General features: G+C 43.0%; 1 protein-coding gene and 1 long non-coding RNA gene across 2 annotated transcripts; one reads left to right on the forward strand and one right to left on the reverse strand.

The window, feature by feature from the left end:
* Nucleotides 1-26709: 26709 nt before the first annotated feature.
* Nucleotides 26710-115661, forward strand: DUSP16 (dual specificity phosphatase 16). The gene is made up of 7 exons (XM_074936272.1): nt 26710-26821; nt 75120-75713; nt 76945-77083; nt 95553-95716; nt 104593-104752; nt 106751-106874; nt 111368-115661. Exons 2-7 carry the CDS (start codon nt 75483-75485, stop codon nt 112545-112547), a joined length of 1998 nt encoding a protein of 665 aa, XP_074792373.1. The 5' UTR covers nt 26710-26821; nt 75120-75482; the 3' UTR covers nt 112548-115661.
* Nucleotides 27018-42492, reverse strand: LOC141975704 (uncharacterized). The gene is made up of 3 exons (XR_012635996.1): nt 42440-42492; nt 41466-41618; nt 27018-27163 (listed from the first exon to the last, which is right to left on the reverse strand). It is a non-coding gene; the product is annotated as an uncharacterized LOC141975704 (long non-coding RNA).
* Nucleotides 115662-127154: the final 11493 nt, after the last annotated feature.

The raw sequence follows: 127154 nt of genomic DNA on the forward strand, positions 1-127154 counted from the left end.
AGCTATCAAATCCCCCCTCATTCTTCTCTTCCGTAGATTAAACATACCCAGTTCCCTCAGCCTCTCCTCATAACTCATGTGTTCCAGTCCCCTAATCATTTTTGTTGCCCTCCGCTGGACTCTTTCCAATTTTTCTACATCCTTCTTGTAGTGTGGGGCCCAAAACTGACACAGTACTCCAGATGAGGCCTCACCAGTGTCGAATAGAGGGGAACGATCACGTCCCGTGATCTGCTGGCAATGCCCCTACTTATACATCCCAAAATGCCATTGGCCTTCTTGTCAACAAGGGCACACTGTTGACTCATATCCAGCTTCTCGTCCACTGTAACCCCTAGGTCCTTTTCTGCAGAACTGCTGCCGAGCCATTCGGTCCCTAGTCTGTAGTGGTGCATTGGATTCTTCCGTCCTAAGTGCAGGACTCTGCACTTGTCCTTGTTGAACCTCATGAGATTTCTTTTGGCCCAATCCTCCAATTTGTCTAGGTCCCTCTGTATCCTATCCCTACCCTCCAGCGTATCTACCTCTCCTCTCAGTTTAGCGTCATCTGCAAATTTGCTGAGGGTGCAATCCACACCATCCTCCAGATCATTTATGAAGATATTGAACAAAACCGGCCCCAGGACCGACCCTTGGGGCACTCCACTTGATACTGGCTGCCAACTAGACATGGAGCCATTGATCACTACCCGTTGAGCCCGACAATCTAGCTAGTGGATAGCTTTCTATCCACCTTATAGTCCATTCATCCAACCCACACTTCTTTAACTTGCTGGCAAGAATACTGTGGGAGACAGTGTCAAAAGCTTTGCTAAAGTCAAGGAACAACACGTCCACTGCTTTCCCTTCATCCACAGAACCAGTTATCTCGTCATAGAAGGCAATTAGATTAGTCAGGCATGACTTGCCCTTGGTGAATCCATGCTGACTGTTCCTGATCACTTTCCTCTCCTCTAAGTGCTTCAGAATTGATTCCTTGAGGACCTGCTCCATGATTTTTCCAGGGACAGAGGTGAGGCTGACTGGCCTGTAGTTCCCAGGATCCTCCTTCTTCCCTTTTTTAAAGATGGGCACTACATTAGCCTTTTTCCAGTCGTCTGAGACTTCCTCCGATCGCCATGAGTTTTCAAAGATAATGGCCAATGGCTCTGCAATCACATCTGCCAACTCCTTTAGCACTCTCGGATGCAAAGCATCCGGCCCCATGGACTTGTGCAAGTCCAGCTTTTCTAAATAGTCCCTAACCACCTCTTTCTCCACAGAGGGCTGGTCACCTCCTCCCCATGCTGTGCTGCCCAGTGCAGTAGTCTGGGAGCTGACCTTGTTCGTGAAGACAGAGGCAAAAAAAGCATTGAGTACATTAGCTTTTTCCACATCCTCTGTCACTAGGTTGCCTCCCTCATTCAGTAAGGGGCCCACATTTTCCTTGACTTTCTTCTTGTTGCTGACATACCTGAAGAAACCCTTCTTGTTACTCTTAACATCTCTTGCTAGCTGCAACTCCAGGTGTGATTTGGCCTTCCTGATTTCACTCCTGCATGCCCGAGCAATATTTTTATACTCATCCCTGGTCATTTGTCCAATCTTCCACTTCTTGTAAGCTTCTTTTTTGTATTTAAGATCAGCAAGGATTTCACTGTTAAGCCAAGCTGGTCGCCTGCCATATTTACTATTCTTTCTACACATCGGGATGTCCCTGTAACCTCAATAAGGATTCTTTAATATACAGTCAGCTCTCCTGGACTCCTTTCTCCCTCATGTTATTCTCCCAGGGGCTCTTGCCCATCAGTTCCCTGAGGGAGTCAAAGTCTGCTTTTCTGAAGTCCAGGGTCCGTATTCTGCTGCTTTCCTTTCTTCCTTGTGTCAGGATCCTGAACTCGACCATCTCATGGTCACTGCCTCCCAGGTTCCCATCCACTTTAGCTCCTCACTTGGCAGGGTGTGTTGTGCTGAGGTAGGTCAGTAACATGCAACTGTCCAACCAACCCAAGAAAACCAGAGATCATTTTGACAAAGAGTGAAATCGACTCAGAGTGCAAATCAAGAAATGACCCTGTGTTGGGTTTTGGCAAAATCAAAAGAGAGAGGCTGGAGGAAACTAATGCTCCAACACTGGAAGCAGAGAAACAACAAACAACAACATGGAGAAAGAAATGATTGAGCATAGACTCACTGGACAACAGAGAGCTTTATTCCAAAGAAGAGAATTTATGCAAATGGAGATTGAAAGTTTAAAAAGGGAGATTAGTGGTGTTAAAACACATATGAAGATATTGGTAGAAGCAGTGATATAGGATAAGCAAAGCAGCCACAAATGGAGGAAATATCAAGGACAAATTTGAGTGAAACGGCACCTGAAGAAAGTACAGGAAGTACAAATGATTTGTTGATTGAAATCATGCAGAGTGTAAGAAACACTGAGCACCAACCAGAGCTACCATGCATGAAATTTGTAGATGAGCAAAGACTGGATAATACAGTGCAAGCATTGAATGAAGCGTTTAAGGAAGCTTAATGAATATTAGCCAGATGAATTACATAATTTATGCTACAGCATCAGTTACACAGGGGTGCTGTAACTACATGTGTTCAGGGGGTGGCATCACCTCCTGGCTTGAAGTGGTTTCTATCATATACAGGGTTTATAGGTTTGTTCAGTGGCTTTTGGCACCCCCCTACAAAAATTGTTCCAACACCCCTGCAGTTACAGCTCATCAGCTTAACATCAAGACAGCTGAAGAAGTGACGCATCAGAAAATTCCCTGTATTCAAAGAATCTCCATGGAACAAAGGTTAAACCAGAAGGTTAGGTTTTTATATCGCGATATTAGCCTATTGGATGAATTTGAGAAAAATCATTTGTAGAGAGAACAGAAGCAAACAACCCTGGAGATAAAATATCCACTGAATGAATGGGATGTGAGAGTTGAAAAGCAAAAATGTAAACAGAAACTGATCAGACAGACTCAGAGGACTGAAAGATATTCAGCAGAAAGCTGTCAGTATCAAGAGAACAAACTCTTTGTGAGAGATCCGAAGAGATTCTTTGATCAGATCAACAGTAAAGGCAGAATAAGAAAAATTAGAGAGCCAATAAATAATGTGGAAGAGTTCCAGTGCTACTGGAAGGAAATCTGGTCTGAGGATGTACAACGTAAACAGACAGTGGACTGGACTAACAATATGAGAGAAAAATGTAAAAACCAGACAGTAAGGGAATATATAGGAATATCAAAGAAAGAAATAGATGATGTACCTAGAAGGATGAAAAATTGTGTAACTTCTTGGGGTTTAGAGAGCACAGCCCCTTTAAAACCTCATCCTGAGGCAGAGGAAGTGCTGGTTGTTCCTGGAAAAGGGAAGTCAAGAGACAGAGACAGTGACGGGGCACGTGTGTGTCTATAGCTTCAGACAAGATGTCCTACAGCAAGCAGGCCCTTACGTAGTGAAGCCCCTGAGAACCAGCCAGAAGCCTGGGAGGGACAGAGCGACCCCCAGGGGACACCCTAGTACGGGAGCCAGGAGGAGCACTGTGCCAGGAAAGAATCACCTGAGAAATCACAAACCGGAGCTGGACCCAATGTCACCACCACACAGAACTGTGGGGCTGTGAGTACTGGGGCTTGTGACTCTGCATTGGGAATAAGGAGAGAGGCTGTAGCTAGCTCAGTGGGAGGTTGTCCCTCTGTGTAGGTTTGCAGAATGCAGCAAAAGAGGGCACCGGAGGGGTTTGCTGGGGAAAGTTTACTAGTACCAAAGATGACCAGGAGCACCCAAGACTCACTGCCGGATTGGAACTCTGCCTCCTGAACTCTGAGTCTAGATGCAGCGCTCAGTGTCTATCCTTTCATATTGTGGAACCACTGGGCCTGTGGGTCCTTGTGTTGGATGTAACCCTGTTCTACCACTCCCCCATCTCTTCCCCCCTGTTGTTTTTCTCCATTCATCTGTCTGTAAATACATATGTCTCTTTCCTATATTATCTGTAGTATTCTGGGGGGGTATGTGTGTTTATTCTGGGGGGAGTTGGAACAGGGTTGGAACAGGGTTGGTTGAGGGGATTTTCCCTGCTACATTCCTGAGTGTACCTTTTCTTGTCCGGAGATGCCCCATAGAGCAGACTCCATCTTGCCCACAAGGGCACAACTGGAAAGCACACAAACCAAATAGGGTGTGGGGATTCTGGCTGAAATGCCTAACTTCCTACAATTGTTTATGTGAATAACTTAATAAATGTTTGAAGAACAGATGTCCAAGATGGATGGTGACAGGGACAGTGGTCCTCATACAAAAAAAGAAAGAAGGCCAGAATGATCCTATGAATTATAGACAGATCACATGGTTACCAACTATGTGGAAACTTCTCACAGCAATTCTGGGAAAGAAGAACTAGATAGTGCTAGCTCACAATGGAATAGTGCCTCCTGAGCAAAAATGTTTCACAGTAAACATGAAACAGGAAAAAAATCACCTCAAGTTGAACAGGAGGATCACAGAAGATGCAAAACAAAAGAAATATTCAGAGATGGTGTGGACAGACTACCAAAAAGCATATGACAGCTTCCCACACTTGTGGATCATTGAGACACTGCAAATGCACAAGGTTCATCCAAAGACAGTTTCCTTAATGCAGCAATCTATGACTAACTGGAACATTGGACTCTCGTTGTTGAGGTCCAGATTAGAAGAGGAATGTTTCAAGGGGATTTCATAACACCAATGCTGTTCATGGTAGCGATGCTGCTGCTGACATGGATGTTCCTTGAGATAAACTGTGGTTGTCATAACAGCAAAGAGCAGCAAGCAGGTAGCCATTTGTTATATATAGATGATCTGAAAGTACATGGATGGCCACAAAAGGAAATACAGAGATTTATAATATGATAACATTGAAAAGTTTGGTGAAGATACAAAGCTATGGGTGGGCTTGGATGACTATATGTCGGCATCTGTAAAAAGGAGCCAGCTGCTACAGTCCGATGGCATACAAGTTAACGAAGGTACTATCCAAAATGTCTCTTAGCATGGCCCTGGAAATACTTTGGAATCAGGAAACTGCCAGTATTTCAACATAAGGAATTCAAAGAAGAAGTGAGGAAAAAATATTACAGATGAATAAGAAGTACTCTAAGGACAAAACTTAACTCAAAGAATTTCACCCAAGTCATTAATACGTGGACAATACCAGTAGTACATTACATGGCTGAAGTGATCAAGTAGAATCAAGAGAGGAAGAAAAATTTGACATCCAAACAAGAAAACTCCTGGAGATACATAGAGTAATGAATAGCAATTAACAGGCGGACAGGTTGTACATCTGATGATGTCATGGGGGAAACGGTCTGCTATCTATGAAGGAAGCAATTCACAATGAAGAATATAACATCAAAATATATGAGGATATAGCCAGAGTAAAAGATCATCTGATTGCGATAACAAGTGATGGCTGAGCATCAGGGCCGGATTAAGACCTTTAGAGGCCCTAAGCACTGAAAAGATTATGGTGCCCCCCCCATATGTAATTCAAAATAAAAACAATACTATACCGTAAAATAACATTTTATTTTTCAAAATGACACAAAACTTACATGTGTGCTGAAATTAAAATAGCTTCTTTCTAGATTTTCTGATTGCAAAATTCTGGATAAGTTCATCGAAGCTGACTTGATGAAGCATGTCTGCTTCCATACACAATAGGGAAAGTGAATCAAGTCTGTCCTGACACATTGTTGTTCTCTGAGGGTTTTTTATTCTTTTCAGCTGAGAAAAAGAGCCTTCTGCGGAGCAGTTAGTAATCATCAATGTTAGAAAAATACATAGTGCGATCTCTACATTTGGAAATACACATTGTATTCCATCTTTCAATATTGTGTCATGAAGATCAATGTGACTGAATTTCATTTTTCCTGTTTCATTAAACTTTGCGTGCATATAACAGTTGAACTGCCATACTTCTCTACAGAGATTCATGTTCAAGTCAGCAGGGTATGAGTCAACTAGCTTTTGGGAACCTTGTGAATATTGTTCGTCAGATAAGTCCATATCGTTTAGAAAAGAAAATCTACTTGATGCTTCTTTGTACACTTCACCTCCCTCTTCATATGAGCTTCAAGTTATCAATTATAGCGTTGTAAGTAGATACGCAAAATTTGTCCTTAGGATTCAGTGATGTTTCTGTTGCACTGCTATAATTTGTTTGTTTTTTCCTGATTCACTTGCGGGACTGGGCTTCTTTGTAGTTAGTATCAGGCAAGATATCTTTTGATATGTCTTCAAATCTTCCGAAATCATTCCTCAAAGTGTGTAAGTGGTCTGCTAATGATTGACAGAGGCCTGCACGTGTTTTCAAATCCAATTCTTTTTCTTGGAGAGCTTAACTTGTGTGGTAAAAGTGTTATAAAATTGCATTAGAATCATAGAATCATAGAATATCAGGGTTGGAAGGGACCTCAGGAGGTCATCTAGTCCAACCCCCTGCTCAAAGCAGGACCAATCCCCAATCAAATCATCCCAGCCAGAGCTTTGTCAAGCCTGACCTTAAAAACTTCCAAGGAAGGAGATTCTACCACCTCCCTAGGTAACGCATTCCAGTGTTTCACCACCCTCCTAGTGAAAAAGTTTTTCCTAATATCCAACCTAAACCTCCCCCACTGCAACTTGAGACCATTACTCCTTGTCCTGTCCTCTTCTACCACTGAGAATAGTCTAGAACCATCCTCTCTGGAACCACCTTTCAGGTAGTTGAAAACAGCTATCAAATCCCCCCTCATTCTTCTCTTCCGTAGACTAAACATTCCCAGTTCCCTCAGCCTCTCCTCATAAGTCATGTGTTCCAGACCCCTAATCATTTTTGTTGCCCTTTGCTGGACTCTCTCCAATTTATCCACATCCTTCTTGTAGTGTGGGGCCCAAAACTGGACACAGTACTCCAGATGAGGCCTCACCAATGTCGAATAGAGGGGAACGATCACGTCCCTCGATCTGCTTTCTATGCCCCTACTTATACATCCCAAAATGCCATTGGCCTTCTTGGCAACAAGGGCACACTGCTGACTCATATCCAGCTTCTCGTCCACTGTCACCCCTAGGTCCTTTTCCGCAGAACTGCTGCCTAACCATTCGGTCCCTAGTCTGTAGCGGTGCATTGGGTTCTTCCGTCCTAAGTGCAGGACCCTGCACTTATCCTTATTGAACCTCATCAGGTTTCTTTTGGCTCAATCCTCCAATTTGTCTAGGTCCCTCTGTATCCTATCCCTACCCTCCAGCGTATCTACCACTCCTCCCAGTTTAGTATCATCCGCAAATTTGCTGAGAGTGCAATCCACACCATCCTCCAGATCATTTATGAAGATATTGAACAAAACCGGCCCCAGGACCGACCCCTGGGGCACTCCACTTGACACCAGCTGCCAACTAGACATGGAGCCATTGATCACTACCCGTTGAGCCCGACAATCTAGCCAACTTTCTACCCACCTTATAGTGCATTCATCCAGCCCATACTTCTTTAACTTGCTGACAAGAATACTGTGGGAGACCGTGTCAAAAGCTTTGCTAAAGTCAAGAAACAATACATCCACTGCTTTCCCTTCATCCACAGAATCAGTAATCTCATCATAGAAGGCGATTAGATTAGTCAGGCATGACCTACCCTTGGTGAATCCATGCTGACTGTTCCTGATCACTTTCCTCTCGTGTAAGTGCTTCAGGATTGATTCCTTGAAGACCTGCTCCATGATTTTTCCGGGGACTGAGGTGAGGCTGACTGGCCTGTAGTTCCCAGGATCCTCCTTCTTCCCTTTTTTAAAGATTGGCACTACATTAGCCTTTTTCCAGTCATCTGGGACTTCCCCGGTTCGCCACGAGTTTTCAAAGATAATGGCCAATGGCTCTGCAATAACATCTGCCAATTCCTTTGGCACTCTCGGATGCAACTCGTCCGGCCCCATGGACTTGTGCACGTCCAGCTTTTCTAAATAGTCCCTAACCACCTCTTTCTCCACTGAGGGCTGGCCATCTACTCCCCATGTTGTGATGCCCAGCGCAGCAGTCTGGGAGCTGACCTTGTTCGTGAAGACAGAGGCAAAAAAAGCATTGAGTACATTAGCTTTTTCCACATCCTCTGTCACTAGGTTGCCTCCCTCATTCAGTAAGGGGCCCACACTTTCCTTGGCTTTCTTCTTGTTGCCAACATACCTGAAGAAACCCTTCTTGTTACTCTTGACATCTCTTGCTAGCTGCAGCTCCAGGTGCGATTTGGCCCTCCTGATTTCATTCCTACATGCCCGAGCAATATTTTTATACTCATCCCTGGTCATATGACCAACCTTCCACTTCTTGTAAGCTTCTTTTTTATGTTTAAGATCCGCTAGGATTTCACCGTTAAGCCAAGCTGGTCGCCTGCCATATTTACTATTCTTTCGACTCATCGGGATGGTTTGTCCCTGTAACCTCAACAGGGATTCCTTGAAATACAGCCAGCTCTCCTGGACTCCTTTCCCCTTCATGTTAGTCCCCCAGGGGATCCTACCCATCCGTTCCCTGAGGGAGTCAAAGTTTGCTTTCCTGAAGTCCAGGGTCCGTATCCTGGTGCAAACCTTTCTTCCCTGCGTCAGGATCCTGAACTCGACCAACTCATGGTCACTGCCCCCCAGATTCTCATCCACTTTTGCTTCCCCCACTAATTCTTCCCGGTTTGTGAGCAGCAGGTCAAGAAAAGCTCCCCCCCTAGTTGGCTCCTCTAGCACTTGCACCAGGAAATTGTCCCCTACGCTTTCTAAAAAGCTTCCTGGATTGTCTATGCACCGCTGTATTGCTCTCCCAGCAGATATCAGGAAAATTAAAGTCACCCATGAGAACCAGGGCGTGCGATCTAGTAGCTTCTGCAAGTTGCTGGAAGAAAGCCTCATCCACCTCATCCCCCTGGTCCGGTGGTCTATAGCAGACTCCCACCACTACATCACTCTTGTTGCTCACACTTCTAAACCTAATCCATAGACACTCAGGTTTTTCTGCAGCATCGTACCGGAGCTCTGAGCATTCATACTGCTCCCTTACATACAGTGCTACTCCCCCACCTTTTCTGCCCTGCCTGTCCTTCCTGAACAGTTTATAACCATCCATGACAGTACTCCAGTCATGTGAGTTATCCCATTCCACACAGTCAAAAGAAAACAAACTCTAATTCTTGCATCTTGTTTGCAATGTTTTCTGCTTCTCGTATAGTTTCTCTCTTTTGTGATTGGTCTTCAGCTATACTTTCTAATGCATCCACAATCTTTGAGCAGGACTCCAGAATTGCACTTGTTGCCACTGCATGTGCCTCCCAGCGAGTATTAGAAAGAGATTTCAACACACGATCATTGCCCAAATATGTTTTAAGAACTGCCCATCGGTGTGTTGAGGCAGAGAAAAATGTATAAAGTGACTGGACTGTTGAGAAAAAACTTACTGCCACGGACAACAATCAACAGCATTGCGGCCAACAAGACTGAGAGAGTGTGCAGCACATGGTATGAATATGGCATATTTATCTGTTCTAAAAGCTTCTTCTGCATTCCTTGATAATGCCCTGACATGCTGGCAGTGTTGTCATAAGACTGACCTCTGCACTTTGAGAAATCTATTTTGCAAACTTGGCACAGATAATGCAGTACTTGATTTGCCATTTCTTCACCAGTGTGGCTTTTCAAATTGAGGAATGTTATAAATCGTTCAACTGGTTTTCCACCTGTGGGAGACACATATCTTAGTACAATACTCAATTGATCAATATGTGAAAGATCAGGTGTAGAGTCAACAGATAAACTGAAGTACCCAGCAGTACTTATTTCATCCACAATAGCTGAATGAACTTTGTCACTCATTAGACCAATGAGTTCATCACATATTGTCTTGGATGAGTATTATGGGTTACCTTTGCTAGCATTCCCACATTTTGAGATATGGCCTGCTAAAAATGGGTCAAACTGAGCCACAAGCTACAACAATCCCAAGAAATTTCCATTCTGCAATGATCCAAACGTGTCATTTGATCCCCGGAAATGCAGACCACGTTCAGCTAATGTTTGAATAACAGCTATAACATGCTGCAAAACATGTTGCCAGTATTCACGCTCCCTTTTGATTTGTTCTTCCCATTTTTGTGTCAATCCAAAGCCCTGTCTTCAATTTAAATATGTCAACATTGAATCTCTGTAAGTAGTGCTATTTTCATGTTGTTCAATTAAAACAGTATTCCGCCAGTCACTAAATCCATCTGCAGCAAACCAGGATGTTGAAGGTTTATATGCAAAAAGTTTGCAAACAAAACAGTACACAGACCCTGTTGATGGTGAATACAGTAGCCATTCTCGAGTGTATTTCTCACCATTCGCTTTCATGCCAAAAAATATTTTTTGTGGACAATATCTTGTTTGTTTGCCATTGGTAAAAGTCCAACGTGATTTCTCAAATGGCCCAGTGTGGTGTTGACAGTCATTTGGTCTGCGATCTATCCAGTAAGCTACATCATCAGTACTGAAATCAACCCACATACCAGGATCTTTTCTCCTATTATTTACAGCATGAGCAGATTCAGTCTGTGACACATCCACACCTTCTAGAACAATGTCTGTTTTACCACCAGGAGTAGGATGATCAGTTACAGTCTCTGACACATCCACATGTTCTGGAATGGTGTTTGTTTCACCAATAGAAGAAGGGTCAGTCTCTGAAACACCTACAGGTTCTGGAACGATGTCTGTGCTACTGAGAGAAGATGTTGCTTCTTATGGATTCACTTTGAAAAATGATGTCAGCTTTGGAAGATTTTGGAAAATTTCACTAGTTTTTTGTTTCTTTTCTTCCACCAGTTTACGTTTCTGTGCTCCACTCAGTTGGTTTTGTTTCATCCTGCCCCTTATCTCAGTTATCTGAACTTAAAAAAAAAAAAAATTACACAACATACACTATTTTTATGTATATATATAATATAAATATAAGAAAGAAAAAAATGAACCAAGTATGTATAACTCAGAAGAATATATCAATAATAAAACGTACATTTATTGCAATACATGACAGGATCTGATTGCCTCACATTATTTCAATCTACGTTAGTAGAACGCCCCCCTGGTTTAGGTGGGGATAAGTAATAAAAAAAGAACAGAAAAATGGGGGAAGAGTGTGTAGTGGAGTGTAAGGAAGTCTAACAAAGTTCTGATTTTTCCCATGATGGCTACTTTGATGCTTTTTTTGAAATATCAAATATCAATTTTTTTCCAAAAAAAAAATCTCATTTTTTTTGGTGCCCCCTGCTTTGCTGGTGCCCTAAGCACGTGCTTAGTCTGCCTATTGGGTAATCCAGCCCTGCTGAGTATGCATCCCAAAGAAGCATAAAAGAAAGGAGAAAGCGAATCTCTGAAGAAAAACTCAAAAGATTTACACAGAAATCAATACACAGACAGTGGTGGCGAGAGATCAAACCCACTGGTGATCGAAGATTAACAAACTCATGGCTGGCAGATGGATATCTCAAAAGAGAGAGAGAGAGACTCATTATCAGTTCACAAAAGCAGTCCTTAAGGCTTAATTATGTTCAAAACAAAATTGACCAACAGAACTGCTCCCCGAAATGCAGAACATGTTCTGAAGGAGAAGAGATCGTGAAGCATGCATTGAGCACCCGCAGGAGCGTGGCTAGGAGAGAATATATGAACTAACAATGAGGTAGCCAAGCGTCTGCTTTGGAGCATCTAGGGCAAGTATGGATTTAAATGCACCATGCGGTATTATGACCACTGAATTGAAAGTGCTCTAGAGAATGAAGAGGCTAAGATTTTATAGCATCTGGCAATTGTCACATACCAGATAGTGCAGGCAAACAGGCCAGGCATAATTGTTGTAGAAATGAAGACAAACAAGACCACGTTAATTGATATTGCCATACCAACAGACAGAAAAACCGAAAAGAAACAAGAAAAGAAGATGGCAAAGGATAAAGAACTCTGCCATGCAGTGCAACAATTACAGAAAACTCGAACAAAGACAATCCCAGTGATTGCTGGAGCACTTGGAGCAATCCCCAAGGGGATGAATGAGTGGCTCAATAACATGGTAGGACCACAAGCCATCATGATCATTGACCTCCAGAAGATAGTAGCAGAAGATAGTAGCACTAGACCTACCACAGAACCACTAACCCAGGAACCTATCCTTGCAACAAAGCCCGTTGCCAACTGTGTCCACATATCTATTCAGGGGACACCATCATAGGTCCTAATCACATCAGCCACACTATCAGAGGCTCGTTCACTTGCACATCTACCAATGTGATATATGCCATCATGTGCCAGCAATGCCCCTCTGCCATGTACATTGGTCAAACTGGACAGTCTCTACGTAAAAGAATAAATGGACACAAATCAGATGTCAAGAATTATAACGTTCATAAACCAGTCGGAGAACACTTCAATCTCTCTGGTCACTCGATCTCTGACCTAAAAGTCGCAATATTACAACAAAAAGACTTCAAAAACAGACTCCAACGAGAGACTGCTGAATTGGAATTAATTTGCAAACTGGATACAATTAACTTAGGCTTGAATGGAGACTGGGAGTGGATGAGTCATTACACAAAGTAAAACTATTTCCCCATGTTTATCCCCCCACCCCCCCCCGCCCCACTGTTCCTCGGACGTTCTTGTTAACTGCTGGAAATGGCCCACCTTGATTATCACTACAAAAGGTTTTCTTTCCCCCCCCCCCCCCCCGCTCTCCTGCTGGTAATAGTTCATCTTAAGTGATCACTCTACTTACAGTGTGTATGATAACACCCATTTTTTCATGTTCTGTGTGTATATAAATCTCTTCACTGTATTTTCCACTGAATGCATCCAATGAAGTGAGCTATAGCTCATGAAAGCTTATGCTCAAATAAATTGGTTAAGCTCTAAGATGCCACAAGTACTCCTTTTCTTTTTCCAGAAGATAGTAGCACTATTAGGCACTGTGAGAATTTTCAGGAAAGTCAAAGGAGAACAAGTGCACGTGAGCACCTAAAATGCAGAAATTCTGCAGCGGGTTTAACTGACTACCCAAATCTACAGAGTCCGTTTGTGGGCAGGATTTATTGATGACTCGTGGGGAGAAATTTTAGACAGTAGCCTTACACTTTGTATGCTTAAAGATCTTGTACGTTGTAAAGGCTTTTTGTTGTTTGTTTGGGGTTTTTTTTTGTTTTTTGTTTTGGTTGGTAGGTTGTTTTTTTTAATCCCCATGATGTAAACTGAGGGATCCTAATAATAAATTACTTTGGTCTCATTTGTGGTGATTTTTCTGGGCTGAGACTAGCTGGCCTTCTTGTCCACTCAGATAATTTGACAACATAAACAGAGCTGTTGCAAGTTGTAGATTGTTAAGCAGAGAAATTACTTGTAAATTAAAATCTCTACATTCTGCAGCAGGAATTAGCTGGTTCACACTCAGTAACTAGCTACCAGAAGCAAAAAAGCAAGGGTCAGACTCTCCAATGCTTTGCAATTTTACTTATGCAAGTGTAAAGCTGGTGTAAACCACAATCATTCTGAGTAAAAGACAGTGGTGAATGAGGCCCAGCATCTTTGGAGCTGTTAGAGAAAGACATGTTACTAATGTGGATTTTGTTAAGAATTGAAATTACTCAAAGATAATGAGATAAAGCAAAGAACAAACCAAATCATTGATGGAAAGGTTGGTAGAAGGGTGGTCTGAAGCTCAATGAGGTAGTTAAGGGAACAAAAAATTATCTCATTGCTGAAACTACAAACAAAGCAGAGCAGTACAATATGCCACATTCAGGAATGTCCTGGCCATGTTGATATGTGTATCTGGCACTCAAACAACAGAGAATTATTGCGGCTGATATGGTAATTGCAGAGGTATAGAAAAAAGTGGGTGGGTCATGTGAAATTCATGACATACTTGAGGTGAACTCACAGCAGAAGTATTAGTCACTTTTTAAATTGTGTACACGGATCTCTCTGTGTGACTTGTTTTGTAGAAAGCATATTGTTCATTCTCAAGAGGTTTAAAAATCTGCTCCATCTCAGTGCTGTTTTTTGTTCTAGAGATATTTTGCAACATGCTTTCACTCCTTTGGCCTACGCTGACAAATATGCCTACATATGCATACCTATTAGTGCCAGAGAAAGTCTGTGGTCTGTAACTGGCCCTTTCAGTACTAGTGCTTGTGGCTGTATTGTAACCATGTTTAAAACTATTTTTGAACACAGTTTTCCCAAACATGGTTTATGTAACATGGGCTGTGTTTACACTCAGAATATTTACAAAGCCTGAGTCTAATATTGCAATCCTATCGAAGGACATGTCCAAGATTTCTACATAGTTTGGAAACAGAGTTAAGGCTCCCTCCATACTACAGGATGGAGCTGTGTTGTAATCAGGTCATGCCATATTAGGCATGCCTTCACTAGGAAATCTTACCATGGTTCTGTACTATTTGTGAGGAGTGGAGTAATGTGAGACTATGCTTAATGTAACTTGTCTTTGTCTACACTGATTAGTCCATCTTAATGGGCATCATGTCAGTGTGAACTAGACTCCTTGCAATCATGTTTAAGCTTGATAGGATTTCCTTGCGAAGTCAAACCCACTGTAACTGTGTCGCCTGACATGACTGTAATTGTAGATGAGTCCTCATCCATGGGATTAAGCCCTGCTGACATGAGTAGTCCATTGACACCAATGGGACTACTGATGCGAACAAGGATTACTTATATGGTCAATGATGCAGGATCAACACAGTATTACAACCATCTCCGGAAAATGTATTGATTTCACTGCAAGGAGCATCTGACATTTAAAATCACCAGTCAATTCTAGCTTCCAAATTGTCAGATGAAAAAGGTAAGATACAAGGAAAATGAAGTACTAATGTGAATAAGTATCTGTTAACTTTATTTTCTTCTCTCTTTCTTTTTTAAATTGATTTTAGCCTCCAGACTGTCTGAAGCTTGAAAGCATAACTAATTTGCTAGAGGTGTATTTTCAGTTTTGGGGAGTTAAAGGTATAAATGCAAAATAAATTTAAAAAAAAACTGTAAGCAACAGTGAAATAAACCATTTGATTTTTTTTCTTCTTTTCTTATCTAAAAGGACCATATTTAAACCAGAGAGTCAACTGTGGAATCACTTTTGACTTTTCAAAGTTAAAATACCCCTAACTGAAATTTCAGCCAAAGATTTGGTCAAAAGCAGGACAGTAGCCTTTGCCAAAAATTAATGTAAATTAGAATAAAGCTGCCTGGTTTTTGATTGGTGCTGTCTTACCATCTACTTCAGGAGAACTTAAGAAAGGCACATTTTATTGGTGGGAAGGGGCACAGAAAAGTCATCAGATGATCTTACTATGAGCTCCTAAAGGTGTCCAAGTTTAAGAACAAAAATATGCAGAGCCCATTACACCCACACTGCCCACCATGTGCCAGGTAACTCATGGTCGAATTGCACGCTGTGTATCTGCCTGCAGAAGAGGCTCTCTATAGCATTTCCTCTGGATCCCATGGCGGGTCCAGCACCAGGAACTGCATATGGAGAAGCTTTAGTAACTCCTGAATGGATCCCCCTCTGTATGGTGTATTCCCATACCTCCTCTCCTTACCCCCCTCCCGCCCCCGCCACACACACACCCCATATGAAGGTACCAGAATTACTGCCCACAAGGAAATAGGGAGCTGGAAGAAAGCTAAAAGGTTCCATGAGACAGTGCAGAGGCACAGGGCCTATGCATTGATGGTTCCTTTACCCAGAGAATCCCCTGAGACCCACACTCTGATGGCAGAAATTGGGGGATGCTCCATGGATGGAACTCACTGAATTTTCTCCATGGATCTTTTCACCAGTATGGGGAAAGCTGGGCTTGAGGAAGGAGCACACCACACACGTAGAGTGTCACTCAGTTGTCACTTCAAATACTTCAAATGGCCAACTTAAGAGGATTGCCACCAGTCAGATGGGTATTTTGCAGTAAGAAATACAAGTAGTTGTTTTCTCTTTTTCAGTTCTTTACTCAAATGAGCTATTTATTAACTGACCACTTCATTGCTACAATGTCCAGTGTATAAACATTAACCAAGGAAGTGATGAATCTACCCAGTTGCACAGTTGACTGCTGACTTTTCAGCTTGAAATGTTTATCGTTCATACAGTATCTGCCAGGTGAAGATATACAGTATCTTCATCGAACCGAAATAAGAGCCAACCACGTAGAGTTGCAAACTTTCCCATTTTCAGTTGAACCATTCCCTTTTTTTCTCTATAAACGTCCTAGAAAATCCTGCCTATTTTAGACAGGGAAGGTCCCATTGCTAAATCTCTAGCAGTCCTGCTATGGAAAATTCTCCCCTGACCCTCTCAGAAATGTCATTCAGAGTCTCTCAGATAGCTTTCAGCATTCTTAAGGGGGACACATTTCACCCTTTTTTCCCCCTGTAATATTTAAAGCGGACAGGTGGCAACCCAACTGGTGGCAAATTCCGAAGTATTTATATCTTTTAACTCACAAATGAAATGAAGATGTAATTGGAAATGTCATGCATTGAGTGCATGAGTAATGTGCCCACAAATCAATCATCCAAAATAAACTGGGTTATTATGTGCACTTGTTTGTAGTGCACAGTAGCTATTTGCAGACAGACAAGCTGAAAGCACTCGCCTGATTCTCCGTTGCCCTGCCCCTTGTGTAGAGATTTAGAGCCAGATTCTCTGGTCTGCCTAGTTCACTTTGTGCCGCTTATGCTTTGCTCAGGCACAGTGGAAAATCTAGCCCTTACACCAGACTGGGCATAAAACACTTCCAAGTCAGAATTCTGTATTCTATTATATCAGCATTTTACACCCACTTTGGACTCAATACAAGTGTAAACGACTATGCTAGCTACAAGGCCGTGGAGAATCAGTTCCAATGGGCCAGCTGATGTAAACTGGCATAGCATGTGGCCCAACCTGTTTAAAGAGAGTCAGGATTTTAAAAATGAAATTAAAAAAAAACCAACAATCAAAAAACAAAAAAACCATGCTTGTGTTGCTAATTTAATGTTAAATTATTAAAATAAAAAGAATTCACCAGGTAAGGCTGGTAGTTTACTATTTTGCACCTCCATCAGCTTGGATAATGAAACGGGAGTTGTCAGTTGATTTTATTTCTAGTCTCTTTCACTTCCTGCACTAGGAAAGTGCCATTGCCTTGATGTTCAAAACATATCAGGAATATTTTTTTTTAAATGTTTTCATTGGCAATTTAAAAATATATATGCAAGCATTCCTATTTATATGATGTTTTGTAAAATCCTCTTTTGTTTTCTTTTGAAACCCAAATTTGAAGTCAATAGGCTCTGTTCCCACAAACATGTATGTGCTTCACTTTAAGTACATGAGTAGTTCCACTGCAGCCACTAGAAATAAATACTTAAAGTTAAACCCATATGTAAGTGTTTGCAGGATTGGGGCCTAAAATTGCTGGATAATGCCTCTTTAAAACATTTAGAACAGGCTAAGTGTCTTACAAAAATCATCTTCATTTTACATAAATATTTTGTTGCTTCATGTTTAAATGTATTTAGCTTATAAAGCACACCAATAGACTGAACTCTCATTGTAAAACACTAAAGAAAGGGGCCATTTTCTAATTTTCACTAAGGCCCTTTTACACCATGCCAGCAGTGTAAAGGGGCTTTAAAGTGAATGTAAATATATAAGAATTTTATAACCATTTTAAAGCCCCTTTATATTGCCAGAGTGGTATAAAGGGGCCTCAGTCTAAATGAAAATTAGGCCCAGAAACTCTTTAGATATGCTAATGATGTCTATATATTAGACTAAGCCCACTTTACACCACTCAAAGAGAGCCCTTAAAGGGGATATAAATATAATTTACTACCATTATCAGGCCCAATTATAAAACACAAGAAGCTATATTGGGCGAACAAAACCCAGGAACTACACTACATGGTAGAGATGCCACAAAGGAAAAAATATGGAAAAAAATCTAATGTGTCTTTAAAAATCAGTTTACTCTAATCTGGAACTACTAATACTAAAATGGTTTATTCATCATTGTATGATTATTGCATAACTCACTTCACTACAGAGTTAAGGTTGTCTAGCTGGGCCTTTATTACCTTAACTAGTTTGAATTTCATTTATGTATAGATTTAACTCTGCATTTTCTGAGTTTATAATGCTTGGTTTGGGGATAACAACACCATCCCTGCAATATTTTTTTACTGTTAAGTTACTGGTACATACCCTCAACCTTAACTCCACCTTAACATTGTTTTTTGTCTGGAGATTCTGTATATATCTCCTGTAACCGTGCTGTAACATTTGGAAGGTAAATATTATTCCCATTTTCAGGTGGGGAAACTGAGGCATAGAGTGAGTAAAGGACTTGTCAAAGGTCACTGAGTGAGTCAGTGTCAAACGCAGGAATAGACACAGGAATCCAGATTCCCAGTCCCCTGCTGAAACCATTAGATAAAACTTTATTTAGGATGCCAAACTCAGTTATAACAATGAATGGTTTTTTGAACTTGAAAATATGACATCGTTTGACATAGCTCCTTCTATAAAAATAAGAAGTGATTCAACATGCACTTACTTGAAACTAATAATTAGATGAGACCATCCCAAACATTTCCATTAGAGAATTATTTTTCCATTTATACTTTGGGAGCCAAATTACATTTAATTTACATTTACATTTATATTATTTTACCAAATAAATTACATTTACTTTACTATTCCAACTGATTTGTACACGAACAGGATTTATCCTTAAAAGGGTATTCTTTGGTGCATCTGCTGACTGAGTCTAATTTTTTTTAATGTCAACGGTTCCCAGGAAACACCTTAAAAAGTCCTTATCCTCCAGCTGGAATTTCCCATCTTGGAAATTCCCCATCCCCAGTTGATTTCATGTTACTTTAATTAGGATTTTTGATAATCACAGGGATATTAGTCAACATATTTTTATCTGGAACTCATCCTCATATGGTCAGTGGACTGAAATGAATTTTCAATGACTAGAGAGTCAATGGGACAAATTCAGATCTGAGGTAAGCATGTGCAACCCCAGTAAAGTAACTGGAAGTCTATGGAAGATCCAGAAATAGAAGAAGATAGAGCTCCTAACTTCCAGTCCTGTACTTTAACCTTAGGGACATTTGGGACATTCTCTTCTCTTCTCTTTACACCCAAAACTCAAGTCAACCCTTTATAAGGGTGGTTTTTTTTGTTTGTTTGTTTTTAAATAAAGATCTACTTTTGTACCCCACTGTTTTTCACTTTTTAACACCTCTGCACTTTTTGGTTCTAGCCAGAGATGAAAATACAAGTATCACTATACAACCAGGAAGACTTCTCTTGATATATATATATATATAGCCTAACTGGAAGCAGGGAGTACTGAAAATCTCTTGATAAAGTCCATTCTTGTGAGATTTCCAACCCAGCTTTCTAGCCACTAGATAAGAGTATCTGTTTCTAATACAGAGGAGTAAAATAGTTCCTGCACATCTGAATGGCAATCAAGAAGAGAGAGTAAAAATAAATGATCAGTCCTTCACCCCACCTCCACCTTAGATTTTTGAACTCTTGAATGTTTCTAAAATAGGCATGAGTTAGCCTTGCGCCCTGAGAAAAAAAAATCCAGGCTCCAAAATCTTCACAAGCTTTTTTTCCATGTAACCTGATATTTTCACCTGTCTTTCCTGACATGCTCTACTGTCTGTTATTAGCAATTGGTCTGGCACCAAATTGAAAATGTTCTTGCTGTTGCATTCACACAATGAGGTGCTCTTCAGAGAGAACAGTGACCTTTTCTTACTGTGTTTTTGCTGCTGAGGTCATAATACTGATTTTTGGGTGTTCTCTCCTTTATTGTTTATACAAATGAAAGCATACAAATGAAAGCAAGTTACTGTTCAGAGGAATTCATGCCTTTCTTTCCCACATTAACCATGAACAGTAACTCGCTTTTTTTTTTAATGGATCTGAGGTTATGTCTACACTACAAGCACCGCAGTTGCACAGCTGCAGCACTCTTGTTACGGGGCTATAGTGCTGTAGTGTAGACACTTCCTACAGCAACAGAAGGAAGCTTTCCGTCACTGTAGTAAATCCACCTCCTCAAGAAGTTGTAGCTAGGTTAATGGAAGAATTCTTGTATTGATCTAGTGGTGTCTCCACCAGGGCTTAGGTCAGCTTAACTATGTCTCTCAGGAGTGTTAATATATTTATCAGGTGACAGTAGATTTATTTCCATAAAGTACTTGTATATGCCGATTCTTAAGAACAATTCTTTATTATGCTGTTCTTTGTAAATAATGTTTGCTATACTCTCCACCTTCAAATGCCTTCTCCAGATGCAGTTGTGCAGTTATACCTACAAGAAACCATGATGTTTGATGGTGATTTGACTGTTCATCAGTCAGAACAGATGATTTTATTTTATGTATTTATTTAAAAATCTAAGATAATAGGGAACCATTAGGAATCCCCATAGTTAACGTATAGAATCACGTGATTTTATTTTCTTTAGCCTCATCCTCCCTCCCACCTGCAGTTGTTTGTCACACCTACATGTTGTTTCTTGTCCCAGATTGGCCCTGATCCTTCAAGCACCTGTTTAAATGATTAATTTTATTAACATTAGTAATCCTATCGACTTCAATGGGACTACTCATGCAAATAAAGTATGCATATGCCTAATGGTTTGCAGGGTGAATGAATTTAGACTTTAAGTTCTTCAGGGCACAGACTGTCTCTTGCTGTGCTATAGATGCTGTCGCATATAAGTTGTTATAGTGTTTTAGATTAATGTTATTTTAAATGCCCCCAAAACACCGTTAACATAGGGTTAGGGTTGCCCAGTGGTGCCTCGTGCCCTTCCAGAGTGTGGGGAGTGGCTAGACTTAAACCTCTGAAAACCAGGAAACACAAAGTTAAGCTACACACCACCTTAATTCCTCTCCTTGGAGCTGGCAATAACCCCTGGGAACGGGTCAGTAAGGAGAGTGTCACGATAAGTAGATAGGAGGAAATTCTAAGAGAATGTGCCATTGTTTGTGTGGTGCTCCATGGGTTTGAATTCCAGCATTTATCTACATGCATTCCAACTCCCTTCACTGTGTTAGGTGTAGCTGTAAGGAAGGGTGGAGGGATTAGTTGAAGCAGCTTGATAGAGCTGTTACTGTGACATTGCAAGCGGTGTATGTGCATTTCGAAGGATTGAATATTCCTCGTTTCACCACTGAGTTTTGTAGAGCTGCCGAGGTGATCTTCTTGCCATGGAGATTGGTGGCAGTCCAATGGCACACAGGACAGTGGTCTCCAGGCTTCAGTGATGGGTAAGTGAAGGCAGTGTCTCAGCAAGAATCCTTTAGGCAAGGGTGAGGGCATGGTAACATTTATCAAGTCTGGGGTGGTATGTGAGGAGTAGGCTCAGCATCTGAGTATAGGCCAGGTATAGATAGCTCCTGTTTGCTGTGCCTGACCTAGACCAAAGTTTTGCCTTTGCAAAGAGAAGGTGTTAGACTGTGCTCTATAGGGCTCATGTGATCTCTTCCCAAAGCGTTATGTAACATCTGTGAGAGTAGAGTACTAGCATGTGTGTTACAGGTGTATTGGGGCATTGCTCAAAGAGGGCAGACTTAAGGTTGTGTTGTGGGGGTGGTGTGTAACTTAACTTTGTATTTCCTGGTTTTCAGAGGTTTAAGTTTAATCACTCTTCACATTCTGGAAGGGCACCAGGCATCACTGAGCAACGGGGCATTTAATTTCCTTGTTTTCTAAAAAATGCTCTCCCGAGCTGTCCTCCCCACTGACAGGCAGGTGCCAACGTGGCATACACAGACTGAGGAGCAGAGGAGAGGCTGCAGGAATTCTGTAGGGAGTAGCATGGAGTCAGTGGGCACAGTTTTTGAAGTGGGTGGGGGCAGACATCACAGGGGCATGAGAAGAAGGATGACCCAGTAGGTAGGACCTGGGGCTTGGAAAACCTGGGTTAAATTCCCTGATCTGCAACAGACTTCCTGTGTGACGTATGGGGATGATGGCACTTCTCCACCTTACAGGGGTGTTGTGAGGATAAATACATTACAGAGTCAGGTGTTCAGCTCCTATGGCACTTGGGGCCAGCCACCATATGAAAAAGGAGCAGCTGTCATTGGTTGATGGTTGGATACGTTAGACCTGGGGGGACAGATCTGAAACCCCTCCAACATCTCAGCACAGCTCTGACCACTTCCTCTCCACCCCACTCTTCCCTGCGCTCTTCCAACACTCCCTCCCCCGCACTGCTCCAACCCTTATTTGCCCCCAACAGCTCAGAAACCCCTGTCACTGCTCCAACTCCTCCAACAGTTCCTCCAACACGTCCATTGCTCTGAACCCCTCACGCACAAACTGCTGCTGCACGCCCCACTCCCACATCCTGAGTGCTTTAAGCCTGGCTACACACTCCAGCTCCTAACCCTCCCACCTCCCCAACTCCTTTCTCCTCACCACTCCACACCCCTGGTAAGATTGGAGGGGCCATAGGGTGGTGGTGTCACTAATCCCCTTCACTACCCCTGCTACCACCCCCATGCTATCGCTCCCACTTCCTCTCATCCGCATCCCTTCCCCCTGGCCTGAGTTCCCCCAACTCCTCTCCCTCACAACTCTTTCCAATTTATTCCTCTCCCTCTAATCCCTTCCTTTCTCTTCAATCCCAAATCCCTCTCCCCTTATTCCCTGCTACTCCCCCACTCCCAATGTCCCCCCCTCCTCTCCCAACCCTCACACTCTCAGCACTGGTCCCTCAGACACCCAGTGCTGCTCTGGCACTTCCATGTTCCCTAGCTTGGCCCCCAAAAAGGTATAAGAATTTAAAAATGTTATGAGCATCTCATGTTAAGGGGACTGCGTATCAGGAACCCCCTGACTCAGTTACATTGTTTATTGTACATTGTGGTATTTATTATCTTTCAGAAAATAGTTAGAGCCTCTTCTAAATTTGCAGTGCAAAGTGAAAAACCCAAACCCTTAACAGAAGCAAACAGTAGCAACATTCAGGCTGCCTGGAAAGCATCTTGCTGTAGTCTTCCTGCACACGCACATTCAATGTCTTTGATTCATGAGTTTTAGCATGTACTGTTCTCAAGAGCTAAATTCTATGGTCAATAACATTTTCAATATTGCTTCCCCAAAGGGGCAGTGGCAAGTGCTAGTGAGATAAATGTCAAGTAACTGAAATCAGTTGGGGGACAATCAGACATATTTGGAGCCCAGATGTGTGCAAAAAAAGCATTATAACTTAGAAGAACCAATAGTTTTTGTAAAATGCTGTTCTTTCAGGGGCTTTATCTCAGGAACACCTTGCTCAAATGACCCCCCAAGTCTGGACCACTAACACTACTAAGCATCCCTAAGAGACACTGAAAGTTTCAAGACAATCCAAGTAAGCATGCAGATTTTAGAGTACTTAGAAGTATCTACCTCTAAACAGAACCTGCTGCTCAACCTGGACCATACAAAGCTGGTGCTTCAGTATAATAGAAGATAAATTAGGCACTACTGTTGATTTTTTTTAAGAACATAAGAATGGCCATATTGGGTCAGACCAATCGTCCATCTAGCCCAATGTCTTGTCTTCCAACAGAGGCCAGTGCCAGATGCTTCAGAGAGAATGAAGAGAACAGGGCAATTACCTGGTGGTACATCCCTTGTCATCCAGTCCCAGCTTCTGGCAGTCAGAGGTTCAGGAACAACCAGAGAATGGGGTAGAGTCCCTGACTATCTTGTCCATTGATCAACCTACTCTCCATGAATTTATCTAATTGAATCAATGTTGCAAGAGACCATTCAAAGGTGAAATGAGCAGTTAACATCTCTACCGTCATAGGACAAGGGAGGGTTAGTAGGTTACAAATTGTTGTAATAAGCTGTAAATCCAGTGTCTTTATTAAGACCATGATTTTTGGTGTCTCGGAGAGTTATGAATTTAAGTTCCCAGGCTTATCTTTTGAATCTGTTGCACAGGTTTCATTTGAGGACGAGGACTGAGAGGTCAGATATGGAATGATTGTTTTGTTAAAAGTGTCCACCCATGAGTGATATGGTGGTTTTGTCTTTTATTATTTTTCTGTACGAATTCACTCGAGAGCATAGTGATTGTCCGGTTTCACCCACATAGTTGTTACTGGGGCATTTAGTGCACTGGATGAGGTACACTACACATGGTGATAGGCATGTGTAGGACCCTTGGATCTTGAAAGGTGTCTTGTGGGGGTTTTGATCATCAGAGCAGGTGATATCTGCAGGTTTTCCATCTGTTGATATAGCAGAGGCGTGATGTGTAATTACTTTGTGTGATATAAAAAGTATATCTAGATGTTCCAGCTTAACTTTCAATTTCTTTTCCTCAAGGTTTTATTGTTGTTGTTTTAAATAAGGAATTTTTCTTTAAAGAAAAGTATTTCTAAGATCTTGGCCCTGATCTTGCAACGATGTCAAAAGGGCTCCCTGCAGACACAAGGATGCTCTACTGGGAAGTCAGCTGAGGGACCAGGAGCCTTGTGGCTATTTTTTTGTTTTACTTATAATTTGATGTAAAACCATTTTAAATTGATAAGTACACATTTTGAAAAGTCACCTGAAGCGATTATTGCCAGGGAGAACAATTATGATGAGTTATCATTTATCTAGCACAGTGTGCAGTGTACCGTGAGGTTATTTTGAATTTGTTTTGGGACCTGTGTCACAATAAAACAATTAGTTTAAAAAATGTGAAGAATGAACAGAAAAGGGAGGGGTAATTAATTCCCCCTTTTAGGGCTTGATCCTTGTTCATGCTGAGTTGTACTTGTACTCCATGAGTAGTCCCATTGAACCAATGTCTACACCACCTTGTCTACACTAGGGGCTTGTCTACTAATTCAAATTAAAATGCTGCAGCAGCACAAGTGTGCTGCTGTAGTGCTTCAGTGAAGACGCTACCTACACTGATGGGAAGGATTCTCTTGTTGGCATAGGTAATCCACCTGCCCACGAGATGGTAGCTAGGTCAGTGGGAGAATTCTCCTGTCAATCTAGCGCTGTCTACACCAGGGGCTAGGTCAGTTGAACTGTGTAGCTCAGGGGTGTGGATTTTTTACACCTCTGAGTGACGTAGTTATACCATCCTAATATCCTAGTGTAGAGCAGGACTAGGGTTCCTGAGCATGGCCCAGTGGTTAGGGCACTGGTTTAGGATTTGGGAACGTTTGGGCTCAATTCATTGCTCCACCACTGACTTCATGTGTGACCTTGGGCAAATGACTTAGGGCTGATCTACACGAAGAACGGACATCGGGATAGCTGCATCTCTCTGGGGTGTGAAAAATTCACACCCCCGGTGAGATGTAGCTATACCAACCGTACCCCCAGTGTAAACAGCACTAGGGTCAACAGAGGAATTGTTCCATTGCCTTAGCTACTGCCTCTCGGAGAGATGGATTACCCATGCCAACAGGAGAACCCCTTCCGTCAGCGTAGGTAGTGTCTACAGTGTTACACTACCACAGCTGCAGCAGCGTTTTAAGTGTAGACATACCCTTACTATTTCCATTCCTCGTCTCTATGATGGGCTTAATAGCAGTCCCCGCCTTACAGGGGTGTTGTGAGCATATAATACAAGGGCTCCTGCTTGTGTTAAGGGTACCGTTGAATTGGGGCTGGGGCTGGTGATAAACTTCCCTAGTGTAGACATGGCCCAGCTGACACTTAGCAGGGTTGGTTTCAAGGGGCCTGTGAGGGAGAGGGCGGGAAAGGGAGACAGAGAAGGATGGAGAAGGGGCTAGATAAAGCCCAGGAGAGAGAGAGAGAAGAGGAAGGAGACAGGGGAGGCAGGGAGAGCAGGAGGCGGGCAGGAGAAGCAAAGGGAGAGAAGAAAGGAGAAGGCAGGGGCTGGGGAAGAGGGTAGGAGTGAGAAGGGAAGGATGGAGAGATAGCCAGGAAAGGAGGCGGGAAAGAGGGAGGGAGAGGAGCAGCCGCAACTCATTTGAATAGCTGCCTCATTGTATCGCGGCTCTCCAGGCTCCTCCCAGGGGCTGCCTCAGAAACCAAGTATTCAAACAGGAGTCCAAGGGGAAGAAATGTGAATCCCGCCCCCTTTCAAGCCGAGAGAAAAAAGCCAGACAGCACTGCCGTGACACCAGCATTAGGTTCACTTCAAGCATGTCCTGGGGGGGGGGGGGGAGACACAGCAGAGTTGGGGGGGGGAAGGGAGAGGGAGAGAGAGAGGAGTCGGGGCTGCTTTGCCAGAGGTGGCTGCTGCTGTCTCCTTATCCTGCTCCTCTGCCCCCCCCCCCACCGGCTGAGTTCATTCACTGGGATTGGTTTCAAATGACGCCATCTCTTTATTTTTACACCAATGACCTCATCCCAGCAGCTTGAAGTTTACTGACCAGCAAAACTCTCTCCCCCACCCCCCCCCCCACTCCTTGTGTCTGTTTGTTCTAGCCATTTATTAGTAATTGTGTGGTTCCTTTTGGAAACCTCAGCCTTTTAAACTTTCTTTTCCCTTCGCAGCTTTTTTTCTTCTTCTTCCCCCCCTTCGTTTTCTCAAGCCATCTGGAGGAGGGGGGGGGGGGGGGAGAAAAGATCCAAACGTTTCCTCTCTCTCCTCCTTCCCCCCCCCCGTCCCCCCCTTTAAATAGATCAGAATAAAGTTTTAAAGAAGAAGAACAGCCTGGAGCTTCCCAGCGGCTGGAAGGAGAGAAAGTTGGGTCTGGCAGCAGCTCCAGCAGCGAAGAAGCTGGTGGTAACTTTTTTTTTCCTTCTCCAGGAAACAAACCGGGGGGGGGGGGGGAGTAAGTGTTGAAAAGAAAGTAGAGGAAGGAGGGGGCTGGCAAAAGGGTTTGGGGGAGTTTTCTCCCCAGGTTCCTAGGGGCAGCCCCGCACAAACAAAGGTCACCCCCTCTTTAGCTCCAGTGCGATAGGGACACCACTCTAGGGTGGGCTGGAGATGCGATCTGTGATCTCTTTGCAAGCGATCTTTAAGATCTCCGAGGTGGGTTGCTCCTCTTCCCCAGTGTTTTGCTTTGTAGTTTTCTTGACTTGTGTTCTTTTGGTGGTGGTCTGTGTGTGTTTCAGCGTGTAGGCCCTAGGAGAAGAGGGAGATAGCAGTTCAGTGAATTGGGGTGAGGGAAGGTGGTGGAAGCTCCTAATAGTGATGGGGCTATGGTATTATTCCATGCTCTCTCCTCATCTTCCCCACAATCCTTTTATTCCCCCCCCCCCATTCTTTTTTTATTGGAAGGTTTGTTTATCTGGCCCTGGCAGTCCCCTTCCCCACCTCATATGGGAAGAAAGGGGGGACAGATGAGCTGCCGGTGAGAGACACTTTTTAGGCTTTAAAAAAGTACCAGATCCTAACTGTTGTGGGGTTTTGATTCTCTTAAACACTGCAAGCTGTTTTGTGGTTGTGTGTGGTTTGGTTTGGTTTGTTTTTAAATTCACCTTTGGAAAAAGTACATAGCCACCTGTCTTAAATCCCAGATTTTAAAGGAGAGGGACAGAGAGAGAAAGCAGGGCTTCCTTTTGTGTGAGGAGGGAAAAAACATGATTTTTAAAACAAGCAAAAAATTAGGTCGTTTGTTTACATTAATGTGTATTAAATAAAACAACCTTTTAGGGCTGTTTTGGGAATTTGTTGACTTTTTTTTTGTTTTTGCTTCCAGGAACAATAAGTGCTTCTGACCCTTTCAAATTTAGTAAACAGTAATTTGAATTCATGATTTCAAATGTTTTTAATTATTTAAAACAATGAAGTTTTTAAAAAAAATCATCTTGTTTTACAGTACTATCCAAAACTTTAAAAATGAGTGAAAGTACTGCCTTGAACTTTACTAAATATTTTAAGTAAGCAAGCCAACAAAATGGAGGTTGATGTAGAATCTTAAAAAAAAAATTACCTGTGAAACGTTACCTTGATTCCATTTTAAATATAGTGATTTTATAACGAGCTTGATTGGTGTTTTATATTACTTCAAGCCCTCCCTGGAATCTTTTTCTGAATGTTTTAAGAAGCCCTGGGAGAAGGAAACACCTCCACACATCAACATGTGCTGAATAAGGTGTATGTGACAAGTCTATTGCATAACCTGACCAGCAGTGGTGTTTTCAGTGTTCAACACTAGTAAACTACAGCTAAGATGAAGGGCACTAAGCTGTAAAAAAAAAAACAAACAAACAAAAAACGTAATATGTTTTTGTACGTTATTGCAGTTCAAATTGATTATACATGTGTTCTCTTGTCCCTCTCTTTCTCTTCATCTTCCCCCACCCGCCAGATGAAAGGGGCATCGCTACTACATTTTACTGTTTCAGCTATGGCTAATTGTTGCTCAGACATTCGGTGTATATCCATTATAACATAAATATATATGCACACTTTAAACTTCCTGGAGGCATTTTGAGCTGTTTCTCACTGAAAAGATGTTTTCAGTTTCTCTCTGTGGTTTTTTGGTGATCTTGCTTTTAGAATGTGTTTCTGTTCCTGGCAGCATATGGTTTGGTGGACACAGACTTATGAAGTGACAACTGAACAAGCAGGAGTTGGATTTTAAATGGGTGTATTTTTGGGGAGGGTGGAGAAATGTTAAGGATTAATTTCTTTGTGTGGTTGGTGTTCACCTTGCTGGCTCACTTGAAATTGGAGCGTTCACAAGTCTATTCCTGAGATGAAATATGAGGGAAGTGTGTATGTTTAAAAAGCATATAGAGGTTTTTTGGTGGTGGTGGTGGTGGGAGGAATCAGGAGGAATCTCCCCCCCCATGCCCCCCCCTTCAGCTTTTAGAAACTGGAGACAATTTTAAAGAATATGCTATCCCAAAGAGTTCATATAATGACCAGATATGCTTGTTGGTGGTGGTAGCAGACATTCCATACAAAAATAGAAATTTGCAAGAGGTTTAATATATTCTATGCAGTAAGCTTCATATTACAGTGGTGCTTGCACGTATCCGGATAGAGTGAGTGTGAGTGTGTTTTCTTAAATACAGCAAAAGTAATGGAGAAGGAAGTGTAAGTTCTAGGTGACAGCAGCAGGATTTTGTGGGGCGGAGTTAATGTTAAATGTGCTAATGTCTAAAAAGACCGTGCAAGTTTCTAAAAATCCAGTGTACTTTATTCCTTCTCTAGATCAGGGTTTTGTGGGGTGTTTGGGTTTTTTTTTGGTTTTTTTTTTTTTACTCAAAATAAATATCTTTGACGGGTCCAGTTTTCTGTTTCTAAGCGGAAGTATTGGGACAAAATCAGTCCATAGTTACTCTGGTGCAACTGTGGAAGTAAATGGGCTTGATTCATCTCTGATTGCGTGAAGTGCACACTCTTGGTCCAGTGGGGATGTCTATCCTAGCAGGGGCATTGGACCTTGGTAGAAAGTAGTTTTAACCTTCCATAGGAGCCCATCTGTGAGGGGATGTGCTACAACTGCTGGGTACACTGGATGTCCAGCCAAAACAACGCACTTTCTGATCATTGTCAGTCACAGGCCCTTTGGTGGAGTTGTGGTTATAGCTCCCCTATGCAACTGTAAACTCCAGCACCAAACATGCTTTCTGCCGTGAGAACCCTGTGCTTCAGTTTCTTCCAGCAGAAGCTGGCGGTATGCAGGGTGAATGGAGCCAAGTAAAGTTTCTGGATATATACTGGTGTAACCAAGAGCAGAATATGCTCCTTCTTCTCTCAATCTAAATAATTCAGCTCACTAAGGCTTTGGAGGGCTAATTTAGGGTCCCTTTAGGATCTCTGGAAGCCTTATTATGTCTCAAATGTACTGTCCAGCTGATAAACTAATTCCAGCTAATTTTCAGGCTCCTGTACCTGCAGGTGAGGCAAAATCCTGTTGCCAAGCAAACAAAAACCTGGTGTGGACAAGTGAAATGTTGTGTTTTACTGCTATAAGGCTCGATACTGACCTGCACTTAAAAATTGTGGCTATGGTGAGTGGCCAGTACCTTTGCCCTCAGGCTGAAGATGAGAAGTGGCTTCCCCACCTCCGGTTCCATGTAAACCCTACCAAATGGCAAAAGAAACGGATCATTTCCCTCCCTAGGTTCTGATCCTGAAATGAGCTCTAGGACTTGGGATTCTGCCCTGACACAGCTCATTGCACCATTAGGGTATTCTGTTAAATTATTTCTCTGTCTATACTCGGTCCCGTGCATCCCCATGCTGCATTTTGAGAAGAGTGGTTAATTAGTGATGTGCCCCATACTGTATTGTGTGATTGCAAAACTAGTGTTTGACGGTGCTCACCAGGAAACCGAGGCTGGGGAGGCCAGTTTTCACTCCATTATTGCCTCGTGCTGTACTAACAAGTGGGAAATCATGGGCATTGCCCTGAATGCTGACCACCACAAGTGGACAAATCACATGACAGACCATGGAGGTTGCTAGGGCGAATCAAGATCACACCAGGTGTACTGGTTCAGAGTTATCTTCCTTAGTTACTCGTGTGGCTTGGTTTATTAGTTGTTGTTGTTGTTGTTTGTTGTTTTTTTAAAATCATATAACCAAGGGAGCAACTAGCCCCAGAGCAGAGCTAAATGAAGTAAGGCAAGCTAAAATAAGTGCATTTCTGAGGGAGACAGGTCCTGGCAGGGGGTGGCATTGTCACCTTTAAGTCATAAGTCCCAGGCTGTCAGTACACCTTTTGATTTTAAGGTAGGTCAGATCAGCAGCTTCCTCTTCTAAGAGGGGATACAGAACATAACTCTCTTCCCCCCGCCCCGCCAAATAATTCATTTGGACTACTTAAAAAAAAACAATAAACTGAGAAACATCTTGTCCAACAATGAGATTGGGCCAGATCAGATGCCTTTATGAAAATGCCCATATAGGAACCAGAAAATTCCATGTAGGAGAGTATCTGAATTCCCTCTGTATTCTTCTACTGGGGGAGTTTGACCAGTGGGTTGGGGGGTCAGAATTTGCACATACCCTCCCCTACTACACAGTGAAAAAACCTGCGTTCTGTCCCACGAGCCACATGGATTGTGTACAGAGGGGCCCCTTAGTATGCCGATCCCAAGGGTATAATCTAGCTCGTGTCTGTCTCTATTTTTTATTTTTAAATCTCTTGCGTCCTTGTGGCTATTTTGTTGGGTGTTGCCTGGCCATGCCCTGGTTTTCTAGATGTTTGTGTAGGAAGTAGCATGTCTCTGTATGTTAGAGTAGAAGATCATTTCCCCCCCCCCCCCCCCCAAGAGTTCTGGAGTGCATTTAATATGTTTGAGATAGAGAGTTGCTTGTGTGGAATATGCAAATATCAGAAAGTGTCTTTGCATTCCATGAGCTCTATGAAGAGAAATACTTTGAGTAAACTGATCATCAGAAAATGGCAAATTCATTTTTTATGACTATTAATTGTTGGCCTAACACACGTGTGGCATGTGTATAAGTCTGCATAGTCCTCCTGCATGAATAAAAGTTGGGATCAAAAGATGTGGCTATTGGGTGACACTCTGATATAAAGCCTCTTGTGTCTGGCTCTGGTTTCAACCCAGCTGAGGACAGTAATGTTTGGAAGTCATTGCCATCTCTCTGAGGTGGGTGAAGTGTGAGTGAGTGGTCTTTGTCATGTTTCTAGTAGATACTTGAAGGACCAAATCCTCAATCTATTACATCAGTTATATAATAGTGTAGCCCCATTTATTTCAGTAAAGTTACCAGGATACAACTGGTGCAGCAGAGTGGAGAAACAGGCCTGGAATCTGAACTGCCTTCACTACTAGAGGTGGTTCTGAGTTGAAGCGCATTGCTGGGCTAGGGATGTTCCCACTACTGCTGACCTTGCTGTATCTTTGGATAGACATTTTTGGTCTTCTGGGCTCTCTAGAACTTTCATTTAACGTCTGAAGAAAAGGAAACGTATTTTAAGGGACAGTTTGGCTCCATCCTTTATAAATTTCTGTAGTTTAGTCAGAGCATCTCTTAGTTTGCTTAGGGATATGGCTTGTTGGCAGCTGCTGGCATCTCTAGTGGTGACCTTGTTGGCCACCAGTAAGTTATTTTTCCTCAGTGCCAGAAGCAAGTTGGCATCTAGAGGAGGAAAGAGGGGGGGCAAGGCCTTGCGTCTCCTGCTGCACTCTGTAGTCTGCTACTGAGCCAAGACTGACCTACTCAGAATTGGCTCTGAGAGGATTGGCTTCGTTCCATTTTGTGTCCCTATGAAATGCTCCTGCAATTTAGAAACAAAGTGAAATAATTGGGCAGGCTAGAGAAGCAGGGAAGAGAGAGCGAAAGAAAGTTGCCATTGGTGCTAGAAGGTTTGCTGTGACACTGCACTGTGTGGTTGTATCTTTTTTTAAACTTGTGAGGTGCAGTGAGGTAGGCAGAATGATCCTTTCTTAGTTTTGTTACCTTTCCTCCATCTTCCCAGTCCCACACACTGCAGTTCTTCTGATTTTTCTTCTCTCACACTGTGTGAACTAACTGAATCATTAGCTATAGCATTTATGGTCCATAAATATGCCAAATTAATTGGTGAACAGGGTGCTTTAGCTGAGGAAATCCTTAGTTAAATCTATGCCTTTATTTGACACAACACGAGCCGTGCACCTTCAGCAAACTTTTTAAACATTTCTCTTCAGACACAATATTAGAGTTGTTATATAACAGATTGGGTAGATATAGTTTTGATGATCCTTTTTCAGTGACTTGACTAAACCCCCTACACATAGGTTCTTTCAAATGTGTTTTCACACCCTTTTGTTTATAATATTTCACGTTTAAGGTAAGACTTTCTCAGTTTTCTTTTTACGTGCAACAAATATTGATCTGTTTTTGTTCCATCTCCTCTCACATAATAGTTTTAATTTTTCTAGATAAAATGATAGTACAAAATACAGCCTGTTGATTTCTTATGATAAATCTCATTTAAAATATTGAATGATAACCTACAAAAATTAGAATATGAAAGACATTCTCCATAAAACTATAACTATTTTAAGTTAGGTCAAATTTCAGCCCTAAACTACTGGACAAGGTCTCGTAATGTTGAGATCAAACTATTGATAATTAGTTTCATTGTGCTGTATTTCATTTTGCTCTGTGCGTGAAATGGGGCTGTTTAGTGACTAAATTATAGTTTAATGTGTTTCTGCACATATGGTCTTTCATTTAAATGCTCTTGCATATTTGTCTTCAATGTTTTATAGTATTTAGTGGTGATGGGAGGCAAAAAGATTGACCTGAGTGCTAAATGGTAGCAACATGTGACTGAGAACTTTTGCAGAGAGCATAAAATGAAGAGGACAACAGAGACTAATTGAATGAAATTCCTTTTATGCACACATTCTTGGGTTTGAATGACTAGTATGTATTCAGCCTGCTGGATTAGAAGGCTTTGGCTCTGCATGGATAGAATAGATGTTGCTCTCAAAATAGGAGAGAATTTGTAGGCAGCTTCCCCCCCCCCCCTTACTCCTGATAAATTAGATTCTGTAAGGAAAAATTGAAGAAAAATGAAGTAGTTTTATAGTAAGGCTTGTTTAAGGCTAAATCACTATTAATTACTGGAATAGCAACATCCTATTGCTAATATTTTTTTTTTTGTTTTTGGACTGATCTGTATAATTCACTCCTGGTTTGAAAGGCTCCTGTTTCATGCCAGGATTTGGGTTTCAGGCCAATGAAGATATTGCAATGTACTATGCATGGGGGAGAGGTAGGGTTGGGGGCAAGTTTAGTGCCACGTTTCAGATAAGATGTTAAGGTCCTGCTTGGCTCTGGGTGTCTGTAAGTAAGACGCTGCTGAGCCCCCAGCAGGACCTCTTGACCCTACCCGCCCACACCAGGATGAACCAGCCAGTGATACCGCTGATGATGCTGGAACCCCCTTGCTGCAAGGTAATGAGGACACCATCTACCTGCAGTATCCCCTCGCTGCGGACATGCTCATCTGCCCCATCTGCTCTCCGCCCCAAAGCTTCCATCTCCTCGGTGGCGTCACCAGGCACCTGAAGAGATGCCACAGCAAGCGGGGTCGCCTTCAGCTGTGCCCTCTGCAGCCTGCCCTTCGAGACGCAGAAGCAATGCAAGACGCACCAAGTCGCCTGCAGGAAACGCCTCAAGGGAAAAACAGTCTCCTGCCCTGGCTCCCAGCCCTCCTGCTGTGCGCCGGGCCGCTGCTCCTGAGCCTCAACAAAGAAAAGCGACCTTGCAAGAAGCCTGCCCCTGTCAAGAAGCCTGCCCCTGTCGCCAGGCCAGCGGAACGGGATGCTGCGATCGAGAAGATACCAGCTGCCTCGGGGAACTTCACCCAGGTCCTCGCCAGCAGGAGGCCCGTCTCACCCTCTCATGTCGCCAAGCAAATCTCCATAATGAGACGACTCAGTGCTACCTTGCCACCTGTCCAGCATGTCCCTGTCCCCAGAAGGATCAGTGCCCCACCGTGCATAGCTGCTCAAGATCCTGTCGCCGGAAGAGCCAGCGCTGCCCCTCAGACCGCCCTGTGAACTCCAACCGCCGGAGGCGCCAGAGCCACACCTCAGACCACCCTACGATCTCCAGCAGCCAGAGGAGCCAGTGCCAAGCCTCAGACCGCCCTGCGAGCTCCAGCCACCGGAGGAGCCAGCACCATGCCCCAGATCGCCCTACAAACTCCAGACGTTACTGGAGGAACCAGCCCTGCAGCCACAGCAAAGCACCAGGCCTTCACTGCCAGACGGCCCAGCTCGGCCCCCAAGTCCATTCTGCAGGACACTGCCTACAGGAGATCTCACACTCCAGCAGCAACCGCCCAGGCAGCAGCCACTCATAGAAGGATCAGCGGTGTCCCAGCAACCTCCGAGCCAGACTGCGTCTCTCCGACCACTAGCAACACCAGCATCCCGCCAGAGATCCCGCCCCAGCACCCAACCGAAGGGAATCCTGACCCATGAGATAGATGGCAGGCCGACCACGCAGGTTTTGAGCCTGCACCAGACGAGGTTGAGGACCATGAGGGCCAGCAGCCGATGGTGAGGGCTGGACCGAGGAGCTACAAGTGGCAGCTTCCTTTGACTACTTCGACCTCCTCATAGACAGGCTCACACAAGAACTGTCTGCAGAAATCGCTCCCAGGAGAAGTTCGAACCAGGAGAACGCCCCGCCTGCCCACAGAACGCCTGCTGCAAACCACAACACCACCACCAGGGGAGCAGAAGTAGAGACGCCAGCTGCCGCTATGATCCAGTAGCGGCTTCAAGGATCCAAAAGCTGTACCGGGCAACCAAGGCCATGAGGGAGATCCTAGACGGGCCCTCGCTCTACTGCATGATCCCATCTGAGAGTGTCTACAGCTACTTCAAGGATGTATTCAACCGCATAGCCCAGAATGACGTGCAGCGTCCAGAGTGCCTCCGCCCCATGTCGACGAAGCAGGTGTCCTGGAAACTGACTATACGCCCAAGGAAGTGATGGCCAGACTCTCAAAAACAAAAAACACAGCTCCTGGGAAAGACAGCATCCCCTACAGCCTCCTGAAAAAGCGAGATCCTGGCTGCCTGGTCCTCGCCATGGTCTTCAACCAGTGCAAGCGATTCTGCCAGACTCCCAGCTCCTGGAAGAAGGCCATGGCGGTACTGGTGTACAAGAAGGGCGAGTGGGATGACCCCAGCAACTGGCGGCCCATCTCCCTCTGCTCCACGATGTACAAGCTCTATGCCAGCTGCCTGGCGTTGAGGATCACTGAGTGGTCGGTGAGCAGGGGAGCCATCAGCTCCATCCAGAAAGGCTTCATGTTCTGCGAGGGCTGCTATGAACACAAATTTGTCCTCCAAACCACCATTGAAACAGCCAGAAGGGTGCGGAGGCAGTGCATGGTAGCGTGGCTCGACCTGGCTAACGCCTCTGGGTCCATGCCCCACCACTACATCTTTGCCACGCTCCAGGAGTTTGGGATGTCAGCGAAGTTCCTTTGTGTGGTCCGAGAGGTGTACGAGGGATGCAGCACCACCATTCGCTCGGTCAAAGGGGAGACCGCCGAGATCCCGATCGGGAGCGGAGTTAAGCAGGGCTGTCCCCTCAGCCCCATCATCTTTAACCTCGCCATGGAGCCATTCCTGCGAGCGATCTCCAATGGCACAGATGGCTTCAATCTCCACGGTGAGAGGGTGAACATCCTGGCTCATGCGGATGACCTGGTCCTGACTGCAGATGATCCAGAGAACCTCCAACGTATGCTAGATGCCACCAGTCAAGCCGCCGATTGGATGGGGCTCCGCTTCAATGCAAAGAAGTGCGCAACTCTCCACATCAACGGCAGCAAAAGGGACTCAGTGCAGACGACAGGGTTCCAGATCCAGGGCGAGCCCATCATCCCCCTGGCAGAGGGGCAGGTGTACCAGCACCTCGGCACGCCGACGGGTTTCCGTGTCCAGCAGACACCCGAGGACACCATCCAGGAGATCTTGCAGGATGCCACCAAGATTGACGCCTCCCTGCTAGCACCGTGGCAGAAGATAAACGCCTTGAACACCTTCCTGATCCCCCGCATCTCATTTGTCCTAAAGGGATCTGCCATGGCGAAGGTGCCCCTCAACAAGGCAGACAAGATCGTCTGGCAGCTGGTGAAGAAGTGGCTGTTCCTTTCCCAGAGAGCCAGCAATGAGCTGGTCTACGTCACCCACAGGCATGGTGGTGCCAATGTCCCCCACATGGGCGACCTGTGTGACATCGCGGTGATCACCCTCGCCTTCCGCATGCTGATGTGTCCCGACTCCATGGTAAGGAACATCACGGCAAACACCCTCCATGACACAACAAAGAAGTGGATCGGCAGAGCCCCCTTCAACCAAGACACCGCCACCTTCCAGAGCGGTTTCCTGGATGGCGAATTCGGAAGGGACGGGCGCGACATCGCTTCACTGTGGTCCCGCGCTCGCAATGCCACACATTGCCTGGGGAAGCGCATCAGCTGCCGCTGGGAGTGGTGCGAGGAGCGCCAGGAGCTGGGAGTCCTGGTGCTGCAGATCAGGTCCAACGACAACACCATTGTCACCCCGAGCACCAGGGGCATGCTGGAGGGGACCCTGAAGGCAGCCATCCACTCACTGTACATGGAAACCCTGAAGTGTAAACTGGACCAGGGTAGAGCCTTCGAACTGATCAGCAGGTGGGACGCCAGCAACCACTTCCTCACCGGGGGTGGCTTCACCCGTCTTGCCGACTGGCGGTTCATCCACCGTGCCCGGCTCAACTGCGTCCCGCTCAATGGAGCCGTCCGCCACGGGAACCGAGACGAGCGTTGCAGGAAGTGCAGCTACTCCAACGAGACCCTGCCCCACGTCCTGTGCAGCTGCAAGCCCCACTCCAGAGCCTGGCAGCTGCGCCACAACGCCACCCAGAACCGCCTGGTGAAAGCCGTCGCCACGTACTGCACCATCCCCGGTACTGACAGCCAGTTGCTACCTGACGTGGTCGTCACCGACGAGGCCCAGAGGAAGATCATCCTCGTCGACGTCATGTCTCCTTTGAGAACAGGACCCCGGCCTTCCATGAAGCCCGAGCTCGTAAGCTGGAAAAATACGCCCCCCTGGCCAACACCCTGAGAGCGAAGGGTTACGAGGTGCAGATGGATGCCCTAATCGTCGGAACCCTGGGCGCTTGGGACCCCAGCAACGAGCGTGTGCTGTGGACCTGTGGGATCAGTCGACGCTATACACGGCTCGTGCGGACACCATCTGATGGTCCAGGGACATATACATCGAACACATCACCGGCCACCAACAGTACCAGGAGGTGTGAGCCGGTACGACATCATGCATCAACTATGGGAAAGGGACTGGGAGGCTTTTTCCATTGGACCATATGAACTGGAACCATAAACTCACTGAACATTAAATCCCACCAAATGAGGGTAAATCCATCCTCATCATCGTATCCACTCATTATACTCCACACCTGAACATAGCCATTATATGAACAACATACCCCCATATCTCAATGTCTGTACTTCGACCTGTTAAACTTTTACCCCCAATCGGAGAGATTGCAGATTATGTATTCCTTACGCCACCCGTTCCTAAACTGAATTTCGCACCCCTTGATAATCTGTACCTTATTCCCTGATAACCAGAAACTTCTATGCTTAAAATCTGTACTGTTTTTTCTTTTTACTTCAACATCATCTTAATAGAATTATTATTCTAACAGTCTAGGATAAATCTGACTGTTCTGACTAACTTGCTCTCTTCCCCATTGAAACAGGTTCTAATTCTGAAGGTTGTGTGTGAGAACTGTTTAAGATCCTGTTATGACTTCAGTGTTTCCCTAAACATCAACCATGCTACCAATTTTCAGTTTATGACTGTAATGCTTATTTGGAATATATGAAAGGTACTATATAAAATCTAAATTGCACTCTAATTCAAATTGTATAAAGAGACATCAGTTAACGAGAAATAATTCTATAAAAAGTAGATGTGCTTAATGATACTTTCGTCATCCTCCTTCCACCTTTGAATTCAATGCAACCAATTGCTAAAAGAAAAACTAGCTGCAGCTACACTTGATTTAAAAGTTGATGTCTCCGCCTTACCCCACTTAGACCATAACACAACAACGAATAGACAAGTAAATTTAGGAATAGATACTTCCCAGAGCAAAAGAGCATGGCCAGCAAAACAGTATCCTAGTATTATCCTATTACTCTTGTTAAAAGTATTTTAAAATTACAAAGTACGTTAGGGCCAAAATTTTAAGAACAGCTTAAATTTAGTCATCACAATTGATATTTAAGAAGCTGCCTGACTTCCTGTAGAGCTGTCAATCCAATAGCTTCCATTCATGCTGGATTTTGGTCTTCTAGGCTCAATGTTTCTTATTTGAAGAGGAGCCAGACCAGAAGGGGTGGTGAAGGAACATTTATGCTTCCTTTCACTTCCCAGAAATATCACCTCACTTCATTGTGTCATCCACATATTGTCAGTTAAACCTGCTTACTCATTGTGCTGCCTTCTCACTTTTTCTTAAGAGCCAGAACTTTAAAATTTTGCCTTGGAACAATCAACTTCCCTTGTGATGACGACAGAGTTGAAAAACATATGGTGCCTTCCAGAATATTTTTGAAGAGCACTACGTTCATTGTCCATTCTGGATTTTGTAATGATCCTGGGGAATCTGTTTTTGAAGGTTTTCAGCCTTTTGTCTGATTACCAAAATAGTTTGGAGAAAAGAGTTAGATTTGACTTGTGCCCCCTCCCTCCAAAATCTTCCTTTGGTAGTGGTAGGTATGTTCCTCATCAGTACATTAATTGCCCTCATTGGAAGAGTTGCACTAAAATTGGAGAAAATTAGAGGTATCTTCCAAATAAAATGGTTAGAGCAAATAGTATAAACATGAACTCAGTTTAAAAAAAAAACCAAACCAAAACTACTCCCTTCTCAAGTAACTCATAAAGCTGTCCTGACTGCTGAGCAAGGGAGAAAAACATTTAAGAGAAAATATAGATGCCCAGTCTTAGCACAGAGGCTTAACATATTGTGAGTTCCATATAACAGTCCAAAGATCAAATCCAGAATAGCAGAAGACAAATGGCAAATCAGCTATTCATACTGTAGAGCAGTAGGCACTTTGAAAAAGTTTTGCCTTGGGGTGGGGGGTGAGATTGTATCGATTAAGCGAGACACACGTTTTGGGCCTAAACAACATAACCCAGTGGCTTTCTTTGTTTTGTTTTGTGTGTGGTGGTGGCTGGTTTTTTGTTTTGTTTTTGTTTTTTGGACAAACTTGAGTAGCCCTTAAATCTTTTACCCAGTGAACCAACGTGGTACGATTTGACAACACAGTGCAGGTGTGACCTATTCTGGTATGAGGAAATGCACAGTAATATTCTATCAGCTGCTTTTGTTGAGATGAAACCTATAGAAAAGCAATGGGGAAGTTTAGGTATTTTGTTTGTCTCTAACAATGTTATGAGTTATTAATGACCTCTGCCTGTTAAGGGACAAAAAAGTTAATGGCAAGTCCGTTGTGTGCTTTATTTAATGGTGTAGTAACCAAGCACATTTAGCTACTTTTGTCCAAACAGTCTGTATGGCAACATCTGATTTAGGTGGGTATGAAATGTCTGCATTGCTAAATGAGAACACATATGTCCTTTAACTCAAACCTTGAGAGGGGGTGGGGTGGGGTGGGGATGTAGTATTTTGAGAATTTTTTTCTCTCTTTGAAATTATTGAATGACTAACCTCTTTCTAATCCAGCTGTGGCACAAATATTCCAGATTTTACACAAAATAGGCAGGATATTTCTTGATCCATTGGCTTTTAGGTCTCATGTTCAGTCTATAATTAAGATGTTGTAGAGTAGGAAAGGATGGGGGGTGATGGTGGTGAAATCTTATCACTGACACAATTGAGAGCTAGCCTCCAACCCTTGTTCTAATAAGAAACCTCTGGGTTGTATTGCTTGGAGTTGTATGCACTTATGAGGCCATCACTTAGCAGCACCTAAAAATAGCTGAGTATAGTGACATTGTTAGCAAACACTAGTTTAAAGAGACATAATTGTTTGTTTGGGGAATTTTAAAGAGTATGAAATTTTCTTTCAGAACTCCATCTGCTTTGCCAGAAAAATGGCCTTTAGGGCATTTTAAACCAGGGTGAAATCTTTAAAGGCTTAGGTTACTGAAATTCTTTAATTAAAATAAGCAATTTTTGTGGGGGTCTGGGTGAGGGGTTTTAAAAATTCCTTAGCAAGAGTCCATCCTTAATATGGACAAGTGCTGTCTCTGGCCCTAATTCAGCAAAACATTATAAGCTTGTGATTAACGAAACAAAGTGCTCAAGTCCTATTGAAGTCAGTGGGTTTTAGGTATAATAGGCTCTTTGCTGAATTGTTGTATCTTTTAAAGTTGGAGAAAATGTTGTTTTGAGATGTATCTGAAAATAAACAATGCTTAGGGGGGCAGGACACAGATTTTTGGAACATTTATGTCAGAAATCCCTTGCACTGGTGGATTTGTTCTGTGTTGTTTGTCCTATGTGGTAACATCTCTTTTCAGGAGGGCCAGCCATTATTTTTAGTGAAATATTTGCTGCTTTTATGTTCTATCTCTCCTAAAACTCTCTTGTATTAATATGGGGGCAAATAACTCCCCCCCCCCCCCTTCCTGAAAGGTCTCTAATTGCTGTCAGAAGTTGGCTGTCATATGCTACAGTTGGGCTTGAAAATTCTACTTACCTGTGGAAAATAGGAGTTTTTAAACAATCCCCCCGTCCCCGTCAGATACCATCCGCTTTTGCAGAATGTAAGCTACAGTAATTAAAAACAAAACATCTGCCCTCCCAACAAATCAAAAACACAAACAAAACTGCTACCACATTCTTTTACCTCCATTTCCCCCCACCTCTCCCCAAAGCTTTCTAGCCATTATGGTTGTGTAGATAACTTTGCAAACATAATTAAGTATACCTTGATGTACAGTACTATCTTCCCATGTCTGCAGACTGAGCTTCAGTGCCTCTGCCAACACTCTGAGCAGCAGCAAGCTTCAGTGGGGTGGAAATGGCTCAGTCTTTCCAGTTTCTTCTGTGGTTGTCCACAACCAGGTGGGCAGTTGTGAAACTGACAAAAATAAAGCCAGTTTGACTTTGCTGCTGCTGTTTAGGATAATGGGGATGAATTGGGTGGGAGGAGAAGAAGTAGGGAACACAGTTTAGAGGAAGAGAGGATGTGATATAAGTAGAGAGAAAAGAAGAAACAGACAGTGCAGGAAAAGATGCACTATGATCTAGTACGGGGAAGAAAAGTAGAGTGAAAGCTGGTGGGCAAAGGCAAAGGAGGAAAAAAAAAGCTATTAAAATGGAATGTTGTTTGAGAGTGTTGTAATACAATTGGGCTTTGTTCCTTTAAACTATAGGGAGTGTGGTTCTAGGTTGGTGACAAGGCAGGTATTTCATTCTGATTAGTAGCCTTGTGCTAGTGGGTATCGAGTAAGGTTGTATTTCCCCTCCCCCCCAAAAAAACAAACCCAACTTTGGTACGGTATTTTAACATAGGTTTTTTGCAATTAATATATGGTAGTCATTAGATGTAGTCCAACAATATTTTAGGAAGTATAGGAAAATACAATTTCTGATAGGATCAGTATTGCAAATACTACAGGTCCAACTAGAGAATGTAAGAAAACTTTAATACTAACTTGCTTTGAGTGGGAGTTATGTTTAAGAGCATACTGTTTTTGTAACTTTGTAATCCTAGTTCAATTTAAATCATCATAATAGGCACATTCAAAATCCTGCATGTGGAATTGAGATATGTGATTGCTCTTGGGGAACGGTATATTTTTTTCCTTGTCTTGTGATATGGATTTTAAACAGTAAAACTTAGAAAGGCAACCAACAGATGAATTGCATTTCAAATACTACACCATAAAAATAGCCTACCTCTTCATCTGGAGAGGCCTCTATTTATTTAAGGCCCAAGGACAGTAGGCCACAAATAACTTGCTCTCAGGCACCTGTAAAGAAGTGTCATAGATGCACCTTAGGGGGGGAAATGTATATATCAGTCTTCACTAATTGATTTCTTGATGAATGCATGATTTACCTCTTCTTCGCCCCCGCCCCCCCCCCTTCACTTATCCTTGGATGTTTACATCTGTACAGAACATAAGTATGTGGTTAGTTCGGATGGAAGAGAAATTTTGCCTTTAACATGACTTAAACTTTAAATGATACGGTATATGTGACTAGTGATCTGGAGTGCTTCTAAAATATTCAATCCAGGAGACTGATGCCCTCTAGTCACAGCAGGCACAGTGGTGCTTGTGTTAGCTTCCACAGACCACCCTGCTATTGTTTGTTTTTTTTATTTAAATAATCTAGTATTATATTAGTGAGTGATGTGTATACACTGAGTGATGTACAAACACATAAGAAGAAATGGTCACTGCTCCAAACAGCTTTAATCTAAACACGCAAAACAGAAAAATTTTGATTGATGCCTTATAAGCAAAATATCAAAGTATAAAACTTCTCTAGATGTTAAAATAAATATTCCTCAAACCATTCTCTCTCCCTCTCTGTTCTGATCTCCAGCCAGCCTGCTCTTCTATTGCTGCCCAAAGATAAGTGGGCAAGATTTTCAGCTGAGGTAAATTAACTTAATTTCAGTGCACCAGCTGACAGTCTGTCCTGCTTTGTCTCTAGTCTGTCCTGGAGGGACCATCAAGGCATGAAAGGTTTCCCCTCTCCAAACCTATTCAATGCTTGCCTCTCTGCTGAGACAGCCAATAGTTGCAGTTGTGGCTTTGTGATTGGACATGTCTGCTAGAAATGAGACTGAAACAACAAATTCATTTCACATATTCCGTCTAATGGCAGCTATTATTGGTCACTACACACCAGGACTGGATTGAACTGGCTGCTTTTTAAAGTCTGAAGCGTTCTGTAATCCATTTTAAATCTCTTGGTCTCCCAAGAGTTAAGAAATTACAAATAGTCTTCACATGAGGATGAATTTCAGTTCCACTGCCTTAGTTAAAATTACTGGCATTTTCTTCTTTGCTTACCATATGTAAAGCATGTTGGAATATTTTGAATGAGTGCTATATAAAACCATAGTCTAAATAGATCTAGGGACAGCACGTTACAGGAAACTGTTTAATATTAGTTTATTTAAACTTTTTTTAAACGTCTTGCAGACCTATCCTTTTGGGCTGTGTTTTCTTCACATTTCACAAGCTGAGCAGGGTTGGGCCGAGATTCAGACAGCACTTGGATATGGGGTCTCAAAGGAACATTTAGGAAATGGTGTTGGTGATTCCATAGGTAGAAACACAGAAATTGCTGTACTGGATCTAGTCACTCTAATTTAGTATCTTATTTGTGAGTGTGGCCAGCACCTGATGCTTCAGAAGAATGTGCAAGAAACCGCAGAGAGGACAACTAAAAGTCTTTCTTTTTTAGATCCGACTTGATTTGACTTTTCATTTTCATTCAATCTCCCTGTGTCCGTGCATTTTGAGAATAGGTAAATAGGAGTGATTGACTTTACCTTGTCCTTACCATTGTTTTGTATACCTCTAACGTGTCCCCTCACCAAACAAAATGGTACTAGTCTTTTTAGTCTCTCTTCATATTGAAGTCTTTCCATACCTGTAACAACTTTTCTTACCTGACTCTGACCATATTAAAAAATATGGTCAGAGACAGACTAAAATATTATTAGATATAGCTATAGCCAGAGACGTAATATTTATCTATCAAATATTGTGCGCGAGAGAAACCAGAACTGAACACAGTACTCCAGGTGAGGCTATGCCATTGATAATACAGTGGCATAATATTTTCAGGGTGTGTGTGTGGTGGGTTGTTTTTTTTTAATCTTAGCATTTGGTTTTTGAATGCTGCTGCATTTGATTAGACATTTTTCATTGAGCAGTTCCACAATGATGCCTGGATCTCTTTTCCATGAGCAGCCACAGTTTAGAAACTGGTCATTCAAATTATTCCTTCCAACCTTGCTTTTGTAAACACTGATTTCAATCTGTATTATGCTGCCCATTTACCTAGGTTGGATAGGAACCTTTGAAGTTCCTCGCAGTAGCCTTGTCTAATCTAAATTTTGTCACTAGCAAACTTTGCCACCTCACTGCTTGTCCCCTTTTCCAGGTCATTAATAAATGTTAACCAACACTGGTCTAAAACAGAAGTATGTGGCAAAAACATTAACCCTGCTGTTAACATTTTTGCCAAGTTAACTACTTTGTCTTGTCTCTTTGTCTCTAATCTGTGGTGATATTTTATCTCTAGCTCCATGATTTAGGTTCGTTCTATAGCCTTTTGTTAGGGACTCTGTCAGATTTTTTTGGAAAGTCCAAATAAATCCCATCAAATAGTTTTTTAGACACTTGTTGACGTACTCAAAATCTAATATGTTAGAGGGGCATGATTTTCCTTTGCCAAAGTGGTTTCGATTTATCATGTTCTAAATGTTCTATAATTCTACTTTTAGTTATTTCAGCAAGTTCACTTGGTACTAAAGTAGGGCTCACTGACTTACTTCTCTGGATTACTTTTCGTACGTTTGCAAATATAGGTACAACATGTTCTCTCCAATCCTTCTGAAGTACCTGATTTTAAGGAGAGAGTGCATATTTTTCTCAGCTCAGTCACTTCATTTTTTACTTCCCTCATAACTCTTGGCTGTAGATCCTGTGGATACGGTGACTTACTACTAGTTAATCAGGTTTTAGAGTAACAGCCGTGTTAGTCTGTATTCGCAAAAAGAAAGGAGTACTTGTGGCACCTTAGAGACTAACCAATTTGATGAGGCTCTAGTGTAGATCAGGCCTAAAATACAGGAGTTTCTGGTTCCTGCTATTGTGCTCACACCACACCTGTCAGGTTTTACACAAAAAATAAAGCTGGTGTGGGAGGGAAAGAAGATGGGTGAAGTGGAACTTACATGGAGGACATACTTCCAAGCTTTAGAAGCAGGCTGGATGATTTAAATTGACTTTAAATAAATTTAAAAAGGTAAAAAAAAAACAAACCAACAACAACAAAAACCTATACTCCATCTGTGGTGATAGATCACTGTTTTGAAAGGACTTGGAAGATGCCAATAAAAACCCCCCACCTAAACAAAAAAACTCCACACACTGCACAAAGCAGGTTCCTTCTCCATTCCCTTTCCCTATAGAGAACCAGACACACAAAAGAATCCCCGCCCCTCCCCCCAAAAAAGAAACCACACCTAAGATTTTACTTAACATTTGCTCATACGGGGCCAGATCTTCAGCTAGTGTAAACAGGCAGAGCTCCATTTAAAAAAAAAATATCAAGTGACTACATCAATTTACGCCAATTGAGAATCTGTCACCCCTAGCTACTATGACATCCCAGTGTGGAGATGCAGAAACAACGACGACATCATAACTAAATTATTTAGAAGCTTGTGTGTGTGTTGGACAGAGTGCCACCTCACACAGGCAGAAGACAGAGACATAAGAAGGACTTGGAAAATTTACGGTACCTCTCTAGCCTGAGGAATAAGCCTACTAAACCCAGGGGAAAAGAAGTTGCTTGTGCTGATCACCCTCTCCCCCACCCCAAAAGTCATAACAGTGCAGCTGAAAAGGCTATATGCGGTTTATTCTGTACTATATTCAATTCTATTTTAAACAAATGTTTAAAAAAATACGAGGGACTGTCAGATAACTATTTCAGTGTAGGAAAGGCTCACGGACAAGAGGGGAAACAGACTGGACAGACAGGAGAAACGGACTAGAAACATTGCACTGTCAATGCACACAGTAACCACAACCGAAACGGATTTTTCTAAACGGATAGTAATCGTAAGTGTTACTTTGCAACAACTGATGAAAAACCTCAGACTTTTTTAAAAAAAACTGGACATGTCTCTTTAAATAGGGATCCCTGTACAAGAGAAGTGACGCAGATTAATCAATAATTCATGCCATGTTACTGCACACACCTAATTCTGGGCTCTCATTTCCCTATCTGCAAAACCTGTATGTATGTATGTATGCAAGAATGTCTCTATCCTCCTCCTGGGATAGCAATCAGGTTTTGTCAGTGCTCAGCACACCTACCAGGTGACACAAACTGTAGGTTACAACAGCAGTTAAAGATGCTACATGATGGAGGAGAAGTGACATTACAAATGCTACAAAGAAGAGATGGTAGGGAAATAAAGTGTGAAGATTTTCATAGATGAAAGTGTAGGGAAAACCCCAGTCTCTTCCCACCTTGTCTAGTGTGACTGGTAATTCCTGCTTCAGGGGAGGGAAAGAGGAAGAGCATCTGAATGATTTAAAGAACACTGTGTTTAACCTGCACAAGAACTAAGAGGTGGTTTCAAATGGTTTGGAATCTTGTTTCATTATGATGTATAAAAGACAGCCTGAAAGATTGTGGGTTTTCCCCATTAAAAAATTCATGTTTTATCTATCCTGATTTCCTGAAAGATTATGGACATCATCACAGGCTTATGATGCCACAAATACCAACCAAATACCCCCAGCCAATTAAGAGAAGTGATTTTTACACAGACCATTTAAAAAAAAGGGGGGAGGGTTGCACTATTTAATTCCTATGATTAACAAATAGTTTCTTCAGTTAGGAATGACAGTGCCCTCATGTCATATCTCTGGGGCCTCCAACTGACAGCTTCAGCAAAAAAACATACTAATTTTTAGGAGTAAAATGTGGGGATGGGGGGGAAACACACAGACACACAAACTTTCAAACCTTCTATAAATCAAAATGAAGCAAAAAAAGTGGCACAAATCTGCTCTTCCTTCCTTCCCTCCCCCTCCCTTTTCAGGTCACCTTCCAAATTGGCTTCAAAGTCCATATGAATAAGCTGGGAGAGGGGTCACAGTTCACTGTTTCTTCTGCTATTTAGTTGCATACTGTTTTAGGCAAGGTTGGGAAGTGATTACAACCAATTCATTTAATTAAGGCTTTTCTTACAACAGAAAAGCTGTAACATAGGGGAAGTTTAATGCCATTCAAGAATGGTTTAACAAGCTACAAGAGTAAGAAAAATCTGCCATGGTGATTTTTCCACATCTATGCTCAGAATAGAGGCAAGTCTCTACACCTGCCATACTGATCCTCATGAGATTGTTTTGCATATTTTGCTGTTAGTTTACCTCTCCACCACTGTGCACACAGGGCTCAACATACTAACCTAGTAATTTATAAACTACCCAATTTCAAAACCATTGTCTCATGACCTGCTTGTAACTTGCCGTATAGTCAGAACCTTACCTAGGGCTCCTGCATGACAGCTTGGTTAGGAATTTTAACACATCTTCATTACAAATGTAGTTAGTTGTGTAATGGGGGCCTTGACTCTCTTCTTTTTTAGCAGCATGGACTGTTCAATCTCTTTTCTTTACTCTTTCACCACTGCCAGACTATGCACATCTAGTCACCCTGCAGTAGAATATCCTTTCTAATTAATGGAATGTCAGGGTCTACTAGCTAAAGCAATTTCCATTACAGAGGAAGGCTTCTTGGTAAGGGGTCCCTGATATCAAATGCATTAAACTCCACAAATAAAGATGGAGCTATTCTGGTGACAGTGCAGTACAATTCTATTTTGAACGTATGAGGTTGGGAAGAGATTCAGAAGTCAAAAGTGAGGAAATTAAAATCCTTAGTCTCAGCATGGAAGCTACTTAAACAAACCATAAGCGTTACAGAAGGTGTGCATACCACTTATCAAGAAAAGGAAGCAGGAAGGCAAGGGTGGGGGGGAACATTATGGTTAAATAGCAACATCCAAGGGGTTATTCATGACAAATGAGTATGCCTCGGAAAATGGAAATCCAAACCCAGCGGAGCAAATAGAAAGGAGCATAATTCAACCACGGCAGGTGAAATGGAAGTGTAGGAGACGAAAAAGTTAAAGATAAAGAATTTCATGCTAGTGTTTTTATAAGTATACAAAGATTAGAGAAACAACAGTTGCACTGGACCACAAAGGAGCAGTTAAGGATAACAACAGTATTTCTGAGAAAGTGTGCGAGTTTTTTGAAACTAGGTTTACCACACAGGACACTGGGAAAATTCTTTCCTGAAAATAGTAGGCCCAAGGTAGGTTAGATGAGGTACTGTTAGACATCAAGGTGTTAAAACAAATTGATTAACTAGTAAAAAGAAAAGGAGTACTTGTGGCACCTTGGAGACTAACCAATTTATTTGAGCATAAGCTTACACTAAGCTTCATCACATTGAAGTGAGCTGTAGCTCCCGAAAGCTTATGCTCTAATAAATTTGTTAGTCTGTAAGGTGCCACAAGTACTCCTTTTCTTTTTACTAGAGCCTGACTTATACATAAAGTTGCACTGGTTTAACAAAAGGTGTGCTCTGCAGAGCAAGATAAACAGCTACAGGTTTAAACCAGTTGAACAGTGCCCAGGCAGGGATTTGCAACAGTTTAATTAAATCCTTTTAAAACCAATTTAAGTTTAAACCTCTGCAACTTCTGTGTGTAGATATATACACACGCACATATACACACACACTTTTGCTAACAAAATTTTAAGCATCTTTTAGCACCTACTGTAGACCGGATTTAACACCATCTTGTAAAAAACATTTCATAGATTTTTTTTTTATTTTTTTTTTTATTTAGGTCAGAAGGGACCATTATGATCATCCAGTCCAACCCCCTGCACAACGCATCTTCATTAGATGCTCAGTAGTGTTTAAAACCTTGTTTGTTTGTTTGTTGTTTGTTATATTTTGTAAAGAATAAAAAGAATCCAAACCCTTCAGACACACCTATTCATGGAAGACGCCCCCAGTCTAGATTAGATTTTGCTATTGATTCTGACACAGTCTCTGTGCCCTAGAATAAGTTGCTTACCTTTGGTCTCCAGATGCCGCCTCAGTGAAAAAATGGGACAAGAAATACTTCACACAGCCACCAAGTGACTGACTGATATTTGTAAAGCTCTGTGAAGATCAACATTTCTAGGTATTTGTTATTGTTAAAAAGTTTCAATCACTGTGTAGTAACTTGCTTTCCTTAGCAGATTTTTCTGATTAACAATGGAAACTGACCATGGTTCAGAGAACTTGGTAAACGGAAACATTCTCCTTGCTGCATTTTAGCACTTAATGGCTCCTCTTCGCACCTGATTTGCTTTGACTTTGTTACTTTCCCTGTGGGTTTTTTCTTTTTTTAAAAGGATTGTGTCTTTTCAGCTTTATGACACTTAAAGGGTCTCTTCCAATCTCAAAGTGGGAAAACTCCCATTGATTTCAATGCTGCGTGTGAGGTCACACCACACAGAGGATGCCATTTTGAAGAGCGCCTTACCAGCAGGACCGTGTGTGTGTGTGTGTGTGGTCCTGCCCACGGGAGCAGGGCACTCTTCAAAAGGGCGTCTTCCATGCATGTGACCAGATAAAATTATGTTCAGTTTTGTCTCGGTAACAGACAACGGAAAAAAGATAGAAAAACAGGACTCCTCAGCTTAATCAGGATGGATGGTCTGCCTACTCCCTTCCTTCAGGTGAAACGGGGACTCTTGTTTCATGACACTATCACTCAGTCACCACCCAGCCCTCCGTAGTCAGTGCAGGCTGGGTCTCTTTCACCACTCCCTCCTAAGTCCTATGGAAAGATAATACAGCCCAAGACTACATAAGCTTTTCCCCACCATGTGGTTCCCTGGAAACTGTGCCTCCAGATGGTAATCCCTGGTATCATGACTCCAATGGATCTGTGCTGGGGGGGGGGGGGGGGGACAGAGCCTGTGACTTGAGAGACCTGGGTTCAGTGCCACAGACTTCCAGTGTGACCTTGGGCTAGTCACTTATTCTCTCTGTACCTCAGTTTTCCAAATGTCAAATGGGGATAACAGCACTTCCATACCTCACCAGGGGAGTTGAGGATAAATGCATTAAAGACTGTGAGATGCTCTGATACTGTGGTAAAAGGGGCCAGATATGTACCTTGGAGAATGGAGGGGGTGCTGCAAGTGACCAAAGTTTGGTGCAGGGCCTCCATGTATGTTCCTGGTATCCCACAGATCCAGGGCGGGGTGGGGGAGGGAAAGGGAGATCTATCAGGTTAGAAAGAATCTTGTCTACACTCCACCCCTGGCAAAATAGTTTGAGGTAATCACCGCAAGAAAGTCCATGTAAAAAGCACCCACCCTACCACCGCCGCTTTTGAAATGGAAAGGCTCCTTTGGGGTTTTTTTTGTTTTTTTGTTACCACTTGGGCCTTGTGTAAACACACAGGTTGTACCACTTTAATTATACGGGTATAGTTAATGCAGTACAAACCCCACCCTTTAGCGTGAATGTAGTTGCAGTGGTGTAACTATGCTTATACTGGTATAGCTTATTCCCCTTCCCATACAGAAATAAGCTACATCATTAGAGGCACATGTACACCGGTATAACTGCATATTATTTAAAAATCAAGCCAGTCGTGTGTCCGGTCCCCGTCCCCCCCCCCCCCCCCCCGCCGCCCCGACACAATTATACTGGTACAAAAACTGTGTGTAGACCAGGCCTCCTTCCACTCCAAGGCATAATTAACACTTGGGGGGGGGGGGATGTTTTTGTTAAATGCAATGCAACACACGTGCTCCTTCTCAGGCATGGAGACTCACAATATACCTCTCCTGAGGAACCCCTCCACTCTTAAGAAGTTCTCCAGCAAAACCAGGGAAGAACAGACTTGTCATTCCTGATATTTCTAGTTATGTTTTAAAAAATACCCCATCTTGTTTCCCTGTCTTTTGAAGGGGATAAAATAAAGTTTCTAGGCCTAGTTTATATACACACCACACTTTATTATTATTATTTATTATTTTTTAAAGGTTTTTTTGTTTTTGTTTTTTGTTTTTTGCGTGTCACTTCTAAAATCAGTGGGACTGAAATTTGTCTTTTAAAATTTGCTGTGTTTTGAAAATCGGTTTGAATAAATGTGTGGGGCTGGAAATTTGTTGGAAGTGGGGCTTCTAGACTAGTATGTTGTAAATGGCTATGATGAAAACCCCTAGTATCATAAAACCAATCCTTTCAAAATGGACCTGAGCTAAATATAGCATTAATATTTGGTAGAACTCCCAAAGCGTTAAATAACTGTTCGGATGATTGTGTTTGGGGGGTATAGATATTACTGGCTTTGGCCTCTAAAGCTGATGTTACAAGTTGTTGGTTTTTTAAATGTGTATTTTCTATATGTTCCTTTTCCGTATTATGTGTCTATTAATTTAGCACCTATGAGCCCTAGCCCTGGAACAGGACCCACCACTGTGCTAATTGCTGTAGAAACACAGAACAAAGATGGTTCTTGTTCCAAAGAGCTTGTGGTCTTAAGTATGAGATAACGGGGATACCGACAGGGGAGTAGGGGGAAACAATGAGACCGTATTGGTCAGCATGATAAGTAGTGGTCTTTGCATACCAGGAGCCTAACCATTGTCTCGTTTTTGTAGGCCTCGTGGCAAAGGAGGGTTTTAGGTAGAGATTTTGGAGGAGGAGGAGGTAGCTCTGTGGATAGTTGCAAGGAGCGCCTCCAGCATGAGAGAAATTAGAAGGTGCTCATTTGAAAATGTAACAAGTGAATGATGAAGGCTGACATCATTGGCCGATTTTGGAGGCAGGAGCTGATATCTTAATAGTGAATGAAAGATGGTGGGTAGAGTGGGGGTAGGCCAGGAAGAGCATTGAAAGTGAAGACAATCAGCTTACTTTTAATGTGATAAAGAAGGGGACACCAATAAAGGTATGCAAAATCAGGGGTGATATAATCCAAGTGACAGCTAGGAAAATGATCTTTGCAACTGCATTCTGATGGATATGGATTGTATTTGTCAAGGACAGAGAAAAGATTGTTGCAGTAATTAAAGATGTGAGTTGATGAGAGCCTGGACAAGAGGTTTTTAGATGTGTGGATGGATAGGAAAGGCCATATTGTAGATATGTGATGCAGAAAGAATTGTCAAGATTGACATAGCCTGGCTGTGAGGACCTAGAGGGAGTTTTGAGTTGAGCTGATGTCCAAATTACAAGAAAGCAGGTGGGAAGGGCTTTGCAGAGCTGTGGGTCTTCCGTACAGAGATGGTAGCTGAATTTGTGTTTGCGGATGAGATTACCCAGTGGTAAGGTGTACAGGGAGAAAAGGGGGATCAAGGGACAAAGCATTATGGAACCCTCCTCCCCCAACCCCTCCTGCCCCCAAAAGTTGGAAGGGGATTAAAAAGGATTCTTCAAAGGACACACAGAAGGAGCAGTTAGAGAAGTAGGAGCAGAACTAAGAGAGGATAGAGTCACAGAAGTCAAAGGAGGACAAGATTTCAAGAAGAGGAGCATGGTCATCTGCATCACTGGTGCCTGACAACTTTAGTCAAAGAGGATGATGCACTAGTTCAGATCTTTGGCTAGGAAGAGGTAGCTCAAAACTTTGAGAGACGTTTTCAGTGGACTGTTAGGGGTGAAAACCAGATGGGAGCGGGTCTTGGATGGAACTAGAGATTGGAGAAACAACATATTCAGTGAGCTTAGAAGTGTAAGGGAAATGGGGCAGTAGCTGGAAAGGCAGGTGAGATTTTGAAGATCTGATTTTGAGATGACAGTATGCTTGTACTGTGAGGGGAAAGAGCCAGAGGAAAGTGAGTGTTAAGTCTGAGTGCTGAATGCTAAAGATTAGAAACAGACCTGACTGCAGATTTAATGACCTCTTTTATACCTAACTGTGACAGAAAACTTTGAGATAATGGTGATGTCATTAGCTAATGAAATAATTCTTTTAGATTGGCCAGTGATCTCAATCTTGTTTTTTCCCTTACCACCTTTAATTGCAAAACAACTGGATGATTAAACATCCAAAAGAAGTGTGGGGTTTTTTTCAATGGTACAGTGACTATTTTTACCACTCTCCATTAGTTAACAAAGGGAAACTTTAGCAAAAGTTGGGAAAACTCCCAACAATTTACATGCATGAACTTCTAAAAGATTTATGTTCAACATCTTTTTTTAAAAAAACATCAACCACAGTTCATGCGGTTAATTCTTGTCTTTCCATCAGTCCTTCTTCCAGTCTGTTGTTGCAAAAAGTGAACGTGTCCTTAGCCAAATCCAGTCTTGTGATATCTGGTTGTTACAGAGCCAGCTTTTGAGACAGTCTGATAGCAATGTCACATGGGGCACCAAACCGGTAAAGGGCAAATTTACTACCAGTCTCCAAAAAGTAGCTTGTGAGAACTTGCTTCTGTTGCACATGATCTCATCTCTTTTGGGTTGCTGTTAATATCATATATTTTTGTGGTGCATAGATTCTGTTTGGGGAGTGGGTTGTTTTTCGTTTTGTAATCCTCTGATAGGATGGCATTTCGGTGGGCAGAACTGAGATAGTTAAGCCGACTTTTCAGACCTTCAGAGGCTTGGTGAATTGAATGAACCTTGGCTCTGAATTTCCTGTCTTTCCGACTGCCCTTTTTTGTTGTTGTTTTGTTTTTTGTTTTTGTTAACTCTGTTTGTGAAAGAGTTACTCAGAATCATACAGGTGCATCTGCGATTCAACATTACCTTAATGAAGCTTTTTGTATGGTACTCTGTGGTCTCATTTGTTTTGCTCTATATTCCCGTCAATTGCAAAAGCTTTGGCTGTTTGTTTAGATTTATAACTGGTAAAAGTGCTAGTCTCTAAAGCAGATCACTTTCTCAAGTACTAAAAACAGACTGCCAAATAATGCAAATGTCATGGAAATTACTAGGGCTTTGGAACTTTAGCATCTCTTATCTTGTATGGCTCAGTTGATACCATGGTATCTTTAATGTGAGTGCAGAGCAGATGGGTCCTTGGTTGCATAACCACCCATGCACTGAATTGGGCAGGGTTCTTAGTTTAATTACATGATCACCTACTACTTTTCCTATCATAATGCATATGCACAAGGGGACTGAATTAAGGTTGTATGGAGAACCTTAAACTGTGCCATGGCCTAACTTCTGAATGCTTGACTTTACAACTGTATTATTTTTTTGATGTAGATCTCTTAAGTAATTCTCAGGAGCAGCAATTGCAGGGAAAGTCCTCGCTCTTGATCTGGATGATGGTACAAATAAATAACTACTGATTTAATAAAAAGTCAGCATAGTATAGCTGCTATGGGTCTTCTACCTGCTTGCAGCTCTGTGGGGCAGACTCAGACCTATCAATTGCTGGCTCAGGAATATACTTTTGCCCATGTTTTAAAAAAAAACACATACTTTTCCCTTATCTTGCTGAAGAGCCGTCTAATTTTGTTCTGCATCCACAGCTGCAGGTGGGTTAGCGAGACCTCCCTCTGGATTGAAAAGTGTTTTTTCTCTGAACTTAAAAACAAACCAAAATCTTACATTTCTGATGCAATTGGGCTTTAATTTGGCTGGATGTGTGCCAGACATTCAGCTTGTGGTGTTTGGGTCATTTAATTCTTGGCTTCCAGCAGCATGTGCCCTGGCATGTTGCTTCTCAGTCCCAGTATGGTGGACAAACAAGAAAAGAAGCCTGAAGGGAAAAACCTGCTCTTTCTGCACCTCTTCCCAGGGAAACCAGACAGTGAGCTTTGCTGGAATTGTGGCTGAGGGGAAAATGACTCTCCCTTCCCTCCTGCATATCTTGACCCATTCCACAAATATGTCACCTAGGCTTCCAACCTCTGAGTCGGGGGAGAGCTGAGCTGAGGAGACAACCTCTCATTTCCAAGAGGACCTCCTCACCTAGACTTTCCCATCCAAAAGGCATCTGGCATTTATAGGGAGAGACTGGTTCTCCCAGTGTAACACCATTTTTCTTTCCCCACAACCAGCTGACAGTCACTGCTGGGGACAGCAATCTTGGACTTTCCATCCTCTGCAAAATTCCCAGCAGAAAAGCCCAGGAAGATATCTGAATAGATGGAGAGCTGTCTAGCTGATATTTTATTCACTGGATCTTGGCCAACTACTTCCAGGGTACTTATCTTTCCTGTAACAATTTAAAAGGCATACCTTTTTTTCTTTCTTTCTTTCTTTTTTTTTTTTTTTTTTTTTTTTTTTTGCTCCCATGTACTTGCCCTTGGAAAATCTGTCTTGCCATTTGGTTTGTTGATACTGTATAATGAAGCCTTGAAACAGGGAAAAAATGAAACATTATTAGTTTGGAAGAGCCAGGTTATTGGGTCTTGGTTTCCCTCTATTCTGTATGGCTAGTTTTCATTTTTGTGTATTCTGCTATTGTTGGAGCTGGTCAGTTTTTCAGAAGAAACAAATATTTGTCAATTCACTTTTGTGTGAGATTTTTTTTCAGAGAAAATACCACTTTTTTCCCCCCCGGGCAGTCCTAGTTATAATGTAGTTTAGCAGGACCACAGTTTTTCATTGACTACTCTACCAATGAAAGAGAGAACTTAAATCTTATCTATGCTGCAGCTGACACTGGTGCTGGAAACAGCCCTGATCTAGCCTGGAGTTTTCCGCGTATAGTGGGAAGGGCTATTTTCCCCTCCAATTGCGTGCTAAGGAACCCATGCTATAGCATTGCACCACAGAGTAGTCTATGGTATGGATTTATGACATCGTGTCAGGAAAAACAAACATTTCATGTCGCCACTGGTCAGAAAAACCTGGACTAGCATCACTTCATTACTAGTGTGGACCCTGGACAAGGTGTTTAGTAGACTGTTCTATTGCACTTTCCTTTACACTAGGGATCGGAAACCTTTGGCACACGGACCATCAGGGAAATCCGCCTGCGGGCCGGGACGGTTTGTTTACCGGCAGTGTCCACTGGCCAAAAGTGGTTCGCTGTTCCAGGCCAATGGAGGCCGCGGGAAGCGGCGTGGGCCGAGGAATATGCTGGGCACCGCTTCCTGCAGCCCTCATTGGCCTGGAACGACGAACTGCGGCCAGTGAGAGCTGTGATCGCCCAAAACTGTGGACGCTTCAGGTAAACAAACCGTCCCAGCCCGCAGGCGGATTTCCCTGACGGGCCACATGCCAAAGGTTGCCGATCCCTGCTTTACACCCTCATGTATGTTTCAGTGTTGGGAGTCTCTGCTTCTTTTGTCATTAGAAATAAATAAATCTCTTTTTGTTAAGATGCCTACAGCAATAGATAATTCCCCCTGCTTCCCTGCCTTCTCACCGCCCCCCAAAAAATTGCTACTCTCCTTGTAACTGGCCAGATACCCACAGTATTTTTCTGCCTTAGGGCCTGATCCTAAGCCCACTGAGGCCATTGGGAGTCTGGTCATTGGTGGCCTGATCTAAAGCCCATTGAAGTCAATGGAAAAAGTTTAACTGTTAAATCCGAACTTCACAATATACTTGCAGCCTCGTAAACCATCCCTTATGCCAGAATCCCCTAAGTACTTTACAAGAACCTGGGCAAGATCTGTGTCTGAAACAATAGAGATAGAAAAACTAAATTTGTGTTTTGGTTTAAAAACATTATATAATCAACTGAGTTTGCCTCTTTTTCTTTTCTTTTTTTTGGGGGGGGGCCTGTATGCAAAGCGTCTGCAAACTAAGGGCCTAATCCTGTGAGATGCTGTGTGCCTTCAAAACTCATTCAGGATTTTGCTAGATCAGGCCATAAAGGTTAAAAACAACTGGAAGCACCTGCTTCCTAGGTGCTCTAGACTAGCAGTTTAGGTTTAAGTCAATAAAGCACTACCAAAAAACCCCCACCAACCCCTCTGCGCAATATTTGAGAGGAAGCCAGCGTAACTCCCTCGAAACTGAGGTGGCATGCCTGAGTCAGCTTAGTATGAGCTAAGCATCTGGCAGCAGTGTTAAGGTTGAAAGAGGCTCTCAGGAAAGCTATATGCTGCTACATGTGGCATGTTTGAACAGGAGACTGACATCATTCTGAGTTCATAGTCGCCAAAGAACAAAGTATCAGCCATAAATTGGACTGACCTATTTTTAAGTCACTTCTGAAAACTTATTAGTACAGCATGAAGCTTTTGTAAGCTGCTTATTTCCATTCTAGCCTCTTGATTAAGCAACAAGTCATCCATTTCTCAGAGAACTTTCTGGTTTCTTTTTTCATAGGTTTTCTTCCTTGATTTTTCCTATTTTAGCCTCATTCTCCAGATGGAAGAAGTGATTAGAATGACCACTTGTGGTATACCTGATATTCCAGGATCAGTCTCTAGGAAGTAGAGACTGGAGATATAACAAAAGATATATGCAGCTCATATGTGCCTATCAGCTTCTTAGAGTGAAACTAGAAATCTTTTTAAAAAGATGTAAAATACTCCCACCTTTTGTGAAACTCAAGAAAAGTCTGACTGAAATGTAACTGGCTTATCGTAAATACCTTCTGAGCAAGTCAACTAGGCAAATTTTTAAAATTGCATTGTCAAAGAAGCTCTTTATCTTCTTAAGGTTTGTAATAACTCCTCTGGAGACTTAACTCTGAAATGTTTCTGTCCTAAATTTTGTTTCCCTTCATCATAAATATACATGTTGATAAATACACATGAATGTTGGCACTGGTATTCTGGGATTTTTCTTTATGAAACTGCTTTTGTTTTTTAACTTATAAAAAGCACACTCTTCCCAGGATGTTCAGGTCATGTGTGATCAAGTTAATAATACACAAAGGTATACCTGAGGTAGCTTTAGAGAGAGTGAAAAACTTGCCTCTCTCTGGTGGTGAACAACCAATCCTTCCCCCATTTGCTAATTGCCTGCTAAGTTGCTGGGCCTGGCAATTTAGGGTGAGCTTTTCAAAAGTGTTTTGCATTGGCCTTACTCTGCTTCCATGGAAGTTAATGTTTTACTTTTTTTCTTTCACTATTTTATTTGTTCTTGTAGAAGTAAAACATTGAACTACTAATTATAGCATAGAACTATTATTTATTTGTATTAGCATTGCACCGAGGAGTAGGAGTCAATGGATCAGGACTCCATTGGGCTAGTATGAAGTCCAGTACTATTTCATTTGTCATTGAGAACAAATGCTCAACAAAATAACAGCTGCTGACCTACAGTTGCTATTTAAAGGGATCTGTAAAATCATTCATTGTGTAGCTGGAGGAATCTGAGTAAATGTAATTAAATCCAATGTTTTTGTTTTTAAATTCTTTTGTGTATATATATTTTATAGATGTGTAGACACTTATAGGCGCACTTCGGACAATGAGTATGTCATGTAAATGAATAATAGCCCACGTTGTTCCCTGCATCTTCAAAGCTCTGTGGCAACATTATTGTGTTATCTGCTGCAAAATTATATAATCCCTGTGGGTAACAGATGCTCTAGAAAACACTACATTTGAAAATATTAAATGCTTCCAAACTGAAAGCGTAGTAAGGGAGCCCGACAGATATTCTGAGGGGGGAAAATTGTACGGTTATGGCATTCTTCTATGTGTATCTGTTACTCTATGTATCTGTTACTCTACAGAGAGATAGATAGATAGATAGACTTGGCGAAATTCAATTTGTATTTTTTTGATTAAATTGAAGGATAATAGCAATGCTTGTTTTAAAGTTATTTTTTATTAACTTTCACAGTTGTGGGAAAGTATTGGTGGGGGGGGGGGGGGAAGGGTCAGACAGTAAAAGAGCGTGACAAATGTTTCCTGACAGTAGATGTTAAGATTCAGAAAGTTAAAGCTTTATGACAATTTGTGTTTTAATGGTTAACATCACATGTCAATATACAAAGTGAATATCCATTAAATCAAACTCTAAGTTTCTTTGGTAACAGAAATTTATAGATAGAGAATGGAAATATTTTGTCTGTGTATGCCCAGTGAAATAAACATTTACTGACAGTTATTGATTAAAAAAATGTAATCCTTGCAAGCCTATATATATATGGTGCCATAGAGAGTTGCAGGTGGGGAACATAAAGCAGAAGTCATATGGCTGGAAACAGTAAACCCCTAAAAATTAAATACAAATTCTGTGTTTTAGCATTCTGACTACCTGATGGACCTGCCCATTGTGCCATGTGCTCTGGCAAGTTAAATACTGTAGTGGCTTTGAGACTACTGCTAAACTTGAACCCTAAATGCAATACCAAGTAAGGTCCTAGCACCTTTCATATAAGCATCTCCAAGCACATTACAATAAGTACATGCTGTGTGCTGTCACAGCCCTCTGTATGTCCATTGTACTCACAGATTTTTCTATTACTGATGTCCTTCAAATGACAAATTGGAAGTAAATGGCTGATGGGGAACAAGAAGTATCCCTACAAATGATGTGCATGGGGCTAAACTTGCCTGGAAAATGTTTTCAGTTCTGATTTTTCTGAATTATCCTCTCAGAAGTAAGTGTGTGTTGGTGGAAGGGGCAATGGTAGGAGTTTGGCCCCTAATCTTGCATCTGAGGACCCTCATGTAGACTCTGTCTGCATTGCAGGGGTGAAAGTAAAATTGATCTCTTACCGGTACGGGGGCCAGCTCCGGCTCCCGGAAGGGACAGGGCAGAAGGGGTGGGGTTGGGGATCAGCGTCTCGCAGCCATTCCATCTGTGCTGCCTGGCCCGCGCCACCTGGGGCTCCAGTAGCGATTCAGAGGGCCCAGGGCTCCAGCTGCTGTCGTGGTAGCGGCAGTGGTGGCCTGGGCCCTATTAAATTGCCGGCCCCAGGGCAGCCGCTCCTTTGTGCCTCCCCCCACCCCAAGCCACCAACGGGGGAGGGCAAAAGGAGCAGCATTTTAAGCAGGGTCCAGCTTCATTTCTTTGCTTGATAGGGATGGGCTTAAGCACATGCTTAAGTGCAATTGCTGGACCCAAAAATATCCCTTCAGATCAGAATGGCACATACTGGTAGGGACATCTTGCAGTAGCACTGCTCTAGCTGCTCTGTTAACAGAGGACTTCCCCTGGACTCTCCCTGACACTTTGGCTTTGTCTACACTAGCACTTTTGTTGGTAACATTTTTGTCGGTCAGGGGTGTGAAAAAAACACACCTCCAACCGACATAAGTTACACTGACAGAAGTGCTGGTGTGCGCAGCGCTCTGTCAGCGGGAGGCGCTCTGTCAGCGGGAGGCGCTCTCCCACCATCATAGCTACTGCCGCTCATTGGGGGTGGTTTAATTATGCTGGGGGAGAACTCTTTCCCGTTGGCATAGAGTAGGTACGCGAGAGATCATGTAATGGTACAGCTGTGCTGCTGTAAGCTCTCTAGTGTAGATGTAGCCTTCGCCTCATTTTAAAAAAAGTTAGAACAATCTTCATTTTGGGGTAGACTTGTGGAGTGTCTTGAACTTTGTTTGACAATAAGATGTAACTTACATTTAATAGCTATCTGAAACGTTACTTGTGGTAATAAGATTGCTTTTTCTTTTTTTACATATATTTTTGGGTGCCGTTCCTGAGAGCTGACTAGACACGTGCAATACTGTGTTTCCAAACACAAGGAGGAAGAAGCAAGCTATTAAAGCTGACCTAATATTTAAAAAAAAAAAAAAAAAATCCCTGTAGCTTTTCTCATGCCCTGGTGTGAATGAGTTGAATGCTTGTTGCCCTCTGAGAATTAGTTCACTTCCTCAAATGGGTGAAAGATCATAGAAATTAACCCACCGTTTACCACAGTGACAGTGTTTAATGCATTTTTCAGTTTTTAAATGAGGCCTGCTTCTCTTGTGAAGGTGATACTTTGTTTAGAACTATTCCTGAAAAGTCACCCCTCCCCCCAAAAGTTATTCTATTTTTCTCCCACAATAAAACCACCATTATGCGCTCTAGGCTACTTGGTGAAGAGTTCAGTACCATCCTTCCACTTGCTCCCTGAAGTGGCCACAGAAAAAGATACTTTCTTTTGCTGGATCATTGCTGGGGCTTGCCTCTGATTCACTCTCTCCCAAAACATCCATCCATCATTACACTTGCCTACAAGGTTTTTTAAAGAAAGCTAATCACAACACCCTTTTACTATACCTGCGATCCTAATCTTAAAGGGGGCAGGCATTATCTAAATTCTCCGGGGTCATGCTGGATAAGACAGACTAGCGAAAGAGGTGTTGTACTGGATAAAACTGGAAATACTGTACTTAAGTTTTTAATTTAGCATTCCTCCGCAATCCACTGGCTTTTGTTTTTAACTTGTTCCCTAGTAAAGATGTTATATAAAATCACCGTTTACATTGGTCTACCCAATTAGGGTGGTTCTTGTGGAGCAGTTGTATGCAATTTGATTGTATTGCTTATATATAAAAACCTTGAATGCATTGTAATTGCCCCCATGTTGTAAATGAGTGTGTGGTCTATGCTGCTAAGACATAGGGGTTACTGAAATATAAAGAGCTCAGAGCTGCAGAGTAGTTGGTAACTCTAGTCTGTATTTGTGCATTTTAGGTCTTTGAATCATATGCTAAAATTTTGAGATGATAAACCACAGTGTTACATTTTTGGAATGTATGTGGCCAGTCTCCACATCCTGTGGGATCACATAAATGAGACTCTCTTAAGTATTCTATGTAGGGTTTATAACGGGAAAGAGGCAACTACCATCGACCTCCCAATTTGGATATTTGAGGGTAGCTGTAAATCCTTAAATCCGTCCTACATCCTGTAACTTAGGTCTTGAAAGCATTGTCTTTTGGGAGGAGGATTGTGTGGAATCAGGCAGATAAGTCTTAAGGCTGGGTCATTCTGCTCCAGCTAAACAGTCTGACCAACTTTATATCAGACCCTTACTAGGCAGAGGATTAAACCTACGTGGACCAAGACAAAAGATGACCGAGCTCATTGTTAAGAGGCAGTGCCGCTCTAGCTGCGAGGGGAAGAAAGGGTGCTGGGATTCCTACAAGGGTGCTGTCCCTGAACCATGCTAGAAGGCTTGGTGTCTTTTATGTCAGCTTTTAGTTAGTGACACATTTGAAGCCACACCATTCAACCCTAGTGGCTGCGGAAAGGGAGAGGAGGATTCTGTCTCTTTTTGTTACAAGATTGCAGCACAGTAAAAACTGACCAGCTTGGGAAAGCTTTGAGTAGCAGCAGGGCTGAAAATATCCAAATTTTTGGTGCAAGATACAAGCAGAACATAGTACAGTAGAACCTCAGAGTTATGAACACTTCGGGAATGGAGGTTGTTTGTAACTCTGAAATGTTCATAACTCTCTTTCAAAAGTTGTTCTTTCAAAAGTTTACAACTGAACGTTGACTTAATACAGCCTTTGAAACTTTACAATGCAGAAGAAAAATTCTGCTTTCCTCTTTTTATTTTTTTTTGTCTGTGTTGCTGCTTGATTGTGCATTTCCGGTTCCAAATGTGATGTGTGAGTGACTGGTCAGTTCATAACTCTGGTGTTTGTAACTCTGACGTTCTACTGTATTAATAATAACTTTAAAAGGCTTGAAGGGTTTTCTTATGTACCATAAATAAGCAAAATAATAAACTTATGTTTTACAAGTCACCTTTATTTACTGTGTATTAACTTTTCTGGTATCAGCAGAAAAATCCCTCTTTGTCCCAATGAACAAAAACTATTAAGTGTGACTAACTGAAGTTTGCATTTTAAACTCAGGGGTCTCTCTCACATTTTGCTTAATTATAATATAGCATCCTCCCCTCCCTCCCCCTCACACCAGGCTCAAGAGGAGAATAAAATGCTTCCGAAAATTACAGGAAATGTCTGTTCCTGCAACAACACTGCCAGGGAATTTCCAAATGCACTTAAGTGTGGTTATGAACGTTGCCGGGGCCCAAGCAGTCTCCAGTCATGAGCAATTCCTATTTTAAACATGTTTTACTGGAAAGAGGTAAAGTGCTTTGAAACTGCTAAGTGTGTCTGTTTTTTATCTGGTGTTCTGCAGAGTGCATGTTGTCTAGTTGTAGAGTGGGACGCTGGAATTCAGGAGTTCTCTGTTCCATTGTATATGCCTGGCCAGGATACTTGGCGTCTCTGTGCCTCATTGCCCCGTGTGTAAAATGGGGAGAATGCTAATCTAGCTCCGCATGGTGCTGGTTAGGTTTAATAATTGTTTGTGAGGACTTTGAGGCCCATGGATGAAAGACACTGTGTATGTGCCGAATGTTACTAACTACACTATTGTGATGGTTATCTGAGGCATTGTGAGGGAATTTGCATAAGAGGGACTAAGTCAAGACTTTGGCAACCACGCACCATGGCAAAAGGTGTCCTGGGACTATTCCAATACCGACTCTAATAAAGTTTTCTCTAAGCAAAACCAAAGGTGTGTGAAGCACTAGCACCAATTGTTAATAGGCTGTTTCTAGCCAAATGCTGAACCAAGACTGCACAAAGAGCTGTCACTTCTCTTGCCTCTGTCCCTACCCCACTGCCTTCTATTGGGATCCCACGTGGTGGGGAAGAGGGGGGAGCAAAGGAAAGAGATTTGCAGGTTTAATTCCTGTGTGGGCTTCAAAGGAGCTCTGCTGGAGCAAGCAGGTGTGAGGACATGTTAAATTGGCACAGCACTGAATAGCTTATCTTGTGCTGCTGCTTTTGGTGTGTACTGCCCTTCTTCCCCCCTTTCCGCTTTCTCTGTTACACACGTGTATGTGCATGCAAGTGTTGCATCCTTAGCCTGGAATTCTGGAGGAGTTTCTGCCACCAGGGAACCTCTGCTGGCATAAATTTAGCCCTTGGTGGCTAACATACTTTTATAAAACTTACCTACCCAGTGCTCCCGGGGACAAACTACCTGCTAACAAAACAAGTTAGAGGTTGTGGGTATTGTTTTACTGTATCATGTGCAAACATGCCATATTTTTCAAAGATTTTAATGCCTGTTATCACAAAGTAGAGAGGCCATTCCTGCAGGTCCTTCCAATGCAAGATGGCATTAATTTGAGAGAATCTGCAGCATCTTTCAGAATGAGCTCTGCCCTCTTTTGTGATGACTCCTTATGGTTTTGTTAGATTGTATATGCTACATGGTTGAGAACCACTTCTGGATTTCATAATAAGGCAATACTTGGCAATGGTTTGTTATGACAATTAAGTAGAGTTGCCAACTGTAGATAGTGATTTTTGTTTTCTTTAGCCTCCCAGGATCTATTGAGTGTGGAATGAGCATTAGTGTCTTTATTTTTACTTCATTATGATCCTTACTTCCACTTAATCATCTTTCAATAACCACAGGTACTTGTAGAGTTTATACAGAAATTAGTACATATGCTTTAAACTCTGAATAAGCTAAATATTGGTTCTAGGTAGTTTCCGCTATTGGACTAAGTTGCAACGTGATGGAATTGGGAGCAGTTAGTTACCATTTCATATTCATCTGTAGCCAAAAGACTGTCAGTTAACTTTATTAATAGACATTAAACATGCACCTCTGTGGGCCCTTGTAAATGTTTATATGGGATGCAGTTGTACCGGTCTGAATTTAAGAACTTTCCAGCAGGAAGGTGGGTCAGCCCACTGTTCATAAAGCATTACATTTGCTTTAATGTCCAGCTTTTCATTGTAGTCAAAGGCTAGGATGTTTGTCTCTAGAGAATAGCAGTTGAATCCCCCCACAATCTCTTCCATTTTAATGGGGAAAAAAAATCACGTTTCTATATCTGCAAGTGTTTTTTAATACAGAGAGTTGTGGGGAGGGAGTACTGCAAATTATTGAGAGTTGGAATCGTCACGTGTGTTTGCTTTTGACTTTCTTCTCAATGGTGTGTAGGGTGGGGGAGTATCCCACCTGGCCAATGTAGAAATTGGCTTAGATTTGGGTAATCATTGGCAATTGCAACATCCTGATAAGTGAATTGATGATGTTCATACCACCTCTTGACTTCTTACATTCCTTTAAACTTTTTCATAAATTGTAACATTGCCAGGTGAAAGTGAATTAGCTCCCAGGTACCTCTGGTGTCTAGAATGAGCTAAATTTTGAATATTCTTATGTTAAAGATCATGTTGGGCTAGTGAAAATCAGTTGTAAGTCTTTGCTGGTTGTCTGCAGTTCCCTGAAGATGGGAAGCTAAAAATTTGTACTCTGACATTTGGCGTTGAAGCAGATTAGATAAGCTGTCAGTGCAAATGACACATGCTCTCACCCAACAATGAGAAATGTTTCCATCTGGAAACAACTTATTGCTTGGGTGGATGTGGGGAGGGAGGCCAAGAAATAAACTGGGTGTGTGAGCTGCGGATTATTGAGCGAAGCACTATATCAGCAACATTCTTCAGCGTTTCCCATGACTTCATATTATAGCAATCAGGTTTGGCTGCTATAATAAACATTGTAAATAAGCCTAATTGATCTTTGGAATGAAATAAACAGCTTGACTTCTCAATAAGAGCAAGTGAATGATAATCAATTATGGCCACTCTGAGTTGGTATTCGTGCATTAGGAGGCCTCTCAATAACATCACACATGGATTGAGAGATAAATAGGACAGTAACAGCCAGTTGTTGAGAAGCATGCTATGTCACTTGTGAAACTGTTTTAAATGACATTTGTATAGTGCGCAATATCCCACCATTGCTTAAAAGTAAACTCCACCCATCTTGCTTAGCTCAGCTGTCTGAATCTGCTGGTCGTGAAAAGCACTTCAATGCAGAAATCAGATGAGAGGTATTTTGAAAATAAAGGGCAAGACTTTGCAGACTATAGACCGCAAGGTGACCCGAGTGTGAATTTGAGTGAAACTGTTCAGCTGATCCAGGTAAAATGAAACAGTTCACAAATTCGTGTTAGTTGCGGCAATCGTTTTGGTCAAAATGAAAAAAGAAAACATTCAGAACTGTCAATGTCAAAACGAACCACTATCAAAGCTTTGATTTTTCAGGCTAGATTCACAAGGGGATTTGTGCACCATTCACAAAATGTAGGAGATGGTAGTGGTGGAGGTGAGGTACCCCCTTTTACCAAACAACCCTGTGGTTAGGGCATTCACCTGGATGGGGGAGAACTGGGTTCAAGTCCCTGCTCCAGCTATTCTGAGGTGAGTCCCTCTCAGTCTCTCCAGTTGAAGCTGTTCTATGCTTTAAAAAATACTTAAATATTAATTGGAGCAGAGACTGGAACCTGGTGTCCAGTACTCCATGTATTCTATACAAAGCAGAACGGCTTCAACAGGAGAGATCGAGCAATCCCCACCCCAGAGTAAATGAGAATTCCAAAAAGCTTCAGTTTGACCCACACCAATTTGTGTTCCAATTTCTGAAATTGCCAGCTAACCCAAAAAATCACCTCTACACAGGAATTAGGCACTATGTAAATCTTGTCGGGTGCATATCTGCATTGTTAGGCCCGAACAATACTTTTTAAAAATCTAGCACCAGGTCTAAGGTTTGTAACTACAACTTTCCAGTTAGTGCTGGTAATGGCATGCTTTCTGAAAAATGATATTGTTTGGGGCTCCAGACTGCAGCGTGTGAGCCTAACTACATTTCCAATAAATACCCAAAATAAAAAAGAAATTGTAAGAGGTCTTTTTTAAATGTTTCTATTCTGCTTTCTATACAATTCAAAAATTTGGACAAGAACTTCATTAATCACTGATGTAATGCTCTGGAATATGGGAATTTATTGGCAGTAGAGTCGGGCATACAAATTATAATTTTAAAATTTCAGATACATTCTGCAGGTTATTCATGCAAAGAAGGTGCTTTTGCTCCTGGTCTGAGCTGGGCAGAACAAAATTTGTCCAAAAGTCATTTAAAACTACTAATCACAACTACTAGCAATTACTGATCAAATAGCATGAAGACCAATTTGCTGAGCAATGATGCATTGACAGAAAACTGTCTGCAGTGCATTTCCGCAATGAATTGCACTTTCCTTTATCATAAACAAGCATTCTGTTTATCAGGTAATCAAAAATGCATGCTATCTGCATTAGAGTTGAGCAAACATCCTGGGTTTCACTGCAAAATCTGCCAAAAGGGGGAACTATTAATTAAAAAAAAAAATGCACAGGGTCAAATTTTCACTTATAGGCACCCTCTGTTCATGCAAGCCATACCGCTTTACTAAGACAGAGACAATACAGGTGAGTCGCATCATACGTGCATTTAACTTACACAAATTCAACTATACGTGCTTGATTTAAAAAAAAAAGAAAAATAACAAGATACCTGTAAATAGTGCGGGCGATTCTGCCCACCATTCCACTCAATGAGCGTATGCCCCGGGGTGAGCGTGAGATGGGAGACGTGAATCGGCTGTTCCCTCAGTCGATCTCGGTTCCCACGTGCCTCTCATAGTATGAGCATCTTACCGTGCTGAGTGTGATTCTAGTGGTTAAAGATTTGCATTTTTCATACAACATGGCCCCTAAATGCAAGCCAACTACTTCATCTGGTGCTCAACTGAAGAAACAGCGATCTGTTCCAACGCGGGAAGAAAAACTGGCTGTGCTGGACTTATTGAGAGACAGTATGTCGGTCTGCAACGTGGCGCATAAATATGGCCGCAACGAATCTAGCATCTGTGCCATCAAGATTCGAGAGAGAGAGAGAGAGAGAGAGAGAGAAATTCATCAAGCCGTGTCATCAAGTGCTCCAATAACTGCTAAGATGAAGAGCCAGGTGTGTGATAAGACTTCAGTGAAGACTGAAAAGTCATTAAACTTATGGCTGGAAGACATGAACCGTAAACGTGTGCCTATCGATGGCAACACATTGCGAGAAAAGGCTCTTAGCCTCTACGCGCTGTTCAAACCTCCCGCCGAAGAGGGACAGCCTTCTGATGAGAAGGAATTCAAAGCCAGCCAAGGTTGGCTAACAGTTTTAAGAACCTCTTCAACCTCAAAAATGTACAGACTACTGGTGAAGCTGCATCTGTCAATGAAGAGGCAGCAAATGCCTACCCCAAACAATTAAAGAAAATCCTAGAAGAAAAGGGTTAGCTTCCGGAACAAGTTTTTAATGCTGACGAGACTGGGCTCTTCTGGAAAAAAATGCCCAACCACACGTACACTTCGAAATCAGAAAGACAAGTCCCTGGCTTCAAAGCAGCTAAAGACCGTGTGACTGTGTTTTGTGGCAATGCGGCAGGACATTTGGTAAAGCTGGGCTTGCTCCACAGGGCTGCAACTGCCTGTGCCCTAAAAGGCAAGAACAAAAATCTCCAGCCTGTGTTCTGGCAATCAAATAAAAAAGGCTTGGGTGACGGCAGCATTATTTCTGGATTGGTTCCACAAGTGTTTCATTCCGGAGGTCAAGCGGTACCTCGAAGAAAAAGGACTTGACTTTAAAGTGTTGCTGATCGTAGACAATGCTCCTGGCCACACTGCAGCACTCCGGTTTGTGCATTGACGTTGAAGTTGTCTTTCTCCCCCCTAATACCACCTCCATCCTCTAAATCTCGACCAAGGTGTGATTCCCTGTTTCAAGGCCACATGCACGAGGCTTATGTTCTCATGGATATGTAGTGCTATGGATGCTGATCCCAGTCTTAATGTGATGGAGTGTTGGAAGTCCTTCAACATTGCCGATTGCATCACTTATACTAAACAGGCCGTGTATGCAGTCAAGCCTGAAACAGTCAATGCATGTTGGTGAAACCTATGGAAAGAGTGTGTGAATGATTTTAAGGGGTTCCCGACCATTGACAAAGAAGTGAAACGCATTGGTCAGGTGGCCAGGCAAGTGGGTGGTGATGGCTTCGTCGACATTCTTGAGGAAGAAATTGAAGAATTAATGGAGAGCCATAGAGAAACATTGACTAACGAAGAGTTAGAGGAACGGATAAAATAGTCTACAGAAGATGAAGATGACGACGACGACGAATAGGAAGAGTCAGCAAGTTGGAATCTTCATAAATTTGCTGAAGTGTTCCAAGCAGCGAAACACTGGAATGATTTAATTTCTGAATATGATCCCTCTATGGAACGACGCACCAAAATCACACGTGGTATTGAGGACAATTTGAGACCGTATCAAGAAACGTTTGAGCAGCTCAAGAGACAACAGCGACAGTTGCCAATCACCATATTTTTCAAGGAAAAACAACCAGCAGCAGATGAGCCTATAAAATCAACTTCTTGAGCTGAACCAGAGCCAACCACTTCATCTACGACTCGCTCTCCGTCACCCAAGCTCTCTGTCACCTCCGTCTCCTGGATTGACATCAAGCCCTGACAACCCCCTGTAATCACCCCCTGTAATTAAAAATACAGTACTGTAAAATTATATTTTGCATATGTACTCTTTATTATGTAATGTACATTACTGTATACATATTACTGTACAGGGTTGTATACACACAAACATGTACAGTATACCGTACTTTATGGGCGATTTAAGGGATTTTCAAGGGTAATTTTGACTATACGTGATTTTCGCCTTACGCACTGACTTTAGAACCTAACCGCAGCATAAGATGTGACTCCACTGTAACGCACTTGTATTCTGGCTCTAGATGGTTCCTCCAGTGTATCTGCAATTCATGTCTGGAAGGGCAAGCAGGAGCATGTGAAAGTTTTATCTCTGTGCTCAACCACAAGTGCCCAAGTCACTCTTGAAAATAGTACTTGGGTTCTGTGGGCCTGAGATGCTTTTGAAAATTTTTACTTGAGGTCTTCTCTCTCCTTGTCTTCCTTACTGCTCTTTACTATTAGACCAATTTAGAATGCCCTAGTGGGGTAGGGCAAAACCTGCATCTTTCCATGCTCTGTGCTGACCTTAAAGCTTAAGTTGGCCTGTTGTATTCATTCTCTCTGAAGCATCTGGCACTGGCCACTGGCAGAGAGAGGATACTTGGACCATTAGTCTGTCCCAGTATGGCCGTTTTTATGTTCTTAAGAGGTGAGTCTGAGTAACAATGGTGCTGCTTGGGTCATCTGCAGTTCTTGAACCCAGGCCCTGTAGGTCTAAAAGCATGAGCCTCTACCACTTGTTCTAATGGACCTAGTCCTTTAGGTCACAGGCAACAGCAGACTCCTAGAAGTCCATGGGTTCATCTACACTACAGCATGGACGTTTTGGCTCCAGCAGAGACTTGGGCTAGTCAGACCGGTGAGTTGGATGGGCTTGAGACCCCAACCTGCCGCCTGAGCCACATGCCCATGCTGCCGGTGTTTTTAGCGCCCTAGCTCCCATTGGAGCTAGTGCAAGTCTGTCTACCCGAGCTGGGAGGCTCACTTTCCAGCTGCAGTGTAGACCTCCCCTCTGCGTGGTCTAGGCAATGGGAGGAAATGGAGAACCATAACTTGTTAGCATGAATTTCATACGTGACACACAGACTTTCTGCTCTTTTATGCAGCTGGCCAATAGAGGTTAATATGTTGTATCTTGCACCATGGATTGAAATTGATGGGAGATTCCCCACAGGACTTCCCTTTGAGCAGGATCCCTTATGCTCCACTCCTCACTGGAAATCATCCACTCCTCCCCCATATACATACAGCTTCTCCCTACTGGCGGATAACAATCCGATCTAGCCGTTTACTGTTGATTCTGTTGGTCTTGAATTGAAATATACCTCCAACTGTATGGGTAATAGACTCCTTTCCAGAACAATTTTCATTCCCATTTTTCTGCGGTCAGTGTGGGGAGACCTCTAGTTGGTATATGGCCCATAATTTGAAACTTGATTCCGATGCAGTTTTGCTTAAACAGCAAAGGTTTTTGCCTTGAGTATTGGAATGTCTTGTTCAGTCCCTAGATAATCTCTTTAGAATGCTGTTGATCACGTGTCTAGGAGAGAACTTGTAAAACAGGTTGCAGAAAGTGGAATTTACCCTAAAACCTATAGATGTCTGACCTCTGCCAATGTATTATTTTGTTTGGATCCATGACCAAAACTAAATCTCATATTTTTTTCATCTTTTTGCAAACAGCAACAGGAGAAAATCCACTTTTTAAAAAAAAAAACATTTTGAAACGCCTTCCTTACACAGGTTTCAGAGTGTTAGTCTGTATTAGCAAAAACAACGAGGAGTCCTTGTGGCACCTTAGAGACTAACCAATTTGTTTGGGCATAAGTCTCTAAGGTGCCACAAGGACTCCTCGTTGTTCTTCTTTACACAGTGCTACCACATGAGCAATACCTGTGATCATCCTGTAACTTGGGTTTTCTAAGATGTTTCCTGGTCCAAAGATCAGCAATATAATGGCCTGCTTTTGACAAGTTAATTAAGTGCAGCCTCATGATGTTGTCACTTATGTTGCAATGGAGCACAATGAATTGACAGTCACTCCATGATGCAGTTTAGTACATGAAACTGGCAGCCGTACATGTGAGACAAAACTAAAGTCAAAGTGCTTGTAACATTCAGATTACCACTATGTAAACACAGCCAGAAGTTTGCAGATTACAAAACTGTATTAGAAAATTTACTAAAAGGACTCAAAGAGAGCCATACCTCTTAAAAAGGGGGGGGTGGGGGGAGTCCTTACAATCAGATTTTTAGGGTCTTTAAGAAGAATTTGTGGCTTTAGAAAAACTCGCACTGTGTGAGAAGGGGCTGACTGAGTCAGCAAGAGGGAATAAATTGCCTGGGAGTATTGCTTTTTTTTCATAGCCTCTTAATTTACTTAATAATCCTTTTCTGAAGGAATGTTTTTAAACATTTGTAAATCAGTAAAATTAAGAATGTTGAAAGTTCATGAAACTTCTTACCTACTGTATTTCTTCTTTGTTATTCAGACTTAAACTCAGCCCTTTACCCATCCAAGCAGAACATCTAGCTCAGTAACGGCATGATCCAAATCCCATTGTAGCTAGTGGAAAGGCACCCATTAATTTCATCAAGCTTTGGATCAGGCTCTGGTATGTCTGGGTATAGAGAAGTGAATCCAAAATTCAGGGTATAATATATTAATACAAATCTAAACATATTTTTTTCTTGCTGGTTTTAGAAATTAGGCATAACTCGCTAGGCTAACAAGCTCTAGCCATGCTTTATGTTCTTTTGTAACAAGATAGTTTAAAGCCTGTTAACTAGTTTAGCTTTATCCCCTGCAGCCTACTTTTAAAATAAGCGTGGACTTCAGTGAACATTCTATGTAGGAAAAGCATCTGCTGGTCAGATTGCATAGATAGGATTTTGCTAGTTCCTAAAGGTCTGCTATAGTAATTTTTCCCACTACTTTATTTGGGAAATATGTATTTCACTAGGTCTGAATAGAAATGGTGGCAACTTGCCATGAAGCAGTGGGGTCTTGGCAATTAGATAAACAACATTTTATCAACCCAGTGACTGCTTATGTACAAGTCTGGCATGTTTCTTGTGCTGGTAAATGCAACACTGTTCTCTTTAAAACATGAAACAAGTTATTTATCCTAGGGTTGGGGGGTGTGTGTGTGTGTGTGTGTGTGTGTGTGTTTTAAGACTAACTCTTGCTGTCAGAGTGAACCTTGATCACTTTTCTGAATTGAGATTAGATATATGTGGGGGGGGGGTACGTGTTTTGAATAATCTTTGTCTAATTAATGGAACACCTACTGCTGTGGTATTTCCCACTGCTAAACACAAATGACCTGTTACTATAACAGAAACCATGTATACAACCATTTCTGAATTAATTTGAATTCATGAGCTTATCACAATAAAGATGTTGTTTTCTTCAGACTTGACTCCGCAAGGTGTTAAGTGCTTTCTGGAGGGTGCTGAGCTCCTTTAACTCCACTTGTAATCAGTGGGATTTAAAAGCACTCACCACCTTACACAATTGGAACCCCTGTTCATTATGCTTGTAGACCAAGGTGCATGTGCTACTTTAGACCCTGATTCTGCCCTGGGAAGTCTGCAGGCCCATCCCTACCTCTGCACTGTTTGTAGTTCAGGATTAGGGCTGTAAAATATGTTCTACCCTGGACGTATTCTGGCTAGATTTAGATGAACACTTAAAAGAAATCTGAGGTAAGATTTTTCTTTTTTTAAAAAATCCAACAACTCAGTATTGCAGATGGGGTTGTGTTCAAAGCCTCTTATCTTTGCATGTGCATTGTATATTAAATTTCAGAAATATTTTTTTGCAAAAATTAGTGCTTTGAAGTTTACAGAAATGTTCCAATGCTTAATTTGGAATGTTTACAGAAATGTTTACAGAAATGTTCCAATGCTTAAATTGTGTCCCCCAAAAGAGACTGATCGTTATGGGGATTTTAACAATTTTTTTTAAACCTCGTCCCTCTGCCCCTTTTCTCTAACAATCCTCATGGTTGGATTGCCCTGCTTGCCTATCATCAGTCTGGTACAACCACTAGCAAATTAAGATTGCCTGGGTTGCAGGTCAGATGCTACGAGCCTAGGCTATAGCTAGCTGACATGACAAAGAGCTGCTAGATTTGTACTTTGCTTTGTATCAAAGAGGTACTTCAGTTTTATATATGACATTTCCCTAAACAACAGAAAACAGCATTACTACACTGCAGAACCACTTGTAAACTAGAGAATGCAACCACTTGTAGCTGAGAAGGATATATTGCACAGATTTAAGCACAAATTGTTCATTTTGGGTGTGTCTACACTGCAATTAGATACCTGCGGAGGGCCCATGCCAGCTGGCTCGGGCTAAGGGGCTGTTTAATTGCAGTATAGACATTGAGGCTCAGGCTGCAGCCTGAGCTCTGGGACCCAAACACCTACACTGCACTTAAACAGCCCCTTAGCTCAAGCCTTGCAAGCTTGTGTCAGCTGGCATGGACCAGCTGTGGGTTTTTAAATTGCAGTAGAGACATACCCTTTGTGGTCCTGCTAGCCATGCTGAATTTCTGGCAGGTTTGCCCTTGTCTGTTAACCCTAAACTGTGTCCATTGCTGTGGCCTCTGAGTACATATCCCACAGGTTCCAGAAGCAGTGCCCTCTAGGAGACTTCAAAAAGCAGCTGATCGACTGTATTGGGAGGACAAGATGAACCATTTCATCTAGTTTGTACACCACTCTGGCACTAAAACTGTTTAAACTGGATTGGTTCAGGTTAAGTCAGTATTTAGCTCTGCTGAAGTCACCTCCGAATGATATTTAGCAGGCATGTAAACTGTTTGTAACACACCTCTCACAAGTGCTCCAATTAGACTGAACAAACATGGTGAATTTCTCTAGTGTAGACAAGACTTATGTCGTTGATACTGTACGTTGAATGATAAACCAAAAAGTTTGGGTCCTGAAGGCAGCATGTTGCTCTTGTGTGTTCTCTTCACCCACCTTCTCCAACCAGGGGAGTTGATATGCCATTTTAGCTCCTGACAATTTCCACTCAAATTTTTGCCCTCACCTTAAGGTGAAACTTTGAAGAAAGACCGTGCACCACAAGCTCACACAAAAAATCCTTTTCAAAGCATCAAGCTTTTACATTTCCCTAATAAATTGTAGATCTTCTCACTAAATCTGCTGCAATGCACCTAGAAGGAACACCAGTGCTTAGAGCAGTGTCGCATAATTCTATTCTAACGCACAGTCTTGTGAAGCGATTGTTCCAGTGGCAACAAAATTCTTCAGTTAAGACTGACTGACTGTATTTGCCCCAACAGGGCAATTGTACAGCCAGGATAGTTGGAGTAGAGTCAGAAGAGAGTCAGAGCCCACTCTTCCAGATATTACCCCTAGCTCTTTGGAGTGTACAGCAAAGAAAATGTGAAGTTTTAAGTGTATATTAAAAATGTAATGTCTGCAGAGCATGGGCTAGATTGTGATAACGTCAAATACTGTATACTGCAAGCACTTTTCTTTTCTTTTTTTTTCCTTTTTTCTTTTTCTTCCTCTTCCAGGCCCTCAGTCCGGTGCAAAGCTGGGAGCATAGGTAAAGAATGATGTAATGCAGTGGCAGCCCAAAAGCATCTTTTGTTTGAATTGTGAAATGGCTACTCCATAGTAGTCTCCTGATGAATCAGATGTGAGGGGCTGCTTTGTGGAACGAGCCCTTTGTAACAGCGCATCAACTGGAAGCAGAAGGAGACATTCACTTGGAGGGCTCTTTCTGAAAATGGGTTTAACTTTTCTTTTGCCAGTCACTACCAGGATGACCTCATACACTTTCAGTACAATGGAGTGGCTAAGCCTTTGAGTACATAGCCATTACATCATCTCTGCAAATTAGAAAGGGAGGTGGTAAAAGAGGCCTTATTGTTGTCATGGCTGATGAGATGATCAGGACTCAACTCATGGTTGCTGAGAGGTTGGTGGCTTTACTGGAAAGTGGCACAGAAAAATTGCTACTGATTGATAGCCGTCCCTTTGTGGAATACAATACATCCCACATCTTGGATGCTATCAATATCAACTGCTCCAAGCTTATGAAGCGGAGGCTGCAGCAGGACAAAGTGTTGATTACGGAACTCATTCAGCATTCAGCAAAATACAAGGTAAGGATGGTTCTCCCCCCCCCCCCCCTTTTTTTTTAAAGGGTGTGTGGAAGTAAAACTTTAAAATAAAATTAACCTACATTGTAGTGAAATGAGTAATGATGAACTGCAGTCTTCCACAACTTTATTATCTAGTTCTCAGGAGCTACAGTAAATAAACTACTGGTGAAATTATGCTTATAGGCGATATAGTAATGTTTAAGAATTTAAGATTGCTGAAAATCTCCCCATCAGTTTACTTTTCTATAACCCTCTTAAGGGTTTTTCATGTAGTATGGTCCCTGTATGTAGCTAATTCGTATTTCAAGTGTATGTTTTTGCAAATTAAACTTCAAACATCTTGGTGTATAAAATACAGTGAATCCCATGGTAAGGAGCCCCTTGAGAGACCACCACAAAAATCCAGTTGTTGGAAGTTGTTTTCTTATACATGTGGAACAGAACTATATTTAATACTTTCAAGGATTGTTTGGGATGGTCTCTTTTCGGGCAGCAAGGATTGCTTATTAAAGGGTTTCACTGTACGTTGTGGAAAGAAATGTGTAAATTCAAAAAACCCCACCCATTCTGGCTAACTCTAAAATATCTTTTTGTTTGGATTTAAAAGATAAGCCTTTCATAGTTAGGCCAATGAGAGAGAATTTTAAGTGTAATTTTAAGTGAATCTATTTTGTGGATTTTATTTAAGAGGTCTTTCAATGTTTCCAAAATATTTTGGGTTGGGCAGAAAAGATTGTGGGGAGAAGAGAGAGAGTGAATGTCTGCATAAACTTTTTGCCACAGGTTGACATGTTATACATGGTGTAATCTGGAAAGTCTAATTTTCAAAAAAGTCAATCAAGTTTTATAGATGTAATAAAATATACTTGTAGCAGTTCAAGGTCTTTGGATAGGTAAATAGTTTGGGAGAAGAAACTAAAGGTTTGTTGCTTTACATTTGAATGCAAAACACCTTAATTTCAGGTAAACTTTTTTTAAAGTGGCTCAAATTTGCCCAGTGGATGAACCTCATGCAACAAGCTTCAGCCCTGATCATCTAATCCATTTACTAAACCCCGAAGCAATACAGTACAGTCAGGTTTACTAAGAGGTGTAAAAATGTCAGTTTTATTTAAACCTGTATGTAAAATCCAGATACTGGAACCGCTGTACAGTAAAGATGTAGGGTGTCTTAATTCTGTTTGGTAAGCTTTCCTATCCTTTCCCTTATTTGCAATTATTTGCTTTTCAGATTGAGATTGATTGCAAGCAGGAGGTGGTGGTATATGATCAAAGTTCCAAGGATGTTGCCTCTCTCTCATCTGACTGCTTTCTTACTGTACTACTGGGCAAGTTGGAGAACAATTTCAACTCTGTACACCTGCTTTCAGGTAGGATGCAAGAAAATCACTTGAGTGAGGGAGGGTGTAATTCTTTATACGTAAAGAGTGCACACTTTCACTTTTTTGCCTGTATTAAGAAAAGCGTTGTACTAAACCTGCTGTAGTCAGGTCACTTAAGTTTATACATGTAACTGTAGGGTTTTAAAAAATAGTTACAGTACTATGTGCAGATGTATATGCTGCACATGCGAGCATCTCTATAAAGCTTAAGGTCCTGACTTCTATTTACACTAGGGCTCTTTACACTATTCTGGCTCCGTAAAACGAGAATTGGGTCCTAGGCTTTTTACCTAGAAATGCTGATTATATTTGACCCGGAAGCAGCTTTAGGAGTGCAGTTCCTGGCTCTTAAAGCCTTGTATACACTTTGGGGGGGAGGAATGTCCCTCCATTGCTGAACCGGAGCATAGAACTAAAATGTCCACACTGGGGAAACAAACACCATATTCTCAGTCTTGTGTGGCTTTTATATTTTTTTCTCTCCCCTTTCCCCTGCTCTCAATTCTCCCCAAGTCTGAATCGGAGAAACAGAAAGCTATAATACAGGGTTCGTTTTTGTTTGGGGTGTTTTTTTGGGGGGAGGGTTGAAATGGAGGGGCAGCAGGTTCTCCTATTCAGAAGAAGATGCAGTAGACACACACATCATACCAAGTGAAGGGGGATAAAGTGTAGCCAGTGGTGGGAAGAAGAGAGAATGGTATATAGCAGTGGTTCTCAGCCTGCGGCCCGCAGGCCGCTTGCAGCCCAATCAGCCCAGAGCTGCAGCCCATGTGACATCCTCAGGGCCATACAGGTAGTATTGGATGAGGCCCACATCACACATTGAAAGGAGCTCAATGAAAGGAGGAGACTGACAGTGTAGGGTAAGTGGACCAGCGGGAGGCACGCACACATCAGTTTCGGACTGAGTTTGGTCTCTGGGCCAAATAGGGGTCAGCAACACTGAGGATGCAGCACACTCAGCTTTTGGAGATGCTGCTTGTATCTCCTACTCTAGTTCCCACATCCTTATCTGGCCAAGGATAGGGAGAAGAGTTGGTAGGCTAAGGAGAGGGGAGCTGAAAGAAAGGTTTGCAGGGCTTCTGTGGCAGGGGAGGGAAAATTTCAGAAACCTGCCCTCCAAAAACAAAACACCAACAACAAAAACCTTCAAAGAAATTACTTTAGTCATTGGGAAGGGAAAGGTGCATAGAAATTAAGGAGAAAATGGTTATAAGAAAATGAAATGCAGAGGGAAGGGAAAGAGAAGAAATTCTAAAGAAATGTTTCCTTGCAGCAGGAGGCTGCATTTGAGGTTTTTCAGTGACTTCATCCAACAGTGGTGGTGAATTGCATTGGTTGCTGATAGAAACTGAGAAAATTGCCCAATTTGAAAGTGGGGTGTGGGGATCTCAGGGAGATATTACAACAGAGAGAAACTCAACTAAATGCCTGTTGCTAACGATGCAGTGAGAAGTCTCCCAGTGCTTGAAGCAAAATGAAGTTATAGTTATTTGACTTCTGTGTCTATGCATAGGTCCCACTGAGTAGACTTGTTTAACTGTGTCGGGGTGCTCGGAGACTAGTTTTACTTCTTGACTGTCTTATCAAGAGTTATGCTTCTGAGCTTTAGTTTCTGTCTCTACAGCCAAGTAATTCTTCTTGTGTATGAGACCCCCCTCAACCTAATAAACAGGAATAGTTTTACCCTCAGGCACTGGATACATTTAGAGAGAAATGCTGAGAGATGTGACTAATGCTTTATTAAAATTGAAACTGTTTTTGTTTACAATGGACTTGTTAGAAGCAGTTCATGCCACATCATGAAATCCTTTTTCTGATCAAACGTTACAAGTGTCTAACTTGTCCAACTGGCTGTGTTGAGGGTGTTTTTAAATAACGTACACTGCATTGTTGCATCATGCCACAATACAAAGTATTCACACTTAATGCACCCAGAGGGAAAACGTACCAAATTCTTCCTCCTCGAAATGCCATACAGCTCCGTAATAACTAAGGGACAGATCACCGGCAGAGGAACCTGAAGGAGGCGGCCAGAGAAAACTCCATGAGGCTCACCTCCCAGCATTTTCAGGGCACCATTATCCTCTAATGGGACTGGGGGGATCAGTCATGGGATCAGTGAGGAAAAGACACCTAAGTTCTGTGGAGATTGACTCTCTGCATCTATTGTCGTTTTCCTACTGGTGAGCTCGCTCGTGTCAGTTTTGATGGAGGCACAGTAGGACTCAATGCTGCTTTGGAAAAAGCATTAACTCTGTGTGAGTGTGAATGAATGGACGGATAGCTGGGTGCTGAGCAGGGGAGCATGTTCAGTCTCCTGCTCTGCTTTCACCTCCATGTGCCTCCTAATCTCCATGGAGAGAAGACCCCAAAGAGCAGCCACACAGACTCTTCTGTGGCGTCGAGAAGAGTGAGTGACCATGCAGAGGGAAAGCACCCCAACTCTCCATGGCCAGGGCAAATCCCACTTGTGTAGGTCATGTTTACACTAGGAAGAAAGGTTTGTTATTGGCACGCTAGTTACGTGGTTAGGCCAGACCAGGCAAGTTTTAATTTTAACTATTAAAGTGTTAGCTGATCAACATAAACCTAGGCTCCCCACTAAAGTTCAGCCCCGACCAGCTAGTGTGTGACTACCCTAGTGTAGACAGGACAATATATACTTTAACTTGTATTTAAAAACCTGTTTTCTTAGTGAAGGGGAGGCTGTAGAGTCACCCTCACGTAAAGTGGGGATAATCTGGTTTTTGGGGTTGCAGAGTATAAACATAATTGAGAGGTGGAAATATTTACTACATGTAGTAGATTAATAACTGTGCTATTTCAGGAAAGATGAGCCAAATAAGAAACTACTATGGAAAAAAATTGATAACTATTTGTATACTCAGACTACACTGCTTCATCTCCAAGTTTCCTTCTTTTATATCCAACTTCCTCTGTTTTTAGTATTTGTGTAGGAAAATATCTTGTCCAATCTAAAATGCTGTTTGTTTTTAATAGAAGGTTAGTAACTAAAAAAGGAGCAAGTCTTACACAAGTGGTGGACAAGGCTATAGATTAGGCCACAGTAGGAAATGTAATCTTAGAAAAGTTGCCTTTCCTGCTTGAGTATTTTAAGTATGAGTCTAATGGAATGAATCTTTTTTTGCCTGTTTAAAAAAAAAAATTTGTGTAAAATTTAGTGTTTAAAAAAAAAAAACTTTAATACTTGCTGGTGCCTTGCTCTGTAGAAGACTGGATAAAATTGTTCTTTCAGCAAGTTGATAACAAACCCTTGTAAAACATTTATGGCTAATAACGAGTTTAGGGGTCAATGCACCTTGCAGAAAGGGAAAAATTTAAGTCTAAAGGTTTTTCTTAATCACTGTGTAGCTTATTTACAACAAAGACCTGAAATAAATGTGTTTTGGGGGAGGAAAAAAAGTAAGTCTCAACAGCAGTTAATAGACTTCTTGGGAATGGTCTCACTGATCCCCATTACTGAGGGTTCAATGAGTTTGTTTGTTTTGTTTGTTTTGTTTGTTTTGTTTGTTAATTGAGGCTTAATATGAAGGCACACCTCCCCCTTGAAGATTACTTTTAATTGAAATGACAGATGGAAAGCTCCTTAAAGGGACACTATTAGCTAAAACCCTGGATTTGACCTAGTAAAAACACTTGAATCTTGTGGGCAACATTCTTAGGATTCTAAAGATCTGTTTTGGCTTTTAAATTTACTACTCATGATATTGAAAAATGGGCACCCACTGCTTATCCCTATTCCCAGCACGCCCTGAGGGAAGGAGGTGGTTTGCAGGAAACTCTGTGCAAGCCTGGGACCGAGCATCAGGCTGTTTACTCCCTCTGGATCCCTAGGCTCAGGTGGGAGGGGAGAGCAGTTGTCTGGGCTGGTGGGGCTATGGCTGGCCTGTGGGTGGGTTTGGGGGTGTGGATATCTGGGCAAGAGGGGGGCCTTGCAGCTGGGCTTGTGGGGAGAGGGTGCAGGTATCTGGGCTGGGGAGGCCCTGTGGCTTAGCTCTGAGGGGGAGGGGGTTTGGGTGTATTGGCTGGGGGGACCCTGCTGCTGGGCTCAGGGGTGGAGGGGAGGGGTTGTGGGTGTCTGGCCCCCGGCTGGACTTGAGGGGAGAGGGAAAAAGGTAGAGAAACTTGGTTGTCATAGGGGTTTCTTTAACTCTCTACTCCTGGGGGAATTTTTGTGTGTGTGTATTGTTACAGACATACTTGCTGACAGGTATTTTGAAATAAATTCTCAAAATAATTGAAACTGGTGTGATTATGTAGTGCTGTTTTGACAAAAATTGCAGGATTTTAAAATATTGTATGCAGGATTTTTAACATTTTGGCACAGAATGCCCCAGGAGTAACCCATGTACCACTATAACTAGGATCTTACAACTTACACTAGAGCTCCCACCATTTCTATCGCTGGTGGAGCTGCATCTGCAGTAGTGCAAGAGTAGGAAATTTTAAGAAAAACTCAGTATAGATACAGCCTGTCATTGTAACCTATCTTTGAAGTGAATAGGGCCACTCATGTGAGTGAAGAGTTACAGAATTAGGGGAAAATTTTCAAAGGCACATATGATAGGTGCCTGATTGCTATTTGAAAATATTTTCCTGAAGACATCTTTACTTTTGGCACAGCCTTGGTAAAGACCTGTGTGCTCTCTTAAGCTTCCCTTGGTCTGTCTCTTTTGGCCTCTCCGGCACACGGTTCCTAGGCATGCTCTGTTACCCCTACAGAGAAATAGGTCGCGCTGGCCTAGGCCCCTAGGATGAGCGCTGTAAAGCATCCCAGACAATGGGGCCATGATCTGATTAGGAGCCTTTTACTCACTGCTGTAATATAATGGATTTGTTTTTTAATCTGCTCTCAGAACTCAACAAAATCTGTGTGAAGGGACCGAACAGGAGAGTGCAAGGAAAAATAATGTTGTCTGCTGAAATGGCAGTGTTCCTAACTGCGTGAGCTGCGTGAGCTTATGTAATGGAAAATGGCAGGCATCCCTGTTTAGCTGAGCTGGAATGCATGAATTGTAATGATCTGAGTAGATCTGCAGTTCATTTAAACAAGGTGGAAACATGGCAGATGCATAGAAGTTCAAGGCAGAAAGCTGACAACGTTATTTTCTTTGGTACGAACAGGGAAAAAACTGCTGTGGCGTTAGATAAGCATTTTAATATGTATGGGGGGAAATATGGAATGGGAAAACGATTTTGAAGGTGTTACTCATAAGCCACAATTGAAGAATAGCTAATCTTACATGAAGCAAAGTACCGCTTCGCTAAGCTTTAGGTATTTGTATACTTATGGGTTTTTATATTAATACTGCTTCATTTTGTTATTGAATGGTACATAAGGCATCTCTACAACCCCCCACCCCCACCCACCCCCTCAGTCTTAGTTAAACTCTTGTTTGGAGGACAGCAACTTCTTCAATTCTAGTTTGCTCTTCTGGTCTTCGGTTCTAGGCTAGTCTTTTACATAGTCTTCGCAATTGTGCTGAAACAATCCACAAGTGAAAATAGAAATGAGGTAGATAAAAATAGATAAGTTTGCATAAGTTAGACTTCGTTATCAGGCAAAAACATTCTTTAAACAATTAGAAATGTTGATACATCGCTTTAATTTTTTAATGGACTTCTTGTTTGAAGGGGTATTAGAGTCCCACTTTATACAGTTTACAAATGGAAGTGGCCCTAGTTGACGAGGAAAAAAAGAATGCCAACCCGGAAGTTTTTTGGTTAAGTGGGAAACCTTTTATCTGTCAAATGATCTCTTGCTGCTTCTCTAGTGGATGCTTGCTGCTTGGTTTTTGGTCTGTCACCTGGGATTTAGACTTTACTGTCTCTCACTTCCCATGCCTCCTGACCTAAAATCAGTTAAATGTGTGTGTGTGTATATATATATATATATATATATATATAATACAGAGATTGGGAATGGCTATGCATATAATCTAAATCAAGAGTGGCAATGCTGAGAAACTGGCAGAAAGATGAGTAGTTTTTCTCTTCCCTCCTGTCCATGTTGACAGAGTACAGTGAAGAAAACTTCAAAGAGAAGTTCTGCCTCACCTTTTAACTCTGATAATCTCTAACAAGAATCCAAGTTGGGAAGGGCAGGGAAGTTGTGGAAAATCAGACTGTTTGACACTAAAAAGGGTGATACAATCTTTGTAACTGCTTTTCTTGGGTATCCCCAGTATACATTGTTCCTGGGCTCCTCCAACAGGCCTTCCATCCTTTCAAACAGACACTGTTACTGATTGATCTCTGGTTTCAATTGAGTAGCTAAGGAAGGAATTCTTCTGTGAATCTTGCCATGTAACCATATATCTGGCTTTTGGTTTTCCAGGAGTATGTGTTTGTCAGACTGCTGGGAGATTGTGCTAAATATTTCACAAGAGATTTTTTTTTTTTAAAAGGATGTGCTGTTTCTTTGGACTTCATTTAATAGGCGCTCTGCATGGATTTCCAATACCCTCAGTCAAACCGCTAAACCAGGGATGGGCAAACTTTTTGGCCCAAGGGCCACATCGGGGTTGCGAAACAGTGTGGAGCGCCAGCTAGGGAAGGCTGTGCCTCCCCAAATAGCCTAGCCCCTGACCCCTATCCTCCCCCTCCCACTTCCTGCCCCCTGACTGCTCCCCTCAGAACCCCCTACCCATCCAACTCCCCCCCCGGCCCCTTGTCCCCTGACCGCCTCCTCCCAGGACCTCCCACCCCTAACTGCCCCCCCTGGAATGCCACACCCTATCCAACTCCCCTGCTCCCTGTCCCGTGACTGCCCCAACCCCTATCCACACCCCTGCCCCCTGACAGGCCCACCGGGACTCCCAGGCCTATCCAACCTCCCCTGCCCCCCTGGGGCCCCACCCCACCCCCACTCAGCCCCCTCCCACCCCCTATCCAACTCCCCCTGCTCCCTCTCTCCTGACTGCCCCCTGGGACCTCATGCCCCTTATCCAACCCCCCACCCCCTTACTCTTACCATACCACTTAGAGCGGCAGGATAGGCTTATTTGAAAGCCTGGGAGGTGGGCGGGCATAAGCCATGTTGCCTGCGAGGTGGCGTAGCTGCGGGGGAGGACAGCGGGGGAGGGGCTGGGGCTAGCCACCCCGGCCGGGAGTTCAGGGGCCGGGCTGGACAGTCCCACGGGCCAGATGTGGCCCATGGGCTGTAGTTTGCCCACCCCTGCTCTAAACCAAGGGTTCTCAAACTTCCATTGCGCTGCCACCCCTTTCTGACAACAAAAATTGCTACACAACCCCAGGATGGGGGACTGAAGCCTGAGCCCACCCAAGCCCTGCCACCCGGGCAGGGGGGCCAAAGCTGAAGTTCAAGGTGGGGGGGGGGAGGGCTGTAACCTAAGCCCGGGGCAGTGGGGCTTGGGCTTTGGCTTCAGCCCCAGGCAGTGGGGCTCAGACTTCAGCCCTAAGCCCAGCAAGTCTAATGCTAGACCTGGTGACCCCATTAAAACAGGGTTGCAAACCACTTTGGGGTCCTGACCCACAGTTTGAGAACTGTTGCTCTAAACTGTGGTATCTGAAATTAACTTAGTCTCTGTAAGTTGAGAAAGAGACAGCTTGAACTCCATTGATGTTTTAACCTCTCACAACTGGGGAGTCTCATTATAAAGGTCAGTTTTCTCTGACCCTCCCCCAAATAAAATTTCTTCCCTCTTCCTCTCCTCCTGGGCTTCTGGGGTTGTCACCCACCCGGGTTTTACCCAGACAGTCTGGTTTCTGGCTTCTGTATCCAGATGCCATTTAGGGTTGCCAGGTGTCCAGTTTTTGACCAGAAAGTCCAGTCAAAAAGGGGACCTGGTAACCCTAAATGGCTCCCAAACCTCCGGTTACCACGGGGTGGGGCTGGGTCATTAACCTGCACCAGGCCCTGCTCAGCCGGGGCTGCCTCCTACCTGTAGGCGGTCTCCTTGAGACGATCCAGTGAGCGACAGGGTGGGAGGGGTCCCCCGTTACCAGCAATTGGAAAGGTAGCAACCCTACAGCTCCTCTACCAGATTTTTGGCAGAGGAGAACTGCATTGGGCTCCCTTCAGAGCATGTGATGTTGCTCCTCTTTGACAGAAGTGTGAGGAGTAAATTAAGTGAGGAGTGGAACTGTCTGTTCTTCTTACTAACCTTTCATATTTCAAGTTCAATTTCCTGACAGTCTCAAAAATAAGGAATATTTTGGTGTGTGAGGAGATAAGGTATTAAAACACACACCTGCCCACACACACACGTGCACGACTCTTGCTTTCTTGTGCTTTGTCCATGTTTTCAACTCACTTAAAAAGGGCACTCACCTTTAGACACTTATGGGAAAATTTCAGTTGTTGTGTCCCTAAAGCACTTGAGAGCATTAAGTAATTAGTGTGCAGTATGTATTAATCTTCTCAAAGTAACTTTAAAGGGATGTTAGGAGGAAGGATTATCTAGTGGTTAGTGATTTATTTGTATTGTAGTTATGTCTAGAAGTCTGAGTTGAGGACAGGGCCCTATTATGTGAGGCATGCATTCATTGAAAAGACTAATTCTGCCCCCAAAGAATTGTTTATTGTCACACGCTTAGATTGTAAAAGATGGATACAAGAGACAGTGGGAGTGCAAGGTAACAACTAGACTACTCTGATTAGTGTAACCGTCAGTGATGACAGCCCTCCAGCTGCCTACTCATTGTTGTGTATTTTCTAGGCATCACAGCAGAGGTGAGTTTTTCAGAAAGATTTGAAAGAGGATAGCATAGTGGTCTTGTGGAACTTTACAGGAACTTCCTTCCATGCCAAAGGGGCTGCATGGCAGAAGGGGCAACAGTGAAACTGGACTGCTGGGCAATGAAGGCTGGCATCATTGGCTGAGCAGGAGCAGAGATTGACCACTTATGACCAGGTAAGAGAGGAGTTAGGGCAGGGCTAACCCAGTTATGGACTTAAAACTGAAGATGAGTAGCTGGTGCTTGTGGTGAAAAGGGGGAGTTTGAGGTAACTGGAGACCAAGAGTTATGACATCTGGATCTTGAGTTATAATTGACTGCCAGGGACTTCCTGTGTGATCACTGTGTCTTTGTTCCCCATATATAAAATGGGGATAAACACCTACCTCACAGGGGTGAGGAGCCTTTATTAAAGGGCTTTTGAGCTTCTCTCAGCAAACATACTATGTAAATTAAGTATTTTTAATCAGAACCTGCTAGTGTTTAAATTTTTGCTGAAATCTTCCTGGTTATCTTTCATCAGCACTACCCGTTGAAGTGTGTATGAAGGCCTAGCTTGATCCAGCTGAAGGAACTAAGGTGTGAATACTCAAAATAAGGCACTGGAACACAGTCTGCGGAGAGGAAGCTTCTCATTTTCTTTTCGTAGTTTTAAAATGCCTTTGCAGTAGGATTCCATCTTGAATGGTTGAAATGGGTATTAGATTGTACTGATAGAGTATTTAAGTTACACATTTCTGTGATTTGTACTTTACAAATCCAGATCATAGATCCAGAACCTAGGAGAATCTGTTTCTATAATAGAGGTTGTTGTCTCTCTTCAGTCAAAGATGTTGGTTTGGTGGCCCTGGAGAAGGGAAATTCTCTTTCTACAGAACTGATGTAGTACCTGCAGCAGCAACCAACAATATTTTTCCCCATGTTATCACAACTACCCCATTCTGACCTGGCGGGACCAAAATTCTAGGATTGTGAGAGTAGCTCTGTCTCTATGCCTAGTCAGTCTTTGCATGTTAAACAAAGCAGTTTTAAGGACCTGTCTCAGTTTTCTCCTACAAACTAGTTGTGACAATTAGCCGTGCCAACTTTCCCATCATTCGGGTACCCCGTGGTCGAGGTGTGTGGTGCAGGCCTCTCTCTGTGCTGAGATGATGATGATGAATTTGAACAGGAAAATAACTCCGCCTGAAGGAGTTTGTGAAAACTTTTCATCCCTTCTAGGTTTGGCCCTATATTGTTTCCTGAGTTAGCTAGGAAGGGAGCTGAAATGCCTCTGGTATTAGGATTCCTTAACAATCATAACACATGTAAACTGTATTAGGAATCTTGAGTGCTTTGATCAAAGGGAGGTTGAGCAGCCACCACTTTTCAGATCCATAGCAACAGGGTAATTAAATAGGAGACTGGATTTTGGCAGAAGTCTGTGAATGGAAGTGGAGGCATGTATGCAAGGAAAGCTGGCTTTACAGTAAAGATCGGGGGGTGGGGGAGGGGAGCACACTGTGTTTTCTGCCACCCACAAGCATTTTGGGCTGCTAAATCACTGAAGGCTTTTGGCACCATAACGTAGTTTCATAGAAACTCCATCTGAGAATCATAGCCACAAGTAATAAACTAAACAAGCCTGCACTAGAATGCACTGTGGTACATCAATATGTGTTGAGTGCGCTGACCGCTACCTAAAATGAACAGATGTTGATGTTTATTTAAAACTGTGAACTCATTGAGGAGAATCCAGTTCATTCTAACAAGCTACCTAATGAATTGATTTAGGTTTAGCCAATTATGTCTAATTGTAATTTCTTGTAGAGTTGTATCTTCCAAACTCCGTTAATAAGTTTACAGAGCCAAAACAAAAAGCTGAACTATAGTGGATTATTTTTTTTCAGATAGGTACAGTCCAACTGACTTTAATGTCAACATCCATTTACCAGAATTTTTTTTTTGGACATCTAATATCTTCTTCTATAGGACCAGACCTTTCTCCAAACCAAAAAAGAAAATTGCCAAGGCTGAGTGACATTTTTGCAATTATTTGGTGCTGAAAAGTGAACTCCATTATGCATCTGACTGTCTGTACATACTCTGCAAATAGGTTGCAGTGAAAAGCCACTTTGACAGTACAATAATTGACATTAAGTACTCCCTTGGAACTGGCAATCATTTTTTCATACAGTAAATAAGAAATTGCAATTTAGCTTTGATGAATAGAAACAGTTTGCCATTTAGTTTGACATGAGGTGAACTTATCTGTGTTATCATATTTTTATTTGCAGGGCACAGGTAATCTTTCAAAACCTTCATTTAAAAAGACCTTCAAATTTCTGCACTTATTGGGGAGATTATTGGTTGTGTTTTGAAAAGAGAATGAAAATAGCGCACAGTTTATACTTCTAGGAAATTCTCCCCTTCTGCCCCCCGTCCATAGTTTTAAAACAAATAGAAGAGAAGAGGCTTTGTTTTGTTGAAAGTCAAAAGACCAAGTTGTTTGATTCCAATTTCACAATAAAGCACAGAAGAACCTGAATGGCTCAATAAGGCTATTTAAAAACAAATATTTCAAAGTTCTTCTTGACTTTTTCAGTCTCTCTAATTCCAGTCCTTTGTGCATTTGGCAGTTGCCCTGATTGCTAGGGCTACAAAGAATAGCTTGCCAGATATTTCAAAGAGAGGATTATCCTTGTGGTTTAGGCACCCCTGGCTAGAAAGTGAACTGAGATTTACCAAAACTTGCCTAGGAGGTTAGGACCTAGGCCCAGTTAAGTTTATCAAAAGCTTCAGTGAAACTTTGTTAAACTACTAGCTCTGTTAATGATCTGTAGATCTTGCTACAGTTTCAACATGCCCATGTGATTGATTTACTATTTGCAGGGGCTGGAGTGGTAGTGGAGAATGGGTGTTGTTTAGAAATGAGTGCCAAAAGAAAAGCACATTTTCTCTTCCTAAAACAAACAGCAGGGTGCTGCAAATCTGATCTTGCCACTAGCCTAGTTCCAATTTAAGTAGTTATGGAGATGATTTAGAGATTAAGTTTGCCTTGGCAGAAAGGTGATGCACATGTTATGAAAAAAAAAATCTATTTCTTCCCCAGTAAGCTTGAATGTGTGATTCCTTTTTGAAGGCAGGATTTGTGCTTTGTGTCCTCATCTGTCCACTAAGTTAGTTTTCCAGTTACCTTTACAGCAAGACAGTAGGTAGTATCATTAACTAAAGCTCTGTTCTTGCATAGGAAGATGCTTTATATTAGGGGCATGCTAGTTTTCAGCCTGCAGGTACTCTAGTATGGAACACAACCAAGCTTTACAGCCAGAGATACTGGAAACAAGATGGGATACTTTTTCACTATCGGAACATTTTTATGTAAAACTTCAGTATCATGATTCAGTATTTCTGATGTCAAAAATCAGCTAACAAAAGTATGGACGGTGCCAGATCTTTGGCTGGAATTTAGTTTCACTCCTATGTTGCAGCTTAAAGTTATGGTACAGATAGATATTATTGTTTTGAGTTCTTGATACTATGCTCTATATTTGGATCAGAAAGTCTAAACTGAAATTGTTGCATTTCCTCGTGACATCTGTCAATATTTTTACTTTATTGAGGCTGTGTTTGTGTGGATAATGGCTGCTGTTTGAATTGGTCTCTGCTGTTGTGAGGAAGGAAAAACAGAAGGTATTTAACAGAAGGGAACTAAAGACACATTCATTAAGATGTTGCATCTGACTTTAAAGGAGTGTGGCATATTAAAGGTAGACAAAGTAATTAAGAAATAAGGATTGGTTCTCACACCCTTTGAAGGCAGTGGCTCTGTGGAAGAGTGTACTCACTGCAGGCACACCGCCTCATGGCTGGGCAGGACATAGTGGCTTCTCCTTTGGCAGCCCTTGAGCTTCAGCCCAACTTCAGGCTTTGTGGGCCTTCCAGCAGCTGGCTCCAGGCTCTTTGCACCACTGCCTTAGGGGAGCCCAGGCCCACACTCTGTTCTGGATTCCAGACCAGGAAAAAGAGAGAGCCTGTTTCTTCAGACCCTCTCTTCTGTATCCCTGGGCTGCTTCCTACCATGGTCCACAGCAAGGCTCTTCCTCACAGCCTATTCCTAGGCTGACTCTCCTTTCTGCAGATCCACCCCCAAAATGGGAACCAAACTAGTTCAGGGGAACAAAAGAAACATTAAAGGTCCTGCACCAGGCCTGCCTGTCTGCCCTCAGGAGGCTCTGAGACTTTAGAGGCTCTGGTTTGGCTCTGGCCCCAGCTGGGCCTTGCTTTGTGAAGCTAGCCTAAAAGGTCCTCTCACAGTCAGCCACTACTGGGCTGGAATCTTCCTCTTTTAACTCCTCCCTCCAGGCTTGGCATGTCACACCTGTAACAAGGTGGGGCTGATTGGGCCTCTCTCAGACTCTTATTAACCCTTTCTTGGTTAGTGTGGAGTCTATGTACCCCATCACAGGCTCCCATTGATGCCAGTGGGACAGAATCAGGCAGTGATGTACAATGCAAGAATTAGGAAAACATTTAAAGGAACTGAAAGGTCTCTGACATGAGACTGGGTGTAGGGGGAGTCCATTAACAGAATGTCAGTGGTATCTGGATACTTGGGGCGAGGGTGAGGGTGTCTCCCTAATGATAAGCTCTATTAGACTAGGGAATAGTATACCAGAGGAAGTATTGAAGCATCATCAGAAGTAGAAGATGATAGTTTGACTTTGTTTAATCTTCCTTCTCCTTTCAGATGGGCTGCTGAGACTCTGGCCCTACAACATCTTAAATCAGCTACATCTAAAAGTCTTGACTTGCCACATAAGTGACTAAATATTCAAGGATCTCTTTTCATAAGAGGGAAGAGTTAAAGCAATATCTGGTACACGTTAAGAACTCTGTAAATTATTTGGAAAGGGCCACAGTTAGTCCACAATGCATTGCTCAACATATTAGTCAAAGGACAATGAATCTCTCTTCTCCACAATGGAGATGAAGTAGAGTAAAATAGGAATTATCTGGGATGGGAGCCTAACTAATAGGAACTCTTGAAAACACTGAAACCATGAATGCTTTTCTTTTCTTCCCCCTACTCCAAGTGGATGACTGAATTATTTTCCTCATCCACTCATGGCTGGAACTTGCTGCTGGAGGCTAAGGGTATGTCTACACTGGCAAGTTTCTGGGCCACAAGTTATACCACTTTTATTAACACGCTGGAATTAAACTGCTATTGCGTGTCCACACTGTGCTCCTTGTGACGCTGGAGCGCATCCATGTTAGCAGCTCTTGCAACAGCAAAGACAGCAGTGTATTATGGTAGCTTATGTTGAACTGGCTGCAGGGTGCTTTGGGAAGGGTTTGCAATGCCCCATGGGGCGGGCCCAGCATCACATGATGCAGGTTTCCCAATCCCATTGTTCCATGGGCATCCTACTACATTGCCAGCTGCTTTGCAACTGAAGTGTGTGCGGGGGTGGGTGGGAAGAGTGAGTGTGTGTATGTAGGGGGGAGAGAGACAGTGTGTTTTGAGGGACAGAGTGTGTGTCAGCATGCTGTCTTGTATGTTCAGACAGCGGCAGGAAGCAACCAGTCCTGAGGCGGGGAAGAGGGAAACCCCGACATCAGCAATGGCTGTCAGAAACGGGGGAGGAGCGCATGTCTCCAGGGCAGCCGAGTTCAAAACAATGAGCAGAACGGTCATTTGAAGCATTGTGGCACAGCTCTGGAGGCCAATTACTGCGCAGAAAGCAATCACGTGTCTACACTGGCAATAGAGTGCTGGAGCCTTTGCACAAATAGCCTTATGACTCTCGTTGCGGTGGTTTTTCTGCAGCACTGCAGCTGAGACGTTTCAGCGCACAAAGTGGCTTGGCAGTGTGTACACATGTCTGCAGTTTGAGCGCAAAAAGCTGCTTTACTGCACAGAAACTGGCCGGCGTAGACAAGCCCTAAGGGAATACCATCAATGAAACTCTTCTAATGTAAACCTCTCTTCAGCTGAGCTTGTTACCGGCAAGTCATTTGGCGTAAAGAATAATATTTTGGAGACTAACGTTTAGCGCTCAGTTATTGAAGGCTGATTGATTGAGATCTTTGGCTAATACTCTATTGCTAACATAACAAAAGGGGGACTTCTCTCTGGGTAAAGGGATACATCTGTAAATAGAATTGTTAACCATAGTATTTTGTCCTGCTGAGTTACTTTTGGATTTTGCCAGACATATTTTGCTTTTCAGATACGTAGGAGCTGTTAAGAATGTGACTGCATTGTAAGACACGGAAATGCTTTGAAAATCTAAAATAGATGGGATTTAATTTTTTTATTAAACTAAGGGCCTGGCGGATGTAGAGCGCTGTGAGTTAAACCAGCCCTCAGAGAGCGCAGCAGGGAAAGCGCTGCCGTGTGTTCACACTGTCAGCTGCAAGCGCACTGGCGTGGCCACATTTGCGGCATTGGGAGCGGTGCATTATGGGCAGCTATCCCACAGAGCACTCTTCCCATTCTGACGCTGTGGCTTGTGGGAAGAGGGCGGTGGGTGGGGTGCGGGGCATTCTGGGTCCTGTCCCAACACCCTGTGATGCATCGCTTTGCATCCCAGCAGTCCCTGTGCTTCTGTCCACATTTGGCGCCATCTTTCAACATTTTTTGTACTGCGCGCTGTGGGGATGGATCCTGAACTGCTGAGGAATATGCTGATGGGTCTCACCAACACGTCACGAATAGCAGTCAAGTTACTCCTCAAGCTACTGTAGCTACTGGACACCTGCTCGGGCCCAGAGGGGTTTAAAATAGCCCTGGGAGAGAGCTAGAGCTGGGGCAGGGGAAAAGCTCGGCTGATTGGCAGAGCAGCCGCAGCTGGGGGCCACGCCCCAAACAGACCCAGCGGGCCATATAAAAGCCAGGGAAGCCAGGAACAGAAGAACACTCTCTCTAGCTCTGAGAGGGAGGGACCTGGCTGCAGGGACCTGAATAGAGGACCTAGTTTGGAGCAGGGCTGGGGAAAGGCCAAGGGAGCTGGGGAGCTCTGGCCTAGGAAAGCCCCAGGCTGCAGGCCTGGGAAGGCCTTATTAGGTATGGGGGTTGCAGGGGCAGCCATGGGTAGACAGAAGCAGCAGGTCCAAACCCAACCTTGCCTGTGATGGGTGGCTCATACTGCAGTCTGCCCCAGGGAGCGGGGGCTAGCTGGTGACTGGCAGGAGCCTACGACTGAGGCGAGGTAGGGATAGTGGGTGGGGGGTTCCCCTGGGAGGGGGAGACCCAGAATTGTGAGGGTACTGCCAGGGGGCAGCACCCAGTTAAAGGGGCACTGGGGTCCTGGGAGGGACACAGGAGCCAGCAGCAAGGCGAGACACCAGCTGACGGAGGGCGCTCTAGAGGCTGGAATGCTAATTCCCTGAGATGACCAGCAGGAGGTGCCGCCGGTGTGTCCGCGCCCAGTTACACTACAAACTGATAGTGAGGAGTCCGACAATGATGTCGACTCACATAACGCATATGACACAAGATTGCTTGTGGCATTGACGGACATGCTCACCGCCGTGGAACGCCACTTTTGGGCTCGGGAAACAAGCACTGAGTGGTGGGATCACATCGTCATGCAAGTCTGGGATGAGGAGCAGGGGCTGCAGAACTTTCGGATGAGAAAAGCCACTTTCATGGGACTGTGTGAGGAACTCACCCCCACCCTGCGGCACGAGGTCACGAGATTGAGAGCTGCCCTGACGGTGGAGAAGTGGGTGGCTATTGCAATCTGGAAGCTGGCAACTCCAGACAGCTACTGATCGGTCGCTAACCAGTTTGGAGTGGGGAAGTCAGCCGTTGGAATCGTGTTGATGCAAGTTTGCAGGGCCATTAATCGCATCCTGCTCAGAAGAACCTTGACTCCGGGTAATGTGCAGGACATTGTGGCTGGCTTTGCACAAATGGGTTTCCCTAACTGCAGAGGGGCAATAGATGGCACGCATATTCCAAGTGTGGATGCGTCATGAGTTAGGGCACCCGGGGCTGCTTTAATGCGCTCTAACTCGCAAGTGTAGCCATGCCCTAAATTTTGGTAAAAGATGTCAGATCTGCCAGCAGTAGAGACTCAATTCCTATATATCCAGAGAACAGATACAACTCAGACAGTGGCAGGACAAGCTTTTTGTCAAAAACAGTATAATTTTGTGAATTACTTTATTTTGTTGTTACCTGTTACTGCAGTTTGTAGTGTTTGGTAAATTTTGCATATTAATACTCTATTTTCTTGATACAAAGGATTTAGGGGCATTTATAATTATAATCTGTTTAGGATTTTCTCTCTACTTTCCCTACTTGTAATTCTGCATGTTATAAGATCCCATGGGGAGAGAACTGGAGACTCTTATCTTGATTTGTATCATACTTGCTGTCTAATTTTGAATAGCATTGGCAAATAAACATATGCACTGAATAAGTGGCTGGGTACTTTTTAATGGTAATATGTAAATTGTTCATGAGGCATGAGAGTAAAAAGCCCATGCTTTAGTTTAATTTGGTTTCTAGCATGCTAGCTAGCCAGATTTTGCTAGCACATGTTTGCCAACAACTATGTTGAATCATGATTTTTAAACTCTGTAAGGCCAGTGCAGATGGAGCATATAGCGTGGCTTTTTAACACTAACACAGTTCTCAGGGGAAACCTGTCCACACAGGAGAAAGGAATCAATCTTGAACTGTGCTTATATGTTTGTGGCTAACCGTCTTAACCTTTGTCTGCACTAGCATTTATCTTCGTATTTCCTACCAGCAGAGCTACATTAATGGTGGGAATGCTAGTGTAGACAGGTCAGTGGTAACCTCGGGGATTTTAGTCCTAGCGTCAGATCTTCTTTGAGCAGACTTAAACAATACTGTGGCTAAAACACTAGCAGCCAGTCTATACATGTGATAATGCAATGAGGGGAAAACTTCAATAAAAATACTAGGATAACCATAATGTGAAGAGAATCTAAAGCATTAACCAGAATGATTGAGGGACCACTTATTCAAGATTCGTGTTACTTTTACTGACCAGCTGCCAGGAGAATCCCAGAATCTAGATTTTTATTTTTTCTTTTTCTTCCTTTTTTTTTTTTTTTTTTTTTTTTTTTTTAAGACTGAAGTTTCTACTTGTTGCAGCTTTGAAACGTGAGGTCTACAGGGAGACTGGCTGAATTTTTTTGTTGGGGCACAAGGCTAGGATGACGAAAAATTCTGCAGTCAGTGTTCATTCAGCTCACAATGCATTTTAACACTTTTAAAAACCCTGTACTGATGACACATTCTTCTCCTTTCCATTGCTGTGACAGCGATTGCAGTGAATTATTAAAGCCTTGGCTCAAGGGGAAAGGGACAATGTCATTGCTAATTCTAAGTGATCGGATATCTTGGAGGGGGGTTGTTGTCTCCATTCCACAAGTAAATATTGAGAGGTACCTCAAGTTTTTGAGGTAATGAAGAGAAGAAACATTTCAGGCTTCTTTTAGATCGTTATATCATTGGTGGGGGGCATATGAAGCAAGACTCTGTGCTGGATTACATACGGAACTTGGCAGTCACAGCGGCTCTGGCAAAGACGCACAGGCAGCTCTATCAACTTGCTTCTCTAGGGTTTTCCAGCTGCATCCCATCACCGCTTCCCACCCCCAGAATAATTTTTTGTGTTTGATATTGGGGGTACGCTAAAATACTTTTACATGGCTTTGTCTTACACTCTCCCCACTGCACTGAAACTCAGGTTTTTGCTTTTCTTAGGTGGGTTTGCTGAATTCTCCAGCTGTTTCCCTGGCCTCTGTGAAGGAAAATCTGTTCTAGTCCCTACTTGTATTTCTCAACCTTGCTTACCTGTCTCCAACATTGGTCCAACCAGAATCCTGCCTCATCTTTACCTTGGTTGCCAGCGAGATGTCCTCAACAAGGTGGGTACTTTGAAATTATTACTTACGGCCATGGATGTGTAGTTTTCAGGAGTGGAAAGAGTTGCTTAAAAAGAAAACAAAAAAATATACAGATCACGCTTTCTGAAATAATTGCGTCTCAGTTTTTTTTGTGAGTGCATTGTGATGTTGCAGCAGTAGAAATGCAAAACACCTAGAGTAAATGCAACTGACAGCCTTGTGTGGCTTAACCTCAATCAGCTATGTAATACCTACTTCAGCAATCTACCAACCAATGGGAAATTTAATAATCTCTCACTGCAGAAGTTGAACAGGCTTCATGTGTGGCTCCAACTAGTTCTTCTGGCAAACATACAAGTTATGAACACAAGTGTACTGATGGCAACTACAGGACAAAAAAAAATGTGTTATTTCATGTATTTTCTATAAGTACTAGGAAAAATCTGTTTGAAACACTGGGCATCTTGTAAGGAGATATTACTGCGCATATCTTTCTTTAAAGTCACCTTTATAAAATATACAGTCTTGGACAGTCCATTGGGCCTTTTAAATTCATCCGTACTATAGCACTGTAATCATGGTAAAACACTGATCACAGGTATAAATAAGGTTAATAGACCGCTGTTCCTTTGCTGCTTTCCTAAAATCAGCAGCCCTGCAGTGTCTTTAAAATAGCCAATTACACCTTCTGTTGGGGAACTAAATGATGATCTTGCAGTGGGGCAGGCTCATCATTTCTCTGAAAGCTTCCTGGTTTGAGCATTGGCCTGCTAAACCCAGGGTTGTGAGTTCAATCTTTGAGGGGGCCATTTAGGGATCTGGGGCAAAAATTGGGGATTGGCCCTGCTTTGAGCAGGGGGTTGGGTTAGATGACCTCTTGAGGTCCCTTCCAACCCTGATATTCTATGATTCCTCAATATCTAATTTCTATTGCCCTGTGTGTATACATCAACTATCTACATGCCTGGCTCATGCGTCAGCCCTCCTGTCACCTCACCAGGTAATCACTTTTTTTTAATGTTGAAATGAAGGGGGGGGGGGAACCTTCCCTCTTTCTCAAAATTCCAGTTTATTCCCATTTGACAGCTGCTGTTTACAAGGTGTTTAAATACTGAGCTGTGAGAACTATCTAAGACCCACATAAGGTTCCTCCACCCCCACCCCACAACATGTTAGTTCTTCACCCAAGTAGGGAATGTCCGGTTTCATATGCATATGTAAAAACTTGTGTGTGAAGACATTTCTTGTTCCAGTCTCAACAGGCTTGTAATTCTATCACATTCAGATCCCTTTACCATAATTAGATTCTTTCCAGTTCCTTCTGTTTCTCTCTGCTTTCCAGTCTGTTTTTAATAAGGTATTGTTCATGGCTTTTTAGATCCATTATTTTAATGGCGTCCTTGCAGTACAGGCAATTTACTAGACACTTTTTTCCACAGCACATAAAGAAAGCAGCCAGTATGGAGGTTAGTCCATGGCGATTACATTCACTTCAGATATTTCTTTTAAAACTTGCACATATTTTACTGTGCAACAAGCCAGCAGTTTAGACCCGACTTATTTTTGGTGGATGTCCGAGCAATTTATCATTTTTCTTAGCGTGTATATTCTTAGTGGCCCCAGGACAGTACAAATCAAAGATTTTTCTTTTCTCCCTTGCCACAAACCCATAGAACGTCTCCAAGAAACTTTATTTTCTATTCTGATTATTTTAAATACACAATGCTATTCTCATCCCCAAGGAGGGTCATGTCCAGGGTCATGACAAAGTCCAGCTGAGCAGCCCCCATCAGGTTCCTGATCAAGGTCCCTGCATTCAGGATGAGGGACAGAACTCTTGCTCTCATGTTATCCATCTGGTTCTGAGGCACTAAATGTTTGCCATTTGTTATGCCTATAGTGGCCCCTAGCCAGTGAATAATCCTGGAGGGGAACAAAGAAGCTCCTCTCCACACTTACAATAATTTAATGCCTGTAAAGGGAGGAGAGCACTTGCACAGTTGTTCTATGTGTAATCTTCAAGGACAAAGCTTGGGTTAACTTTGGTGAGAAATGGGTATGGGGGAAGGGGAGTGAATCCTGTCAGAGTGGAGGGGTTGCTATAACCACAGTGGCTGTCTGTGGGGGCCCTGGATGGCTCTTTTTTTGTTCAGCAGAAGCAGGGGACTGCGCAATGAGAATTTCTGATCTTGATGTAAAGGTATGTGGCCGCTATATTGATCAGTCCTTCAGTTGTCCATGACTACAGCGAGAGTGGGACCCTAGAATTCCATCAAATCCTGCATTTCTCCATCTATCTGTTGAGGGAATTCATGTCTAAAATCACTATCCACTTTCCATTTCCTTTGGAGAGTCACATAAAAGGTAGAATAAAGTCTACAGAATCTCTCTCCCCCACAGTTGGTTCTTCTGTCCCAGTCCTGGACAGATTATTAATTTCTTCATTTATCAGTTTGCTAGAAGTTCTAGCAGAAACTAGGAACCTGTCTTTTGGGTTTCTTATCAGGTCCAGGGAAAAGCTGCATCTTATGATCTCAGACCTATTTATCCATCATACTTTTTCTTTCTCTCTCTCTCTGAACAAAAGGTGGAAGCCTCCTTTTGTGAGCTAGGCATCTCTGACGGGGCTTACACTGCAGTAAGTAGGTAGTTTTTAAGGGTATTGATGGCCCTTGGATGCTTATTGTTCTGGTGACTTGCCTCTTCTGACAAGTCTATACATGGCTTTCACCTTGAATATCTGTAGTCTTTTCTGCCTTGTCTATGTAGCTGTGAGAGCAAAAGGAAGATCTCTACCTCTGGAATCCCATTGGCACCTTCCCAGGTGATTTAGCAGCAGAAAGAGACTTTCCTTCTCTGTGGTGGGAGATGCCAACAGCCTTCATTTAGCTTTCCTGAGAACCTCAGTTTTCTGGCAGTCTGCTAGCACCAACTGTGAGGGACACGTGAGGTACTACATTCCAGTGAAGAGGTTAGAAGAGGGCTCACAGTGATAAGAACCTCCAGTGCTTGACCGTGCCTAGATCAAAGGACCACTTTCACCGCCTCTGTAGTGCCAGGATATGACTGTTGAGAGAATGCTTATAGGGAGAGCAATCTAGAAGAGATGGATCATTTTAAAAAAATGTTCCAAGTGGATGAAAGTGAGGACTCTCTGCTGGAAGGAAGGAAGGGAACCAAACTTAGTGACAAGTGGCAGAAGAACTTTCTCTGAGGCAGCCATTAGGATTGCATGCCCCTGACTGACTGCTTGGCTTCTGTCTCTGCTGCTTAGGATAAGATACGCTTCTTGTTCATGTTTTTAAATTATGGAAAGTGCAATAAAGTGTATGGGCAATTCTGCAGAAAAATTCTATAAAATTCACAGATCTCTATTGTCCTTGCTTTTGCCTTCTGAGTGCTCTCTGATCATCGATTGTGTTGTGAGCAATCCTAACCAGACCAACTGATCTCCATATCACCGAAACTTATCCAAAATATTCTGCAAAATGAATTATAAATCTGCCATAAGATTCAGCAGTGGATATTGGAGCCTGTAGATGATTCAGTCTAGTTTATGGGGCTGGAGGAGTCTCTGACACATCACTTGGCAAGCTTGCTGAGTGTTGTCCTCTGCAGTCTTATGTGAGACTCCTGGGAGAAACAAAACCATTTTATCCTGTTGCAGAAGTTTTTGTATCTTGCAATCTGAAGTTACCAATAATCCCCAACCTAGACCAATTAAAAACAATATTCACAATGTTTCTGATTCATATGTATAGTTGGTATATAGCATCACTTAGGAAAAGGTAAGGCACGCAGAAATGTGTGGTTTCAGTTTTTGTTAGTCATCAAAATTTGCAACTTCTTTACAAAGTCCTAGGGATTCTTTACATGTTCACTTTATTGACTTAAAATATTTGTTTAAAGAAATTGTAAAGAGAACACCTATTTCTGTTTTAGGATTTTATATTGGATAGCTTTTTAGTATTTAAATTTAGAAATAGGTACAAAGTTCAGAAATGCTTTTTGTGGACCCATTATGAATTTAGTACTTGAGCCCTGGCACTGGAAATATTTAGGCATTTAACTTTTTGATGGGTCTACCCATATGAGTAATCAGTCAGACTGCACATGCAAGCAAAGTTGGGTATAAATGTTTGTAAAGTCAGGCTCTTATTAACCATTTATACTATGAACTTTCTGTATTTTTGGATAATGAAAATTGATGAGTCAGTTCCACTTTCTGGGTCTCAAAACATTTAAGACAAAGTTGAGTATTTGCAAAAATGTTACAAGGGAGTATTTAGATCCAAACACTCTGTTTTTGTTGATCTTAAAATTTTGTGTAAGGACACAACCTACATTTTGGGCATACGCTTACCTGACTGTGTCCCTTTTAAAGGATGGCATATAACGTACAAGTTTTTTATAGTCAGTGTTTTCAGGTGTAGGCAAGAGTTGTTCAGGCTCATGTATATTTCATGAGCACATTTTACACAAGTTACTGTAAAACCTTTTGCTTTGCTCCTTACAAAACTATTTTGTTTTTCTAGACCTGGCTTTTGTGTCCTGGAAAAATATGGCATTTTTGGGTAGTCATTAATTTTAAGATTAAACAAGTCGCAAAATGTAAATAACTTGATAAAAGAGCATTTACCTCCTTTTCACATAGTTGTTAGCATTAGGATTTCTGGATCTTCCTCCCGTCATAATTCATTTCTTCCTCTTGGGTGCCTTACAGTGAAGTCACTGTTCTGGTTATTACATTATAGTCTGCAGCTCTGTGAATGATTTTATATCCCAAACACAAGGAATCATAACTTCTTTCTTTAGGCCTAGTCCCAAAGATGAGCACTAACTCTTTTTTACTCAAACACACACAGGCTTGGAATATGCTGTTTTATGCCATCCTCTCCATTCCAATTTACATAATCAGTTCCTCACCAAAAATCTTTGTTTGCGTTGAGGTTCTTAGAGCGAGTGGCCCACCAGCACCATATGAAAAAGCTAAGAAAGAAGCCATTCAATGCCCCATCTACATTCACTCATCTGTTCTCCTTCCACAGCTCATATATCTCCTCCCTCATCCTGAACAAACAGTCTCAAACTCCAGCAATGGTTGTTGGCAATAAGTTTGGGGTTTTTTTCCCCTGGTGGGCTTTCATAAATTACATTGAGCGTGGTTCTGCCTGTGATTTTTGTACAGGCTTGTGAAAATGAGGTACACTGTCAAACTGCAAATGGCAGCAGCGTTCCTGTAACATTTAGGAGAACTTACGTGAGTTGGCGATCTGTATTATTTTTAGTGATCTAAATTTGGTTATTGATTTGGTTTTTTTTATAGTATTCACACACAGATTTCTACATTGTTACACTGTATTTATGGCCAGAGTTAAGGCTCCATATTGGTTATTCAGGATGAGTTTGGAGATATGTGAACTGTGCGTGGTTTAACCTTTTTTATTTTTTAGCATTTGCATTGATGGGAGTCAAGCAACCTTTGACTCAAACTTAAAAATATTGCGCCCACCCCCACCAAACCCCATTCCCAACCCATGCCACTTTCTGTGCACAGCTCAGATTAGCCCCTACATTCCTTCCATATTCAGATTTAAACATTTGCGTATCAATATGTAGTAGCTAAATGTGATATAATGGGGAGTGGGGGAGCATGTTGCAGAGTGGTGCTGTAGAAGATATGCGGGAAGCAGGATTGGGGAGGAGGGGTGCAGAGCCTGTGTGTGATGGAGAGAAATTAGAATTGGGGCTTGGCCTGTGAGGGGGGTGGGGAGGAGAGAGAAGCTGTGCTGTGAATTGAACTCCTATGGAGGTGGTGGTAGCAACTCTATGGTTAGGGTAGCATTGAGCTTGGCACTCACATCAGAACTAAAATGCCTGTTTCATGTTGGAATGACTGAAGTATCTTCCAGATTTGGCACAGTAACTCTTCAGAGGACAAATGACTTTTCTGTGTGTGTTTTAAGCAAACTATTTATTGACTCTTGTAGAGGAAACATTTATAAATGCTCCCTGTTAAAAACATTGTGCTGTATTCCTCATTTCTCTAGGTCCCTGGCTATACAAGATTCTCAAATATAGTAGTAAAGAGGGTTGTATGATCAATAGTTAAAGTGTGCAACTTGCCAAATATGTGTTTGTGTTCTGTTAATCCCTAAGTAGTTATATCCTTATACTGTGCCAAAAAATACACACACACACACACACACACACACACACACACACACACGCACACTTACTACTGCCAAACTGATTTTTTTTAAAAATAGAACTGGGTACGCAAACAGGAAAAGGGAGAAATAAATTTAATGGACAAAAGATCAAGTCTGCAGACATCTTAAGAGCCAGCTGTTTGGGAAGATATAATAATGGAGAGGTGGAGGCACTAATTGCTGTAAACTGTATATTTTTAAAATATTTAAATTGCTCAAACCAACATTTTTCTTACTGAGTGTGCTTACATGTAAATCCCAGCCTTAATGTGACAGCAGTATCAATTATTTTTAAACAAATATAAAGCTGTGCAGCAATTAGTTTCACACCCACACACACACACACACACACCCCCACACACACACCCCCAATCTACCTTTACTATTGCATTTTTCCCATACTGAGGGCTGTTAAGGAGGTATGTGCCTAGACCTGAATTTCAGTAGAAGCTCAGTGCCTAATTCCCCTAGGGTCCTTTTGAAAATCCCAGCTGGAAGGGTTTGAATGTGCTTATAAGTGCATTGCTCATCACTGTTCTTTGGAGAATATACATCCTGCAGCAGAGAGCTTGCACAAGTCCTGAAGCCCCACTTACAACTCATGTTTAGGCTGAATTTTACCCACTGAGTACAGCAAGCCAAAATGGGGGGAAACTTTCTCTTTAGCTCAAACTCTTGCACCTCTAGCCTCCAGACAGTTCTGTTGGAATAAGATGAGTGCATCTCACACACACACTTTCCCTCTCTGACGTCCCCCCTCCCCCCCGCCCCTGCACCTCTCTTCAAATCTGGTCATGTGCCAGATGTCTTTTGCGTAAGGCCCAGTCCAGTTGGTAAGCAGTCTCAGAGCATGCCTGATTGGGCCCTGCAGGTGAGATAGGTGTGAGACCGCCTACTTTGAAATCCCCTGGGGTTTAGGCATGAGCTAGAGCACCAAGCAGCTCAGCAGCATCAGGATTTAGGCAGGCTTGCACAGGCCCACCAGCAAAAACTTAGGTGCATGGCGACTTTAAGTGCCTACAGGTTAGGCAGCAGCTGAATGGGAGTTTTGAGGATCTTAGTGCTTGGACTTGGGTGCTTAAGTCCCTTTGTGAATCTAGCTGTGAGTGACTTGCCCAAGCTCACAAAAGAAGTCTGCGGCAAAGCCAGGAAGCTAGGATGAAGAAGCCCCGATTCTGACAGATGTTGGGGAAAATGAATTCCAAATCAGGACCTTTAGCTCTTCACTAACCAGGATAGACTGATTTACCTCTGTGTCCGGAAGTATGATTTATATGCAGAACCTACCTTCATACAACTCTCAGAAGCCAGAGATATGCCAATCGGGGAGGTGGTTAACTTACTGCTTGGTGATGAAAGTGTTTGTTCGTTCGTTCTAGCGGGGATGTTCTCACTTGCCATTATTAAGGCTAAGATTTTGTCATGGTTATTTTTAGTTAGTCACGGACAGGTCACAGGCAATAAACAAAAATTCACTGAAGCCGTGACCTGTCTGTGACTTCTGCTCCTGCGGCTCCATGGTTTCTCCCACCACTGTGGTGGCTGGGAGCTATGGGGGGCCCCCTCCGCCCGCGGCAGCGGGAAGCTGCAGGGTCACCATATTTCCCAAAGAGAAAATGGGACACCCCCAGCCACTCGCCTGAGGCATCCCCCTCTCCCCCACCCCCATCCCCGCGCAAGGCTGTTGGCCGTGGCTGAAACCCCCAGGAGGGCCCTCAGGAGTCTGTCACCTGTCGCTGGAACTTTGCAGGGGGCCCCCTGTTGATGCAACCTTGTCAGGGCCCTGCTGGTTGACAGCCCCAGAGTCCCACAGCCCCTGGGGCTGAAGCAGAAAATGTCACGGAGGTCTCTGGAAATCACAGATTCTGTGACTTCCGTGACCTCCATGACAGACATAGCCTTAGCCATTATCCATGCAAAAATGCAGAGAATACTGACTGCAATAACAAAAAGCTGGAATTGCTAATAAGTTACATGCATTTTAGGGATCATTCTTCTATTGCATTAGCAGTATGGGAGCTATCAGATTCATTTCACACTTTTCAGTGACCCCTCTTTTATACACTCTCAGTGAGGGCAACTTTATTCTGTGACGGATAACCCAGAACTACATATGTGGTAAGTAAGCCTGTTAATACTGGACATGTTGAGAGGGCCAGTTCTGTTGCCACCAAATGAACATATATTTTAACAAAAGTGGCAGTGAATTCCACCTCTCCTATTAACAACACGTTACACTTGAGAACGGGAAGTGTCCCCCCTCCTTTTTTTGTAAGTCTCCCCGATGAGTACGTAGTCATTCCATCCATTTAAGTGTGTCTTGAGAGTTCAGGTGGATTTTAGCAAGATAATCCAACACATAGAAATTTTGCCAGAAGCTGGGAATGGATGACAGAGGATGGATCACTTGATGATTGTCTGTTCTTTTCAATCCCTCTGAAGCACCTGGCATTGGCTACTGGTCAGAAGACCAGATACTAGGCTAGATGGACCTTTGGTCTGACCCAGTATGGCCGTTCTTATGTCTAACATACAGTTAGAATTATGCAAATAAGAATTCTGATCTAGCTTCCAGTTAAGTAACATTCCAAGTAGGCTCAGGTTTACTTTTATTTGCTTAATTTTCTTACCTTGCAGAGATAGGGCTGTATTTTTTTTCACTCTTGATCTTTGTCTCTTTTATAGGAGCTGATGCAGCAGAATGCTATTGGTTATGTATTAAATGCAAGCAATACCTGTCCAAAGCCTGACTTTATCCCAGAGTCCCATTTCTTGAGAGTACCTGTGAATGACAGCTTCTGCGAGAAAATTTTGCCTTGGTTAGACAAATCAGTTGATTTTATTGGTAAGATGAGATAACAGTTGTATGCTAATTATGCCATTTTTTTAAAAAAGAGTTTTTATCCATTTTAATTCTTTGATTTTTTTTTTTTGCTAAGTTTCTCGTCTTTTATTATGAGAAAGTAACCAGAAGCACCTGATCTACCTTCCATATTGCAATTGTCATTTTATATACCAGTCTTGTGTCCCTACTCATACATCTCCTCTCTAAACTCAACATTCCCAAACCTTCAACTTCTGCTCCAGCTCAGGTCTCTGTCTCTAATTTACATTCTCATCTATCTGTGAACCCCTTTCATTTCTGCTGTACTTATTTTGAGATAGAATGAGTAGATCTGAACATGCTATTCAGAAACCATCATCTTTATATAATAGCACAATAATATTTTCATTATTTTTGTTCATTCTCTATGTATACGGACATTTTGCTTATTTGGCGGGGGGAGGGGGGGAGCAGTGCTACACACGGACTAGATGGTTTTTATGGAGTTGACATCGAAGACTTGCTCCTGCCTGGTTACAGTGACTTTAAAACGTTGTTGGCTTTTGAAGTAGTTCAGTTGCATTTATCAGCATAAAAGGCAATGCCACATACAGGAAGGAAATTACATGTATAAATATAGGTGTGCATGTGTGTTTAAAATATATGCAACCATTCTGCCATCAGAAAACGTTAGTTAGCTGGTAATCTTTGGAATAAGTAATGCTGTACCCTCCCTACATGGTCTCCCTGTTGGCTAGGAAACGGCCTGCCTCTCTACATCACACTAACAGTTAAGAAATCAGCAAAGGTACTTCTGCTGACAATTTGTAGAGGGGATTTTGAAGGTCCTGGAAGCAGTAAGAGCATCAGCACATACCATAGCAGTGCCATAAAAAGGGAAGTAGAGTCAAGTGCCAATCGCAGATTCCTGCTGAACACACATGTAGCATTACGTAAATGTCAGGTGTGAACAAAACTCTGCCATAATCTTTCTTAAAGGGAAATGGGTCAAATTTGGCTTCAGATTCAGCATTTTGTAAAAATAAGCTTATCCAAAAGCTAAGAAACGTAACCACAAAGTTTATGTACAATTGGACGGAAGGCTTTTAACAAATAAACAATTTTATAGTGACTTAGCAACAGCATTGTAAGGTTTTCATTCTCCAGCACAGATTAAACAGACAGTTGACACCGACTTATCTTTTGCATATGTCTTAGCCTAGATCATAGAATTTCCCCCGGTCACATACTGTGTGATGTAACTAAAATTTTTAAATCATTGCTCTAAGTATGAGTTCAGTATAAATGTAAATTTTGGCTTCAGAGGAAACGGAAAGATTAAAGGTTTGGGCTCCCCTCTTTTCCCTTCTCTTGTATCATGTCCTCCCTGATCCAAAACAAAGGTGTACGTGTGTGTGTGTTTGTAAATGTTACAGGTTTCCTTTTAAAAAAAAAAAAAAAAAAAAAAAAAAAAAATCTGCATGAAGATCTTGAACTTTCCAACACATTAATGATTAAGCTTCCATTGAGTTCATTGGGTGCAGGATCAGGCTACAACAAAGCTGCTGCTCCATCCGTGGGGTTTTTTTTGTTTTTTAAGGAGAGGGTGTTGTGTTTAGAGCAAGAGAGCTGCACTTTCGGGTCCTGTTCTCAGCTTTGACATTGACCCACCACATGAACGTGGGCAAATCATTTAATTTGTGTTACATTTTATTCCTATACAAAATGGGAACAAATCCCCCCCGGTCAGGATTATTATTTAATGCATCGTGAGATGGTAGTTTTTGTAATGCTGTTTGTATATAGTAATATTCTTAATACAAGAACAGATCAACATGGATACATGCAATGAAAGACAACAGATCAGTCATAACACTGATTTCTGCTTGAAGCTTCCATGGGATCGGTAATAAAGAGTGAACTTTAAAGTTCTGTCATTTTCACAGGGAGGCTTTAAATATTTCATCACCCTGTGCCATTGACAGTGACATGTCTTGAATTTTTCTTTTTGTTGTACAGAGAAAGCAAAAGCCTCAAATGGGCGAGTTTTAGTGCACTGTTTAGCAGGGATCTCCCGCTCTGCCACAATTGCAATTGCATACATCATGAAAAGAATGGATATGTCCCTTGATGAAGCCTACAGGTAAGGACAGACTTTTCCTTTTAAATGAGCTTTTGTGCTTGTCAGCTTGAAACTTATTAACATTATTTCGTCCTGTACTCTTTCCCTCTTCATCCAAGAATGCCTGAAGTCACTCTTGCTTTAAATATGGGCTTCCTGCAGACTCAGCCCTGTCGTTTGTAGGAAGTAAAAACCTAACATTGATGTGGACACAGCTGCAAAATGAGGACAGCCACATGCATGGAATGAAGCGACATGCTGCAACTTGTATTAAATTTTAATACAGATGGGGCACTACCCGCCGATCACCCATGCTCTCCTATACCAGGCATTTAATTGGCTCCTGTGTGGGGGTTACAGGGCTCCTTACCGTATAACCCATAACACGGGGTGGCTTTCTTCTGCCGACCTCTTCCACCCCCCGCTCTGAGTCCCAGCCTCCCTACCTCTGACAAGGGGGACAGAGGCTGCAGAAGGCTTGAGACCTCGGCCCGCGAGGGCCCCAAGGTCTGACCCATCAGAAGAGCTCAAGGCCCATCACCAAAATTCCCGGTATTATACTTGTGGGAACCATTAATTTTATTCTCTTAACTGCACTGGAAATGGGCTGCAAGTTGCAACAAATAAACTCCACCTCAGTACCTTGGTTAGGTACTCAGCATATTCCTATTTAACCCACTGTGGCTTGAAGGTGCCACAAAGAAGACAAAAACTCCCTCGTCCTCTGCCAGTTGGCCCTTGAGAGAAAAAAATCCTTCCTGATCCCCTAAACAGGTGATCGCCTAGACTCTGTTTAGTCTATCAGCATCTGTCAGACCGGGTTCCCATCCCTACTTCAAGTGGGTAGGGTGAGCTGCTGAAATGGAGCCAAAAGAGGCTCCACGTGGCCCCTGTGCTGAGCTAAATCCTGAGAGCTGTGGAATGGTGGCCAATCAGCACCTTTCTCACCCATCTGGCCAATGGGTGCCAGAGACCCCAGCGGGAGAAGCTACCTATTGTCCCTTGGTGAGTGACTCCCTCCCTTGCTACTGGGACTGTCCCCTTTTCACCACTGGCCCCATCAAGTTCCCCCACCCATTGATGTGGGTGTGTGGCATTTAGCTCCCAACTGCAGAATATAGTCTTGGCCTCTGCTCAGAGTAGGTAAGGGGTAGAATGTTAAATAATAGTAATAGCTAGGAAGAAATAGAATATGCAGATGAGACCACATATAGGCCACCATCTAGTAGTCTGTGCCAATATAAGCCACAAAGAGAGAGGAGAAAAACCAGAATAGCAAATGTTGTTTATATAGTGTGTGCACTTTTGAAAATGCTAGATTGAATCTAACGATTTACTGGTGGTATTGGATGATGATCACAAATGGCTGTAGTGAATGTCTTCTAGGAATTAAGTAAACTGAAAGATGAATAATTTGTTGCCATTGAAGTCCGTCAACGATCATTCTGAAAATCTTTTGAAGTAACAGTTCTTTGGGCAGCCAAGGGTTTTGTACAAGAATTGAGCTCCGTTTCACACGAGTAGGCAATTTTGAAATCTAGTTTGACTGTGAATGCTTTGGGAAGGTTGAACACAGACTTGTTACCACCATTTTTGTACTTCATTTGACAAACATTTTGTTCTCAATGCCACAGAAAGCCAGCCTGGCTTTCTTTTTGTTTACTTCTGAGGAGGTTGTTATCTGTAACGTGTACTGTAAGCTCCCAAGAACATAATTTTGAACAGCTGCTGCTGAGCTGGTTAGACCCACCTTGCCAATTACTACAGGTGTTGCTGTGATAGGAAGAAGGGTATTTGAAAATCTGCCTGGGATTAACTTCTATTTGAGTGGCAGAATTTCTTCTGGATCTAATCAATATTTCATTAGACGGATAGAAACTCTCGTTTTTAAAGGCTGCTTTTTACAGAATGTGGGAGATTTATCATGCAAGATCTGAACACTGCACCTCCTCAGAACTAGTTAAGAACCTACTAATGCAAGGGAGCTTCCATTAGATATGGTGAAAGTGGCATAAATAAGGGATGCTGATGAACAAACTAGGAATTAGACAGGACACAGACAAAAAATACATGGTTTATGTGCAGTGATTACCTGTTTCACAAGGCAGACTAAGATTTTGTGTTACAATCACTTTAAGCTGGCAACATTAAGAGAAATGAAACTGGAGTTGTATGAATGACAGAAGTCCAACACCTTTTTCTAATGAGATTTCTCATTGGCTCTAAGCACTTGCAGTCAATTGAACTTTTGCAATGAATTCTAGCCTGTCACTGTCAATCAAGTCAAACTTCTGTGCAAAGTTGTGGTAAAGGACTTTTTTTAAAAAAACGCAATTGTTTAGCATTGTTTTGGTGCAAAGCTTTTAAAAACGAAAATCTACAAAGGGCATATTTTATTTTCTGAATTAGTGAAAGGTAGAAGATAAACAACTATAAAATAACTTGTCTGAAACCTTAGCTTTACATTTGTTACCAGTAAAATCCAAGTGAAGGATCAAAGTATTTTCTCTAGTTTATTTTGTACATTTGACAACATGATGGAAAGAAGCTACTGGGTTAATCCAAAAAGGGCAACCAGCAGAGAGGAAAACAATTAGAACAAAGATGGTATGAAATCAATGACTGACTTCCTGAACACGTTAGAATGAATGCTTCAAGTTCCTTGCTCAGGAGATTCTGAGATGGAGAATTGTCTGCAGGATGTCCCTTTCTCCCAGCTGCCAGAGAATAATATGGATGCATGTATAAGGGTGGTAGTGTCAGCTGCCATTTTATGCTTCTTGTCTGATCTTCCCATTCAAATTATTATTATTATTAATTATTATTATTATTTTATTATTATTAATTTGCCTGTTTTCACTAGTCACAGGATTAGCACTGAAAGGGTTAGCATAAACTGTAATCAAAAGGTTCCAAGTCCTCTCCATGACTGGTAGCAGTGACTACTGCAAAACAAAACAAACCAAAGCAATCTCTTGCGTTTTTGTAGTTCTTTATTTGATGGTTCTATAACTTAGTTATATGGATTTTTCTGTTTTAGTCTGACTGGAACAGTTTCTTGTGGATACTTTTTTTGTTTAGCTTTTTTAATGTAGTATAGTTTGAGTGTTTTACTTTTCCACATGTGCATGTTTGTAAGAGAAAATTACTTTCCCCTAGAGTTCACTAGGTCTTGATGGTTTTTGCTCCTGTTTTAATACTCTTCCTCACCCCATTTCCCAGGATATTCCTAGACTTCTAGATATTTGCCTTTCCCTGGTGGGTTTTTATATTTTCTCCCCAAATACATGATCACAGGGAAAGATGCATTTGCTGCCACTTCCACTTATACTGGCTTTTTGTGATTGCACCTGCCATTTTGTTACCTGTGTAATTCCAGGAATGAAAACACACGGGTGGGAGGGGGGGGTTGGACTCCTATGCTGGCACGTACAGTAACAATGGTAACTTTTTAGAGCTTATAAAGAGCAGGTAGTATTCATGGGCTACAATGCAAATCAAACAAGTTGTCAAGATGTTACTGTATGTAACTTCAGAGGAAGTGCTTGCCCAAACTTCAATACTGAACCTCTGTTTACTTTTGGATTCTAATTTAGCAAATGTACTTTCTTAACTTTATATATTTTAAGCTCATCCGGTTCAATACTGGATGCTTAAATTTAAGCATGTACATAAATTCCATTGATTTCAATAGGCTGTAAGGACTTGTTTCAGTGCTTTACTGACCGGGCATGAAGCAAATTTTTACAAAATTGCCAGCCAAGGAACTGGGGGGAATCTTTTTCTGAGAAATTCTGAAATATTGACATAGCCCAACTGTGCTGCATTTTTAGATTTAATTAATCAAATTATATAAAAGTCAATTTAATTTTCAGTTGGAACTGATGCATCATAGAAACCAGTGGTCCTTGTTGCACAAATTAGGCCCAACATATTGCAGATCAGGCTGACCCTGCCTACAAGAAGATAAAAACAGGACAGAGAGAAGATCAGAAAATGCTAATGTTAGCAAGATAAACTAATTTAAAATATTGAGAGAGAGTTAAAGGTGACCTACGAGGGAGAGGGGCGAAAAGAATGAAGAACTCTTTTCTTTAATATATGAAGAAGGTCTGAGAGGCTCTTAAAAAAAATCCAGCAGAACAGGGTATTCAAAACCAGATAATCTGAAGTAAAAACTTGCACAGAATAACTCCAAGCCCCTGTTAGGCTTTCTTTATATATAGTGAGGAAGAAAAAATAAAGGCACCGATTTCCCCCCTCTTCTTTAAGAAGAGTGGTGTAAACTGTAAAAAGGAGAGAGACTATTTTGGGCTTACCTTTGAGTCGTTCAATTCATTGATGTCCCTGCCTTTCCCATGCATCCATTAGTGGTGCTTCTTTGAACCTGAATCCAAATACTTTAACAAGAATCAAGACCCCCCCAAGGACTGTAAGCCTAGTACTCTTAGTGGGAATATTATTCACATTTTAACCAGTAGGGTTTTTAAATAATTCTTGCTTTTCCCCCTTAGATTTGTGAAAGAAAAAAGGGCAACAATTTCTCCCAACTTCAATTTCCTGGGCCAGCTTCTGGATTTTGAGAAGAAGATTAAGAACCAGACTGGGCAGCCTGGACCAATGAGCAAGCTGAAACGTTTGCATTTGGAAAAAAGCAACGAGCATGGACTGGTCCCGGAAAGTGGACAGAGCAGTGGCCTCTCCACTAATCAGCTTGGCCCTAACTCTACCTCCGAGCCTGTGGAGCAGAAGCTGATGGACTCTGGAAGTCTCCCGTACTCGCACTTGCCAGCGTTAGAGGACAGCCCGCTGGTACAGGGCATAAATGGACTCCATGTGTCCTCGGACAAGGTAGAAGATAGCAACAGACTGAAGCGCTCATTTTCTTTGGATATCAAATCAGTATCCTACACAGCAAGCAGCAGCTGCGTGGCTGCGTCGGTGCAGGGTTTTGCAGCATCCGAGGACGCTTTAAAACAGCTGAACGTCTGTAGCATTCTAGACGGCAGCAACAAGCTGTGTCAGTTCTCCCCCGTCCAGGAGGTTTCCGAACAGACGCCAGAGACCAGCCCCGATAAAGAGGCGGCAGATCCCCCTGAGAGGCCGCAGAACGCCTGGCAGCTGGACAGCCAGAGCAAGCGGCCGCACGTGGGGAGAACCAGCAGCGGCAGCACGACTCAGAGGTCGCTGCTGTACCCGCTGCATCGGAGCGGGAGCATGGAAGACAACTACAGAACAAACTTCCTGTTTGGCCTTCCCACCAGTCAGCAACACGTGGGGAAGTCTGCTGCTGGGCTGGGCCTCAAAGGCTGGCACTCTGACATCTTAGCTCCTCAGACATCCACCACGTCCCTTACCAACAGCTGGTATTTTGCGACGGAATCCTCTCGCTTCTACTCCGCTTCCGCAATCTACGGGAGCAGCGCCACTTACTCTGCTTACAGCTGCAGCCAGTTGCCCACGGGCTGTGACCAGGCTGGCGCTGTGCGCAGGAGGCAGAAGCAGGGCGACAGAGGTGACTCAAGGCGCAGCTGGCATGAGGAAAGCTCCTTTGAAAAGCAGTTTAAGCGGAGAAGTTGCCAGATGGAATTTGGGGAGAGCATCATGTCAGAAAACAGATCCCGAGAGGAACTGGGGAAAGTGGGCAGCCAGTCTAGCTTTTCGGGCAGCATGGAAATCATTGAGGTATCTTGAGACATGGCAGACAATTGTGACACTGTAGCTGGCTTATTTTTCCCCGTTTAAAACAATTCCCTGTAAATCTGAAATTTTTTTAAAAACTGGGGCTTCAGTGTGAAGGCAATGAATAGATTTATTTACCAGACATGACAAACTAGTATCTGCACGGGGGAGAGCCGCTGTATTTTTTTTGATGTTTTTCTCCCCCTCTCCCTTAAGATGGAAGGCCAGATGTTTCAGAAGTTTTCCCTGACAGATGAAGCGATTATATGCGACAAATTGCACATCCTTTAAACGAAGCTTTCTTAGTGATAGGCCATCTCCCTGGTTCCACTGACACACATTACTAAAAATCACAAATGAATTCTAGTGCCCCTCTTCAAACCCTTCCCTTCCCCCCCCAATCAACAATGCACCTTAGCCCTGAGACTGAGCCGACTTCTGGAGAGAGATCCTTTTCCTTAAGGACAGAGATTGGTTATGAAACCAAACAAGTGGTGACTGATCACAGCAGGGCTGGGCTAAAAACAAAGCTCAGACAATGTAAATATTGACATAACTATCATTCTCATGGACAGGTTTGAGGTGACTTGCCAGAAAGCTGCTTTAGAGCAAAACCCATACCTCAAAAAATAAAGAAAGCTACAGCTTTCATGGCGACGCACTCTCTGGTAGTCAGCTTGTAAGCAGTGTGAGTAGATGACTGGCCACACAGTGAGATTGATTAAAGCGGTCTACGCACAAGTTTCTCAGTTGGCTTAGAGACCAGTGGTAAAATTTAATCTTCTCAAATGTGCTCAATCCCCAGTTCATTTAAACACAAAACCAGACAGTTTTTTAGTGTGTGATTCTGAAGTTGGCTCTTGAGGTGTGAATCTGTCACCTCTAAACCTGATACTAAAGGAAGAACTGAATGCTGGTAGCATGAACGGTGGATAATATTTAGGGTTATGTGCAAGAGAGAAGTGGCTGGGTGCAAGTAGCACCATCCCTTTGTCTACTGAAAATTAAATAGGTGATAAAGCAGAATTTTTTAAATTTTTTTTTTTTAAAGAAAATGAGTAGGAGCCTTGGATTTGACCCCTCAAGTATAGTAAGAGTGTGAGAATTGCCCCGTCTGTACTTTTCCCTTTCCCTAAAGGGGAAGGCTTAGTCTCTACTTCCAACCTTTTAAAAGAAATAAAAGTAATTGTTTCCATATCCTTGCCCAGATCCTGAGGATTCGCACATCCCTAGGCATGTACACATCCCTTCTTTAATCCTCAAACCTTGTCGGACCCACTAACTTCAGATGAGAAGTGGAGCAGCCTGTTAAGATCAAGCCTCAGTCATCCAAGAGGGACAGAAGGGGTTCCACATTACTGTCCTTCAGGGGCTGGGGGTAGACGATAGCATTTAAAGAAATAAGATTTAAAAAAAAAAATCAAGACCAAGTGCTGGAGATAAAAGAATTTCCCATGACATGTTCTAAGCTAACCTGAGAATCTGGCCATTGCAGTTCTCTCTCTATCCCCACTGTAGGGCTTCTATGTTAATACAACATCGTTTTGCTGATGGCGAGAGTTGTAAATCCTGCCGCTGCTGCTGTTGTTGCTGGCCAGTACCTGTTTCAGAGCCTTAACTACCTATTGGAGATTCCTGCTAGGGAAGATCTTGTCATTTCCTTGCTGCCAGAGGGGACAGGGATAGGGCTCATTCATTTATTGTATTTTTATTTATTCTGAGAGGGAGAGAACCAGCTGCTTTCTCTCTCCAGCCTGTGATTCTTGTGGTACTCTGGCTGCCACTTCATATGCCTTGTTAGAGGATTATGGTATTAAAATAACAAACGATATGCAGGGGTCTAACATCATGCTTCGTCGTTCAGTCCAGCATTGTGACAAAGATCACAATTTGAAAATTCTCCAGATCCCTACAGCGTCCTGCAGTAGGACCCCCTGTTTGTACAGTTTCAGTGCAGGCAGCTGAAAATATAAAATACTTTAAAATGATTTAACTGCTTTTTAAAGCAGTTGGCTGAGGTTTTGTCAGTTAAGATCTGGTAGTCACTGAAGCCCTAGTTCAAGTCAGCAGCTTGTTTTTGTTCTTTAAGAGTAGCTAGTTGGTGACTCAAATCTCAGGTTTTACTATATCGAGAAATGGACAGGATTTTGTCTTTTTTGTTTTATTTGTGGCTAGGATGTGACTTAAATGTCCTATGATGGACTTTTTTAAAACTAGCACTGAGAGAAAGCTACAGAGTTGATTAACTTGATCCTAAAGAGTGCGAGACACACAGACTGCAACTGGAATGGTTGAATCCATAGACTGTGTTTGTTATGTGTGTATGAAATGCAGGAAGGGAGGGTAGTTTCGGCAAGCATGTAGGTTGATACCACATTGTAAAGCATATCAGGTCTTGGCTAATCACTACCCATGCTGCCACTTGTTTTATGTAGCAAGTGAAAGTGACATTGAGCATATAAACACACGTTTGTAATATACAGGATACATGTGATCCATTTATCAGATCTCATGTATACCAGATTTCAGTTACAACCACTTTTTTTAAGTAATAGTTGAAATCAAATATTTCACAAGAAGGGGGTTTGGAAAGTATTTTAAAGACATCCCTGCCAGCAGAAACAAAGCTGAGATCGTCCTGGCTTCTGCTAGGAGACTTTTTTTTTTTTTTTTTTTTTTTTTTTTTTAAAACCCTTTCTTGGCAACTGAAATCTGGTCTCATTGCAACTCCTCATCATTCCAAACATCCTCTAATCAACAGTTAAGTCATGGCTGCAGGATCAGCAGTCTATTGGATTGGGCTGTTGAGCACACCAGCATGGGAGAAAGAAGCCTTGGAGCCTGTCTAGTAGTGGTATCTCCTTATCTCATTTCTGTACTCATATCCTGTACCTGAGAGATGCTAGAAAATGGGTTTAAGAAACTTGGAAAGTGAGACGGAGGCTGGGGGGAGCAGTGTGTAAATGTTTAATCTGAATATAATGTTCTTTGGTGTATGGCAAGCTGTTTAAATGGTTCAAAGATGAGTTTCTCATCTTGATGTGTCATGAGCATTACTTGTATGTTATGATGAAATAAAATCAGAAGTGGTACCTGTTTCTATAGAATGGCTGAGAGACTTTTTGCAGTCAGCTGCAGAGCATGCACCCTACCGGCTTACAATACAACACAGTTCCAAGCAAGCAGGAGGCTGGATCTTCTGTATGCTTTGTCAGCGGCTGCTGCTGGTCATCTACTTATTAATTACAGAATGGGCAGCTTTGCTGAAGTGGAGGCAAACGAATGTTGAACTTTAACTGAGCTTAGTCACACTTAGCAGTCAGTTGTGATTCTACATCTTCAATAATCATTTTGGTGTTTTTGCCTGTTACCACACACCCTCTACCCATTAGAACAGCAACAGCTGTTGTATCCGTGTGTTTAACAATAATTGATGGTTTAAAAGGTTAACACACATGCACAGTGGTACTTCCTTTACAAGGCAATAATCCAGTTCCCCAAGTGGATACGCTGAGGCTTTGAAGAACAGCTGTGCTACTGGTCTTGCTGCAACTGTTTCAAACTGTTTAAATTACCTAGGGGCCGGGGGAGTGCCTCTCATGCTGCCCTTCCCCTAGTTTGTTTAGCATGACTGACAGATGCTGCATGGGCAGGTGTGCGCACACAGTGCCTTCTTGCTGCTGAAGGGGAGTGACACATGCGGGGACCGTGGACATGCCAGCCTGGCCTCACCTTTCAGACTCCGTCGTAGTGCTTTCTTTTCTGGGAAAACGTAGTAAGATTAAACTCTGACAGTACTGAACGGAGGATGTTTCTTTGGCTGAGATGTCAGCCTACCAGCTGGTGAAGGCATTGGTGCTGAAGGTGCTCCTGCACCCCCTGGCTTGAAGCAGTTTCCATCATATCCAGCGTTTTACAGTTTGGTTCAATGGCTCTCAGCACCCCTGGGTGAGCCGTAGCTCAGGAAAGCTTATGCTCAAATAAATTGGTTAGTCTCTAAGGTGCCACAAGTCCTCCTTCTCTTTTTGCAAATACAGACTAACACGGCTGCTACTCTGAAATGGGTCAAGAGTGATACTACTGGAGGCTATAATGACTCCTACAAACCCTTGCATGCCAGCTTATTAAAATCATTCCTAACTATCCACCCAAAATTCAGCAGTCTCCCTTTTTTTAAAAAAAAATAAGTTCCATTTATAATATTAAAAGGGAAAGGGCCAAACGTTTCTGTATTTCCCCTTCCCTAGGGGGTAGTAGCACCATGTAACTCGCAATCTTACTTTGTGCTGGCTTTCTGAAAACAAACTACCAGTGCTAAATAACTGCTTGAATCCAATACAGGGGGAAAAAAAAAATATAGGGCAAGAGCAACGTCTCATCTAAACTGCGTCATGTTCTTAGATGAAGAAAAATGCGCATTTTGAAAACCTCCGTGCAGTGTCTGCCGTCACGTGGCTTCACTCTGCCCCCAGCAAGTCAAGTTCTGATTTAAATAGAACACTTTGCACTTGAGTTCTCCTTGAGAAATAGACCTTAAAAGGAACAAGAGTCTAGTTTCAAAATGAGTCTGCTTATCTTCCAATTGTTCCTCACCCCGACGCCGCTGCATGCCCCACCCAGCCTTTCCATGATTTACCGTACTCCGCTCCCCACACCCACCCTCCTGTGCGCCGTGCTGGTTCCATCAGAGCACTGCAACAAGAGACCCCAAGCCCTCCCTGGCGGAAGGGAAGGAGATGAAATACAGTTGGACTCACCCTAACTTTGTCAGTTGCATCAGCAGCTTGCATGCTGCCACAAGCCAGCTCCAACAACATTCTCAAATCTGCCTCTTACTATTTCAGGGGTCTGGCAGTCTACTGATTAAATACACGATCTTTTCACCTGTGGAACATCTAGGTCTATGCAGCAAAGAAAAACACCAGGCTGTTTAATTGCTGTGTAGATTTCCAGGCTCAGTCTGCAGCCCAAGCTCTAGGACCCTCCGACCTCTCAGGGCCCTGGAGCCCAGGCTCTAATCTGGGCCTGGAAGTCCACACAGCACTGGAATAACCCTGCAGCCCGAGCCCTGGCTGTCTAGTTGCTGTGTAGACATGCCTTTAGCTTCATATAAAGGCCAAGTTCCAGACCTGGGTTGTTCAGTCCAGATTCTAGTGGACAACTTGGTCTACTTCTCCAACCACAACACAAGAGAACTCCATAATGCAGAAAAAGGCAATGTGGTGCTGTTGAGTGTAAGGAACTTAATACCAATAAAGTAAAGCATTTCAACTTTGGTAAGAGAGCAGTAAGTAATATTTCTATACAGACATTTTTCCAGATTGTTCAAGCTTCCCAAAGTGTGTGTGCAGAGCGTTCATCTGTCAAAACTGTAACTTACTGTTAGTAGCGAAGGGCTGTGAAACAGTCTGCTGCTAGTTATGAACACAGCAACCATACAACCTGATTTGATTGGTGCTTGTTCTGTTTAAGAAAAATGATCGAAGGGTGGTGTTTTCAAAAGACTCAGTGTTGGCCTAACTCTATGTCCACCGTCTTCTGTAGGAGCAGAGTTAGACGAAGGCTGAACAGTTCTGAAAATCAGAGTTCTTCCTAGGAGCTCCTGACTCTCTCTCACATTAAAGCTGAGCAAAAGCGCATCTGAATTTTAAATTCAATAGTTGGGTTTTTTAGTCACCATGCTATTCCCTCACCAAACTCCCTTGCATTTGTTTTTAACCTTTAACTTCCTCCTGAGGTAAAAAAATATTCCATTATTGTAGTACTCTGGTGATCACAGTGAACACTCTCCCAGAACACAATTTGTTTTGAAGCCCAAAAGGATTCTGCTCCTAATTATCCTTATTGGACAACTGAGCTCCGGGCAAACTACCCCTCTAGAGTATTTCTTAAAGAAAAGGAGTACTTGTGGCACCTTAGAGACTAACCAATTTATTTGAGCATAAGCTTTCGTGAGCTACAGCTCACTTCGTCGGATGCATACTGTGGAAAATACAGAAGATGTTCTTATACATACAAACCATGAAAAAATGGGTGTTTATCACTACAAAAGGTTTTCTCTCCCCCCACCCCACTCTCCTGTTGGTAACAGCTTATCTAAAGTGATCACTCTCCTTACAATGTGTATGATAATCAAGGTGGGCCATTTCCAGCACAAATCCAGGGTTTAACAAGAACATCTGAGGGGGGGGGAGGAGGGGGGAGGAAAAAACAAGGGGAAATAGGTTACCTTGCATAATGACTTAGCCACTCCCAGTCTCTATTCAAGCCTAAGTTAATTGTATCCAATTTGCAAATGAATTCCAATTCAACAGTCTCTCGCTGGAGACTAATCCACAGAGACCTCCCTACCAACACTACAAAAAGAAGGATTCTAGGTGGACTCCTCCTGAAGGTCGAGTCAGCAGACTGGACTTCTATATAGAGTGCTTCCGCCGACGTGCACGGGCTGAAATTGTGGAAAAGCAGCATCACTTGCCCCACAACCTCAGCCGTGCAGAACACAATGCCATCCACAGCCTCAGAAACAACTCTGACATCATAAATCAAAAAGGCTGACAAAGGAGGTGCTGTTGTCATCATGAATAGGTCGGAATATGAACAAGAGGCTGCTCGGCAGCTCTCCAACACCACTTTCTACAAGCCATTACCTCTGATCCCACTGAGAGTTACCAGAAGAAACTACAGCATTTGCTCAAGAAACTCCCTGAAAAAGCACGAGATCAAATCCGCACACACACACCCCTGGAACCCCGACCTGGGATATTCTATCTACTACCCAAGATCCATAAACCTGGAAATCCTGGGCACCCCATCATCTCAGGCATTGGCACCCTGACAGCAGGATTGTCTGGCTATGTAGACTCCCTCCTCAGGCCCTACGCTACCAGCACTCCCAGCTACCTTCGAGACACCACTGACTTCCTGAGGAAACTACAATCCATCGGTGATCTTCTTGATAACACCATCCTGGCCACTATAGATGTAGAAGCCCTCTACACCAACATTCCACACAAAGATGGACTACAGGCCGTTAGGAACAGTATCCCCGATAATGTCACGGCTAACCTGGTGGCTGAACTTTGTGACTTTGTCCTTACCCATAACTATTTTACATTTGGGGACAATGTATACCTTCAAATCAGCGGCACTGCTATGGGTACCCGCATGGCCCCACAGTATGCCAACATGTTTATGGCTTACTTAAAACAACACTTCCTCAGCTCTCGTCCCCTAACGCCCCTACTCTACTTGCGCTACATTGATGACATATTCATCATCTGGACCCATGGAAAAGAAGCCCTTGAGGAATTCCACCATGATTTCAACAATTTCCATCCCACCATCAACCTCAGCCTGGACCAGTCCACACAAGAGAGCCACTTCCTGGACACTACAGTGCTAATAAATGATGGTCACATAAACACCACCCTATACCGGAAACCTACTGACCACTATTCCTACCTACATGCCTCCAGCTTTCACCCTGACCACACCACACGATCCATTGTCTACAGACAAGCTATGCGATACAACCACATTTGCTCCAACCCCTCAGACAGAGACGCACACAATCTCTATTAAGCATTCTTACAACTACAGTACCCACCTGCGGAAGTGAAGAAACAGATTGATAGAGTCAGAAGAGTTCCCAGAAGTCACCTACTACAGGACAGGCCTAACAAAGAAAATAACAGAACGCCACTAGCCATCACCTTCAGCCCCCAACTAAAACCCCTCCAACGCGTTATTAAGGATCTACAACCTATCCTGAAGGATGACCCAACACTCTCACAAATCGTGGGAGACAGGCCAGTCCTTGCCTACAGACAGCCCCCCAACCTGAAGCGAATACTCACCAGCAACCACATACCACACAACAGAACCACTAACCCAGGAACCTATCCTTGCAACAAAGCCCAGTGCCAACTGTGCCCACATATCTATTCAGGGGAGACCATCACAGGGCCTAATAACATCAGCCATACTATCAGAGGCTCGTTCACCTGCACATCTACCAATGTGATATATGCCATCATGTGCCAGCAATGCTCCTCTGCCATGTACATTGGTCAAACTGGACAGTCTCTGCGTAATACAGACTAACACGGCTGTTACTCTGAAACCAGAGTATTACTTGACATTCAACTGGAATTCAGGTGGAATTGTCATACTTAAGGCGTATTAGAGTTTCTAGAAACACATCTTCCAGTACAGATTGTGCTGCCGGACTATTAGGGACAGTTGTTATAAACAGAAAAGAAAAAGGGGGCTATTTCGAGCATTCGGCAGTTCCACCCTTTTCCATAAAGTGCTGCCTTTCTAAAAAGCTGGAGTGTAATTAGGCTTATCAACTGCAGCAAAAGAGACTGAAAGATTATAGAGTTGTCCTATTAGAGGGAGGTGCTGACAATTAGTCATTTACATTATATTTTTAGTTTATGGGAAATGTTTGAACATGTAATTCCACCTACTGTTTGGGAACTGGCAGAGGTAAAGCTCTCACTAGGGTACTACAGATTACGACGACAGAGCTTTTGATTAAGTCACTGCTTTGACACTGCCAGAGCAAAGTGGACAAAGGCTGAACAGCCATGGGGAAAAAATTAAGGCCTCAAAACTGCAATTGACTCCATGCAAATGCATGCCTGCACCAACATGTAGTGACCTGGACAGTGCTGGGGCTCTGTGGGTACAGGGACTGCCTGAGTGGTTCTCAATTCAGGACTGGATCCTAACTTGATACCATATGAGATGGCCATTCCAGGTCACCACTGGGATACAGTGATAGACTAGTGTGAGAAAGCTTGTACAGGGCCATGGGGTGGGTAAGTAGGACTTCCAGTTGCCTGGACTGCAGCTGTGGTAACATCCCACAATCACTTTTAAAATATAAATTGGTTTAACAAATATTTGTATTGTTCAAAACCCCAGCACAAAGGGGAGTTTTTGCACTGTTTGCTCCTATCCCAAGCCCATTCTATGCAGGCAGACTCGCTCACTTTTTCCTTGTAGCCCGTGGTCTTCTAGCTGGCTGGTCGCTGTTATGGGTTGGTCAGGATGGTACAGCCTGTATCCTCCCCTCCCCCGAATTCTTGTTTCCCCTTGACCAATCCTACCCTCTCCCCACCCCTCCCTAGCAGAAGTGGGATCTAGTGAAAGAACTTTAGCAATTCTGTTGCAGGAGTGTGGCAGGCAGCAACTGGATTTAGGGAGGCTTCCCTCTGGGTCCCAGCCCAGCAGATGTTTCAAATCCTTCTGCTACGCACAATGCAGTCCTAAATGTATGACCCTAAACCCACTGCCCAGTAACACACCTCTACAGCAGGAGACAGCTACTGCTGTACTGATGGTGTGTTTAATGCTATGCTTTATGGTGGCAAATACCAGGGGTCAATGGTCAACCCTCCTGCTTAACAGGCTACAGTCCTAGTGCTAAAAGAAAAGGAGTATTTGTGGCACCTTAGAGACTAACAACTTTATTTGAGCATAAGTTTTCGTGAGCTACAGCTCATCTGATGAAGTGAGCTCTAGCTCACGAAAGCTTATGCTCAAATAAAGTTGTTAGTCTCTAAGGTGCCACAAGTACTCCTTTTCTTTCTGCGAATACAGACTAACACGGCTGCTGCTTTGAGTCCTAGTGCTGTATTTTGAAGCTAGAAATTATCATGCAGAAAACCTGTTGCCAAACTAACAGTGCATGTGTGAAAAGGTAATACAGGCCTATTGTGATTATTGAACATTTCTATACTTTAAAGCACTCTCCTGCAGCTTAGTTGGCTGCTGGCTGAATCACTACAGGACGACCCCATAGGCTGCCTGTAGGACCCACAGCTGAACGCCAAGCATTTTTCAGAATGAGAAGGTTACCTTCAAATGGTATGCGTCCTAAAACGCAAAACAGGGTTAAAGACCTCCACCCACAGGATGACACACAGGAACTGGACAGTACTTCTAAAGATAAGAAGTTTTTCCCCCCTGAAGAAGTCTCCACAGAGGAGGTTCCAGCATGAATCACACATCCTTCGTTTATTAATAAAACCCAAACAGAATAAATATTTCAAGTCAAGGTTGTCTCCTCGACTAGAGAGATTTGAAAATGTCCTCAGACAACAGCCCAGTGTGAGAAGTCCTCCTGCTGGCTAGCACTGGAGGAAGCTGCATTTAGTAAATAAACACACATAACTTTCATACAGCATTAAATAAACTGCTGGACAATCAACCTCACTTAATAACATAAACCACTGAAGCGGCACTAAAGTGTCGGTGGGGCAGGACAACATCTACGCTACAAGTCTCACCATTCCAGTGCACAGTTAGGGTACGGTAGAACATGGCCATCCCCTATCTTCCCTACTCCTATGAGCCCCATTACTATAGTACCTGACCACTCACAATCTTTAACATACTTATCCTCACAGCACCTCTGTGAGGTAGGGCAGGGACATTATCCCCATTTGACAGATGGGGAACAGAGGCCCAGAGAGACTAAGTGACTTACCCAGCATCACAGAGGAAGTGTGTGTGTAGCAGAAAATTGAACTTGGGTCTCTCCAGTCCCAGGCTAGCACCCTAACCGTTAAGCCACCCTTCCTCTCTTCCAAGCTTCCCCACTGCAGTTCTAGAGTAATGTCCCGTCCAGACTTTTTCACTCCCGAAGCTGTACCAGACAACCCTACCTGTACCAGATGAACACGGGCTAGTAAGGGTCAGGCTGCTTGAACAGAAATTAGAGTATGGCATTCAAAGCTGTAAACCAGTCGCTGCTGACACATTCACCTCCCCATCCCACCGCTGTGACTACTACTGAATGACCTTATGCCCTTTATTTTAAGCTGAAGAGAGGAGGGGCAGAATTATTGAGGGCGCAAAGATCTGAGGCAGACTGTGGAAGGGGGAGGCAAAAATGGGGCAGCCTCCAACCCAGTAGGGCCAGGCTTCCCTTTCAGCAGCCATTGCTGGCCCTCTACCCCCTTTTACCTCTGTGCTACTTTAACAGCCATTCAATATTCCAACTTTAGTTAGAACAGGAGCTGCCAGGTGCCTGTTGGGACAAACTGCTGTTGAAAGGCTTCCTGGCGGGCTGGATAGGGGACCCAACTCAACCAGGGAACCTTCCAAATGGAGAGGGAAAAGAGGAATGAAAACACTCAGTATTTTTCCCTATTTCTTTAAACAGTTTATAACCTTCCCCTGCTGTTTTCTCCTCCAGTTAGGAACTATTTTTCTTAGTGGAAGGATAAACTCACTAATCATTATTTGTCCATCTAACCCCCCTCAAAATGGTTTTAATTTTTTTTTTAATCAAACATTTACAATTATAAGGAGCCATACACCGGCACTTCTCTGGTGGTGGAAGCAACACAACAGTAAACTTTGTTCGATGTCTCACTACCACAGCGCCTGCTCTGACGTCTATCTGGGTTTCACACCCTCTAGTGCCGCATGACTTCAAGCAACCCCCAACCACATCTTTCCTCTCCAGCATAGGGACGGTGGCAGGCAATACTTACACACTGCCCTCTCCAGAGCTTTGGCAAACTTTTGGCTGCACACCCTCCAGTCCTACCTAGAAAGGCTGCAGGAAAGCAGCCAATCAGAATGCAGCAGGCTCAGGTAAAAGGAGCTACAGGGTCAGAGGAAGGGGCTCTGGGAAGTGGCCCAGGGAATAGCAGCAGCAGCTATTGCAGAAAGCCACACCTGGCTGCTATTTATAGGGTCCCTGGGTCAGGATCTGGAATACTAGGTGGGCCTGGTGTGGCCAAAGCCCTGAGAAGGGGAGAAGGCTTGTTTAGAGGCCCAAGTGAAGGGCAGGACTTAGAGTCTCCAGAGTGAAAGCCCTGCAGGAACTGCTCTCTACCAGGGCAGACACAGACTTAAAGCTAGCCCAGAAGGGGCTGAGGACTGAGCCCAGAAATAGGGCTAAAGACAGTAACAAGGTCACAGGGACAGGCCCTGTTGGACCTTTTACCCCAGGGTTCCTTCATGTGTTTAGACTGTGTGTGACTTCGCTGAAGGGCTGAGCCACTGAAGACCCACCTGATGAGGGCAAGAGATGAGTGCACCCTGTCATAGCAACAATCTACTTAGTGAGAAAACTGATAAGTCTCTGCACACCCTTAAAGACTCCTGTGCAACCGTCTGCTCCTCTGGTATTTACACCCCAGCACCTTGGAGAGGTACTCCAAACCATCTCCTTATAAATAACATCCTGCTCCTCACCCCTTTTACCATCAGAGAGCTTATGAGCCTCCCAGGAAGTGCCAGAAAATGCAGCAGAGCAGACAAAATGCCCCAGTGTTATCCTCTGCCCAGTCCCAACCTCCTGTCCCATTTTGATGGGACCCTAGGGAGCTGACAATCAGTCCCCACTCCTTCTGATACCCGTTTCGGTGGCCACCTAGCCAGTTTCTTTCCAGTACTGCATCATATTGTGTCAGACAGATGGGTCCTAAAGATCATCTCCAGCAGCTACACAATAGAACTTCCTTCCATCTCTTTCACAAAACCCCCTTCCCCATCCTTCTTCACGGATCTCTCTCACAAGAGGATCTTCAGACAGAAGGTAGACTCCCTGATCCAGCTAGCAACTGTCAAACCCTGCCTCCTTGACACAGGGGGACGGGTTTTCACTGGAGATGCTTCTTCGTTCCCAAACAGAAGGGAGGCTGGAGACCCATCCTGCTCCTTAGACAACTGAACATCTTCATACGCTGTTCAAGATTCAGGATAACCACCCTCACATCAAACTCCTTGAACTGAGAGCAGTACATGAAGCCTGCAAAAGGTTCCTTTCATCTGTGCCCTGCATGTTCAGGTCATGTCAGACATTATAACCATAATATACTATGTCAACAAACAGGAAGGAGTGAGGTCCACCCCTCTGTGAACAGAGGTGACCAAATTCTGAATCTGGTGCATCCAACACCAGATCATCATCTTGGTAGTGCACCTCCCGGGAGTAACAAACATGTTGGCGAACAGTCTCGGCAGGCATTTCAACAGTGAACACAAGTGGGGACTGCACGACTGGGTGGTACAGAACATCTTTTGACAGTGGGGATTTCCAGCGTGGAACCTCTTCATGTCCCAAGAGAAGAAAAAATGCCAAGCCTACTACTCCCAAGCAGCTTAGGTCCTAGTTCACTGTTCAGAGCCACTAACGTATACCCACCCATCCCTCTTATCTTGAATACTGAGAAAAATAAAGCAGGACAAAGCACTGGTAATTCTGATGGCACCCTGTTTTGGTTCACCAGCATCCTTCATGCAGCAGCATGTCTGTGCCTATGACTCCAGCAGTTTCCAAACCTGCTGACTCAGGACAAAGGCAAGACCAACCATTCCAACCCAGCATCCCTCCATCTATAAGCCTTGTATTTGGATAGACAACAAGCTTAGAAAGGTCATGTTCACAGGGGGGTACAATACATCTTCTAATAACAGCAGGAAGATCTCCATGAGAAATGTTACGCCGTTAAATGGAAATATTTTCTATCTGGTGCCAATGTCGCCCAATACCTCCGAAGCACTGGGAGCCCTACCATTTTGGACTACTCCTTTCCCTAAAGAACTGAGGCCTATCTCTAAGCTTACTGTGTGCATTTGACAGCAATCAACGCTTTCCATACTGTGGTGGTGATCTATTCAGTCTTCACCCACCCTCTGACTTCAAGGTTTTTGAAAAGGACTTACCAGAACATTTCCTCTGGTACCAGAACTGGCACGAACCTGGGACCTCAATCTGGTGTTGTCAGCGCTCACGAATCCTCCTTTTGAATCTTTGGCTTCCTGCTCCTTTATCTGTCTCTGAAGGTGGCCTTCCTGACTACAATCACCTCCACAAGACTCGATGAGCTCGGCGCCCTTCTGGCAGACCCTCCAGACAAGGTCTTTCATAAGGATAAGGTTTCTTTGAGGTTACACCCCAAGTTCATTCCCAGCGTTTCCTCTGAACTCCTCTTGACTCAAGTCATATACTTGCCTGTTTTCTACCCAAAACCCTCACAGCACCAAAGAAGACAGGAAGCTCCATTCTCTGTATGTCTGCTGTGCCTTAGTTTTCTATCTGCAAAGGAGAAAATCCTTCAGGAAATCTTTGAGATTCTTTGTTTCCATTACTGAGGGGACAGAAGGGGAAGCAATCTCCTGACAGAGGCTTTGTAAATGGATCCCAGATTGCTTCCTGCTCTGCTATGAGCTGATGGAGACTCCCCCTCTCCCCCCCAAGAGGCGGAGGGCTCACTTGGCTAGAGCTAAGGCTACCTCAGGGGCTTCTCTTCAGGGTGTTCCCCTCCTGGATATTAGAGTCTGGTACAAGCACATCCTTCAGCGTGGTATACGGGTCCTGCAGTCTGTGGTGCAGCATGGTTCCTTGCACCCTCCTCCTCTATGAATACTGATTGTGAGTCATCCTCAGTGGAATACCCCATCGGGACCACCACTCAAAGAAGAAAGGAAGGTTACTTACCTTGCAGTAACTGGAGTTCTCTGAGATGTATGGTCCCTATGGGTATTTCGCTGCCTACCTTCCTTCTCCTTGGCTTCAGAGCCTTTCCTCAGGTGATTCACAGTAGAGAAGGAATTGGAGAGGTGGTCAGGCTATGCCATCCCTTATGC

The sequence above is a fragment of the Natator depressus genome, chromosome 1 (genome assembly GCF_965152275.1).
Source record: "Natator depressus isolate rNatDep1 chromosome 1, rNatDep2.hap1, whole genome shotgun sequence".
NCBI lineage: Eukaryota > Metazoa > Chordata > Testudines > Cheloniidae > Natator > Natator depressus.

Excerpts from the sequence above, each read along its gene's own strand:
- DUSP16 (XM_074936272.1), top strand. The coding sequence starts at position 75,483 with ATGGCTGATGAGATGATCAGGACTCAACTCATGGTTGCTGAGAGGTTG. Across the intron at positions 75,714-76,944 it reads AGCATTCAGCAAAATACAAG|ATTGAGATTGATTGCAAGCA; the intron begins GTAAGGATGGTT and ends TTTGCTTTTCAG. Across the intron at positions 77,084-95,552 it reads CTCTGTACACCTGCTTTCAG|GTGGGTTTGCTGAATTCTCC; the intron begins GTAGGATGCAAG and ends TGCTTTTCTTAG.